Source organism: Phoca vitulina, unplaced genomic scaffold (assembly GCF_004348235.1).
Source record: "Phoca vitulina isolate PV1807 unplaced genomic scaffold, GSC_HSeal_1.0 scaffold25, whole genome shotgun sequence".
In the NCBI taxonomy this organism is placed as follows: domain Eukaryota; kingdom Metazoa; phylum Chordata; class Mammalia; order Carnivora; family Phocidae; genus Phoca; species Phoca vitulina.
The window spans coordinates 40335692-40479870 of NW_022589728.1; the positions used below are offsets into that span (position 1 = coordinate 40335692).

Consider the following 144179-nt stretch of genomic DNA (forward strand, 5'->3'; position numbering starts at 1 on the left):
AAGCCCCGCATTGGGCTCCCTGCTCTGCGGGGAACCTGGTTCTCCCTCTCCCTCTGCCTGCCACTCCCCCTGCTTGTGCACTTGCTCTCTTGCTATCTCAGATAAATAAATAAAATCTTAAAAAAAAAAAAGTAGTGCTTAGTACAGTTTTGAGCACAAAGACCTTAATAATAAGCAAAATTACTGATATAACAGTGAGAATATTAGCTCAACAATATTATTAAAATATTATTTTTTGAATTTTCCAAATTAGAAATCATTGACTGATCTATGATATTAATTGGAGCTAAGCTTTTGGAACACTCACTACGCCAGGTATCCTGCTAAGCACTTAACATCTACTGCTCCATTAATCCTCACAACAACCCTGTAGCTAACCCTTGAGGAACATAAGGCTTAGTTTCATCACTCTAGGAGTCAAGGATCGTGCCTCTCAAAGTATGGTTTTGCCGACTTATCTTTTAACTCAGGCAAGATACCCAGCGGCAAAACATCCCTTGATGGGAATCGAAATTTCCCCCCTCAAGCAATAAGGACTGCCCAGATACCAGCAAGACCCACCCATGATCAACTCAAGACAATGATTGACCTGACCTCTATTGCCCACCTGTACGTACCCACCAACCTTTGTCCCACATTTTCCTTACATAAACCTAGCAGTATTTTCAGCACTTGCAGACAGTCTTTGGGATATTAGTCTGCTGTCTTCTGGTGTCCGCCTCAGTGATAAATCCCTTTCTTGTTTCACCACCTCGTCTCTCTGCCTCTGGATTTTGATAGTGCTGAGTGGCTGAACCCAGTCTGCTTGGGACCCCTGGAGCTGGCTGTTCCTGCATCCTTGGGCCCTGGCTACAGTCCCTGGATCAGCAGCATCAGTAGTTCCTGAGAATTTGTTATAAACATATATTCTTGGCTCTCACTCCAGACTTCCTGAATCAGAAACTCAGGCTGGGGCCCAGAAAGCTATGTCTTCACAAGCCCTCTAGCTGACTCGGATGCACACCAACCCTCAAAAGAGTGATTAAGCTGGGCTTTAAATTTAGGTGTAGACCTCAGAGCCCACTAAAGCCCATCTGCTTCATCACTTAATGATACTCCCTCCTTAATATACCAAGAAAGCCAGTTATAGGTGAGTTCTCAAAAACTGATCATAAAAGAGATAGGAGTCTGGGGCAGTTTTCATCCTATCCCCTTGGCTTGTAGCGCTTGACCAAATAATTTTAAGTATTAAATTTACCACTAGAGGGAGTCCTTATATCCCCTCACATATTGAATCTTCAGAGTAAAAAATCAAATCAAATAAACAAAACCATTTGCTAGAGAGAGGTTTTTTGTTTTTTTTTTAATCCGTTTATCAGCATTAAAACAATTTGCTAAAACTAACATGGAACAGCTACATCTGAAGTTACATTGTTTAGGCATAAACAATGGCAAATAAATACACTATATCATGGTTGTTCACTTAACATCTTTCTTCATTTCTAAAATGGGACAAGGCGGGAGGGGAGGAGAAAGCTAAGATTAAGAAAAGGATAACATGGGATGCCTGGGTAGCTCAGTTGGTTAAGCATCTGCCTTCGGCTCAGGTCATGATCCCAGGGTCCTGGGATGGAGTCCGCCATCGCATCAGGCTCCCTGCTCAGCAGGAAGCCTGCTTCTCCTTCTACCTCCCGCTCCCCCTGCTTGTGCTCTCTCTCTCTCTCTGACAAATAAATAAATTAATTAAATATTATAAAAAAAACACATGGATGCTCGTATTTTAAAGAATAACATAACTTAAATAAAATAATCTAATTTGAACTATATCATCACCTCAGTAACTGATCCAGTTATGTATATAGCTGTCTCCTTCCACCTTATGAAGGTCTCTTGGGTTAAAGAATGGTAAATCCAGCACCTGCTACATAACAAGTTCTCAGGAAACAGTGCTGAATAAATGAGTGAATGAAGTTAATGTAACTCTTTGCAACGATTGGACCTTTCTTAAACCAACCTAAATAACTGGAATTTATTCAATGTTATGCAAACTAAGATTGTGCCATTATCACTATAAAGATAAAATATGTAGTAGTTTAAGAAAAGTCCATGAAACGTCAGGTTATACTGCTTGTAGCCTGGAACAATAATTCCTAGAGATTTTGGAAGGTTACACCTATAATTGATCACTGACACACACTCTCCTTAGTCCATATATGGAATGTCATTCACTAACTACTTAATTTATTTAATGTTTCCATTTGTTTAAGAACTTTGCAAAAAATCATGTGTGTGGTGTGTATGTGAGAGAGAGATCTATCTCTAGAGAGATAGATCCTGGCACAGTGGAAAGAACGCTGTTAAGAGAAAATAAAGGACTGAATTCCAGCTCTTCTATTTCATCATGTGACCATGGCCAAAGCACTTGGCCTTCTTGGGCCCCCAGCTCCTCTCCTATGGAATGACGTATACTAGGAGAAAGTATAGCCTATATAAAAGTGCCTCCGAGTAGTGAAAAGATTTAAGAACAATTATGTTGATACATGTTTTGAAATGTCTGTTAACAAGAAAAGTAAGACCAAAGAAGGACCCAGCGCTCAGGAGAAGGGTTCCTAAAACATATTCATTCCATATGTTAGGTGGAGGCTGAAACAGTACAATTCAATATGTATTTCTTCAAAAATTTTACATGAGGCATTTGCTAAAAGATTTAAAAGTTACATGATAAATAAATAGCTGTTGCTCTAACATATAAATACCTTCACATCAATACTAAGATACGGACTGTGATCCTTAATTTGCGACAACTTGACTGGGCCACAGGATGTCCAGACTTTTGGCCAAACATTATGCTGGGTGTGTTTGTGAGGATGTTTCAGAATGAGATTAACATTTGAATTGATAGACTGAGTAAAACAGATTGTCCTGCCTAATGTAGATAAGCCTTATCCAATCAATTTAAGACCTGACTAGAACAAAAAATTCTGAGGGAGAAGGAATGCTCCCGCCTGACTGCTTAAACAGGTATATTGCTTTTTTTCCAGCCTTTAGACTCAGCCAGAAATATCAGTTCTTCTTGCGTCTTGTGTCTGCCAGCTTTTGGACTGGAATTCATACCATCAGCTCTCTTGGGACTCCAGCTTGCTGACTGCTTATCTTGGGACTTAGCCTCCATTATCACATGAGCCAATTCTTTTATAATAAACCGTATGGATGGATAGATAAATAATAAAAACATATATATACACACACACTATATTTAGTATATATACATATATACTATTAGTTCTGTTTCTCTGAAGAACTCTAATGCAAGGACCAAATCCTTAGCATGGCTAAAATGCCTTACATGAACTGACCTCTCCCTACCACTCCAACTACATCACATATCATGATGCCCACCACCCCCATTCCAGCTTCATTGATTTTCTTCCATTTCCTCAAATACACCATGCTCTCACTGTCATGGGGTTTTCACTCACTCATTTTTTCACTGATAAATTCAACTAATAACTAAGTTCCTACAATGAATCAAGGACTTTGGTGCTGCAGAGAATATGAACAAGATAGCAAAGTGCCTAGTTTCATGCAGAATATTTCCTAGTCATGGGAGACAGAAATAGCCTATAAACAAATAGGTTAACTTCAGGGAGTGACATGTGCTTCAAAGGAAACAAAACAGTGATATGGTAATAATGAGGTGATCAGAGAAAACCTCATTCTGTGCCTACAGAATTCTGTGATAAGAAGGGGCCAGTCATGTGAAGATCTGAGAGAAGAGTGTTCTAGGCAGAGAAAATAACACAAAACCGATTCTAAAATGAGCTTGAGAGATGCCTGGGTGACTGAGTCGGTCAAGCGTCTGCCTTGGGCTCAGGTCGTGATCCCGGGGTCCTGGGATCAAGTCCCACATCGGGCTCCCTGCTCAGCAGGGAGTCTGCCTCTCCCTCTGACCTGCCACTCCCCCTGCTTGTGCTCTCTCTCTCTCTGGCAAATAAATAAATACAATCTTTAAAAAAATAAAAAAATATTAAAAATAAATAAAATGAGCTTGATACATGCTAGGACCAGAAAGATACTGTAGCTATAACATAGTGGGGCAGTGAAAGTAGCTGGATAGGCAAGACTGAGACACAGCCTTCATAGCCAGGGTAAAGATTTACAATTTGATTTTAAGCATAGTGGGAGTCTGTTCTAATCCATTTAAGCTGCTATAGCAAAAAACAAAAACAAAAACAAAAAAAACCCCAAAACCCCCCACAAGAACAAAAACAAAACAAAACTACCATAAACTGGGTGCTTATAAAAAAACAGAAATTTACTTCTCACAGTTCTGAAGGCTGTGTCCAGTGAGAGCCTTCAGAATTTGTGAGCTGAGAATTTGTTATAAATGTATATTCTTGGCTCTCACTCCAGACTTCCTGAATCAGAAACTCAGGCTGGTCCGGTGTCCAGTGAGAGCCTCTTCCTGGTTGACAGCCTTTTTCTACATGTTTTATTTTGCACTGCAGTGTGTAACTGTGGATGTGGAGAGACCAGCAAGGAGGATTTGCAGTAAAGGTGAATGATGATAGTAGCTTGCATTATGGTAATGCAGAAGAAATGAAAAAGGAATGATTCAGGATATGTTTTGGAGGTGGGACAGATGGAAATTGTCAGTGTGCCTGGGGAAAAGAAAGGATGATTCCAAGGTTTTTGGCTTGAATAATCAGTTGGGGGGTAGTTCCATTTTCTGAGACATGGAAGTTAGGGTAGATGGGAATGGGGTTGGGGGTGGGAGGAAGGAAGTCTGCCTATGCTGTCCCTCTCTCTGGACTGGTTTTCCCTCCTTCTTTACCCAGGAACCCTCCCCAATCTTCGGATCTCAGTTCAAATGTCACTTTCTCAATGAAGTACTTTCCCCAACTAGTTCAAACCAAACTTCTATATTAAGTATATGCTATCTTGGCACCATGTACTTTTCCTTAGTAGCTACATTATACTGCAAAAGCGGTCACTAACAGGTTGCCCTTGCTGACAGACTTCCCACCCCTAGATTTGTGCGCGAGGCCGTCCTAGCTCATCCAGCCACCAACTGACCCACAGATGACCAAAAAGATATAAAAGAGCCCATTTGAGCAGACCAAAATACAAGAACCACCCAGCCCACTCACAGAACGCTGAGTTAGCCAAAGGGCTGTCATAAGCCACTAGGTTTTGCCATGGTTTGTTACAGAGCAAAAGTAGATACGGTAGCACATACCTCTGTAATTTTACATGTATTTATTTGATTAGTGTCTATCCCTCTGAGGAGACTATGAGCTCTACAGGAGCAAAGACTGTTCTGATTTTAGTTTACCACTCCATGCTCAGAGCCCAGCATAGTATCTGGAATACAACAGGCATTCAATAGGTAACTTGCTGAATGAATGCAAGGGGGCGAAGAGAGGAATACATTGTAACATAAGAGAATAAGGGCAGTTTCCTAAGAGAGGTAACAAAGGACTGGGGACATCCATTTGTCCAAAACATACTTTTATCAGCATAAGGCACTGGGGAATATAAGACCAAAATTACATTTCCTCTACCTCCAAGAGCCCAGTCTAGACTAAGTGAAGACAGTACAAAATCAAGAAAGTACACTAGCAAGGAAGAGGCCCCTAACGCTGTCAGGAAGACAGAAATGTGAGAGTTGTCAAGAGAGAGTTCTTGAGAGACAGAAAGCTTGGATTTAGTACTAACAGTGTTTACTTGGAAGAGCAGCACAAGGGAAGGCCAAAAGAGCCCAAAGAACATGGGTGCTCAAAGGCAAAAGAAAAGTCTCCTGCTTGTTTTTTTGTCTCCGGGCGTACTGTTCAACAGTTTAAGTGGTCGTCACCGCATCGAACTCTAAGGTCCTTCAAGATGAGGGTCCTTTCTTCTCATCTTTGTATTAGTCCAGTGTCTAACACGATCTTTTCCAGAAAATAGGAACTCAACAAATATTTGCTGAAAAAAATGAAAAGTTCAAGAGGAGACGGTAAGCATCGCTCTTACCAAAGGCAGCTTTCCGAAGAGCCCACAGTTTCAGATTCACCCCAGGCAAGCGGACACGCTGAGCAGATGTCCCAAGGCTAAGTGGCGCAGAAGCAGTAACTGGACCCCACCGGCCTTTAGTTGTACGTTTCCCTCCTAGTTACTGGTTGATTGGCTTTTTCCCTCCTTGGCTCGCAGTCCAGGCTGGAAGGACTGACTGGAGGCGGTGTTTGGTAAGCGCGGCTCTCCACGCGGACGAAAGGCCCGCCAGCGAGCGCCGGCCACACTCGGCGGGAAGGAAAGCGCCAGGCGAACGCGCCGGAGGGGCTCGGGCTGGGCGCCGCGGCCCCCCCGGCTTCCCCTCGCCGCGCTCCCGCCGACTCGGGCCCTGAGCCCGGGGACGCGCCGCGTTGCCGTAGAAACGCCGGAGCCGGCGCGGCGGCGCGCGGGGCGGGCTCTCAGGCTCCAGGAGGCGGTGGCTCGCGCCCCGGCGCACGCTCGGGCGCCTCCGAGCCCAGGTCGTTGGGCCCCGGTCAGGGTCCCCGGCCGTGCGCAAGGCAACATGTTGAGGCGCAGCATGGAAAACCGGTAACAGCCCCGGGGCCTCCGCTGGCCAGGGCCACCCCCATCCCCCGTGCGAGGGCTCGGGTAGGGGAAGTGGAGCCTCTCTCCGTGGGGCCTCCGTGCCGAATTGCGAGCCTGGGCCGGGGTCTGGGCCGAGCCCGCTGCGCTCTGGGGCCTACCTCCCCCTGGTTGCAGCAAGCCCCGGAGGCCAGGGGTGGGATGGGCGATCTCGGGGATCACGCTCCCCGGGCGCCGGGCCCCGCATTGCCGCGGGCTGTGCAGACGGCTGGGAGGCAGTGGGGCGCCCAGGCCTCGCCGAGCAGCCCTAGCATCCGCCGCCCCGCAGCGGCGCGGCTGGCCAGAGCCCGGCCTCTTCGTGCGCCTACACTGTCGGGGGTATTGAGGCCAGGCCCCAAAAGGGGACCTAGAGGACTAGAATCCGCCCCTCGGAGATGGTGGGATCGTTGATGGTTTGTGCCTTCGAAGCTGCAAAATGCCCCGGGAATGTTTGCATATCAAATTAACGTGGAGATGAAGCCATCTCATCTCTAATGAGAATGATTTGCGTTTTGTGTCATCTTTTTCTCTAGGGACGCTCAAACCAGACAACTGCAAGATGCTGTCACAAATGTGGAGAAGCATTTCGGAGAGCTGTGCCAAATCTTTGCTGCTTATGTGCGGAAAACTGCCAGACTGCGAGACAAAGCAGATCTACTGGTGAATGAAATCAACGTGTATGCCTCTACAGAGACCCCAAATTTAAAGCAGGGCCTGAAAAACTTTGCTGATGAGTTTGCCAAACTTCAGGATTATCGACAAGCAGAGGTATGGAGGTCACAGCGTCATTGTTATGAGTGAGCCCTGAAGTAGTGGATGAAGGACCCGTGAAGACTTTCACTTGTAATCCACCTAACTGCAGTGGCGAACGCACACTTGATGATAAACGTACATTTTCATGTAACATTGTGTGAGTCTATTAAAGGGAAGCTTCCTGTGATTTGTGATTTTACCGTTTTCAAACTAAACTTTAGGATGTCCTGAAGTCCTGAATTTCCCCATTTCATTTGCCAGCTTTTGGCCAAGGGGTGGCTATTTACAGGGGTAGTAAACATAGTACCCATGGGGAAGAAAAGGAGCATGACTTGTGTCTGGTGTGCACGTAAGTATATTTTAAAGTATGTCTGGAGATGGAAGATGTTGAGAGTCGTAATGTGAGTGAATAAGTAATGAACGGACAAGAGATTTTGTTGCTTCAATGCTCTGGAAAGTTGACCAATATTTCATTGACAAAAAGAAAAAAAAGCAGCATTGATTTACTGATTGATATCATAGGTACTAGTGAGACTGTGGGGTCGTTTTGTTTTTGTTTTGTTTTGGTTTTTTTGCTTTGGAAGGGAGGGAAGAAGGTGGTGTTTTAATTGTTTTCTTTCTAAAAGCTCATTTTTACTTTTAATACCTCATAAGCACCTTTACTTATATTAGTTTTCAAGATACAGGTTAAATGTTAGAAGTTGCCCAGTTAGAAGCTGTATTGCTTCTCTTGTACTCCTCTCATCAGTGCTTTTGGTACTTTTTAAAAGCCTAATACAGAAATTTCCATCATCAAAAAAAATGACAAAAACAAAGTGAAGGTAATGATCTTTGAACCTATACTTGCTATTCGTACCAAAATTTGAGTAGTAATTACATTTGGGGGTACTTTTTGGGAAAAGTTGAGTTCTTGTCATATGATATTCTATAATAAACAAGCAACTCTCAGTTACACATTAACTGGGGACTTCAAAAATAATATATACTCACTGATAACCCTAAAATCCTATGTTAAGACAATAATTTCAGTGCCCCTTTCTAGAAAAACTTTATGCTATTTATCAAATAGCAAAGTGAATTGATTTACATTTGTTCTCCTTTTTATTTCCCTTGCTTACCAAATGGTGGAGGTGCTAATGAACAATGAACAAAAAAGGTAGGCGACAAAAAGGAGAACAGAAAAAAAAGACTTGAATAATCCTTGCACTGAATAATCAGCGTATGGATTATTCGAAATGGTAGATAGACGAAACTATCCTGAGTATTCATGGTTTTGATTTTAGGATTCCTAATACTTAAATGCTCAATGAGAACTTGATTTTTTTCATTTTCCTAAAATCTTTTAAAGTGAAACATTCATATACATTTTGTTTATAGAAAAATCAATATGAAATGAAATGTACTATATAAACATGTATCATCAAAAAAAGCCTTCTTCCTGCTGCACAAATAATACATGTTCATTTTAAACAATTAATGTCATCTTGTGTTACCTGTCCTGATAAAGAAAATTTTAATGTCCAGGAGTTATTTTTCTTATGCTATATTTGCCTTTAAAAAGCCCATTTCTTCAGTGCCTTCCACTAGTGCTATTAAAGGAAGTAATTACTCAAAATGTGATAAAAATCGTAATGTTTAAGAAAAACAGTTTAATTCTAAATAAAAGATCAACCATGCAGTTTGACAGCTCAGCAACACTGAGACCATTTATCTTTTTCTCCAAGCTTTGGTAATTTACAAATGGCTTCCCAGAAAAGGATTGCAGCTAATACAGTTCTTTTTGCTTTTGAGGATTGTGTCGCTTTAAATTTTTTCAATATGCTGTATCTTTCAGCTTCAGTTTTCTTACCTGGAAAGTTGGACTATTACATTTCGGAGATAATATATGTAAAATATCCAATACTATGCTAAACACACTGAAATTGGTAGCTGTACTAATATGTGAGAGGTCTTGAAACTTACCCAAAAGCTACTATAATGAAGAAAAATAATACAGAGATGATCGTATGACAGAGATAAATTTCTTAGAAACCTGAAATGTTTTCTTGCCATATTGCATACTAGGTGCTTTTCTGCTTTCAGTGTTACTCTACATCTAACAGCTTTTATTGTGTTTGAGTTTAGATTCTGAATTTTATCAATTGCTGGTGATTATTCTTTTACTTATAAACTGTGACATTTTAAACATTTTAAAACATTACTCTGTGTAATAATTATGTTCAGGTTAAATAGCCCAGGTTTTATTTCAGAATTTAAATTTTGATATGTCTATGTTTCTTTTCAGTTATATTTTATAATAATTTTCAATAGGTTGAAAGACTTGAAGCCAAAGTAGTTGAACCTTTGAAAGCTTATGGAACCATTGTAAAAATGAAACGAGTAAGTAAATTCATTTTCCTACTATTATTAACTATTATGGCAAAGAGTATGAGGTTTCCAATAACTGTCCTCTTAATAAAAACTACAATGTAGTTTATACAGTTTTTTACACACTCTGTGAAGCATCATTTCTTAGAACTTTGTGAATAATGAAATATTTTTAATGAGCTTACTAAGTAAACCATAGCAACATGAAGCAATACTTTATTACAGAAACTTTAAAATATTAATATTTATAGTCATGAACTTATTTTACTAAATGAACATAAGATTATATTTTTCATTTTAAAGCAGGCAATAACATGCAGACTAAAAGTGAGTATGACAAAGTTGTATTTTTTTATTGAGGTATAACTGACATACTAGTTTCAAGTGTACAACATAATGATTCAGTAGCTGGATATATTGCGAAATACCCACCACAAGTCTAGTTAACATACATCACCATACATAGTTAGAAATTTTTTTTCGTTTGATGAGGACTTTTAAGATGTACTCTTAACAACTTTCAAATATGCAATACAGTGTTAGTAACTATAGTCACCATACTGTATGTTACAACCCCAAGTTCTGTTTTTTCAACCAACTTTGAGGTATAATTTACAGACAATAAAATTCTCCTGTTTTAAGTGTTCATTGAGTTTTGACAAATGTATATACACATATAACTACCACCACAATCAAAATTTTATATGTATGTATATAAAATTATATATGTGGTCAAAGGTTTGCATTGAAATTATCTTGTCTGTGTCATTATTTGAGAGGGTGTTAAAGAAACACACATGTGCACACTCTCACACAAAGACACACACTAATTTTGCAGTAATAATTCCTGTGCTGGTAATGCCTGGACCAAACAAGGAGTGTTTTCCCATTCTTAAAACAGAGTGTGTGTATTTTATTTCTTAAATCAGAGATTTTCATTAATCAAAAATGCTTATTTTCAGGATGACCTCAAAGCAACATTAACAGCAAGGAATCGAGAAGCTAAACAGTTAACTCAGTTAGAAAGAACACGTCAGCGAAATCCATCGGATCGACATGTTATTGTATCCTTTGACTTTTGATCTTTAAAAAAATGTTTTGTAAGGTATGCTGTACAAAAGTAAATATATATGGAAATTACACATTTCTGCTTTTAAATGTGCAGAAAATTTGAATATAAAGGTTGAAAAGAAACACATGCATTTACAAATTCTCATTATAGAAATCAACTAATTATAAAGAGAATACACCACCTAATTCAATCCCCTCATTGTTTTCCAGAATAGATACTAAAAAAAAAAAACACTTAAAATGTTGATGTTTTTATAAAAAGTAAGTTCAGAATTCTGAGGTTTTTTTTCACATGATGACTGAATATTAATTTTAAAATTAATTTAAAGATCTATCATGAATCCAATATATCAATGCCCTGTCTGCCCCACTTTTGAGAAAAGGAAGGAAGAGTCATTTTTCCCCAGTATAATTCCCTTCACCTTTAAAAACAACAACAATGTGAAACCACAATTCGGACTACCAGCCAAAGACCTTCAGGAGATTCTAGAGTAAAATTGAGGTTCATAGCTGGACACAAAAGGATCTAGATAGGGCTGTCTACTGTAACAAGGCTCTTCTGTTAAGAATGATGTGCCTTGTTCATGACTAAACAAAAGAATAGAAAATAGTGCCTGGCTAATTGCCAGCAATTGGGATAAGTGCAATTGTATAGAAAGTACTAATTTATCCCACTGCCTCTTTTTCCCATTCCTTCTTTTGTCTCCTTCCTACTTCCTAAAGGTTTTTACTGCCCAGCTCAGCCAGAAACCACAGGAGGAGTGGCTCTATGGGGGCATTTGAAGTTGCAGAGCACCTCCATTCCTGAGGGGAATCCCTTGAGCAGTGATTTGGGGCTGTACCAATTGCCTGGTCCTCCTTCCTTTGGACCAAAGGTACATATGCCCAACCTTGAAATAAACAAAAGTGGGCAGCCATAGGGCTTGGAAGTGCCCATTGGAGGCTGGGACAGGAACATCTCATTGAGGCTTAAGATCTACAACTAGATTATGGAGTCTGGGTTTTAAGCAAGTCAGGCAAACCAGAGAATGATGAAAAATTTATGACTGACAACTAGGGACTAAGGGAGAGACCAGGTTGTCACCAGTTTTTAAGAAAGAGGTCAAAATTTTATTGTTTTGTTTGGAGGAAAATACATAAAGGCAGGAAAAATGTCACATCTGGAATCCTGAGTAGTTGGTAGGATTGAATCGGGTATTGATATGGAGACTCAACACAGAAATGAATATTCCTAAGACAAAGATGTTTCTGACTTAGATGGTCTGTTGTGAACACTGCCGTGGAGGAGGTAGTCTTACACTGTAGATGAAACTAGAATTGGGTTCCCATGGGGGGAAATAAATACAACAAAGGAATAGATTATTGCTGTAGGTGAACTGCTGTGCTCACTGGGAAAGTGAGTGGATTTTGACAACCTAAGACTATTATAGAAAATAAAGGACAATCTAAATATAAACATATTCAATATAAATATAAAAATATCCACTCATAGCATTACAGAATATTTACCAGGATGGACCCTTAAAATTCATCTGACAATTCAAAAGAGGCATGTTAAAGTTCAGTATGTAAAATAACATGGAGTAGCACTGATAGAAGAGGATGGGGTAAAGAAGAATCTCAGGGCTCTGGCTCACCATTTCAGAAGCCATTTTTTCATTAAATATACTGATATCTCTACTCAGAGAGTTGTATCATAGTATCTTAATCAAAAGCATTTCCTACTCAACTTGACCCATTATAGGATTTTGAAGAATATTCAGAAAAGAAGAAGAAATAGAAACCCGTATCCTCTTTGCTAAAAATAGCTGTATAATTTTGGGTGAGTTGCTATGCCTAAGTAAAAGGATTTGAGACTTTCAGAAACAAATAGTAGTTGCTGGAGGGTGGTGGAAGAGTAAGATGTACCAACTGTAGTTTCTGCTTCCCCACTCTCCCTTGGTTTAGCCAATTCTGCCTACCCATCTAAATTTTAAAACTGTTTCTTTTATCAGTAAAATGGGGAGGGCAAAGACATAAGTCAAAAGGAAGTAGTCACAAGTGAAGAACTATATGAGTCACATGTAATAGTATTAAGAAGTTAGTCTGCTTGCGTATTCTCATTAGTAGGTTAACGTGCATCAAATAACTGTTAGAAATTTTTCATATGAATCTATAAAGGAGCTCTATTTTACTTTTGAATTTCCTGTGATGAAGGTATATTTTTAAAAATCTCAAGCCCAGCAATATAGAAAATTATTTTTGATTACTGGGTATGATTAAAAGTTAAAAGTTTAGGGGCGCCTGGGTGGCTCAGTCGTTAGGCGGCTGCCTTCGGCTCGGGTCAAGTCCCACATGGGGCTCCCTGCTCAGAGGGGAGCCTGCTTCTCCCTCTCCCACTCCCCCTGCTTGTGTTCCTGCTCTCGCTGTCTCTCTCTCTCTGTCAAATAAATAAATAAAATCTTTAAAAAAAAAAAAAAAGTTAAAAGTTTATATGGTTTTAAAAAACTTTACACCCTATATGGCAAATGTACACACACACATACGTATAAAAATATTCTTTTACACTTAGTATCTTAAAATCGTTCATTTGAGTTAATCTAAATGTAAGAGTACATAATCACTATGAAGTTATAATTAATGTATAATTGCTAGATTATATAATTCTGTGAGCATATGATTTTAATTTACTTTAAAAAATTGTTCTCTTTGAAATGTATTTTTTCCTTTATGAAAAATTTCAGTCACAGGTGGGTAATAAAGTGGTGTGTCAAGAAATGGATCCTTATAGTAAACTCTTTTACTTATTTCAATTTATATCTTTTCTTGAAAGCAAGGGCTAAATGTCAGAATAATATGTGTCACTAAACTTTGATGACAAATGCACATTTTTCCCATGGATTAATTATTAAATGATGATATTTGATACTTTTGAGTAAATATACTACATTAGTATAGGAAACAAAACTATTAGAAAGAATTTAATCAGAAAATTAGGCTATGTTTTTTAAAACCTCTACTGTTTAACAAAATATTTTAAATATTTTTGGGTGACAACTGTTCTAAAGTAAGAGATGCTTTTTTAAGAGAAATACATGAGTAGATTGGAAATGTTCTGCCCTTTACGGTAGCCACTAGCAATATATGGCTATTGAGCTCTTGAAATGCAATTAGAGTAAATGAGGACATAGTTTTTAAATTTTCATTTAATCTTAATGTAAATAGCCACATGTGGCTGCTGGCTACCATATTGTTTATACAATAGTATGAGTGTTGTCATTACAATATATGAAGCAAAGCATTAGACTTGTCATCTAATTTGTTACTGGTATATGTATCTTTTGTACTAAGCACTAACTAAATAGTAACAGTGTAATATTGTTAGCTTCTAAGAATATACAAATATACCCCATGCTGAAATAAATATTTATAGTATATATTCTGCCATATCTGATTAGGATATTATAAGATTAGAAACATTTAATGCATTTGGAGAACTAGAAAATTACTTAAGTCATGGGTCCTTTTTTGGAGAGAAAGCATTAAAGGCGAAAGAATGAGAAGAAAAAGAATAGAATGATAAATGACATAGACAGTGAAATAGGTGAAAGCAGTAGAAAATATAGAAAATTGTTTTACAGTAAATAATCCAAGGGTAATACAGGGAAAAAAAATGGTTTTGTAGGAAGAAAGGGAAGGAGTTTTGTTTTCTTTCGTGTGAGGTCAGGAATCATGTCACTTAATAGATTTAAAGTTCTTTATTCTGCACGTGCTTATTATATAAATCATCTTATTTTATATGGTAAAATATATTATTGAACAATTTACAGTTGTTATGCCAAAAAGCCAGTAGTGCAATGGTAACATTTACAAATAGACTCAGTTGAATGGGTTCTAACTTGAATTTTTTTATATCTTTGGTTGGGGAATTCTTTTGCAGGCAGAAACTGAATTGCAGAGAGCTACAATGGATGCTACCCGAACAACTCGTCATCTGGAGGAAACTATTGACAATTTTGAAAAGCAGAAAATAAAGGATATAAAGGTAATAAAGTAACTTAAAGTTCAAAACATGTTTTCTCATGTTATTGTTTCATTTAAATGTATAAAAAATTTAAATTACTAATTTTTTTAGCCCATAGTCTATATGAAAAAGATACTATAAATAAGAAATATCAAATGTTATTTTCCCATTTCCTCAGATACTCAACTTGTTATCACAAGTACTGTTTAATCAAAGGAAACTAACATTTATTATGTTCTTGTGCATCCAGTGCTATTGCAGGCACCAAATATGTATTATCTTTTAATCTTATAGCAACCTCGTAAGAATGAGGTGGTGTTACCCATATCTTATGAAATTTAAGCAGAGATATAAAGTAATTTACCCAAAGTATCATAGCCAAAAATCTGAACTATAAACAATTATGTATTTTAAAAATCTGTGCTTTCCATTATAATACACTCTCATTTAGTACTCTCTAGTAACTACATCTTATCAAATAAATGAATAGGTGAGAGTAGCCAACCACATAAAGTTGCATCCACCATGATATGGTATCACAAGAATTGCCTTATTTTATTGTAAAAAGCCAGTAGATTTGACACCTTTGGGATCATGGACTTCAGAAGGTCTTCAGTGACTTTTTCATAGGCACCTGGACAGATTTGGAGGATTGCTTGTGACCATAGTAAGTCCTTTAAAACAAGTCATCTAGGATGTGTTTTGGCTCACTGCAAATTTCCCGGGATCAAGCTTTAAAGAAAAATATTTTTGTCATTTTATAACTATTAACAAAGAAAACATCCTGCTTTCAAAAGTTATGTTCTTATCAATAAAATAAGCACCATATGCCACTTAATAATCATCATTCCTTTTTAAAGTCCATGAATTAACATTCATTTGCACCTTCCCCGCCCCCCCATCATAGTTTCAAACAATTTCAGAACTTTGATTTTTCTGATAGCCATGCTCAAAGGTCTCTAGTTTGGTCCTGAAGACCAAAAACCTTTTTTTAAAGCCTCTCAATTCACTTTGCACTCTGCTGTGTAATGCATGAAGAGCATCTCAGAAAGCTGCCCTGAGACAAACTCCATTTACTGAGGTGGGAGAGTGTGGGTGGGATATAATGTTTTACACTTGCTGACATCATCTCTTAAATTGAGGGGGAAAGGAAGGTTATTAAAATAATTAGCTTTAACCTGAACGATGAGAATGGAGACTTGTGAGGTATGCTTGATTCCATTGCCACCTAAGGGCTTCGTTAGTGGTGGCAGTCTGATTCCTCACGTGGATCCACCACTGCTCCTCATGCCCGCAAAATTTTCTTTTACACGTGGCAGTGTCTCTGATCTTTGGGCTCACTTCAGGTTCAGACTACCTCTACAGATGTTTTTAATTCCCTGAGCAACCACCAGTTACAAAATGGGCAGAGAGTGAGTGAGTGCAGAATTCCCAACTGCAATTCCTACAATTCCTGAAGCATTAGGACATAGAGGGACTGCAGAGTGGAGGGTGCACAAAGAAGAAAGGGGCTTTCAAGCTTTTCTCTTTGCCTACAGTATTATGCCCCTGGAAGGAAGTCTCTTGGTGGTCACCAAAAATGTAAGACAAGAAGAAACCTACTTTTTAATAAATTGAGATAGAATTCATACACCATACAATTCACCCATTTAAAATGTACAACTCAGTGGTTTTTAGTGTGTTCCAATATGTGCAGCCATTACCACTCAATTTTAGAACAGTTATCACCTCAAAGTAAGACCTAGTACTTTGCTGCTTCCCACACCCCAACCCTCCCATCCCCACCCCAGCCCTATGTAACCACCACTAATCTGAAGTCTCTATGGATTTGGCTATTCTGGCCATTTCATGTGAATGGAATCATAACATGGTTTTTATAACTGGCTTCTTTCACTTAGCATGCTTTCATTATTAGCTATATATATATATATATATATATATATATATATGTTATATGTATATTAGCTATATACATGCTTTCGTATCATAGCATGTATCCTATCAGTGTAATTCATTCCTTTTTATGGCCAAATATTCCATTATATGGATATAACCACATTTTGTTTATCCATTCATCAGTTGATGGACATTTGGGTTGTTTCTGCCTTTGGGCTATTTTGATTAATGATACATTCATGTACAAGTTTTTGTATGGACATATATTTTAATTTTTCTTACATATATATCTAATTAAATTGCTGGATCATATGGTAACCCTATCTTTAATCATTTGAGAAACTTCCTGCACCATTGTACATTCCCACCAGTAATATGAGGGTTCAGATTTTTCTGCATCCTCACCAGTACTTGCTGTTCATCAGACTTTTTCAGTACAGCCATCCTAGTGGGTGTGAAATGGTATCTCATTGTGGTTTTCAGTTGCATTTCCCTACTAATGCTTATTGGCCATTTGTATATCTTCCTTGAAGACATGTCTATTCAGATCCTTTGCCCATATTTTAATTGGGTTGTCTTTATTATTGAGTGGTAAAAGTTCTTTATCTATTCTGGATACAAGTCCCTTTTCAGATCTATGATTTGAAATTATTTTCTCCCATTCTTAGGGTTCTTTTCAATATCTTGATGGTGTTCCTTGAAGCAGAAAATTTGTAATTTTGATGAAGTCCAATGTATTTTTTGTTGTTGCTTATGTTTTGTCATATTTATCAATCCATTGCCAAATCTGAGATCTTGAAGATTTATCTGCTTTCTTCTAATAGTTGTATAGTTTTCATGGTTCAATTAAGCCTTTGATCCATTTGAGTTAAGTTTTATGTATGGTGTGAACTGAAGTTTAAACTTCATCTTTTTGCATGTGACTGTCCAGTTGCCCAAGCACGATTTTTGAAAAAGCTATTCTTTCCCATTGAATAGTCTTGGAACTCTTGTTGAAATGGTTTTATTTCTGGACTTTGTCTTTCATTGATCTATAGGTCTCTCCTTATGCCAGTACCACACTATCTTCATTAGCATTGCTTTATATGAATTTTAAAATCAGGATGTATGAGGTGTCCTTTGTTCTTTTTTAAGATTGTTTTGCTATTCTGGATCTGTTATAATTCTGTATGAATTTTAGAATCAGCTTGTCAGTTTGTATAAAGAAGTCAGGTGGGATTCTGGTAGGGATTGCATCAAATCTGTAAATCAGTTTGGGGAGTACTGCCGTTTTAAAATTAATTTTTCCAATCCATGAACATGGGATATTTTTCCATTTATTTAAATATTCCTTAATGTATTTTTAACTGTGTTTGTAGTTTTCAAAGTATAAGTTTTGTGCTTCTTTTCTTAAACTTTTTCCTAAGTATTTTGTAATTCTTGATGCTATTGTAAATGGATCTGTTTATTTAGTTTCATTTTTGGATTGTTCATTGCAAATGCACACAGAAATAATTTATTTTTGCACACTGATCTTATATTCTGCAACCTTGCAGAACTCATTTATTAGCACCGATAGTTTTTTAGTAGATCGCTTAGGATTTTCTACTTACAAGATTATGTCATCTGTGACGACCTACACTTTAAATGCAGACCCCCACGATCTAGCAAACTTCCAGAAATGGTTTCCAGAGGTTGATATTGAACTCTGTTACGGTTCTGAATTCCCCTTTTATACATCTTTCCTCCTCAGTATCAGATTGTTTCTTTTCCAAGTCAGGCCTCATTTGAGATCTTTTATGATGAAGAGGGATGCACAAATCCCATACCAGAAGCCTCAAAGACAAGTCAAAAAGAGTTACGTTATTGCCCCCCTTTGTTGATGTTAAGCATGTCTCACATTTCTGTTTATGAGAAAAATTCTTAAAAAAGTAAAAATCGTTGATGCCACTCATAATTTTGAGAGAAACATCAGAACATTCTTATTCTTACCTGTTATCAGGCTACTGCTTCAGATGGGGACAGAGCTTCTGGCTCCTTCCTTAACCTCCCAGGGGGCAGAATGAGTGAGCACTGCTGGTAACTGTACTACTGTGTTCGAGGTGGGTTTAATTTACAAGTCCATCTGAATTTTGGTAGCAGCATTAATCTGCAAGGTAGCACAATTTTTAGATACTTTTCATAGGAACCTTGCAAAAAATTTGTCTTTCTGAGAAAAGTTGTTATGGAACTTATTGTACACAATGTGAATGAAAAATCACAGTCCCTGGGGTGCCTGAGTGGCTTAGTCCATTAAGCAGTTAAAAATCCCGACTCTTGATTTTGGCTTACGTCATGATCCCAGGGTCAGGAGATGGAGCCCCACACTGGGCTCCATGCTGGGCATAGAGCCTGCTAAAAATTCTCTCTCTCCCTCTCTGCCCCTCCCCCTGCTCATTCCTCCTCCTCTCTCTCTTAAAAAAAATCACAGTCCCATTTGTTTCCCATGTAATCGGAAAAGTCATCAGTTATAGGGTGAATGTCAAGGGAATTTCAGATCTATAGAAAAGATCTTGACCAGGGTCACTCCTGGAACAGAGAGGGACAGGAATACAGTATGTGGCAAAGTAGCTAACGTGAGCAAGAAACATCTTCTAAATTTAATTTTTAAATGCTTTATTTTTCTTACAACTAAATATAAAATCACCATAAATTTTTTTCACAAAATTATTGAGAAAAATGTAATAATCCTACTACTCAGAAATAATCAGTTAGCATTCTGGTTTATATCATTCCAGTTTTTTTTCTATGCACATATACACAATAGATATGATAACAAATTTTCTTAGGTATTGACTGTCACATATTATATGCATTTTATGTGGATAAACTCATTTACTCCTCACAACATCCTTATGAGGAGCATGATAGCATTTCCCCTATACATAGAGCTGTATTTAAGTGGACCACACTATATGTAGCATCACTTTTTAAAATTTAATATATATCATGGGCATATTTGCTAAGAAACAGATGCATATCATCCTTTTTGGTATCCTCATAGTATTTTCCTATGGATATATTACTTTATCTAACCAGTCCTTATTGGTGGATATCTAGGTTACTTTTGCAATTATAAATCTCATTGCATCATTAAACATTGGCCTTTTTGTTGATCCAGTTATTCTTTTCAGATAAGTTACCAGAGTGGCATTTCTGATTCAAAGAACATGCACCCTTTAAATTTTGATACCGTCTGTCCACAAAGCTTTAAACTTATGTCCACAAAATTTTAACTAGCATTTCTACAAAACCTTGCATGAGTAACCCAGTGTACTAATGAAGAGTAGCAGTATTTTTAATAATAACTAATCTGAGAGGTGAAGGAATCAGTGTCATCTTAATTTGCAGTTACTACTAAGACGGAATATTTTCATATATTTAATGACACATTTCTTCTTTAGTAAATTACCCACATTTTTCCTTAGCCTATATTTTTATTGAATATTGGTAGTTTTCATATGAATTTGTAAAGTCTTTATATTGAGAAAATTAACCCCTTATATTAAAGAGAAGATATGTTGCAAATGTATTTTCCCATTTTGTTTATGGTGTGTTTTTGCCTTAAAGTTTTATTTTTGTTGCCACATATGTTGGGTCTTCTCCTTTTTGGTTTCTGACTTGGTGTCATGCTTACAAAGGTTGTTTTCATCCTTAAGTTTGTATAAATACTTGCTTACATTTTCTTCTAGTATTTGTGATATCTAAAAAAGTTTTAAATATTTAAGCATTTTATCTGGTAGTTGTGTTTTGCATATGGTATGAGGTAGATATCTAATTTCATTCTTTTCAAGTAGATAAAATTTCTCTTGACATCATTTATTGAATAGCCTCTATTCTGGAGAACCATTATTTCCCCTTTACTTGCCAAAATGTTAGACCTTTTATGACTTTTTGGTTAAAAGTCTTACTTGCTAATTAAATCCAATGGAGGCTTTAATATTAGGAAAAGGAACATTTTCTAACTTAGCAAGTGTACTTCTTGAGTAATAAAAATAGCTAACTTGTTTTGAGCACTTATTCTAAACCAGTTACCATACTGTACTTTTTCTTGGATTATCTCATTTAGTCCTTAACCCCAAAACCTCTGAGGTTGGTACTGTTGTTATCCTCATTGTAAGGATGAGAAAAACTAGGGAAAAGAACATATTATATAAACTGCTTAATATTATATAGCTCTTATATTTGTCATGATTGGAACCCAGATTTATCTTAATCCAGAGCCTATATTCTTAACTACTATTCTCTCCTGCTTTACAGAATACTTCCAACAGGTAAGAATTTCAGATTAGCTCCCCCATCCCCCACCAATAAAAATCAGTATGTGCCCAAATTGCCTTCTGGTCACACAAAATAAAATTGAAAAGGGGAAAAAAAAGAAATCATTAATGCTTCTGTCCCTGATCATACTGACCCATTCCAGATAAGATTATATGAGATCACTGAAAGTTAGCTGTATTTATTTGAGGAAAATTATTTCTAATTATGATTGGTTCCTAGAAAGTTCTACCACCCTTCTGGTCATTCACGGAAAATATTTTATTTCAAAAACATGCTTTTTATATTCTTTCTTATATTAGTTGTCATCTAACTTTTAATGTTCCTTGCTATTATTCTCCTGCCTATTTTCGGATATTTTATGAAATTCTAACTAGAAAGAGTATGATTGGCAGTATTCTTTTCTGACTATACTCAGAGATATAACTCTCCTCTGTGATAATCTTTAGGCTTCATCGACTCTTGGGTCAAAAATTCCAAGTCTGGGGTACTAGATTACCAGTACTACTGATTTCCCACTACTGTTTCTGACAGAAAAATAAACAGTATAAAAAATCAGTAGAGCCATTCTCCTCTTATTTAGGTGTTATAATACAGGTTTTGTCAAGAAATAAAAGTTCAAACCATAGAAGATTAAACCAAAGTATCACAAAACTTGAGAGTGATTTCCCCCCACCTTCCAAGTAGTAAATAATAGCCATTTATAAAGATAATTTGTAAAGTACTTATCACTAATTAAAGCTAAATTTTGAAATTGGAAAATGGTAACAGACTAAAAGTTGATCAGTGTCTTAAAATGAGAATGCAGTAGTTTCTCTAATTAGAGGATATGAATAAAGAAAAATAATGTATTGACAGACATATCTACGTATTTTTCAGGGCTTATGTGCTAAGGGGAATATAAATCCTATAACATGCTAGTATTAAATAACTGTTAGTTCAGAGATGACACAGATTTTGACCATCGGAAATTTAATAACTATATTCACATATTTGAAAAATATTTTAAAATATTCACATATTCCACAAAATTACCACAGTGGAATAGAACTGAATTAAGCCTAAATCTACAGATTTAGGTGTAATAAGGTTGTAAATGTTTGGATTTCACTAGTTACTAAATAGTGTATCTATTAAAGATTTAGAATGTCATTTGTGGAAATATTTAAAAATAGGAGTAACACCTAACTCCCTTGAGTGATTAAGCTTAATCCCTTATTTGAGGCTATTTTATTTCTCAGGTACTTTTATAGCATAAGGTAAACACCTTCTCTTCTCTATCCACGTAAGTAAACAGATGGTCTGTAAATATCCAAGAAAAACTAAAACATAGTTGACTATGTAACACTGTAAAATGTGCTTCTCCAACCTCCCTCTGTACTTACCTGAAACAAGTTTAAGAGTTTATTGTATAATTCTAAGCCTAAGTAAATGAAAAAATTTTGTTCGAGCCTTGAATAAAAATAAAGTCAAACTATGTCTATAGTTTTTTATATAGTTCTTTATTTACTAAATGTAGAAAATCTCTCAATTTAAGATTCAGGAGGAAAGATGTAAGCCTGTGCTTGATTGTTCCCATTACCTAAAATGAGCTGCAGACCAAGAACCAAGTAGGAGTTTTCAGTATTTTGGCTTATCATTGACTCCTAGTTCTGCTGTTTTCCCTCTAGGAGTTTCCACACTCCTAATTGGCACTTGACTCCTTTCTAGCTAGGCAGCTACCTTAGGAAGACTGACAACTAAGTGAGTCTCTATGTCCCAGTCCTAATCACAAGCCAATTCACCTCGAAGGTATTTCCTGGATATCTGGAGATTCTTGGGCATAATGCTGCTTATTAGTTGCCACTGCAGTATGCCAGAATCCTCTGTCACCTACAGGAATTGACAGTAAGGGTCACTGTTGAGTCATAGTTGTGTCTTATCCCAGAGCCCAATCTTTGCAGACCAGAAGGGATACTTTTCTACTACAGATCTGTTTTTACACTGAGTAGTGATCAGAAACCTATTAGTACTCCCTTAAATATTCTTCTAATCCTTAAGAAAGAATGGAGATGGGGGTGGGGGGAATTAAAGGACACTAAGGGATAACTGTAACACTGTCTTCCAAAGTACAGGACCATTCCTAACTGGGTAGTAAACACAGGAGAGCAGGAATGAAGAGAAATGGATATTTGACTCTTGTCTTCTATAACCCATCTCTTCTCTCTTGCCCCTTTAAGGACAATGCTTGAGTATTTTCTACCTTATTCTTATTCTGCCCACTTCTTTCTACTTTAATGCTCTGATTTTTTATTTTGATAAGGGACAAGATAACAAAAGGATAAGGTCCTATTTTATTGAAAACTTGTCTGGTTTGTATCCTTTCCTTACCTACCGACTATCTCACCCCTGCTTAGATCAACATGTACATCTTCATTCATTCTCTTAGTGCATCATCTTCCTTGTCATAAGTTATCAAGTTCATAGGGTTTACGTGCAGTTTATTTGTGAAAGAAATGATTGATTCCAGCAAGAATAGCACAGTACAGTAAGCAAGAACTGTAACCTTTGAAGAATCAGACCCAAATTTCAACATTCTAGCTGTGAGCAACACTAGGCAAGTTATATATTTGTAAACTGGAAGGCTCTATGCAAATCCATGATGCTATTATCAGTGGTAACAATATAATTACCAAGTAATTCTTTTGTGGTTAGAGAATACAAGAACACATAGAAATATGATGGGCTATAATTCCTGTCTAAAAAACATTCTATTGTTTAAACATCAGTTGGAATTACAAAATACCAGGTTTAGAACTGACCTGCTTTATCTAATACTTCTAGACATATGGTGACAGAGTAGTACATAATGGTATATACATTTTAGTCAGATCTTTTTTTATCACAAATGTCAATTACAAGGTATACAAAAACTAACTTAAAAAATAAGAGGGAAGTAAATGGTCAGATAGGAAATATTTTGTATAATTTCCAAGGTTGTGCTGTAAAAGGTCTTTCCAACTATTTTTATTCCCGTTATCTTTTGTACTTCATTTGCCCTGTGGAAAAAGAGATACCTTTGTATTTCATAAAATGCCAAAACTATAGTAAGGAATAAATATACTAAATTCACAAATTCATACGATTGTTTAAATTCAAATCTTTGGTTTTTGTGTTTTTTTTTAGACTGTATTTTCAGAATTTATCACTATTGAAATGTTATTTCATGGCAAAGCTTTAGAGGTCTACACTGCTGCCTACCAAAACATACAAAAGATTGATGAAGAAGAAGATTTGGAGGTAGGACTATGTCTATCCAAGTTCAGTTCTTCTATTAAGATGGACATATTTAAAAGAAAGCATTAGGTTGTGTGGGTAAAAATAACTTAAAGTAAATAACTTAAAGTAAAATAACTTTGAGCACTACAGTGGTTTATCTTACTGTGTGAAGTCCCAAATAGCTGAACTTTTATGATTTTCTAAGTATGTGTTTTTAACTTTTCAAATTAACCATGGTAAAGTTCCAAGAGTTAATTTATTAATAGCTAGTTAATAAGGCCATTATGTGAAACAATGTATCATTTTGACTGGCGATGTAAGTCACTTAAGTATACTAACCGTAACAATGATTTGTGCTAACATTTGAGTGCTTTATGCTATGCAGAATACCCAAAGCTTCACATGAATTTTCTCATTCACTCCTCACACAATCCTATAATAAGGTAGGTGCTGTTGTTATTCTCATTTTACAGCTACAAAAACAGGCTTAGAGGCTTTAAGTAACTTAACTTGACCATAGACACTTAGCTACAAATAGCAGAATCAGGATTCTTAATCAGTATGCTATGAAATAAATGTAGATTTATAATAAGGCTTGCTTTGTACTGAGAGTTCAGTGCAAATCCAATTGGCCAACTAATGTTAGAGCATTTAAATATCTAAGCCTGGCTTCAGCAAGCACATCTGAAGAGTAAATATCCTACCCTCCTATCTTCTAAAAGGGAAGAAAAAAGGCAGAAAAGTATTTTTGCTAAAACAGGTAAAATATTGGAGACATACTTTGTCCACATTTTATCTCTGTAGTAGAAGTGAAAAAGGCCAGGTAGTTTCAAGATATAGCCAGAATTCTGTATTACTAAGTGATAGAATTTGGGAGTGTCTGCCCTTTGACAATTGTGAAGATTCCCCAAGTTGTTTATTTATTAACTGTCCATCATAAAGCACACCTGGGCCTTCTCTTCTCACTACTCCATTGGTTCCAGGAAACTTAAGTCAGTAAAATCAGATTACAGCTTGACTAAAATGAAGAAAGGCACATGTTTTAATATGTGTGTATAGGTTTTCCAATGCCAAAATCTCATCTCCCAGTTTTATGTCAGTTATGCATATATGATATTTGTTTATTGTTTATCAATAGATGGCTTCCTAAGGGTCCAGTCCTTCCAAATACTAAAGCTAAGATCTCTTAATTTTCACTCCTTTCATGTCCTATTTTTTTAAAAAATAGATCAAGCTTATATGTGTCATTTGTAAAATAATAAAATAGCAAATGTTTATAAAGTGATTACTTTGGACAGCTACTGATCTATGCATTTTAATTATATTTTAATTCTCCCATCAACTTTGATAGAAGTACTTATTGTCCTCATTTCTATGGAAGAGAAAACTGAGGCAGAATGAGGTTAAGAAACTTCCCAAAGAGTCCCCTAACTAATAAGTAATATAGCTGGGAGCCAAACCCAGAAGTCTGACTACTGACACTGTGTTTGCATCCTCTCTATCCTGCGAAGAAAAGTGTGCTTCTTGATGAGTAATGTGCACCATTCCCTACAAGAAACAACACGGCATTGAGTGGCAGGTTCAGAATTGATCCCCCACTTTTCCTACAAGACTGGAATCCTCTTTACAAGTATTTTCATTCTCCTTTTTTCTAAAATGCCCTTGAGATGCCATTTGTTAATGGTCACTAAAGTTCCTTCAATTCTTTTGGACCCTAAGATTTTCCTTCTCATTCCAGAGGTCCTAGTTAGGTTTTTTGTCACACCACTTCTCTTACTACTATTCTTAATCAGCTAGCTAGGTAGCTCGTGAGAGGAGAGATTCATAAAAACTAAAGATCTCAGAGCTGTGTGGCAGATAAGTTTTTGACAAAGTATCAACTTCCCCACTTTTCTAGTGTGGCAGTATTGAGCAAGTTCTTCATACTTCAGCTTCCTTATCCCTAAAATGGAGATACAGTATTTACCTCATTAAATGTTCCTTCAACAACTGTTTGTTGAGCACCTGTTATATGCCAGGCAGCATTCGAAGTTCTGAGGATTTAGCATTATAAGTTAGAAATGGTCTGAGTTGTCAAAGCAAAAACTTAAAAATCTACCATGGGATTCAGACACTAACAGGCATACCTCAGATTGATGCAGTCCAGAACTCTGCAAAAGGAATATCACAACAAAGCAAGTCAAATGAATTTTTTAGTTTCCCAGTGCATATACAAGTTATGTTTACACTATACTATAGTCTGTTTAAGTTTTTAATTTTAATTCCTGTATAGTTAATATACAATGTTGTATACTATAGTCTCTTAAGTATGCAATAGCATAAGATCTTTAAAAAAGTGTACATACCTGAATTAAATATTTTATTGCTAAAAAATGCTAACCATCATCTGAGCTTTCAGTGAGTCATAATCACTGATCACAGGTCACCATAACATACATAGTAATAATAATAATGAAAAAGTTTAAACTATTGCAATAATTACCAAAATGTGATACAGAGACACGAAGTGAGCAAATGCTGTTGGGAAAATGGCACCGGTAGACTTGCTTGAAGCAGGGTTGCCACAAACCTTCAGTTTGTAAAAAACAGAGTATCTGTGAAGCACAAACTATTTAAGTTTTATAATATGACCAGTCTCATAAAAAATATAGTGTGCTGTAAGTATATGTGATGGAGGATTCTAAATAGTCTGGAGAAATCAAAGAATGATTTCTCAATGAGAAGTTTGAGGAATGTGTAGGAGAACCCCTGGCAACCCTTTCAGGCAAAGGATACAGATAGATACACAAAGATCCTGAAGCATAACAAACTATAGGCATAAACTGTTACTATTATGCCTATAGAGATTGGCATGGAGAGGAGAGGAGTCTAGGGACAGCTGTGAGACCAGGGGAAGTAAAATGATACCAAACAGGTACCAAGAAGAAAAAGGATCCTTTAAATACAGGGTTTCTTGGAAATAAGTAGAGAAAATATGTAGAGAGAAACAGAGAAAGAACTTGCTATTTTTCTTACGTGGTCCATGCTTTACAAGAACTGCTGAGACTTAATCTGGCAGCAGCTAATTTTTTTGCAGTTAGGCATCTAGTTATATTACAGACCATCTTACCTTATTTGTTCTTCACATAAAAAAGCATTGTCAGGCTCATTTCCCCTTCAAAAGATCATCTCTGTGCAATCACGTCAGAACATCTTGAGACTCACTCCTAGAAGAGATCTTGGACCATATTGGGAAAAGCATTATTGCCAATAAATATTCCTGTAAATCTGTTGTTTTGCATTGAGATTAATTTTAGTATTTAACTGGTTTAGACTTTTATCTCATGGGTGTATACTGTCTTCCATTTCCCACTTTTAACTTCATCTTTGCTAGGACAGTTAAAAAAGGAATGTTGTTCTAACAAAAATATATCCTTTCCAAGTAACAGTTGATTAATGAGTCATCTAGTTTTTATATAATACCAGGGTGCCAGTGTTCCATATCTGGCACCAAAACATAATATTGAGTCCTCAGTAACATGTTAAATAATCTAATTAGCATGCCTGAAGTGCCCTAAAACACAAGTCTCACCTGTGGGTCTAAGTCTCATCAATTTCTTTGGTGTCTTGCACCTCTCTAAAGTTTAAAGAAATGTGTAGAGACATCCCTTAGGTTTTTTTTTCCCCAAAAGACATGGGGATTAAGGTCATGTTAACATCATTCATTTATCATGTTACTGTCTTAAGCTGGGAGGAGTTGAAAAGATAAAACAGGGCTCCTTGCTCTAGAGGAACTTAAAGCTAGTAGGAGAGATATGTAATTACAGAACAATGAAATGAAAGCTGTATTGAGGGTATGAACAATAGGAGCTAGAGAATACACTAGGAGAAACTGACTAGAGAATAGGAGAAAGCGGAAGATGGTATTTGACTTGGCTCTTGAGTGATGAGTTTGCTGGAATTCTGGGGAATTCTGAGGAATCAGTATTGCAAAGGCAGAATAGAGTATGTTCTACATATAGGTACATAGGCTAGAAGTGAAGAATGATAGGTAGGTTTGAGTCATCTTAAGCCTTGCATGTCACCTAAGGAATTTGGATCCTGGGTAGTCAGGAGCCAGAAAGTTTTTTAATAATATATTTTGGTCTTCAGTAAGCTAATTCTAAGTAAACTATAAAGAAAAATGTGTAGAGTCAATAAATTAAAATAGAAGTACCTCAGATGAGAAATTGAGGGGCAATCGCCAGGGTTTTAGTTTGGTCTACTAAATGTATGGTAACATCGTTCATTGTAAAGATGAAATGTAGGGCTACAATGTCCAACACAGTAGCCACTAGGCATATGTGGCTAAAGTTAAAAATTCAGTTCCTCATTCATATGAACCACATTTCAAGGGCTTGGTAACCACACATAGCCCTTTTGGACAGCACAAAATAGCAAGGATTTCTATCATCTCAGAAAGTTCTACTAGACGGTGTTGGTCTAAGAGAACAGAAGGTAGTTGGGCCTGTAAGTATGGCTATCAGGAGAAAGCCCATAGAGAATTCCTTGAAAGGTAGGCATTAAATGCTGTATAGATAAGATCTTTCAGAGAAAGGTGTAAAAAAAAAAAAAAAAAAAACATGGCCTAAGGGAAACCCTTTAAAAATATTTAAGGTATAAGCAGTAGAAAAGGAGATGTGAAGAAGTAGGGCAGCTAGCACATGAAGAGTTTAGAGACGGCATGCATGGAAAAGAAGTTTCATAACAAGGTCAGTAAAGATCAAGACAGAAAGATGACCTTGGTGGTTTCTGGCAGGAGCAATCTCAGTGGAAGGTGAAAGCCTACTTGTATGTTTTTGACAAATAGAGATGAAGTAGAATATAAAAAAAGATTGATCTTGAACTTGTTTGCTGGGGGAAGGAACCTGTGGAGAAAGCAAGCTTTTGTTTTATGGTTTCAAGTTTTGTATATAGGAAATAATGCGCCTTGGAAAGAATCAGAATGACATTTGCTTAAAAAGGGGGTTAGGGGAGAGGGTGAAGAGTTGAGGAAAAAGGGAGTGAAGTTGAAGAAATTCACATCTGATAACCTTACCTATTTGTATGTTAAAGAAATGGGAGAAGACAAAGATATAGACAGGCTTAAGAGAGTGGTATTTGGAACTGTTGCTTTAGGGAAAAAAAACCAACAAAGGTATTCCAGATTCTAGTGAAGTTGGAATGCATAAATTATACTGGCTTCAACTTACTCTTATGTGAATACTAGCAGAATACTGCAATCAAGTTAAATTGGTAAAAGTTGAGATAAGCAGAAGACAAAGAATCAAAGGTATGACTGACTTGCAGCCTCCCTACTGGCAAACATCCTCTTTGAGGGTAGCAACTTACACATTTCCTCAGCAAAAGCTCTCACGTGATGGTTTCAGGACCCATAGTCACCTTACCTGGCTCAAATAAACTTTTTAGCTTTCATTTTTACAACTTAAAATACTGTTTGTATTGGGGCATCTGGGTGCCTCAGTTAAGTGTCTGACTCCTGATTTCGGCTCAGGTCATGAGCTCAGGGTCATGAGATCGGGCCCCAAGTAGGCTCCTCACTGGGCATGAAGCCTGCTTGGGATTCTCGCTCTCCCTCTGCCTCTCCCTTTTATGTGTGCTCTCTCAAATAAATGTTTAAAAATATATATTTTGTATTTAATTTTTTTAAATTAAGAGTAATAGAAATTTTGTCCTGGGAGGTGGAGGTGGGTGGGTGGATGAGCTTTTGCTGAGGAAATGTGTTAAGTTGCTAAAAAAAAATCTTAACTAAGAGGAACTTAATATGGCTTTCTGGATTTCCAGGGTTTGATATCTACTTTATAATGTTGCTTTATCATTCCAACAGGTTTTCCGAAATTCTCTGTATCCACCAGATTATGCATCCCGTTTAGATATCGTAAGAGCAAATTCAAAGTCACCTCTTCAAAGATCACTCTCAGCTAAGTGTGTATCTGGAACGGGACAGGTAAGCTAGAAACCATACATAATTTAAAGGAATTTGAGCAGCTGCCTTTGGTGGTGTTCAGTACTAAAAATGTTTAAGTCCTGACTTAATATAACTTACCCTCCTACCTTCTTACATAAAGTAATGGAAGATTACACTAGGCGCAGCTCTCTTATCTCTTTATCTTGTATACTATAGCACATAATACTCTCTAAAGCAGAACATGTGAGAGCAGAAGTGGAAAGGACAAGAGAATGCGAATCTAGATTTGTTCTGCAGTATAATATGAAGAGCGCAGATTCTGAAGTCAAACTGCTTAGGGTTTAAAAATTCCACTATCATGACTTACTGAAAATTATACCTAAAAAAGATCTTTTGCTGAACATTATCTTAGATACAGAAGCACATATCTTTAGGTAAGAGTCAATTTTCTCATTTCTTCCACACCCAGAAAACCTGAGTTACCTGGTGGCTAAAACTGGGAGGAGTGAACAACCTTGTTCTCTAAGAGGCCATAGAAAAAAATGGCCATATGGTCTATGTCCCAAGTAAGGGCAGCCATAAACAGTATATTAACAAGTCAATTTGGCTGTTACAGTAAAACTTTATTTACATAAACAGGAGGCAAAATGGGGTATAGCTTGCCAACTTCTGATCTAGAGATCTATACCCTTTTTCATACCCAGCATTCAGAATTCAAAATTGAGCAAAATATTTTCAAAATTTAAATTTTAGGTAAATGTGACCCAATACCTTCTATTCTCATTTGGTTCTCCTCTAAGCATTTATTTACTCATTTATTTACTGCTTTCTATGTATGCCTCTCTCCCCCAACCAATTTACATTTTTATCATTCCAGCATAAGGTGCCTTACACATTAAGTTCCATATATCTAGTATCATAGTACATACAAAATTTGTTTCTATTTCGAGCTAATGTTACCAAAATTAGCTAACATCTGTGTAGTACTTTAAAAGTACATCATTCCAGGGTTTCTTGACCTCCACACTATTGACTTTGAGCCAGATAAATTTGGCAAGGGAATGGGGAGTAGTATCCTGTGTATTCTAAACATGTTCAGCAGCCTCACTAGCCTCTATGCACAAGATGCCAGTAACACACACAAACACACCCCCCCAGATGTGACAACAGTGTCTCCAGACATTACCAGATGGCCCTCAAGAAAGGTTTGAAGCAAGACGACCCAAGTGGCAATGGTAAGGACTTAAAGCCAAGTAGTGAATTCAGATTCTCAACTCATTCCATTTAAATCATAGTATTAAATGGGAGTTTGTTATCCCTTGGGAGTTTTTGTTATCCCTTTGAGGATTCTCATTGAAATGCCTATTTTTGTGACCCAAGAACTATTTAACCTAAAATATATTTGCCATAATATCCTGAATCTGTACCTTTTCTTTGAAGTATTTTATGTTATTAAAGTGCTGGTATCCAACTGGAATCTAATGGTTAATTTCATATTTTTGCTCAAAAATAACATGATAAATGAATAAAAAACTGTGACTGTTTTCAGCCTTAGAGTACAATAATTCGTAGGGAAGTTTCATTACTAGAAATTATCTTCCTGAAATACATGTTCTATGTGCCCTTCTCTGTAAGAGCATATTAAAAAGATACCAAGCATGTAAAAATATTTTAAGTTAATATATTTTTTAATGTGTTAACTTTTAACAGGTATCTACCTGTCGACTAAGAAAGGATCAACAGGCAGAAGATGATGATGAAGAGGATGAAGACTTAGATGTTACAGAAGAAGAAAATTAATTTTCTTAAGTAAACTTCACCTTTCAGGTTTCATCTTAAATGACTTGGAATCCAGAATTACTACACTGTAAAACTTTATACTGGCTTCATACACGTTAAACCTCAAAATGAAATCCTACTGGAAATGAAAATTAAAGGAAATTTGTGCTGACCAAAAATGAAGGTTTTAAAAAATATTACACACCAGTCATTTCAACATCCTATCCAACAGTATGTGATTTTTGTATAGGTTCCATTTAAAAAAAAATTATGTATTTCAAAAGTATTTCATATTAATGCACTATACATAGTTGTGGTTGCAGTATAAGTAGATGACAAAAAAAACAAGAGATCTAACAATTTGACTTGCTTCTTTTGCTTTCATTGCCAAAAAAAGGGTCTTTAGTCATTCTGATTAAATACAAATTCTATTCCATAAAGCCTTAAAAAAAAGACAAGGTTTTTTTTTTCCTTTCCTTTTTTTCACTCTTACTACAACCTTAAGTTTCATTGCTTGATAATTTACTTTTCAACAAGACTGTTATTTCTTCTGATTAAAGGTAATGGGACACTAAGGTATCAGTGTCTTGAATTTTAGATTAAAATTTAGCATAAATTTTAGATTCAAAAAAAAAGCTACATTCAGCCTGATTCTGGTTTTAAAATGAAAATGATTATCATACTAAGGAATTATCCACGAAACTACAACTTTTGGAAAGCTGTAATTTGGTGGAATGTTGCCTAAGAAAACATCATGGAAAACCAAAAACCATTAAAAGTATAAAAATTTTACCAAACCACCATCTAATTAATGAAAGAGGATAAAGTTACTTTTATTCCTGAAAATAATCAATTTAATCAGAGCCTTTCAGTACATCCATTTGTTTCTTTGGATGGGGATTGTACTTTTGATATTTCATGGATACCAGTCAGGCATATAAAAATTACGAAATTTATAAAATCATTTGGGATAACCACAAAAAAACAATTATTCATAACAGACAAATAAAGACTTTCTAGAAAGCTTTTTGACTTTGTTATTCATGGTTCTGTTAACAAAACATTGCTTCCTGAGAATAGTCCTAAGTGATAAAATTACTTCAGTACTTTATAAATAAAATATTCAAAATGTTTTAGAACTCTAAATGAATTAAGACACTGAAAGTATTGCATTTTTATTTTTCGGTACTTAACTGTGGTGTTGTAGCTGGGAGGAAAAAAAACCATAGTATTTCTCCTGTTTATAATAGCAACTCACTTCTCTTGTGCATTAGTTGCCCTATCTATAAAGTTAAAACAGTGCCTGATATAAAGCAGTCGGCAAATAGTTCTGATATAAAATGAATGTTCTTCCTACTTAAAAGAAATATTCTAGGGCGCCTGGGTGCCTCAGTCGGTTAAGCGTCTGCCTTAGGCTCAGGTCATGATCCCCGGGTGCTGGGATCGAGTCCCACATCGGGCTCCTTGCACGGCAGGGAGTCTGCTCCCTCTCTCTCTGCCCTTCCTCCCTGCTGGTGCTGTCTCTCAAATAAAATCTTAAAAAAAAAAAAGACAAAAGGATTACTATACATAATACTTTAAGCAATGTAAAATTAAGTTTCTTTTAGACCAGACTTAGGTTGGCAAACTTAAAGGGCTAGAGTAAATATTTTTATAATTTGTGGGCTGAGAAACGAAATCAAGGCTAGTAAAGTAGGTACTTATGCCCTAGGCGGGTGGGGTGGGGTGGGGTGGAGTGGAGGACCACCCTGCCCTAGGTGGGTGGGGTGGGTCATGTGGGGTGGGTGTCTTTATGATAATCACCTGTGACCAACAAAGAATAACCCAGACCTAAAAAGGAAGTAAGCCATTGAAGGTGTTATCAATAGAGATGTGAAAAGGATTTAAGTTCCCTGGTTAGCTTTCTATAAAAGACCAACCCTAAAGACCCTCATCGGCAACCCTGTTGGGACCCCTCTCACTTGAGAGCTTTTTCTGTATCTTCACTTAACAAACTTCTATCGCTTTACTCACGCACATACACATAAAAATGTAACCATCTTTAAAAATGTAAAAACCTCTTTCAGCTTCCTTGTAAAAAAAAAAAAAAAAACAAAACAAAAAAACAGGTAACCTGACCAGTTACTTAGCCTATAGGCCTCCGTTTCTTATCTCCAAAATAGGTTTAAGTTTATTAGGGTTATTGAGAATAAATGATATAGTTAATTCATAATTATAGATCATAAATATATAGTATCTAATGCAGCTCAGTAATAACTAACATTTAATACAAAGATGGAGGTAATGGGGTCACTGCTTAATAGGTGATAGGTGAACCAAGAGCCACTGCTCTAGCCACTGCTTATTCTAAGTGATAAAGTGTACTCCCAATATAATGATTAACTACCTCTTGGTTTATGGGATTATTTTTATTTTCTAGACATGAACTATATTTTTCAGATACCTCTGACAAAAATGTTTGGCTTTAAGATAATTAAAATGCCACTGGGTATTAAACTAGAGAACCAGTATGCTCCTAGTGTACCTGATATATCTGGGAGTAGGAGAGAGGAGGCAAAACTGGCTGATATAGCTGACCCTTGAACAATGCCAGGGTCAGGGATGCTGACCTCTGTGCAGTTGAAATCCACATAAATTTTGATCAAAAGCCTTGCCAATAACAATTAATCAACATGTATTTTGTATATGCATTATATATTGTATTCTTACAATAAAGTCAGCTAGAGAAAACAAAATATTGTTAAAATCAAAGAGAAAATAGTGTTGTACTGTATTTATGGAAAAAATTCTACATGTAAGTGGACACTGGTAGTTCAAACCCAGGTCGTTCAAGATCAACTATATTGATGGGTGTATAAGAACTTACGTGTTTGAAATTGGTGTTGTGCTTGGTTAACTGGCTCTCCAACATGGAAAATGCCCTGTTATGTTGCATTTGTCAACTTCCATGGCATAAGAACTCCTACCATGGCCAATTTATCAACATACCACTGAAAGCAGAGTTGGGAAAAATGTGCAAAAATGGTTGTATTCAGTAGAAGCCAGTTTTCTATAATTAACTTTTTATTTTTAAAATTTTAAAAATAAACTAAATGATTATGGAGTAAAGTCATCTATTCCTATCAATTCATTAATTTTACAATCAAAATACAAAGCTTGTGTTTACTATTGTTGACCTCTTATTTACTACCACCATCATACCCCAGCCCATTCTGAGAAAAAGTTCCACATTATGTGGTATTTCACTTTTAGGCTTCATCTTAGCTCTTACCGCTACCCATCTGAGAAGTGTTTTAAAGTCTTCCATACATTCCTCAAGACGACTGATTGAATGAACCATCTAAATAGTCTTTGAGCATTCAAATATCATTTCTTCCTATTTTGCTCATCTTGTTTAGTTTGGTTATTAATTTATCATTCTCCTGGCTATTTATAAGCTTACTAGTTTAAAGAGCATACTGATGTGCTTTTTCAAACCAAATTACCAGTTTACTCATTCTACTAGCAATTATATTCACTATAATTAAACACACAGAAACTTGAGTTGGTTTCTCTTAAGACTTCTTAAATCACTGAAGATTCATCCAAAATGGTAGTAAATGGCTAAGTACTGACAAAGTATTCTACTTCTGCAATATCCTATTATTAAATGACTGAACGACCATATATAAATTCAAATTTTATTCTTATTTGCTCAATATAGGAAACCTGGATCACAGAATTGAGAAAATTAACCTGGTTTTATGTAAACTTAAAGGCCAACCAAAGTCAAATCATATTTGATAAACAACTTTTAATTAGAAGTCAATTTATAATATTATCCAAGAGAAGCCCTGGATATATAAAAACTTTTAAAGTTAATTTGTCTTTTATGAACAATGAGCATACTAATTTTGTTTTTAATGCTATTTTTAAAGCAGCAATGTGTAAAGAAAATATTTCAAAGTATTTTTAGCATGATCTTACTAAAATGAGAAGTACCACTTAACAAAGTTAGTAGGCAAAAGTGTTAAGAGCATCAACTGGAGTCAGTGGTCGGTCTGGGTTGAAACTGTCTCCATGATTTACAAGCTATGACTTTAGGCAAGTTATTGAACCTCTAAACTTCATTATCTCACTTGTTGAAAGAGACGTAAGTAATATTCCATACTTCTTAAGGAATATTTAAATTGAGATTATGCAGGTAAATCACTTTTACTGCCTAGCACACAGTAAGTGCCCAATAAATGTTAGCCATTAATATTATGGGTATTAAAAAAATCAAATCCAGTGTTTACAAAATGCCCACACTAAATACATCAAAGAAGTCAAAATTCAATCTCATAGAAGTCTGATTATATTTAGTTATTGAGTCTTTGGATACAAAGTCTTGAAATTTAAAAATGAGAACCTAATAAAAACAAGTTAAATGAATCATCACTAAATTCTTCCTAAAAAGAAACTATATCCATATATCACATTCTTCCCAGCAGAAGTCTGAATGTCCTTTGTAGCTATAGTTACTTTTTAGTAACTTTTAAGTATTTTGAGTTAATTTTATCAGTTTGGTGGATGAAATGTGGAGGAAACCATAGAACTAAACATAGCTCTCTATGCTACTAATATAGATGTTTGGTCCGTCCTATCATAAATACTAAGGTAGCTGTTGAAAACTTCACAGAAGAAGCTGTAATTCTTTTTTCTTTTTATACAAATACAAGTAAAGTTAATTAGTTGGTCTATTCAGTTGCAATTTTTTTATTTTTATAAAACTTTGCAGTTACGAACATGGAAACTTCAAGAATCTCCTAAGCTTTTTTACATAAGTAAACTTCAAATTCACAGTCTGTCTATTTTGAACTATTTATAATTAACGGGAGGCTTAACACAGTAATATCTCAGACAAAGAAGAGGGCATTAATTCTGCAGGCAGTTAGCAATAAAAATGCTAAACCTGAACAATAAATCACTGACCATTTCCTTATACAGTATAAGATGTAGACTACAGACTGGAAACAAAAGTGAATATAAAATTTATCTTCCCCAAATACAGCTCTACTATACAAGTCTTGAGGTTTACCCAAGATATCAACAAAAATTAATGCACTCGGAATTTTCTCCCCCACTGTCCAAAAAAAAAAAACGGGGGGGGCATATATAATTTTAAATTAGAAAAACTGAATGGCAATTTGCAAGCAAAAGAAAACCAGATTCACATTCTAATATTTACATTTGTTCTATTCACAAGTCAAATTAAAATGTTTTTCATTAGATCATTAAAAATAAACACTTAAAAACAAATGCATTTTACTGCATCAATACTGTGGGGACGTTACTGAATTTAGAAATGCTCTCTAGAGCAACAGTAACTTAACTTTGCGAGGGCCAACTGGCCTATCATTTAGATCTTTAATAGCAGCCATAGCTTCATTATAGTTTATCATAGCAACAATGGCTTCCCCTGTAGGTAATCCTTGTTCATTATACTGTATTGAAACTGAATCAGGTATGATTCTATAGCCATGGAAAAAGTCTAGAATTTCATTAACATTAGCTTTAAATGGAAGATTCATTATCTTAATAGGTGTTACTCTACCTGAACTACAATTTAATTTTGGGTCAGGCATAAATCTCCCCTCAGGTAAACTTCCCATACTGCGCTTTCCAAAATCAAACTTGCCACCTTCTGGGCGACCAAAATTCACAAAAGGGCGATGACTTCTAAAGTCATCAGGTGGGTTCCTAAACTCCTCAGCAGGAGGTCTAAAACTGTCAGGAAGTCTAGGGTCCTCCTCTGGAGGTTCCCTGAGGTCTTCCTCCGGGAGCCGCCTGAAGTCCTCATCAGAAGGGCATCTAAAATCTTCCTCCTGGGGGCTCCTGAAGTCCTCGTCAGGAGGATGCCTAAAGTCTTCATCAGGAGGGCCCCTGAAATCTTCATCCGGTGGGTGCCTGAAATCTTCCTCTCGGGGGCGCCTGAAATGTTCCTGGGGTGGCCGCCGGAAATGCTCCTGAGGCAGCCGGCGAAAGTGCTCCTGGGGTGGCCGGCGGAAGTGCTCCTGGGGCGGCCGCCTGAAGTGCTCCTGGGGCGGCCGCCTGAAGTGCTCCGGGGGCGGCCGCCTAAGGTGTTCCGGGGGCGGCCGCCTGAAGTGTTCCGGGGGCGGTCGCCTGAAATCCTCCTCAGGAGAACGCCTGAAATCCTCCTCAGGAGAACGCCTGAAATCCTCCTCGGGAGGTCGCCTGAAGTCTTCCTCCGGAAGTCGCCTGAAATCCTCCTCAGGGGGCCGCCTGAAGTCCTCCTCGGGAGGTCGCCTGAAGTCCTCCTCGGGTGGTCGCCTGAAGTCCTCCTCGGGTGGTCGTCTCCATTCCCCTTGGGGAAGCCGCCTGAAGTCGTCCTCAGGAGGCCGCCTCCAATCCTCCTCAGGTGGCCGCCTAAAGTCTCCCTCCAGGGGCCTCCTCCAGTCCTCCTCGGGGGGTCGCCTCCAGTCCTCCTCAGGGGGTCGCCTGAAGTCCTCCTTGGGAGGCCGTCTGAAATCCTCCTCGGGTGGCCGCCTCCAGTCCTCCTCCCGAGGGTACCTGAAGTCCTCCCGAGGGTACCTGAAATCCTCCTCCCAAGGGCGCCTGAAATCCTCCTCAAGAGGCCGCCTGAAGTGTTCCTCCCGAGGGCGCCTGAAGTCTTCTGGGGAGCGCCTGAAGTCCTCTGGGGAATGCCTAAAGTCTTCTGGAAGGCTCCTGTCAAGCTGTCGGAAATCCGCCTGGGTTTGCTTGAAATTGTCCAGTTGCCTCAAGTCCTCTTGCTGATGCCTAAAGTTTTCAGATGGGCCAACTGAGTATATTGGTGGATCACTTGAGTCAAATGAATGGGAATGGTCATCTCTATCACATGACTGTGAATGGTCTTGCATTCTCTCAGTGGGCATCAAGGAAAAATTTACACCAAACTCCTGCATTTGTGCCCCAGATATAAGTCTTAACAATACCTCTGTCCCCAAGAATCTCCGTCGGTTTAAACGTTCAGCTTTCATGGCCTGTTCTTCTGTTTTGAATTTCACCAATGCTTCTCCCAGACCAACTCCTTTGTCATCATAAAGTAAGTAAATGTCATCCTCTGCAAGAGAGAAGTCCGCAAAGAACTTTTGCACTTCAACTTTTGTAACATCAAAAGGAAAATTTCTTATATATATACACAGTTTCTGGCCAGGGTAGCCTTCTTGAGAGTATTTTTGTGAAATATGTCCAAGCCTCTCTTTCTCTATTGACACTGGTCTTTTCTTTTCATAACATTCAATGAACTTCAGCATCTGTTTTCTAGAAACAGGATCAATATGAACTGGACGATATTGTAAAACTGTCTTATGTAAACCCAGAGCGGTGTTATAGTCTTTCAGAGTTTTGAACATCACAAATGCGTATCTTGTTCTTCTTTCATCTTTATATAAAAATCTAATCTGTTCATTAGTCAGATCAGTATCTCTAAAGAAATTTCTTAAATCTCTCTTATTAATACTTAGGGACAGATTTTTTAAGTGAACATAAAATCCAAGAGGAGAACGAGAACGTGTTCTTCTGGGAGATTTTGAATGAGATCGTTTTCGAAAATGTCGATCATTAATTCCTCTTGGTGGAGAATGTTCTTCAGTTCTCATAGGAATGTCAACCTCCTTAATTGCATTACCACCAAACTCAATCCACTGCTGTTCTGAGCCTTGCATTACTTCTATGAATCTTGAACCCATAAAACTTCTATGACATTTAAGACCTCCTGAAGCATCAATACATGAAGCAAATTTTACTATGGCATCACCATTATTTCGGCCATCATGATGTTTCAAGAAAATTACGCCATCCACACACAAACCAGAGAAAAAGACACGTACATCATCTTCATTTACTAAGTAAGGCAAACCTCGCAGAAACAAGTAAGGATTCTCTGCCTTCAATGGCCGTGTCTTTCTTGGCCTTAAATCACCATGTCCTGTACCATTAGTATGAAACCCAGCATCTTGATTAATTGGAGAGCCATATCCAGAATTACTTGCTTCTTCTTTAATAGCCTCAACAAAGTTAGACAAGCTGCCAGCCCCTGACGCCCCAGATCCTGGTCGCTCTCTTCCTATGCGATCAGTTCTTCTCATTTCTATAGTCTTCTGCATTTCTGCCTTACTACTAAGAAAGAGCTCTACAGATGAATCCTTGATAAACCCTCCTGAACGACTTATGGCACGTCTTGCATCTTCATCTGTTGCAAATATAATAAAAGCCTCCCCAATTTCCCCTCCAATTATATGCACTCCTCCATCAGGAATAGTCAATCCCGTGAAGAAGTGACGAATATCCACAGGCCCCGCAATAAAAGGAAGCCCCAGTAAACGGATGACTACAGCCATGCTGAGCTCAAACCACAGCAATAATGACCTGCAGACAGAAAGGTACACATAATAGCAAGTCTTATTTTTGAAGTACCTTATCCCAAACTAAACTTAATAATTACTTGGTTCCTACCTTCTTCAGCATTTATAAATGAAAACAAGTTTGAGTTCACAAAAAATATTGACTGTATCTAATTTCTTAAAGAATAAACCTTCTCCCATCTAAACATACAAATAAACCAACTATTTCGAAGAAATATTTCATATCACCTATCCTATACAATATGAGCATCAAAAATATCAAATCTTCTTTGTAAGTCTGCCAAGCACTGCTTCACAACAAGACCAAACTATTTTCAGACTCACTTAGAAACATATCTTCTACTGAAACATGAGAGAGAGCTTTGTGGGTTAAAGAATTTTACCAACCACAATGAGTTTTACGTATTTGAAAAGCCATCTATGGTCAGTATATAATTTTTGCTTATGATAATAAACTGTCTACCACTAGTGCATCACTGGCCAGAGGTAAAGTACAGAAACCATGTGTACCTACATGTCCTATTCTATTTTACATTTTTTTTTGTCAAGCCTTAAGCTCTGGATATCTTACCTTTTTAAAATTTCTTGGAGACCTGTTAATTCTGTAAAAGCAACTTAACTGTGGAAAGAAAATGAAATATAATTAATCCTCGGACCCTGTAATTGATCTTAAACAACGCCAGATAAGGATATTCACTTCAGAATTACCTATTAAAAGTGAAGCAATATAGGAACCACAACTATGGGCATTACAAAATGGTCTTCTTTGTTCCAAGGGGAAATTAAACATCCTTCAGCAAAAACGAAGTACAAATTCCAAGTAGACATCTGCAAATTATTTTAAAACAAAAAACTTCTGGAAATTAAACAGCTCCTTGATTGGAAGTGGCACGAGGAAAAGGGTGATAGAAATGTTACACATTTTGATTAGTGTTGGTTATATGGGTGTATAAACTTACTGATTAAATGAATACTATCCTTAAGGTCTCTGCATTTCACTGTATATAAATTTTACATCCACTTAGAAAAAGACAGCTGTTCTACAAGTAAAATGACAATTTAAAAACACCAAAAATTCCCCAAAAGCCTATCACTTCCACTCATGAAAAGACCAAACACCTAGCTCAGTAAGTCCAACTCTCTTGCAATTTTCCTCCCTTTTAAAACATAAGACCAAAATCAAATTAATAAGGCAATGATTCAAAATGATACAATAAATGAACAAGACACTAATGTTTTGATCCAAACCAATGGCTACCCTTTGGATACAATTTTAAGTTCTACACATACAGCTCACACTTCCAAACATGGAACCAAGTTTCCTGATTCTAATATAATTAAGGCAAATACTAAAATACCCCTAAAACTGGGGAGCCTGGGTGGTTTAGTCGGTTAAGCATCTGACTCTTGGTTTCGGCTCAGGTCATGATCTCAGGGTCATGAGATCAAGCCCCTCGTTGGGCTCTATGCTCAGCACACAGTCTGCTTGGATTCTCTCTCCCTCTGCCTCTCCCCACTGCTCTCTCTCTCAAATAAATAAAAATCTTTAAAAAAAAAAAAATACCTCTAAAATAAAAAAAATCTCAACTACTACTCCTTATCTTAAACTCCTAAAACAATTACTATTAAAATTCATCTTAAGCCAAATAGAAAATCTTATTATGCTAACAAGTTTATTCCATTTCAAACTGTGCTGCATTGAGAAAACCCAAATGACATGTAGAAAATAGAATAAAAGCACATTTATTTAGAATGTTTAGGGATTATCAGTATTAACTGCTGAAAAATCTTAACTTAGTATTTCCTTAAGGAAATTTATATCTAATATTTTCAGATACCCAAAGTAACAGTATTTAATGTACTCTTACTGAATAAGTTTTTAAGAGTTGTTAAATTAATAGTTACAAATTTGTTTTTAATGTGCCAATAAATGTTGCTTTAATTCAGTATTTACACTTAAGTACCACTCTTCCACAAAGTGTTGTCTAAAGACATATTCTTTGGGGCGCCTGGGTGGCTCAGTCCTTAAGCATCTGCCTTAGGCTCAGGTCATGATCCCAGGGTCCTGGGATCGAGCCCCACATCAGGCTCCCTGCTTGCCAGGAAGCCTGCTTCTCCCTCCCCCACTCCCCCTGCTTGTGTTCCTGCTCTATCTCTCTCTGTCAAATAAATAAAATCTTAAAAAAAAAAAAAAAAGACATATTGAGGTCTGCAAGGTTTATTTTCCTTTGAAAATGGCCCACTGATTAAACTTTTTAAACTACAAGCTAAACTAACAAAGATATCAAGAAATTACTTGGCATATTCTACATCTGAATTATAAATGCCAAATTAATACTGAAAATATTAATGACATTTATTATTAAAATATTTACATGGTACATGTGTGGGGGCAGGGGTATATGGGAAATCTCTGTATCTTCTGCTCCTTACTGCTGTAAACCTAAAAAACTGCTCTAAAAAAATGGTCTATTAAAATCCGCACAGTACCAAAAATAAAAAATAAGTACAAGCCTGGTTCCTTCAACAAACCAATATCCACACCAACATTTAAAAAACTATAAATGGCTTCTGGAATAGTCCCCACTGAAGTTTCAAGATTCCTTCTTATGCAAACTGACTTAGCTCCTTTACTTTTAAAATATTTTAGACAGATACATGCCATTTCGTCTCTTCTAAACTTTTTCAAAAATTTAAAAGGGATTTACCCTGAGAACATAAATATATCTACAAGATACTTAGGGATGTTTCAAGAATATGTCAAATTTAAAAATTTTCTTATTCTCCCTTGCTTACAAACAGCATTTTAAATAGTTCCATGAGTACAAATCTCATGAATTCCAATTCAAACAGACAATATATGGTATTTTTTTCTAATTTGCCACATACAACTAACACTTAACTTTTCTGCCCTTTAGATGGTAGGGAAATGTACCATTTTATCTCTCAACAATGACATACCTGGGAAGCCACCTATAAGAGACCAGTTCTCAAAATGAGCACTTTTTCTGTGGTTCCCATGTTATTTCCTTAAGCAAACTCCCCAGAAATTCTACTCTTAGAACATTACACAAAAATCAAGATACACAAAATACCCTAAAGTACACTGCACTTAAAATTTTTTCTACTTATGAATGCAACACAAGTATTTTTGTGACTGTGTTGATTTAAAGACCCTGATCTGTTAGAACTTCTAACCTATGAAAAGATGGAAGTGAGTCCTTAAAAGCTCCTTTAAGGGCAAGTCACTGAAATTAATTAAGTTCATTTTAAATAATTTTGATTTTATCCAGGATTCATCCCACTTGATCACCATTATCACTAAACAATACGAAATGTGCATCTTCTAATCAAGCCTTATAGGGAAACCAGAAACTAAAATTTAAATAGGTATTATCTCAGATCTGATTTTAACTAGCGAATAACAAGTCATTTTCCAGATACGGTGGGGGAAAGAAAATGACTATTCCTTAAAATCCAAAGTTATGACGAAATTCTAAATGCAGGAGTTTCCCCTGCAGAAAATAATCTAGCCCAGTCCACAATTATTCTTTATGAAGATCTGCCTTTTATCCTTTTATAATGTAGATGGTTAAAATAAAAACCAAAGGCATGACGACACAGAGCCATAGTCCTTAAGGAACTGTAAATGAAGACGAATCCACTCGGCACAGGATTTCCCATAACATCCATCATCCTCAAATGGGGATCATCCGAAGGCATTGCTTCTATAGCCCAAAGCCTTTGTCCATACTCCCAGGGGTCAGAGCTTCCTTCTTTCGCGCCAGGCCAAAGTTGCTACGTGGGATCCGATGCTGTCGCCAGACCTTCAGCCAAAATCAGCCTTCAAATTAACCTGGACCGCCCAACCTCCATGCCTTTCCGTCACGCCGTCCCAAGGGCAAACATTCCACCCTAACTCGCCACAGGGTGAACTGCCCCATACCTAATTCAAACACTTTGGCCACTCTCATGCCTAACGAGCCGGGCCTTCAACGCTTTTCTGCCAACACTGACTACGATGACATAGCAAAGAAAAAAAATACCTATGAAATCCTTCGAGATCTTCACTCTTAAGAAAACTGGGCAGCGCACACACCACACCACATGGAGGCTGACGGGAAAGTCGGTGTTTAGCAAGGAATGAGGGTGCCCTAACGGCAGAAGCTACGCTAGCTCCTGGCGCGGCTGCCGGCCCCGCCTTTCCCTCTTCTTCCGTCCCCATCGCCAACCCCTCCCCACCCCGACGCCCCAAGGGTAACTGCTTCGCACTTGGCAATAAACACACACCACTGCTGCCGAGTCGGACACACAAGGCCGGGGGCGGGGGGCACTCCTCGTCGCAGCAGCCTGCCCAGTACAGGTGGAGCCCTCAGTGAGCCTAGAAGAAGATGGCGCCCACTCTCCCCTCCGCTCCGGACAAACGGACGTACAGTTTCTCTGCCCATGCGCTCTCCAGGCGTAACCCACCACCCCGGCGCCCCGGCCACGTTTGCGCAGGCGTCTTGACGCTCACCCGCTTCCCGTTGTCAGGGGAAGGGAGGCGGTGCCCGCGAGCGCACCGTCCCGCCCTGGGTTCGCTGAGCTTCCGCGCATGTTCAGATTCCAGCCAATCCGGGAGCCTCCACCAGAGAGAGGAGAGATTCCTAGACAAAGTTCGGGGCCAACTCATTGTGGTAATGAGAAGCTTCGATAAATAACTGCTGAGGTACGCTGGACAAACGTTCGTGATTTCCAGGAGTTAAGGAAGGAGATGCAAAAGCAGAGAAAAGTTGACGATTTCTTTCTCTCTTCACCTCTGCAGTTATTGTGTGATGTGAGCATCTTCTGAAAGGCTCTTTATAAAATCTAAAAGGGCACAAAAATGTTAGTTTTACTACCTTAAGATGTTCGGCAGGTACGATGCCAACACCCAGGGGGCTTAATAAATGCATGCCTATTCAAATTTATAGACACTAATAACTTTATGAAGCAAGTTTGTTGTTCCTACTTTCTAGTTTTTTGAAACATGAGAGCAGATAGACCAATCTTGAAAAAATGGTAAGTGAAAAGCACAATTACAGGGATGTTCTGTGATGCCAGCTACGTAATAGGTGGTGAATAACCTTATGTTTGATTTGATTTGATTTTTTTCAAATAAAGCAGACCACCAGTTTTATAACTACATGATATATTTATGGGTGGAGTCAAAGCTCATAAGAAAGCAGAAACTGTATCTTTAAAACACTGTTGGAGATGAAAAAAATGAGTTTTCAATCTCTCTGATATGATTGTGAGAAAGAAGATAGTCTAGCAAGTGAATAAAAGGTGGTTCCTGGAATGAAAGCCACCATTTACTCACTCGGGCAAAAAAAATTTAGCCTCTCCGTGCCTCAGTTTCCTCATCTGTAAAATGGGGGATAATAGTAGCATCTACCCCATGGGGTTGCCATCAGTATTAAATGAGTTAATATATGTAAAACCCCCAAGACTCGGTAAGTACTAGTGGCTTGTTTTAAATGTCAAGGTGATCCATATACAAGCAAAGGATAGCACTTTGGGAAGCTAGGCCCATTGAGTAGATAGCATTTGCCTTATTATCCCCACAGTCCAGGGTTTGGTCCTAGGGGAACCTGACCTCAAAAACTAAAATTTATGGAGGGCTTACTATGTGGCAAGCCCTGTGCATTATCTCATTGTATTCTTACAACTACTTTCAGAAGTAGGTACTATTATTTTTCCTATTTTACAGATAAGGGAAACTGGGGCATAAAGGATTGCATAGCTTGCACAAAGCTACAGAGATAGTGCAAGGTAAAGCCAGGAATTGAACCCTGGTCATTTGCCCCCAGAGGCCACAGGGGGAGGATTCTGTCCTTTGAGGCAGACTCCCTTTAAACCACACAGAACCAACACTCCAGAATGTCAATATTAATTCACAAGAAGAAACACTGGTAAAGTGGACCTGAGACCAACTCTGGCTGACCAGCACTTTTCCTGGCCTCTATATACTCTCTGTATGAAGTCAAATGCTCAGAGAGTTGTTTGCTAAACATGGAAATGGAATATGGAGGTACCTAATATCAAAAAGTGGTTCTCAGTTAAAGGGTACCTGGAAGCATTCTCACCTATGTTAACAAAAATAATAGCTATCATTTATTGAGCACTTACTATAAGGCTAGTCTGAACAAGTGTGCTTAGATCAGACTCCCTCTTTTGGACAAGCTTAGACAGGTATTCCCAGTCTCTTTTACTGTTTTGGGATGACTATCCCCTTCTACTCACACAGATTTTTCTCCACAAACAAGACACTATAGTGAATGCCTGTCTTTTCTAGTCTGCTTTCTGCGTTTCTTAGATAGCAATACCATTACAATCAAAACCAGAAAATTCCAGTTGAGGCAATTAATTGGGTTTAATTACATGGTATTTGGTTATTGAATAGTTTCTTGAACCTTTAGTATGTCAACATGGAAACCTAATCATTTTAGAGAACAGAAAGAAAAGTAAGTTTCTGGAACAACAAAACAGAAGACTGTATCCTAAAATATTTTAACCACACTGAGCCATGAACATTCCATGGCTCTGCCTGGGCATTTAGCCTCAAGCTTTTTACCACATCTACATCACTCCCCACTGAATGATTTTGGTATCACAGTTTTTAGCTGCCCTTCCAAGCTCTTCAACAACCACAAGAAGAGCCTTCTGTCACTTGGTCTTAAGAGTTCCTTGATTTTCTCAACTCCAAGGACCTTTATTCCTCTTGCACACTTTGACTTCCATTCAATTCAGCTGGCATTTATTGAGCCCAGACTGTGTGTCAAGCATCTTGCCAAGGCTCCTAAAAGACTGGGGTGAAGAACTCACAGTCCCCTTTCCTCAAGAAGCTTATACTCTAGCAGGAGAGACAGGGCACATGCCATCACACACAGGAGGACATGTAGAGCATGGAGATTAAGACTGGGCTCTTGAATCAGGCCAGATCCAAGTTTAAATCCCAGCTCTACCACTTCATGACTGAACGAGTTCCTTATCCTTAAACTTTTCCATTTGTAGGGTGAAGATAACAGTACCCACCATTCAGAGCAATACTGAGGACTAAATGATACAGTGCTTATAATTCCAAAGACAGAATGTAAGGAGAAAGCCAAAAAGTAAAATAAAATAAAATAATCTAGAAGACTTTGTGTTGGAAGTCTCCTGCGTGTAATCTTTCAGCCCCCACTCAGCTGCATAAGAATGAGCCTTGAGTCTGGAACACTTCTTACCAAGAGTTAAAGAGCTCACACAGATTGTACCTGGCCTATCACCTTATGTGGGAATATCTTTCCTTGTTTTGGGCTCACTAACTACTCTTGTCTGTGCTTCAAGTATGTACATTATATGTCACTTGGTCAACCCACTGTTATATTTGTCCCCTGAGGAGAGGGGCCAGGTTGCTTCCACTGCAGCATGAGAGGGATGTGGCACATAGGCCAGTTGCCTTGTGTCAGTGGCCAGGAGAGACCCACTGGCCATCGGGGACTGACACCACTACTGAAACTGATCCTGCTCTTTCTCTTCTCTATGTAAGTAAAGTGTTGTCCGTCCAGTGTTTGACAGCATTGTATTTCCCTTAGTGACTCCAAAACCAAGATGCAATGGGTAGAAATGTTTGGAGTCCTCCCCTGAGACTGGTTACTGGTGCATGTAACACAAAAATTTTGTGGACACAAAAAAATTCTGTCTCTTATGACTGGCTAGAGCCTACTCCAGGCTTAACCCACATTGGTCCTCTGCCCCCTTCCCAGGGATCAAATGAGAGGAGACAGCATTGAGATCCCCTTAGAGTTTAGATGATAATAAACTAGAGAATGAAGGAATGAAGCAAGTTTTGATTTAATCTTTTCCATTGCAACAAATGTGTATTAAATGACAATGTGCTCAACACAAAAGAAGACAATGAAATACCCCTGGGGCGCCTGGGTGGCTCAGTTGTGTCTGACTCTTGGTTTTGGTTCAGGTCATGATCTCAGGGTTGTGAGATGGAGCCCCACACCAGTCTGCTTGAGATCCTCCCCCTCTGCCCCCTGCCCCCTCCCAGTCATGTACGTGCTTTCTCTCTTGCTGTCTCTCAAATAAATAAATAAAATCTTAAAAAAAAAAAAAAGACAATGAAATACCTCAAGACACATCACTGTAAAATTAAGAAAAATGAGGACAGAGGAACATCCTCAAGACTTCCAAAAGGTAAAAAACAAACTTAAACACAAAAGAATCAAAATGGTGGATTTTTCAACAGCAATGTTAGAAACCAAAAGAAAAAGAAGCAGTGCCTCCAAAATTCTGAGGGGATATTTCCAAACTAGAACTTCATACCCAAGTAAACTATTAAGTAACTGTGAAGGAAGAATAAAGATATTTGCAGATATGCAGGTCTCAAAAATTTACATCTTATGCATCTTCTTTCAGGAAGCTGATGAAGTATTTACTCTATCCAAAGAAGGAAGTAAACCAAGAAAGAAGAGAATATGCAATACACTTGACTTGAGATCTCTCTTGAACATCACTCCACTTTCCCCTTCCAGTTTAATAGACTGCATAGTCTTTTCATTTTTAGTTTATGTCCTTTAGAGGCCACATAACATAGTGCTTAAGAACATAGATGCCTGAGGGGCACCTGGGTGGCTCCTCAGTCAGTTAAGCATCTGCCTTCGGTTCAGGTCATGATTTCAGGGTCCTAGGATTGAGACCGTGTCGGGCTCCCTGCTCAGCGGGGAGTTATTAGCTTTTCCTTCTCCCTCTGCCCCAATCTTCCGCCATCCGTACATGTGTGCATGAAAGCACATGCTCTCTCTCAAGTAAATGAATAAAACCTTAAAAAAAACATAGATGCCTGAGGCAACTGAAGCAAAAATAAGTTGGGCTACATCAAACTAAAAAGCTTCTGTACAGTAAAGGAAACCATCAACAAAATGAAAAGGCAAACTACTGAAAAAGGAGAAAATACATACAAATCAAGTATCTGTTAAAGGGTTAATATCCAAAATATATAAACTATTACAACTCAATAGCAAAGCAACAATCTGATTAAAAAATGGGCAGAATGTCTGGATAGACATTTTTCCAAAGAAAACATACAAATGGTCAACAGGTACCTGAAAAGGTACTCAACATCACTCATCATCAGGGAAATGCAAATCAAAAACCACAGTGAAGGGGCACCTGGGTGGCTCAGTTGGTTAAGCATCTGCCTTCGGCTGGGGTCATGATCTCAGGGTCCCTGGATCGAGCCCCGCATCAGGCTCCCTGCTCAGTGGGGAGTCTGCTTCTCCCTCTCCCTCTGCCTGCCGCTCCCCCTGCTTGTGCTCTCTCTCTCTGTCAAATAAATGGATAAAATCTTAAAAAAAAAAAAAAACACAGTGAAATATTACCTCACACCTATTAGACTGGTTATTATCAAAAAGAAAACAAGTTTTGGTGAGGATGTGGAAAAAAAGAAACCTCTGTGTGCTGTTGGTGAGAATTTAAGTTGGTACAGCCATCATGGAACCCTCTATGGAGGTTCCTCTAAAAATTAAAAAGAGAACTATTATATGATCCAGCAATTCTACTTCTGGGTATTCATCTGAAGAAGATGAAAACACTAGCTCAAAAAGATATATGCACCCTCACACTTATTGTAACATTAATTTTAGTAACCAAGATATGGAAACATTGGAAACAACTTAAGTGTCCATTGATAGATGAATAAAGAAAATGTGATTATACACACACATATACATAGGAATATTATTCAGTCATAAAAAAGAATACAATTTTGCCATTTGCAACAACATGGATGGACCTTGAGGCATTATGCTAAGTGAAATAAGTCTGACGGAGAAACAAATACCATATGATCTCACTCGTGTGGAATCTATTTTTTAAAAAATGACAAAAAAGCCCCAAACATAGATACAGAGAACAGATTGGTGGTTTTCAGAGGTGGAGGGTAGAGAGTGGGTGAAATGGGTGAAGAGAGTCAAGAAGTATAAACTTCCAGCTATAGAATAAAGTCACAGGGAGGTAATATACAGCATGGTGACTATAGTTAATAATACTGTATCGCGTATTTGAAAGTTGCTAAGAGTAGATCTTAAAAGTTCTCATTACAAGAAAAAAATTTTGTAACTATATGGTGATGGATGTTAACTAGACTTACTGTTATGATCATTTCTCAATATATACAAATACTGAATAATGTTGTACACCTGAAACTAATATGTTATATGTCAATTATACCTAAACAAAAAAATAAAATAATTGATAATGCCTAACACTGAAAAATTAAGGTGTAAAAGGGTCATTGCAGTAATTCATATGGGAAAAGGTAGCATTTTAGGGTGATAGTGATGTAGAGGTTAAGAAAAGTAAAAGAATTCAAGGGATATTTGGGCAATTAATTCAAGAGATATTTAGAAGATAAAAAAATCAAGAAGTCTAGATTGAAATGGGAAGATGAAGGAAAGCATCAAAAGTGACTCTGAGATTTTTGGTCTGTATTACAGGTGGGATGATGTTGTCATTAACTGAGATATAAAACACTGGAAGAAGACAAGGTTGGAGGTGGGGGGGTGATGGAGTTCATGGGTTGTTTTTGGACACCTTGAATTAAAGATGCTTAATTCCACCCAAATGGAGTTTTCAAGCAAGCAGTGGAAATTCTGTTCAGAGCTCAGAAAAGATACTTGGCTTGGATATATATATATATAAATATTTGAGTCATCTGCAAACAGTGGTCAATGATGTCAAGAACATGGTTGACATCATCCACAGGGAAACCAAAGTATGAGAAGAGAAAAAGTCTAGGACTGAGCCCTCAAGGATTCTCCATATAATAGTTAGATAAAGGAAGCTGAGTCAACAAAGGGCAAAGAGCAGGAATAACGAGAAAGTTTATTCTAGGAATAACCTGGAGAAAAACTGGGAGAGTGTTCCATCATGGAAGCCAAGTTCAGTGTAGAACATATTGAATGTGATGCAGCAGTTCTAGTAGGAACTAGACTAACACCAAGAGTCTGAAAATTGGGAAAGAGAGCAGGGCTTATGACACTAAGTGCCCTGACTGTAAGATCTTGACTTCACTAATTCCCCTTTCTAACCACAACTTCCATTTCCGCATTTTGCATTTTTTTCATCACATTCTTTGTAATATTTTAATTCATTAATCCCCCTCATGGGCTTATTTGCTTTTCCCTTTTCTTTATTCATGCCCAGGAAAGCACAGCCAGGGATTCAAAAGCAGCAGTAGAGAATCAGGGTCAAAGGTGTGGGCTCTGGTATCAAATTACCAGTTAGAACCCTGATCTGAGCATGACCTTAGGAAGTCATATATTGCTTTCTAAGTCTTGGTTTTCTCATCTGTAAAGTAGAAGTGATTATAATGGTCCCAATTTTGTTAAATGAGATATTGCAGTGCCTGACACACGAAAACAAGCAATAATATCAATTATTTAAATTATTATATGGTCCCAACTCCAACAAACAGATAATTCCTATAACTTTATTTTTTTGAAGATTTTATTCATTTATTTGAGAGAGAGAGAGAACGAGCAGGGGGCCGGGGGAAGGGCAGAGGGAAAGGGAGAAGCGACTCCCCGCTGTGCAGGGAGCCCGCCATGGGACTTGATCCCAGAACCGTGGGACTTGATCCCAGAACCCTGGGATCATGACCCAAGCCAAAGACAGACACTCAACTAACTGAGCTACTCAGGCACCCCAATTCCTATAACTTTAATTTCTACCTTTAAATTTTTTCTGTATTCAGTGAGAAGCTTTTATCCTTCCCCAGACATTTCCTATCTTCCTATAATGTCACAATCCACCTAGCCACCCAAGTCAGAAACTGAGTGATCCTTATTTTTGTTTCTTCTCTTTTGTTTCCTTGTCCAAGTCATAACATTCTCATGATTCTTCCTCCTAAACAGCTCTTCCATTCATCCTCTCCTGTCTCTCCCTTCTTCTCTTGCCCAAGTTTTGTTAATGTAGGTAAGGCAGGATGTAGTACCTATTTCATTCTAGGTGTTCAATAAGCATTTGCTATCCTCTTTGGACACATCCTCTCATGGTTTTTGGTACGCTTCTTCATAAGCGGACAGTAAACCATGTTCTCTTAGTCTCATCCAATTCTATGGATAATTTTCTCACATTTTAGCTGGGTGATACTGGGTATGTCTTTAAGCCTGATAAGTGTACTGTCTATTCATAAGGTTGTTAAAAAGATTGAAATAATTAATGTAAGAAGTTTAGCATAATACATGACACACAGAAATCATTTGCTTCCATTTTTTTAAAGAAACAGTGGAAATATCTCTGGTTCAGCTCATTTTGTTCTTCCTGTATTAAATCTGAATGTTGATATCTGGTGTAAGGGATGCACACTGCAAATAAGAGGGGAAAGGCAAGAAAACTGCAACAATGACTATCTGACATCATTGAATGAAGACCAGTGACCACCTATCTCCATACTTCTCATGTTTGTTTTTAACCATTGTGAACTGGCTTAAACTACCTGATCTATTTACTTGCAGCAAAAATATCCCTAATGATACAGTCCCAATTTATGCTTAACAGTTTCAGCTAACATTCTTTCTGCTATCCGTGTAAGCAGTTTATACAGATGAACCCACAGTATCTCCAGTTATGGCAAACCTAACTGTATTTTGAATCTTTCACTACAACTAAGCTCTTTATTTCGCTCTTTGGATCAGTTTTGCCAGGTGTAGTGCCCAAAGGTCTTAGACAACCATAGTTCCACTGTCTGTGGTATACAATGGCAGTATCATCTTGTTAACTAAAGGCAATAGGTTTGTCCTCCATGTAGAATGCCAAAATTTTTCTCTATTCCACAAAGAAGCCACTTAATAAACTGAAAAGATAACAGGTTGTGGAGTTGGCCAGATGGAGATAAATTCTAGTTCCACTACTTCCTAAAATGTAACTTTCTTGATCCTCAATTTCTTCTTCTTCTTCTTCTTTTTTTTTTTTTTTGTTAAAGGATACAAAAAGGGATAATATTCCCTCAAAGGGTTATTATGAAGAATTAAGATTAATGCTGCCAAGAACTTAGTATAGCACACAGTGTGGGACACAAGGAAAACCATCATGAATGGGAGCTCTTTTATTGCTTTAATTACACAGTAGGCAATGAGTAAATATTATTGCCCCAATCCCTTCCACAGAGCATGTAACAGTATGCACTTAATTAAAGAAGACTAGAATTAAAAATCACCCATACGAAGGTTTTGCAGTTAATCTCAACTATTCTGACCATACCCTTTCTGAGTCCCCATTAACATTTGTAGAGTCACATGTGTTTTGTGTTTTTTTTTAAATCTTATTCGGTTAAGTCATTTTCACTACCAACCAGACACTCTAACAATGCATAATTACTCAAAAACACTTTTTAGAATTCATCTTTAAGGAAGAGTTTTCAGAACATATTTCTCCTGTGTCCTGTATCATAGATACTAGTGACTGAGTGAATGCTGATCTCTTGGGGAAAGGCCACATGAGAAATACTAGGCCTGATGGTGGTTAATGGTTAAAGTAATCTAACTTAACTTAGATGCATTTTCCACATGCATTAAGAATTGTGGGTGTGTGTATTTTCCTTAATAGTGCCAAATCATTTTTATTACAAAAATCTTTTTCTGAGAAAGCCAAAAGTTGTTTCAAGGTACTACTGATGAATAAGGTGGCTAAAAATTATGCTGGGTGATTGTACTGGGAGAGTGGTATTCTATTTACCGACCTCCTAAACTGATATCATATCCCGGTTAATGGGTCGCTGTCTCAGCGTTTGAAACACATTTTAAATAGCCAGTTGCGCCCGCCAGCCTACAGGGTTAGCTTGCCGCTCTGATCCATCCTTTCCCAGACCAGCCAGCTTCCCGCGACTTTGCTCACCTAGCAACCAGGCAGCCACTGCAGACACTTCCGGAACCCCAGGCGGAGTTGTCCAATCGGCTCTGCAGATTCGCCGCAGCGGCTGATGGGGCGCCAGAGACTGCGCGGCCGCCGGCGTCTGCACCATGGTGACGGGCGGCGGTGGGGCCAGGCTGGCCATGGCGCCTTGGTCTGTCTTATCCTCGGCGGCCGTGAATGTATTCCTCCTGTTGGTCCTCCCTCGAGTCTCACACGCCCAGACCTTCTTTCCATTCCTGCAGCCAGAGTCGTGCGGCCAAAACCAGTACTTCGATATCTCCGCGCTGTCCTGTGTCCCGTGCGGAGCCAACCAGAGGCGGGATGCCCGAGGTGAGACCGTTCAGGGTGGGCCCTAGCCACAGTTCTAACACTCCAGCCTTGTTGCTGCTCAGTCCCCGGCGTCTCTGAAACACCTTTTCGTCTGCGGGAAGAAATGCTTCAGGAACGTTAACCGCCAACGCCTGAGAGATGGGTTCCCTTGGAGAATTGCAGCTTGCACACAAATGAGGTTGGGGAACCCAGAGTAAGCTACCCCGTGAGCCAGCGCCAATAATGAATTTCGCCGCGCCAGTCCCCGCCCCCCCCCCGCCCTTCTCATCAGAGGGGTCTTTCGGGAGGCACCTGGAAGGTCGCCTACCAAAGACAGAAAAGAAATAGAGAAGTAACGAAGTATAGAGGAATAGGTCACAGGACGGGTTGGGGAGGGAATGCAAATGAACGCTTATAAACTTTGTTAGCTCTTTATCTTGCTTTTCAAATCCCAGAAACCTAGAGCTAGAAGGGACCTTAACCAGGATCAGGTCCAGTCTTCTCATTTCACAGATAAGGAAATGGAAGCCTAGTTGATTTGTAATATCTTCTTTGTCACCTAAGTTGTGGATTGGAAGAACTGGTGTCTCTTTGCTCTCAGTTTCTACCTGTGTATTTCCACTGTATGGTGTGTCCTTAATATAGATTTCCTTAGGACTTATCCCTTTTATTATTGACTATTACTAATTGCCCTTGAAGTCTCTTTAGATTAAGCTTATTTCTTCTTTCTTGAAACTTCCATCATTTGGCCCTAGTTCTCCTCACTGAAACTGCTCAGAACAAGACTTTTTCCATATTCTAAAATGTAGGATGTTTTCAATCTTGATTTGGTCACCCATGGTGTTAATTTTCTGCCATCTTCAAATTTGATATATCCTCATTTAAGTCATCACATAAGACTGGTCAGTCTCCCCAGGTGAGGAAATATGAATGAGAAAACATTTAGTGTAGACTCTAAAAGTGTACATGAGAAAGACTCTTAAAGTGTAAGGTGTTAGCTTCTATACTTATGAACCCAAATGTCATATGCATTCCACCACGTAGATTCCTATGGGATCTGTTTCCACTTGATGTCTCCTTAGAGAATGTTGTCCTTACCTATCCAACAAGTTGAATAATGGTTATCTTATAAAGTCTACTGTCTGTCCAGAGGAAAACAGTGATTTATTTGAATCAAGGTAACTTTGCTAATAAGGTTTTGTTTTGGCAAAGTAAATTTGAAATCATTGAATATATGTGTTTGGATGAAATAGAACTGTAAAATTTCTCGTAGCAGTTAATAAATAGTTTGATTATTAAAATTAAAGTTCAGTACTTTAATAGTTCAGTTATGCTTGCAGTTAAAGTGGTAGCAAACACAATACCTACTGTGTACCATACATATTCTAAGACCTTTCCATATAATAACTAATTTAATACTCATACCAGCCCTATGAGGTAAGTACTGTTATTGTCCCCATTTTGCCGAAGTTGAACCCTAGGCACAGAGTTCAGTAACTTGCTCAAGGTCACACAGCTAAATAGCAGAATTAAGATTAGAACCCACATAGTATGTTTCTGGATTTGCTTTTAACAGCTATACTGCTTTTCAAGACCTTAAGAATATTGAAAGTTTCCCTATCTTGGAATTTTATTTTTATTTACCAAGGTCAAAATTGGCTCTTTTCTTTTTAGGAACTTCATGTATGTGTCTACCAGGATTTCGGATGATCTCTAATAATGGAGGACCTGATTTGATTTGTAAAAAGTGCCCAGAAAACATGGTATCAAGTATTTACTTTAAAATAATTTTACTGTAAAAGGTAGTAAATTGAATGTCTTTTATTTTAAATATTTTATTTATTCATTTTAGAGAGAGCGTGAGTCGGGGGATGGGCAGAGGAAGAGGGAGAGAGAATCCTTGAGCAGACTCCCTGCTAAGTGTGGGGCCCCACGCAGGGCTCAATCCCAGGACCCTGAGATCATGACCTGCGCTGAAATCAAGAGCCAGCCGCTTAACCAACTGAGCCACCCAGGCGCCCCTTAAATGTCTTTATTTTTAAACTATGTTTTAATGCTGTTATGTTAATGTCGAATATGTTCCCAAACTTTAAAATTATTAAATTAATTTTGTTTTTACTAGAGTAAATTTTGGGCGATCAGTGAAATTTTATGCAAACTTGGAAAAAACAAATGTATTGCTTTAGTTTTTAAACTGAAATTTAAAAGAACCTGTGAAATTTGTGTCTTTATATTTTCTCATAGAATAACTCAGTGTTTTTTTAAAAAAAATAGATGAATGATACATATAAAGAGCAAGTTGGGATGTGTGTATATTTTGACTGGTACAGATTGAGTTCTGTGTCTTGGACCTGTTGTGTCAACAGTCTTATAACAATTCACGTTCATAATGATACCCAAGGTGTGATTAGTTCATGAAATGCCAGTTGCATCATTAAATAGGTTAAATAATATCTGCTGCTGTTTTGTTAGTCATTATATCATAGTTTTTGGAAAATTAGTAAATTAGTTACTATATATAATGATTCCTAATTAATAGAAATACATTTTCCAATCATTTTCAACAATTAGGAGTCTTTGGGGCACCTGGGTGGCTCAGTCGGTTAAGGTCTGTCTTCGGCTCAGGTCATGATACCGGGGTCCTGGAATCTGCGGGAAGCCTGCTTCTTCCTCTGTCTGCCTCTCCCCCTGCTTGTGCTTGCTCCCTCGCTCTGTGTCAAATAAATACAATCTTTAAAAAAAAATAATTAGGAGTCTTTGTGAGGCAGTTCTTTTATAGTAATGTTTCTTCTCATTATCTGGATAAAAAAATTGAATCTGGCAATTTAATAGTTTAAATTACTATTAAATTAATTACTATTAAGTTAATAGTTTAATTTACCAGTTGTCCTAATTTATGGCTAATTTGATTTAACTTATAAGTTTGATTATCACTTTAATGCTTATTTTATATTTTTGGAAATAGTGGCCATTGTTGAATTAGCAATGATAAAAAGCTGCTAATATAAAATGGCTGTAAAGCAAATTTATTTTTCAGTGAAATTACAAAATAATCATAATTTTTAAATAGTCCTCTATAATGTACTGCCAAACATAGGAGCATTTCTTGGTATATCCAGTCTTTTCAACCAAAATTAACAATGATTTCTTATTGTTTTGTTATTACCCTTTGTTCTCTGTTCATTTTGGTTGCATCCATATTTGTTTTTGCCCCAGGTTTAGGAAAAACCGTATAATAAAATAAGCCCAATTTTGAATGATGTCATATTTTATGAAAACCTTTATTAATACAAACAATGGATAGAAAGAAATATCTTTATAATTTAACTTTAATAACTTTATTTACATATTATTCATATACCATGAAATTCACCCATTTTGAATCATAGCTTGATTTTTAAAAGCTAATGTATTTGGATTATAAAAATTAGAATATGTTAGAACAGGTAAAACCAAACTATTAATTGGCTATCTGTTGATTAAATACTGTTGAATTTTGTTGTGTTTTATCTTTGTAAATGGAAAAACTGAATGTCAGTATTACTTTGAGAGTAAGGACTCATTTGAACTGAAAATCATGAAGAACTGTTGCCCAGAGTTAACAGTTAACAGTAGTCAGTACATAGTGATAATGTGTAACTTAATTTTGGAATGTAAGCACTGTTTGGCTACCCAGGAAATTTTTATGTGTCGCATATGTGCATGATTTATTTGAATATTGACTACAAATTATATACTATTGTGGCTTTTTGGATTTACATCACCAATTAAGAAGGAGAAATTTTATTTTGTTTTGTTTTATTTTAATTTAGAAAGGTGTTACTGAAGATGGCTGGAATTGCATTTCTTGCCCTGGTGGTTTAACTGCAGAAGGAAAATGCCACTGTCCCACTGGCCATATTTTAGGTAAGAAGTAAATTCTTTATGAAAAAGTAGTAATGAATCTTCACTTATGCTGTTTTTGATAAGGACATTAATTGAAATAGCTAGGTGAACAGTATTATTTTTTTGTCCAAAATTTAATGATGTTTAAGACAATAGCAGGCAATGGGAAGAGAATAAAAAGCCCTACCTAATAAAAAAAAAAAAATTTCTCGGGACGCCTGTGTGGCTCAGTCAGTTAAGTGTCTGCTTTTGGCTCAGGTCATGTTCCCTGGGGTCCAGGGATCAAGTCCCACATCGGGCTCCTTGCTCAGTGGGGACCTGCTTCTCCCTCTGCCTACCGCTCCCCTGCTTGTGCTCTCTCTGACAAATAAATAAAATCGTTAAAAAAATTTAAAAAATTTAAAAAATTCTTTATAATGTATGATTAGATTGATACTTCCATAAAATAACATGGAACATAAAGTATATATGTTTCAACTCAAAAGCCAAAATGATGCTTAATAGGGAGAAATGATAAGCATTTCTATTAATGTCAGGACCCAGATAAAGATGTAAATTGTGCACTTTAGGTAAGTGAAAGAAATAGGTGGTAGAGTAATTAAAAAGGAGGTGATTATATGTTTAGAAAACCCAGGGGAATTACTAAAAATTATAAACAATAAAGATTTTGGATATAAAATTATTTTCCAAAAATTAGTAGCCTTCTATCTAAACAACAGTTCTTTAGAATGAATGAAGAAAAGATCTCATCTACAGTAGCAACAAAAAGAAAAAAACGCCGAGGCATAAACTTGAGAAGAAATGTATAAGATAAATCAATTGAAGAAACCTTAGATGCTCCTGCAGGATACAAAAGTAGGCTTTAATAAGTGAAATACATACCATGTTCTTGGAGGGGAAAAATTAAATATTATAAAGATGTCAGCTCTCCCAATACCAGTCTATACATTTAATGGAACCCTAATAAATTCTACTAGGATACTGTTTGTCTATTTTAGAGACTACACAACTAATTCTAAAGTTTATCTGGAAAAAATGTGAAAAACCAAGAAAATTATGAAAAAGGAGAGAGGAAACAACCCTATCAGGTATTATGCACATTTTATAGCCTCTGTAATAACATGTATGGCTGGCATATAGATTACACATACTGATGGATGGAACTTAAAGTAGAGAATCAAAATAGATCCAATCAATTGGAATGTGATATGTGATAAAAGTGGCATTTCATGTCAGTGGAGAAAAGACTGATTAGTAGATGGTGTTGGGGAAATTTGGAAATACTAAGTTGGGTTTCTAACGTATTTCTTAAAGAAAAATAAATTTCAGGTCAATCAAATAAATACTAAATATGATTCTATAAAAGATCATTAAAAAAATAGGAAAAAATTTTTTAGTCTTGGGATGGAATAGGCCTAAGTGTGAGGAGAAACCCAGAACCTACAGAAGGAAACATTGGTAAAATTGATTAAATATAAATTCTAAAATATAACGTAAAAAAATCATAAACAATACTAGGAAAAAAACCTACAAGCTAGAGAAAAATTTATAATACATACAATCAACAGAGGTCTAAGTTCTGCAATATATATAAAACTTGTGTAAATAAATAAGAGCAAGAGGAAAAGCTGAATTTAAAAAATGGCCAAAAATCATGAATAAACTTCACAAAGAAAAGAATGTTAAACATGAGAAACAAGTTCAACCTTACTCAGTGTAAGAATAATATTAATTAAAATTTTATTTTAATTTTTTTATTTTTATTTTTTAAAGATTTTATTTACTTGACAGAGAGAGAGACAGCGAGAGCAGGAACACAAGCAGGGGGAGTGGGAGAGGGAGAAGCAGGCTTCCTGGCAAGCAGGGAGCCTGATGCGGGGCTCGATCCCAGGACCCTGGGATCATGACCTGGCCAAAGGCAGACGGCTTAATGACTGAGCCACCCAGGCGCCCCTAAAATTTTATTTTTAAAATAAATTTTATTTTTTATTTTTTATTTTTTTATTTTTTAAATTTTTTTTTAAGATTTTATTTGAGAGAAAGAGTGAGTGAGTGAGAGAGAGAGAGCTCATGAGCAGGGGGAGAGGGAGAAGCAGGCTCCCCACTGAGCAGGGAGCCTGATATGGGACTCGATCCCAGGACCCTGAGATCATAACCTGAGCCGAAGGCAGCCGCTTAACCGACTAAGCCACCCAGGTGCCCCGAAATAAATTTTATTTTTAAACCTACCAGATTTTATTATCAACCTTTTTTTTTTTTTTTTTAAGATTTTACTTATTTATTTGACACAGAAAGAAAGTATGAGAGAGCACAAGTAGGGGAAGTGGCAGAGGGAGAGGGAGAAGCAGCTTCCCTGCTGATCAGGGAGCCTGACTCAGGGCTCGATCCCAGGACGCTGGGATCATGACCTGAGCTGAAGGCAGAAGCTTAACCGACTGAGCCACCCAGGCGCCCCTATTATCAACCTTTTGAACTTTGATAATGTGTTTGCAAGGATACAAGGAAGTAGTTATTCATATATTACTGGGGAATTATAAATTGATGCAGTCTCTATGGAGAGCAACTTGACAGTATTTATCAAATGCAGATCGTCACCCAGGTAGCCCTTATCTAGGAATTTCCTGTTCTAGTGCAGGGAAATATATGTCTCAAGAAGTATATGCATGGCTTCTTATTGCAACATTAGTCGTAAGACAAAATATCGTACACAATGTCAAAGTCTGTTAAGAGGTATTAGTCAAACAAACTGTTGTACATCCATGCAAGGGTGTAGGATGCAGAAAAATACCGATTATTATATAGAAAAATAATGTAGTTCTCTAAGTATTGCTATAGAAACAAATCCAAGATACATTAAATAAAAAAACTAGCTATAGAAAAGTTTATATTTATTCACCCACAAATATTTATTTGAGTACCTGCTGTTTATTGGTACTATTTTCTGTATTTGGTGAACTACCATTTATGCTTTCTAAAAACTATAAATTCATATGTGCTTATGCACAGCCTATTTCTGGAAGAATTTACAAGGAACTAACAGTGTCACCTCCAGGGTGGAGAACTGGGTATCTGGGGTAAAAGGGTGGGAAAGAGACTTCATTTTCACTTTAAATTCTTCTGTGCCTTTTATTTTTATATTCTATTTATATATTATTTATTCAAAAATTAATTTTTAAAAGAAATAAAAATCCCTGCCATCAATTTATTTAAAATCTAGTTAGAAGGCAGGATATGCATATGGAAGAGTGATTTGCAGAGCAAGGTAGCAAAAATATTTTCATAGGGGCACATATATTAAATCATGAAATGAGCATTCTAGACAATAAATGTAAGGAAGAACTCACTTCAGCCAGGGTTGTTTGGGAAAGTTGGCATGAAGAGGCAGTGTAATAGTGGGACCTTGAAGGATTAATGGGATTTCAAAAGGTAACAAGAAAGAACATTCCAGGCAGAAGGAAGAGTGTGAGCAAGAGTATTGTTATAAACATATTGTTATAAATATAAACATATTGTTACAAATATAAACATCTAGATTGAATATAAAGGGATTATGGGAATAACAGTTTGCTGAGTTTTTTTTTTTTTTTTAAGATTTTATTTATTTACTTGACAGACAGAGAGACAGTGAGAGAGGAAACACAAGCAGGGCGAGTGGGAGAGGGAGAAGTAGGCTCCCCGCCGAGTAGGGAGCCTGATGCGGGGCTCAATCCCAGGACCCTGGGACCATGACCTGAGCTGAAGGCAGACGCTTAACGACTGAGCCACCCAGGCGCCCCCAGTTTGCTGAGTTTAAAGGTGCATTGGTCCAGATTGTGGAAGGCCTTGAATGATAGAGTGTTCCGCAGGCATAGGGGTTTTGTTGAGCTCCTGCTGTGTGCTGGCCATTGTCCAGGGGCATGAAGGGTAAAGGAGTGAAAAGAAGACAGTGAACAGGAATGCAGCCCCTGCCCTCATGAAGTTGACATTTAGAGTGGGGACCAGAAACAGAGCTGTGAGGAGGCTGTGCTGGTGCTGTGGACAGGCAGCGACAAGGACCTAAACCAGAGTTAGAGCACGGTATACTCAAAGGAGTGCATGCCAGAGTGTTAAAAGGATGATAATAAACTTAGGTGAATGAAGGAATATGGGGATGAGGGAAAAGGAAGTCAAAATGCCTTTGGGATTTCTAAGTGGGGATGAAGGCGATGATGTTCATAGATTCAAATGCTGTGGGAAAGTCAGTATGGACTGAGTTCTGAAATGACTTTTGACAGTCAGAGGTCACTGGTGCAGAAGTTGCAGTTTTAATGAGTTGCTGAGAATGGAGGCTAGATGCCAGGGGGGCCAGACAGTGGCTCTGACACCTAGTGACCCCTTAGAGTTGGGTGACCGCTGTGAAAACAGTATTTCACTATTTTAGAGGCTATATTACATACTTAAAATTTTCCATGGTGTGAGCTCCTCAGAGCCATCTTGAACTTTGCTGTCCATTTGTTCTGTGGATTGCAAGAGGGGCTGAGGGGAGTGGAAGAATAGACAGAAAGAGGGTCCTTCTTACTTCTTATACTTCTTTCGACTCTTCCCATTTCTGACATAAGAAGAAAATGCTCAGATATTCAGGTAAATAATTTTTTAAAAATAATTAATGCTGTAAGTACATATCATTAAAAATATCAAATCATGAGGCTATAAAATGAGAAATGAAAGTCCACACTTCCCACCTTTTCCATTTCCCAGAAGTTACCCTAAGGTAATTAATTATTTTTTCTCTATCCTTTCCAAGGTTTTTAATGTATTACAGATATTTTGGAGTGTTTATTTGCAGTGTATTTTGGAGAGGGTACCATAAGAACACATGTAGATTTACTGCTTAAAAAGGCGTAGATTTTTCAACTTCAAAATTTTACTTTTTAAAAAGAAAGTAATGTGTGTATATGGCTAGAAATTTAGATAGTATAGAAAAATATAAAAACTAAGTGCTTTCCCTTCTGTGTTCACTCTCATTCCTAGTCCTCTAATGTAGTCATTATTAAGTTTCTTTTGTGTTTTTCCAAGAATACTTTTAGAACTTATATGTCTCTATACATTCTTGAAAATATTTGTATGTTGTCATATTTATTTATTCATAAATATTTGTTGACAAAATTAAAATAAATGTTAAAATAAAATTTTAAAACTTCACTTAACAGATGGGCAGTTAAGCTAAAAGGCAGTAGCTAGCCCCAATTCAGTACCAGCAGATTGTCGTCATTATGTAAGAACATGGGTTCCATGAAATCAGACTTTCCTATTTTTTAAAAGATGCTAAAAATACACAATTTTTATGTGAAACCTTCCAATTTTAAGTTTTTCAAATAAAAAAAATGTTTATTTAGAACACTACCTGCCAGGTGCTGGGATACAGCAGTGAATCAAACTTAGGTTCTAGTGGCAAGAGGAAGACAATAAGCAAATGAATAGTATATGCCAGGTGGTGGTAAGTGCTATGAAGACAAAAAAGGCAGGGCAAGGAAGAGAGAGCAAGTGTTATTTTACATGGATGATCATGGAAGACCTCTTTGGAAAGGTGACATCTGAGCAAAGATTTGAAGGAAGTGAGGGACAAAGCCATGTAGATGACTAGGGGATTCATGCTAGGCAGAGGGAATAGCAAGTAAGAAGATCCTGAGATGGGAAAGAATTGGGCATGTTCAAGGAGCAGCAAATACACTAATGTGGCTGAAGCAAGCAAGGGTCTGGAAAGAAGCAGATGGGTCTGGAAAGTTGGGGAGATTGTGTGCAGATCATGTAAGGCCTTTTAGGCTGTAATAGTGACCTTAGAAATGACCCCAAATGAAATGGAAGGCCATTGGAAGGTTTTCAGGGGATTGAAATGATCACACTTGGTTTTGAAAAGTCTCACTCTAGCTTCTGCCTGGAGAATAGAACCAGGGCTCCAATTAGGAAGCTGTCGTTAAAAGTCCAGGTGATAGATGATGGCCGTTGGCCTGGGGTAGAGTTGTGAAGGTAGAGAGAATAATTCAGTTTCTGGATATATTTTGAAAAAAGAGCTAACAAGGTTTGCAGATTTATTTTTTAATTTTAATTTTGTTGTTTTTAATGTGCAGTGTGAAAAGAAATGAGGAGGCTCTAAGGACTGGGGCCTTAGTAAATGGTCCAATGGAGTTTCCATTTACTGAGATGGGGATGACTGTAGGAGAAACAAGTCATTCACCCTTACTTTGGTTAAAATCCTTTTTACCACCTTGTAAAAACTTAAAACGTTATAGGTAAAACATTATTGATAACATTATGATTGGGACTAATGGTCCTTTACCCATTTTCCCAATGCTGGTTCTCTGTTAATTCTCTTAGCCCCAAAGTAATTGTTATCATTTTGATGTGTGTGCACATACATGTTTGCATGTCAGTTTCCTTCTAGAACCTTTTTTTTCCTGTTTTTTAAAATATACATTATAACTATTTCTATAGTTTATAGAAATATAACTGGTATTTTTATATAAATATATATATATATAAATATTTCATACCAAAAATATTGTTCTACAGCATACTTTTTTCAGTTACCAGTATGATCTATTAGATTACCTCATTTTTTTTAATCTACTCCATAGTATTTCATGGGTTGAATATACCATCATTTTGCTATTATAAATATTTAGATTTTCTAACAAGTAATGCTTCAGTAAATATCCTTATACACATGTACAAGTGTTTCTGTAGGTTAGGTATCTAAAAATGAAATTGTAGTGTTGAAGGGTATGTGAATTTAAAATTTTAGTAGGTGCTACCAAAAACCCTGTAAGTTGTAGAAACATGTCAGCTGTCTATGAAATTGTTTCTGCATACCCACTGTAACAGGAACATACAGGTAAGAAGTAAAAAAACAAAAACAACAACTTGAAAAAATACTAATTTATTATTATGATTTGGAAAATTAGTTTTGTATTTTTTTATGTGGGAGTGAGGAAGTCTTCACTTTTCTATACTTTGTTTTGGTGGTGTTTGACATGCCTCTTCTGCAAATCAGGTATTTTGAGAATTATTAGAATAATAACTATGAGTGGGCTTTACAAAATATATAGAAGCTTATACGCTGACTTTGAGTTACAATTTTGTTTCTAAATCGTTTAGTGGAAAGAGCTGTTAATGGAACATTGTTGTCTCAAGCAACTTGTAAGCTCTGTGATGAAAATGAAAACTCTTTTACGGTAGCAAATGCTTTAGGAAACAGGTAAGCCATGTGCTGGATGGTGACTTTTTAAATATCATCTTACATTTATATGGAATCTGTACCTTTTTAAAACACTTGCTATGGTATCACTTTTCGTCACAGTAACCCAAAGGATAGAAGTAGACATTAACATAAAGAAGCTGAAGCCCAGAGAATGAGACTGATTAGAGGTCAAAGTTTGTCTCAGTCTCTTATCAGTTGTTTGACCTTGGCAAGCTTAGTAAGTCAGTCTTCTTGTCTTTAGAATGGAGATATACCACCCACTTCATAGGCTTTTTTCACAGCTCAGAAATGGATATGCGAATTCTTAGCATAGTGCTTTAGAGTAAATGCTCAGTAAAAGGTAGCTGTTCTGTTTGTTATTATGTAATTTGTACATAATCTATAATATATATAGCATATAAATATTAACTTCTATTCACAGCATACTTACTATGTGCCAGGAACTCTGCTTTATAATAAAGTTATATAAAAAACATATTAATAAGTAAATGATAATTATAGTAACCCAAGAACCCTGATGTATAGCCCTATTCTCTGTCACTTCCTGTTTCCCCTTCATGTGTGCATATGCACACCACATATGCGCACGTGCACACACACACACACACACACCCCTGCCTCTCTCTAATTCAAAGTATCCCTATTTCAACTTCTTCAGATTTTTTTTTGAGGGCTACATGATGACTTCCCTCTAAGCACAGTTGTCTCTTCAGTTCCCAAGTTTAAAATAGAAAATACTTGAGTAGCTTCTCCTGGCGATACTTAGTATTGGATCACTACTTCTCTTAGGCTGATGTGGGTTGTAGTGTCCAAATATTGACTACTGGGCTGATCCCCAAGCCTTCCCTTCCAGTACTGCCTCGAGCCTAGTTCTGTGCCATGCCCCATCCCCTCCTACCTGCTCTATCTTACAAGTAATGAATACAACAAACCCTTCAGTGTTCCCACTACTCTGGTGGATGCTCTTCCTCTCTGTATATCATACATTAATGAAAAATGTATTTTCCTAAAATAAATAAGGATAATGAATAGACTTTAAAAGTGTTTGTTGTAGGTTTGATGAAGGGATAGATACACATATCTTTTTCAGCATATGTTTCCTTTTTGCTTTGTGACAGACAAAATAAGGAAAGTAGATTTAATATAACTACATATGAAAACAGATTGGGTTTCATTTATATGAGTTTTTTGGGCTCTTAATTGAGTGACTTAACAATCTCTGCTATTCAGTATTATTTATGCTACACCCTCCATGTAGTTTCAAAAGAATGCTCTCCTATTATTGGTTAATTTTATTTATTTATTTATATCTTGCTTTGTAATAGAAGGAGTGGTATAAAACTAATCAAATCAGTGTTAATATTTTTAATTTGTTTACTTTACTACAAGTAATTACTTAGCTGAATGCATCTATTCTAATTCAGCATTTAGGAAGAGAAATGTTTGATGAAATTAGGTCTAGCATAATTCATTGACATTTAAAAATTTTTTTGTTATGTTGACAGATGTAACCGATGTGAACCAACATTCATCAATACCAGCAGGTCCTGTACATGTTCAGCACCAAACATTTTAGTAAGGCTAATCGAATTAATAAAGTGTATATTTTAAAATTAAGTTGCTTATACCTTTCCATAAACTGTTTATTTTTTATTTTTTTTATTTATGAAGACAGGGGGATTATGTTTCAGCAGCACAGGGAATTTTCCTTCACGTGTAATTTCATCTGCCCGTTATGGAGATCTTGTGAGTATGTTTCAGTTTTTTTGTTCCATTCTTGTTGCATTACTTCCTTTGCTCATTAGTCTGGGACTAAAATGAGAAACAGTTCTGTGTAAGTCATTTTAAAACAGAAATTATCAATCTGAGAAACCTTAACAACTCAGCATTATTATTTATAAGTAGAATTACTCTCTTCTCTACCTTGGCTCATCCTTTTTCAGTGATCTCCGAATGTTTAAGCTGAAAAGTTCTTTTATAGATCCTATAAAGAAGCAGCATTATGTGTTAAGAGTCCCAGAGACTCTTGACTTGAACCCTGGATTTGCCCGTCATTAATTATATATCCTTGGACTTATTTACTATTTCTAAACTTCAGTTTTATTGTCTGTACATTGGGCATAGTAATAATACTTACCTCATAGTGCCTGTACATGGTAATCACTGGAGAAACAAGGGTTATTCGTATCTGGCCAGGTTCCTTATTTTGTAGTTGAGAGCATGGAGGCCTAGGGTTAGAGCCTTTGTAACAGATGTTGGTCTGACAATGTCTGCTATGTAAAATGGGAAGAAAGTGGATGAATTGGAACTGAAGAGATCATGAGTCCAAGGGAATAGGAGTTAGATGACTAACTAGAAGTTGGTTAATGAGCATTGAAAATACCCAGTATGCCAGCAGAGCTTGGGGTGGACAGGCTAGGATCTGGTTGCTCATTATCATCCTTAGATCAGTGGGAGTGATTAGGAGGAATTGGAGGACAACCATTATTCTTGACGAATAAAGCAAAAATTCCTCTTCTCCAGTATTGTCTTATTGGTGTGATAGGCAAGTACCAAATATTTGCAAAACAACAAAATAAATACTAAGATAGGGGTATAGATACGGAGCTCTGAGATCACCCCAAAATTAGCTCCTTAGCAATAAGATGGATGTCTTCTGGAGTGTTCTTCCCCAGTCTCAGGTTATAATGACCTCCTGTATATCATTGTCAAACTTGCAGGCCTTTATTTTTATTTTTTCTTCCTTTTTCCTTTTTAAAATAATTCTGCCAAAAGTACCAATAAATTTTTTTTTTTTCCTCTTTGGTGTCAGATCAGTCATATAGAGCTCCCGTCTCTTTCAATCTCTGGTCTGGAACAGGTCCTTAGTCTTTTCCTGCCTTTCATGAACTCAACAGCTTTGAAGGTTATAGGCCGTATAGTCTATAGGATGACCCTTGACTGGGTCCATCCAGTTTTTCCTCATAATCAGGACATGCTTGGCAGGAAACCACAAAAAAGATGTCTTGCTTTTCTCAGTGAGTTGTACCATAACAGAAAGCATGCAACATTCATATGTCCTATCACTGGTGATGTTAACTTTGATCACCTGCTATGAAGTCACCATGTATGCTATAAGGGTGCCATTTTTCCCTTTGTAATTGATTAGTATTTTGTGAGGAGAATTTTAAAGATTATGCTTCATCTTCACCAAACATTAACAATAAGTAACAATAAGCTTTAGTCTCCATTGGTGATGCTTGCCTTTATCAACCACTATTATGAGGTTGCCAAATGTTTACATTGTTCTTTCTACATTTATTAATTAACCTTCTACTGTAAGGAAGAATTTCCCCATCTTCTCATTTATGTATTTATTTGTTTATTAATGTCAGTATAGATTAGTAGGTTCCTATTTTATTCAGTTGGTTATAATCCAATACATGCATTATTTGTTTTGATTTTCAGATTGTCCTAGATTTAGCCATTGAAGCCCCTTCAAGTTGGCTCCTATACCTTTTTGATATGTCTCCATCATTTGTTGAGGATTTCTTTCCTTTCTGGCACAAGGAGATTTCCAGGTTCATCTTGTACTTTTCCTACCTCATTCCTGGAATCAGCCATTTCTCTAAGAATTTGTGGAGGATAATATTTAGAAACCAAGATTACCACACTTAGTATACCCTTTTAGGAGACATAGCTAAAATATATATACACACACACACTTACATACATATACATATCTATAACTATTTCCTTATTTTGTATATATATATATATTGAAGTAAATGAGTTCATACTGATGCTTTCAATTCTAAAGCAGTTCCTCAGTGTTCCTTCTAACCTTTCCTTTTGACAGATTTTCAGTACCTTCTCCTGTAGTGAGATATCTGGGTCTCATCCTCACTTAACTCGTTTGCTCTGTGTAACAGTCTTTGAACCATGCTGCTCTCTTCCATACCACCTCCACATCCTCCCTTCTTCACACCACTGTGCAGTAGATCCGAATGTTTGCAGACTTCTCTGCAGACTTCTGTTAAGAAAAGGTGGGCAGAGAAAGGCAATTCCGTTCTTAATCTGATTCAATTAATGCATTTCATTTAAACACATCAGTCTTGGACACTGATGCTTTCCTAAGGGCAAGTTTAGAAACCTTGATTTTAAGTCATTTTATAACGAGTGTTGAGACAGGTTCTGTGTAGTCGTTTGAGACATGAAAACAAATGTAGTTAAGATTGTGTGACTATCTTGGCCCAGTCCTCTGTCTGGCAGGTATAAGAACTCAGTTTTAGCAATGTACCTGGAGGTCAGTCAGGGCCTAAGGGACCAGTTCAAAATAATTAAACCCGCAAGAGACTAGATGGATTAATAAACCAGAATGCATGTTTATTAGTTTATGTTTATACTGTAATTGGCAGCTAAACTACTTGTATTAACTTGAAAATTTACACTTTTCCTAATTGGAAAACATGACATATCAAATGTTTTCTTGAACAATACAGAATTGGAACATAATTAGTTTTGTATAATTTTATGAGAGGCGTTTATACTTGCCAATCAGTAAAGAATTTCTGTATACATGAGTCAGTGTCTTCCAATTAACTTTCCCCAAAGATAGTAATAGTGATCTAGCATCTTGGTTTTATGTTTTTCTCAACTTTTATTTTGAAAATTTCAAAATTAGGGGCACCTGGGTGGCTCAGTCAGTTAAGCATCTGCCTTCAGCTCAGGTCATGATCCCAGAGTCCTGGGATCGAGCCCCACATCAGGCTCCCTGCTCAGCGGGGAGCCTGCTTCTCCTTTCCCTCTGCCTGCCGCTCCCCCTGCTTGTGCTCTCTGTCTCTGTGTCAAATAAATAAAATCTTAAAAAAAAAAAAGAAAATTTCAAAATTATAGAAAAGTTAAAAATAGAGACCATGACTGTATATATATCTTTCACCTAGGTTAACCAATCATTAATGTTTTGCTGCATTTGCTTTATCTTTCCATGTGCATGTAAAATGCATACACACACACGCGTGCACACACACAGGCGCTTTTTTTTTCTGAGCCACTTGAAAATAAGTTGTAGATGTATGACACTTCACTCCTAAATATTTTATTATGTGGCTCCTAAGAACAAGGGGGTTTTTCCTGGTATCACACCAAAGAAATTTAAAATTAATGTAATAGAATTACCTGATAGACTGTTCATTTCCAAATTTCCCCTCTTGTTCCAGTAATGACCTTTATGCTCCCTCCTCTTTTTGCAGGGGCAGGAAGATGGGGAGGCGAGAGTCCAAGGATCCATTTAAGGATCCCACACTGCAATTAGTCTTTTAGTTTTCTTTAATCTAGACCCTACTATGTTTTGCTTTTGTGGTTTTTGTTGGTGTTTTTGCTGTTTTTGCTTTTATGCCATTGACATGCAGAGTCAAGGTCAGCTCTCTTGTGGAGTGTCCCACAATGTGGACTTTTCTGATTGTTTTCTCATGATTAAACTCAGAGAAACATCTTTTTTGCAAGAATATGATACAGTGTTGTGTGCAGCCATTGCATCATAACAAAGAGCGCATGTTAGGTGGTCCAGTTCCTGATGATGCTAAATTTGATTGCCTGGTCACCATGATATCTGCCATTTCTCTTCATTGTAAAGGTATTGTGATTAATAAGTTAGTCTGAGATTTTACTTTGAGACTACTTACCCATGTGGTGGCCATTGATGAACCAACCTTTCCTGAATCAAGTTTTCAGTTGGTCATTTCAAAATAATTTCACAGTTCTCTTACTCCCTCTACATTTATTAGCTAGCAATCTTCTGTAAAAATTTCCTTTCTCTCTGTGCTTTTTTTTAGTTTTTTGCGAACTCATGAAATTTGTTTATTCAGTGTGTTATAATTGTTTACTATTATTTTTCTTTTCAAAGTTCAAATTGTTTCAAATTTTGAAATAAGCTCCTGTGTTATTTTGACATGTCTCCATCAATCCTTTTGCACTTACTTGGTTTCTCTATACCATGTTACAGGCTCAACCAGTATAATTTTTAATAGCTACCTAACACTCTCATTAATGCACTGAAATTTATGTAATTGTAGTGCCTTTGAATATTTAGGTGTTCTGTTAATAATATTGCTGTCAACCATTTTATGCAAATAGATATGTTTTTCCTTTTGGAGAGATTATTTCCCTAAGATAAATTTCCTAAGTGTTTCTAAATTCCTGGTTTAAAATGTGAAGATATTATTTTATGAAAGGATCATGCAGCTTTAACACTGCCATTAGAATTGTCTGTGGGTTTATTTTACATGAATTTCCAAGCACTGTTGTCATTGCTTTCCATTTTTTTACTTAAAAAACTTTAGTTTTTTTTTTTAATGTGATCTTCAATCTTATACACAGATGTGGGTTTTTTTCTTAAAAAGTGAGAATTCTTCCTTCTTAAAAAGATGAAAATAGTAACTTACAATTTTATTTTAGATTTTTTTTTTTGATAGCTCTGGTGCCATGTTCCCTATAATTGGTTTTATCTCCTCTGTACATGTCCAGTAAATTACCCTGAAAGGTGTTTCTCAGTGTGTCATTTTTTAGCAACATGTGCAGGTAAGCTCTAAAGCAGTGGTTCTTAGCAGAGATTTGTATCTGCAACTTTCAGAGCACATGCATGTCTTGGTTCCTCCTGGAGATTGATTTGGAATGCAGCCAGGCATTTTCTGTTCTTAGGAAATCTCACAGGTGATTCTGATGTTCATCATTGTTTGAGAATCACCACTTTGGAGATTTTAAATGTTAGTTACTCTCTATATCCCCAATTTCCTGTTGCTTAGAAAGCATTCATAAATATTTCTCTTTTTTTTTTTTTTAAGATTTTATTTATTTATTTATTTGAGATTGAGAGTGAGAGAGAGAAAGAGCACAAGAGGGGGGAGCAGGAGAGGGAGAAGCAGACTCCCTGCTGAGCAGGAAGCCCGATGCGGGACTCGATCCCGGGACTCCAGGATCATGACCTGAGCCGAAGGCAGTCGCTTAACCAACTGAGCCACCCAGGCGCCCCATAAATATTTCTCTTTTATGACTTGCCAATTTAATACAGTATAATAATCCTAAATCAGCAAATATTAACAATGAAATACTAAATCAGTATCCAGGTTTTCTTTTATTTTTTGCCATTTTGTTCTTTGTTTTTTGTATTACTAAAATGGGCATAATAGTTTTTTTGGATTATAGACACACTTTGTTTCCTTATATCTTTTGCCTAAGTGACATGATTTTGCAGTGCAGTCCTGATTTGTAATAACTGAGTTTGGTTAGAATTAATTCTTATATTCCCATTTAAACTATTTTCTGATAACATTGAGAAAGTAATAGTAGCCATTTCCCATTGGAAAATATGCATATTAATGTTTTCCTAGCAATGTAGGTAAGGAATCTTCATTTGAACTTGAAACTAAAATTTATCTTTTTTGTGAATAGGGCATGTCTTTCACTTCAGAATGGTTTGTAAAGTATTTGCAGTCATCAGCAGCTGCTTGTGGGGTAAGTTTGAATTTTTTAAAAGTAAATTTATTTCATTTTGAAGAATTGTGCCACCATTTTTTCCCCAGATAATAAAAGTCTTCTAAGTAGATATGTCTCCTTGGTCATATTCTATAAGAAGAATAAGCCATTTCTCGTGGAAAGAAAATACACAAAATTGAATGTCTTCAAGCTTGTTCGGCTGGAATTGAGTGTTAAGGGAAAGTGATCCATACTGTCATTTAGTAAATTTTATTAATGACCTACTGTGTGCCAGGCCCTGTGTGCCAGGCCCTGTTCTCAAATCAGGTTATATATTTCAGAAAAACACAGGAAAAAAATCCTTCATGGAATTATATTCTAAGTAAATGCAGGTGGTTCTAAGTGCTATGAAGACAAATAAACCAGGATAAAGAGCACAGAGAGTGGAAGGGGTACTATTTCATATAGGGTGGTCAGGATAGGTATCTCTGTTGGTGATATTTGAACAAAGCCCTGAAGGAGGTGAGAGTGAACCATGTAAATATCCAGGGAAAGAGTGTTCTAAGCAGAGACCACAGGAAGTGCAGAGGTTCCAAAACAGGAGTTCTCTGGTATGTTCATGCTTAAGAAACAGGAAAGAGGCTAGAGCAGCCAGAGCAGAGTAAGTAAGGGAAAGTGGAGAGAGAGATTTGGGGATGAAGGGGTGGCTATGGCGAGGACCTGGAGTTTACTGCAAGGGGGATAGAAGGATTTTGTGCAAAGGAAAATATGACTGAACTTCAGGTTTTGAAAGGATCACTTGCATGGAGAGGAGATTTGGCAGAAGCAGGGAGACCAGTCAGCAGAGTATTACAGCAATCCGAGTGAGAGATGGTGGACCCATAGCCGAGTGTAGCATGGAAATGAGAGAGGTTCAGTGTCTGAATATACAGTGAAGATTGAGCCAACAGGATTTACTGAGGAGTTGGGTATGGGAAGGGAAAGAAAGAAGATCACTGCAATGTTTGATTTGAGTAACTATAAAAATGGAGTTGCCTCTTCCTGATTGGGAAAACTGAGAAGTTTGAGAGGCAAACTCAACAAATTAGTTTTCTTTCAAATATAGTTATTAAAGTTATTAAAGTCCATGTTACATTTCTTTGCCATGGTTCTCTCGTAGGTTTATGCCAATTTAACATCTTGCCAAGCTCTTGGAAATATGTGTGTGATGAACATGAATTCTTATGACTCTACCACTTTTGATGCATGCCAACTGTTTCAGTTTATCTTTGAAAATACTGCTGGACTGCGCACTGTTCATTCTGTTTCATTTTGGTAAAGATATCCTGATTGATGAACTGTCATTTTAACCAAATTCAGTGCAGTTACTTTCACAAATATTAATATTGGTACCCCATTCCTAAAACAACTGTAATTGTTTACAGGAGACAGAATCTTCCATGGCTGTTCTATGGAGACCAGCTAGGATTAGCACCTCAAGTACTCAGTACCACGCCTCTTCCTACAAATTTCAGTTTTAAAGGGGAAAACCAGGTATAAATCATTAGATTATTAAAAAACAACTGTATTTCAATTTATAATTTTAAAAGTTAATAAGAATGTTATTAGTCATAATTCTTGATTCTTTAGGTTGTTTCTAAAAATTTGATTACTAAACTAAACTTAAATATCAGCTGCTTATAGGAATCAAACAATAAAGCATTTAGCAGTCTCACCTGAGTCCATGGATACCTCTGGATTATGTGGTTATGGTGGCAGGTAGCACTTGTGGAACTGGGAAGGTAGTTTATGTCACCAAATGCCAGTCCTTCTGTATCTCTGCATTTTTAAGAAGTGCTTCCAAAGACTGTTTGGGACCCTATGCCATTTCCTTAGCACTTCACAGATCCAAATTTTTACCTTCAGCTTTTTGACCTTCTGGAATGATGAAATAGATTATTCTCCCCCCTACTAACTCCCCAACTCCCCAACTCTTCTACACATCACATAGACACACACACACACACACACACACGCACACACATGCACACACTCTTAACATGTTTGAAAGGAGGTTATCTGTCACTAGCATTGCCTCTCAATTCTGGAATAATAGTTTTAATGCAAAAAAACAGTTTATTTATTTTAGGTGTGTTTAATCATAAAGATACTTAGATTAATTTTGCTTCAAAGTAAAGATAGTTGGATATTTGATCTTTGGGAAAAGAGTGGATCAGTCAACAATGAATGTTTCTTTATAGAATACTACATTGCTTCTAAAGTATGTGACATTATTTTATTCTTTTTTTTATTTAATCAGAATAGAAAACTGAAGTTTGTTGCTGCTTCCTATGATGTAAGAGGAAATTTTCTCAAGTGGCAAACTTTAGAAGGAGGTATTTTACAGGTGAGCATACTTCTAGCTAAAGAATTACAAATGTGCCTTGTTTTTGCCTCAGGCAAAAATGAGGAAAAGACTAGATATTTACTGGATTAGAGCATCACTTGCATGCTACAGTTGATTTTTTTCTTGTGCTTTAAATGGAAATTTCTTAAAACTACTTTAAGTAGTATTATATAAAGCAACATTATTCTGAAATATTTATCAGTTGTATTCTTTTGCTATAGCTTTGTCCAGACACAGAGACAAGACTGAATGCTGCTTATTCTTTTGGAACAACCTATCAACAAAATGTAAGTTTCAACTATACTAGTCTATATTTTTTAGCTTCATTTTTCACATCAACAATAATTGGAATGATCTTTGAATTTTCAAAACTTTTTTTTTTTTTTAAAGATTTTATTTAGTTATTTGACAGAGAGAGAGAGATAGTGAGAGCAGGAACACAAGAAGGGGAGTGGGAGAGGGAGAAGCAGGCTTCCCACCAAGCAGGGAGCCCGATGCGGGGCTCGATCCCAGGACTCTGGGATCATGACCTGAGCTGAGGGCAGACGCTTAATGACTAAGCCACCTAGGCGCCCCAAAACGTTTTAATAGTAATGAATAATTTCACTGGTATAATTTTTTATTATTGGGGTGCAGAAAATCTTACCTTGTTATCTATAGAGTTTAAACATAATGTAAGATTTTCATAATTCTTATTTATTTACTTCTAGCATATAGGTTTTAAAAATAATATTTATTTCTGAGCATTTTATTTTTTAAGATTTTATTTATTTATCTGAGAGAGAGCATGTGAGAGAGAGAGAGAGCGATCACAAGCAGGGGGGAGGGGTAGAGGGTGAAACAGACTCTCTGCTGAGCAAGGAGCCCGACTTGGGACTTGATCCCAGGACCCTGGGATCATGACCTGAGCTGAAGGTAGACGCTTAACTGACTGAGCCACCCAGGCACCCTATTCCTGAGTATTTTAGAATAAAGTGAAAATATTATATTTAGTGACTAATAAAAATGTTACTCCCTCTTCCCTCTATCCCCCCCAGTTAACAAGTAAAAATGCTTCTTTTTCTCTCCTTCCATACTTTTTCTCCCTTCTTCCCTCCCTGACCTTCCTTCCTTTGGAAACCCATTTTTGAATTACAGAATGTACAAAGTAATATTATGAGCCATTAAACTTTTGAAAGACATTCACTTGTCTACAAAAATACTTCTTGATAAAATGCATATACATACATCATAGAATAAAACTGTGATTTCAGTTTTGTTAGAACTACAATGAAAAATGTCATCATGGAAACCAGATTGGAAGACAATAAACATTTTTAACAGTGGTTATCTCTGGATAATGGGATTACAAGTGATTTATTTATTTATTTTTTATATTTTCCAAATCTTCTATCGTGAATATGAATTTACTTTTATTATCATAAATGACTTATATGTTATTTAAAAAAGAAAAAAGAAATGTTATGTGTTTACCATGAGCCAGGAGAACCAACCCTGGTTAAATGCCTGCTGCTGGATGCTCAGCATTTTATCCTTTTTACCTCATTTGATCTGCGAAATAACCGTTAGGTAGATATCATTATCTGTGCTTCATAGATGAGGAAATGGTGCTTAGTGAGATTAGGTAATGGACTTAAGGTCTTGCATCAGGTAAATTGTGGAACCAGTGTTCTATTAGGCTTAAAATTCCTGGTTTTTCCATTGAACCTGGCTGCCTCTGAAGTAGTTCACAGCCTAATAGAGAAAACAGCTATATAGACAAAGAATTGCAAAGAATGTGGAATGTGGTGTGTACAAGGTGCCATACTGATACAAAGGAGGAGTCATCAGCGATTCCTGGAGAAGTACTAAAAGGCTTCTCGGAATGAGTGACATTTGGGCTTATAGAACGAATATGAGTTTACCAGGGAAACACAGTGGGGAAGAGAATTTCAGGCAGGAACGTTTGCAATGTCAGAGAGACAGAATAGCATAGTGTATTTAGGAACTGCAAGTATGAATGGACCATAGACTGGTAGAGAGCAGTGGGAGATAAGCCTAACTCTGTTAAGGGAAGCCGAATCATAGACATTGTTGTACATCAGAAGAATTAAGACCTCATCCCATAGGACAGTAGTTTTTAAACTTTTTCACTGATGTACACTCAATGTTAAGAATGAAGGCATACCCTCTCCAGCTGTGTTGTAGGACAAAAACCAGGCAGTTCTTTACTCTCAGTTTTTTTCGGCCCTTAAAAAGAATCATGTTTATAGTATTCATGTTTTGGAAGGTACATGGAAATGCATATAAACAAGATAGTTTAAAGATATTTTATTTTACAAAATTAAAAAACACTTTAAAAGATACTAAATATGCTTTCTAACTTTCAGTGCTTTTATTTTTTATTTTATTTTCCAGTGTGAGATTCCTCTCTCTAAGATTTTAACTGACTTTCCCTCTCCTATATTTTATGATGTGTACCTTGAACACACTGATGAAAATCAACACCAGTATATTTGGGCCGTGCCTGTGTTAAACCTAAATCTTCAATACAATAAAATATTTGTGAACCAAGGTAAGACATCTGTACGCTCTTTCTCTGAGCTAAAAGCCAATGAATAAGTCAACCAACATGATAATTTAGTAAGCCATGGGTTATAAAAAGGCATGGATCTTCTCTTATGATATGGTTTTATGTAGTCTGCCAAAAAGTAAAACAATAAGATTGCTGGTATATTTAGACATTTTTGCCAAACGTGTCAGGCTTATTGTTAAGAAATTAATATTATCACTTAAGTGTAAGCTGAGAAAAATTAGTAGAACTGTAAATTGGGGCTGTGCTTCTTCAAGCTTTCTCAAGCTGCTTTTCGAATAAATTCATTTATTTTGTTCTTGTATCATAAAATCTTTCTTATTAGGTAATTTGCAGGGAAAATACCTTCCAAACAATCAAAGACATTCAAGTGAGGTAGGGAAAGCTATTACCAGGAATTTCTAACAGCGATAGCTGTGCAGCCATCTTATCTGAAACAGAATGTACTAATTTTGTGTTTTAAACTTATTCAGTAAAATTCTTGAGAGCCATCTTGAACAATTTGAAAGTATTTTTTTAATGCCATCTTTTTTTCTTCCTTTTTACGATAAAAGACAGTAGCTCAAGCAAGTGGCTTCTGACTCGGCGCATTTTCTTAGTGGATGCACTAAGTGGACGAGAAAATGACTTAGGAAGTCAGCCAAGATTGATTCGAATTGCTACCCAGATAACACTGAGGTAAACAAATATCTGTTGTACTAAATTAAGCTTGGAGTGTACGGGAAAATGTTATAATGAAAGTGTTTTCTAGTAATTATCTGAGGAAAACAATAAGGACAGCTGAATTGGAACAGTACATAAGGTTTTTTAGATATCTGTGTAGATTGGTATACACCAGTAGAAGTGAGGAGCTGCAAGGGAAGAATTATATCAGAAGGACCTGAGGAGTTTTGTCAGAATTCACACTCTGGCCCTGCTGAATTAGAATGGGCTGAGAGGTGGAGGGAAATTGAATAGCAGTAGGCTGAAATGGGAATGTTAGAAAGAGCCCGCCCAGTGTTTGCAGTGGGTAGGCGTCCTGTGTGTTTTCACCTCCTTACTGGTCTAAGTTGGCCCAGATTAAGTACCAACACCTCCGTCTTCTTAGGAAATCTTAAGGATGACCCTACCTTAGGGTAGTGCCATGCAGCTCTTATTTCTGTTTTCAGTGTGGAATTGTTCCCTCTAGATCATCACCGACTTTCCCACTCCAATATTTTTTGATGTGTACCTTGAACACTGGCGAAAATCAACACCATCATCTTACATGAGTCTGGCACTTTGAAGCACTTCAATATACCTTTTTTTCATTGTTATTTCATTCTGATTTTCATATTAGTCTTATGAAGTATAAGCAGTACAGAAGCTTTATTATATATCTTGCTGAAGTCCAGATGTACTGTTTTTAGCATTCCCTCAATTTACTAATGTATCACTAGTAAAAATGAAATTGGACCTAGTCAGGTCTGACTCGATCGTGGTGAAACCATGCTAGCCACTAGTGTTTGGCACTTTCCTTTTTGATTTACAAATTATACCCATGCCTTGAATTCAGCAAAAGACACTCTACTATGTGCCATAAACAGTACTAGATATGACACACATTATTTTGTTAAGAATTCATCTTTCTCTTTTGAAAATCAGGATGCTATCTGCCTTTTTCTAGGCTTTGTTTAACACTTCACCCTTGACTATTCCTCAGAAATGGTTCACAGTACTTCAGTGATTTCATTTGTAAACTTCATAAGACCTAGATCAGGAAGAGTTTCTAATTTGTCTCAGATGGTATATTTTAATATTAAAGTTTTGACTACTTAAGATAGCTTGTGTTGGTACCATTAGTTTATGTTTGACCTTCCCAAGTCCTTATTCACTGGTTGGTTTTGAGATCACCAAGACTATCCATATTAAAAAAAGAAAAACAAAGCAGTAAGTTAACTGTATGCTTAAGGACTTAGATATATTTATAACTATAAATGTATTTTCTCATAAACAGCATCCACCTTGTACCCAACACAAAAAATGGAAACATTTACCCTCCTTTAATTACCATTGCGTACAGTGACATTGATATCACAGATCCCAGCAGCCAGTCTGTGAAGGTGGGTCCCATGCTGGTCAGTACCTCTGTATGTGTTAATGTGATACTGATGCAGTTTACATATGGTCAAAGGCTATTTGTCCTTTTTCAAGTTTTAAATAAACACTGCACTTAATATAGTCAAGTCTTAATTACTTTTTACTAATAATGATAAAGGTGAGTTCCTGTGGATCCTTCAGGTAAAAAAACAAGAATTAAGTTTTTTTCTAGACACCATCAGCAGCAGTCAGGCATCCCTGTTCGGGATCCTGGGGTATGCTGAGGTATGTAGTGTCTGCTCCTGTCCTCTTTGGCCAACTTGCTTACACTAAGATTTTGTTTTCTTGGCTAATTAAACCAGAAACTCAAACTTTCAGCAGGCACGAGTGGTCTCTTCTCACCAGGCTTGCTCACTTGATGGAAATACACTTCAACAAGTAGAAAGAGATTCCAATTATCAGTAGTTTATAACTAGTAATGCTAAAGTGAAGTAGAGAATACAGTTTGGACCTGTAGCCACGTAGGCATCCTACTACTTCTCCAACTCAAAGTTAAGTGCAGAACTAAAGACCTCCTTGCCTGGGAGGTCCTGTATGGAGGAGAGACCTCGTACACCCTGAAGATGGACTACACCAAAGGGAATGAGCCTGGAAAAGGCTGAGTTCCTTCTCCCAACCTCACTAGTCAGATAAAGCCTCTCTGCTTTGAGGAGGGGTTCATGACAGAGGGATAGAGATCAAAACCAGAGGTAATCCTTCTGTACTTTTTCCTCAGAGAGATTAAATGGGATATTCCCTTCCCTCTCTGGAAACGTGAGAGATGTTTAAGCATTCCCTACCTCCAAACCTCACTAACAGCTTTTAATTTCACTATTTTACTTTTCTAAATTTTAATGTTCTAGTTCCTATAGCCAGTACTTTTGGCTTCTCTATTGTGCTTGTACTTGTACTCAGCTGCTACTGGATTCAGGCTTCCATGAAGCAAAAGGTAGGCACATAGGATATCTTTTCTCTAAAAGATTTTACATCCTCATTTGTATGACATAATTGGATGTTAAAATTAGTTTCCATTGCCTGAGCTTTTATGCACCGTAATAGGAGGAGAGGAAAATCCGGAAACAGGCTTAGTAAGAACAAAAGACTGGCTGGTTTAAAATTTCCTGGGTAACCAAGAGTATATTTATTTTAAGATAAAACACTTCTGGGTCTTTTCTTTAACTATTTTTGTTGTTGTTTAAAATATTCCAAGGGTGGTCTTGATAAATTAGAAAATAATAGAAAAGGAATTGAGAGAATCATGAAACTATACTGGTGAAGTCCACCTCAGATTCATTCTAAGTGTAGAATGTACAGTTCTTTCATCATTTCTTAATTTTTTATGACAGTTGTAACAATTCTACATCAGTTAAGCATTCACCTACATCTCTGCTCTCTCACCAACAGCGAATAACTTTCCCTCATATTTTCTGAGCAGATCAAGACCATCCCTCAGATTTCCCCTCAGATGAATTCCCTCAGATTTCCTCTTTAATACTTCAGAATCTCTGTTTCATTATCCTTCCTGTCTCTTGTTCTGATTTTTAAGAACAAAGGGCCCTTCCTCTTTTCTTAAATTAATCTTCTACCTGTGCTTGTTTGCAGTACTTTCTCCAGTATCCTGTTTCATCCCTAATCCCTTTTTCAACCAGCTCCTCTGCTGGTCCCTTTCCTTTGCTTAAAACAGCCATCAAGTTGTCCTGTCTTAAAAACAAAGTAAAACAACCAACCAATAACATCTTTCCTCAATTCTGCCAGCTTTTTAACTTGCTATTGTGTATCTTTCCTTGATTTCCCAACCGTTTACTCTTTCATCATTTGCAGTCTGGCTCTAGTCATTTTTCTTCTTTGAAAACCTTTTTCTTGAAGGTCAGCAATGAATTCCATATACATTAGCTTTATTTCTTTATAACTTGACATTCATACAACATTTGACATCATATTTCAAGACTTCTTCTTGAACTTCTGTTCTATGAGCTTGGTAAGACTTTGGTATCTAGCCTCTCCTACCTCTCACAGTCCTGTTTCTCTATCCTTTACTCGTTCTTCTTTCTCTTCTTGTCTCCTAATATAGTGGTATCCCTAAGATTCTTGTTCAGCCCTTTGAATAATCTGCCTTCTTAAGGTGTGATTGTTGAGCCAGTTGCTAAATTCTTGATACGCAAGATTAGTCACATTCCTCAGTTATAAAAACCTATCAGAAAATGAAATAGCATTAGCTTGACTGCTGTTAATGAACCTAAACGAGTTCCTAATGAACCCCTCTTTCTTCTATGTATGTTCAAAAGGGATATTCAAAGCATCATGAGTAATTCCTCAAAGTATTTCCATTTATGTATAACTAAGGGTCAACTCTAGTAATATTAATAAATTAAAAATATGGCATTTATATACAAATACATCTTTATAGTAAAGGTAGCTTTGTGTTATATAATTTTAGTATGGCTAATTTACTTTCTTTTAAATACCAGGTTTCTTTCTCAGTCAAATATGAAATGGATCAAGGAGAAGCACAAGTCCAGACAGATGTAAGTTTATTTAACTTGTTAAAATATTTACAGTATGTTTCTTAATTAAAAAATGTTTAGATATACAAGGGAATCGTCAAAATAGTTCTGCCATGTATCCTTCACCCAGCCTCCCCTTATGTTAACATCTTACATAACCATAGTGCAATGTTCACAATAAGGAAAATAATACTGATGTAATCCTGTTAACTGATCTACATACTCTGAATTTCACAAGTTTTTTCACTATCCTTTTTCTGTTTTAGGACCCAGCCCAGGGTCGCATATTGCTTTTAATGGTCACGTCTCCTTAGCCTCCTTTAATCTGTGATGGTTCCTCAGTCTTTCTCTTTCTTTCAGAACCCCATCCTACACTTTTGAAGAGTACTGGTCAATTATTTTGGCCTTCGATTGGGTTTATCTGATGTTTTCCCATAATTAAATCCAGTTCATGTAGTTTTGACACAGATACCAGCGATATGATGTTGTGCCCTTTTCTGTGCATCATATCAGAAGGTACATGGTGTCAGGATGTCTTAATACTAATGATACTAACTTGGATCATGTGTCTAAGGTGGTGTCTGTGGAGTTTTCCACTGTATTTTTCCATTTGTAATTAAGTATCTTGTGGGGAGATACTTTGAGAGGATGCAAATATCCTGCTTCTCATTATCCTTTTGGTCTCTAATTTTAGCATCCAGTGATGATTCTTATCTATAAAAAGTATTATTGTAACATCTGCCTCATAATGATTTTTCTATTTCCATCATTTCTTTTATATGTTAAATGGAATTTTATAAGGAGTTGTCCCTTTGACCACATAGATTTATTTATTCAGTTATTTCTTTAAATCAGTATGGACTCCTGGATATATTTATTTTATTCTCGTGATTATAATTCATTACTATCTGTCTTCTTGCTCAAGTTGTCCTAGATTTAGCCATTGGGAGTTCCTTCAACTTGGTCCCTATGTCCTCACAACACACCCTCCACCATTTTTTGAGCACATCTTTATACTCTATTGGCATTCCCCCATTGATGGGGGAAATTACATATATTCCAAAATGTTCTTTTTTTTAGATTGCTTTGGGTGTTTTGGGTGGGCTGGCTGTTTTATCATCTCTTCTGAAGACAGCAAGTTGGAAGAGGCGCATTGGAAGTCCCATGATTGATTTACAGGTATGATCTCAGGAGTTTTTAAAGTACATTTTCATCTTTTCACTACTTTGTATCCTTTTAAGATATAGCTGGAGAACAAGTAAAAAATTGCCGTAAGTTTCTCTGGGGTATATAACTAGGAGAGGTATATGCACACCTCATTCCCCTCCCACGTTGCTATATGCCAGTCTGCACTCCCACCAGCAGCGCTGTTCTGGTTTCCACACATCCTCACCAACGCCTGATGTTTTTCCAGCCTTCCCATTTTTTTCCAGTCTGGCAGTATAAGTAGTACATCACTGTTGGTTTCATTTTCATTGCTCTGCTTTTCATATACTTTATTAATCATTTGGGTTTCCCCTTCTGTTAACTGCCTGTTTATATCCCTTGCAAATTTTTCTATTAGGTTTCCAGTTTCTCTGGTTTATTTAAAGGAGTTTTTTTGTGTTTTCTAAATATGAATCCCTTTTTGGTTTTTGATGCTAAAATATCTCCTCCAAATATGACCCATCTGTTATTTTTATCTATGTGTTACTTTGTTTAACAGAAACTCTAAATTTTGATATTGTCACATCTGATTAGTTTTTCATATGCTTCTAGAATATTTTTTAGGAAAACGTTCCCAATCTCAAGATCACAAAGATATCCTCCCAGATTTTATTCTATTAACTATAGTTTTACTTCTCATATAATCTTTTGTAAATTTATCTTTGTTTTTATTTTTATCTAACATTTATTGAATATATGCTAGACATTTTTTTAAGTTTTATTTATATAATTTATTTAATCCTCACAATAGCTCTGTGAAATCAGATACAATTATTATCATTCCCATTTTTTGCAGAATGAAATTGTGGCAGAAGTAAAATAAACTTCCTACTCATTTAATTTTTTAAATATATTTTTTAAAAGATGTATTTATTTATTTGAGAGAGCATGCAGTGGGAGGGGCAGAGGCAGAGAATCTCCAAGCAGACTCCCTCTGAGCGTGGAGTCTAATGTGGGGCTCAATCTCACGACACATGAGATCATGACTTGAGCCAAAACCAAGAGTTGGACGCTTAACTGACTGAGCCACCTAGGTGCCCCTCTACTCATTTAATTTTTACAATTCAGTAATAGGTGGTATTTATTTCCATTTTGCTGATGAAGAATATGAGAAAGGCAACATAGTAGTTTGTACTGGAATATCTTCCTGACACCAAAGCCAGTGTGCCAAGGAATCAGAGGAGTGGGGCTTGGTTTACTGTTCAAAATAGAAAGAAAGGCTTTCCAGAGAAGGGAACTTTAGGCTGGGTTGGGTTATCTGTGCATTCCACAAAATAGTCACTGAGGACCTACTTTCTGATTGCCAAGAATACTACCAGATGCTGGCAGATGTGATAGTGAGCAAAGACAGATCTGGTCTCTATTCTCAGAGCTCATGAGATTTTGCCATAGAGAAGAAGAAAAGAATATTTGATGAAACAATAAACAATGCCCATTTCATTCCACAAAATAATTGAAATGCAAGTTAATCAGAGAGTAAGTGGTTGGAACTGGCAGGTGAGGCTAAAAAGGCCATTTTGGTCTAGGTTGTGAAGGACCTTGTGGGTCTGGAATTTATACTCTAGTGAAGAGTCACTGTACATTTTTAGGAAAGGGAGTGACACAATCCAATTTACATTTTAGAAAACTAACTCTGGTGGTAGTATGAAGGACTGATTGGGGTGGAGGGCTCCAAACTAGGAAAGAATTAGGAAGCAATATAACTTTCTTAGATGGTGAAAGGTGAGAAGTGTTGGGTAAGACAGGTGCTTTTGGGAATAGACAGGTACAGATCCAAAGGAATCCAGGAGATGGCCACAGTTAGACTTTATAACTGAGTGATCCATGGATACATGAAACAAGGCTTCAAGCTTGAGAAACTGGGAGAATATGTTACTGAAAGTGATAGTATAAATAGATTGAGTCTATAACAACTATAATTCTCTTTTTAAATTGCAGACAGTTATGAAATTCTTGGTGTACTACGCTGGTGATCTGGCCAATGTTTTCTTTATCATCACTGTGGGAACAGGTCTTTATTGGCTTATTTTCTTCAAAGTAAGTGAGTTCCCGAATTTAACCTAAATGTTAATACCTGAATAACTGGTAAGCTGTCTTTATAAAGGAACTGTTTTTATTTGGGGGTATTTCTGATCAAGAGTATTGAGGCAAGTGCTAAACCACCATTTCTTGAATGTGCTGTTTATTGAGTATCACCACTTTCCTTTTCTATGCATCTTTGGTTTATAAATTGTGCTTATTAAAAACCTTGTGTGTTCATATTTAACAGTGTAATTTTTATCATAGGCACAGAAATCTATCTCTGTTTTGCTACCAGTGCCAGCTCAGGAAGAACGTCTTGTTACTTATGTGGGATGTGCTTTTGCTCTGAAGGTAAGTTTCAAAGGACAGATTCCTGAACTTAAAAGACCTGCTATTAAACTCGTAAGTCGTTAAAATTAAAATGCTTTCAAAATCTTTGGTGTAAAATTTAGTTTTATTTTATTTTTATTTTTTAAAGACTTTATTTATTGATTTGTCAAAGAGAGAGAAAGAGAGCGGCACAAGCAGGGGGAGTGACAGGCAGAGGGAGAAGCAGCTCCCTGGTGAGCAAGGAGCCTGATGTGGGACTTGATCCCAGGACCCTAGATCATGACCTGAGCTGAAGGCAGACACTTAACCTACTGAGCCACCCAGATGTCCCAAATTTAGTTTGATTTTAAAAGGAAGCTTGAATTATTTTATTTTACCAAGGAAATATAATAGGTAGTTCATTCTGAAAATCTAGCTTAAATAATTTTCCTAAGAAGCCATAATAAGTATTTTTGGATTAATACAAGTTACAGCTAATTTGATAAAGTGATAATTCATCATATGACTTTCTTTTTTAAAGTCTGAAGATGCATTCACAATGGGATAAAATGTCTTTAGGCATGAATTTTATCTCTTTAATGGGCAATAAAGGGTACCACCCTGGATAACATGCTGAATTTGTCTTAGAATTTGTTTTCTCTGTCTCCATATTCCTTTCCTCCTCTTCTCATGGCATCCCCTTTCCCTATTTCATTTTTCTGTCAATGTATGTGAAGCTCCTTAACATGCCCCTGGTAGATCTCATCCCATGGTCCTGTGATTATTCAGTGTCTGCTTTTCCCACTGATCTGTGAGCTCCTTAAAGAGAGGAATTATCCTATCCTTACACTTTTATCCTTTGATGAATAATGCATCTACTAGGAAGAACACCCTAGGTTAAACATACTACTTTTGTTAAATGAAAAAGATGTGTTTCAACAACACATTTTAAACATTAAGTATCTCAATACCAGGAATAGAAAAAAAAGATAGTGAAGGCTTCTTAAAGCTTTAATTAAGACAACCAGTTATAGTTGAAAAATACCTTTACTTATAAAGAAATCAGATGGTCTTTTAGAAACCTTGGGAAAGAGAGTCAATTAGGCATGGCCCCTGTACGAGGAAGAGGTAGGGTGTTTACTTTTTTCATATCCCTATTTTAAAGAAAGACAGAGAAGGGAAGGCAAATTAATGTGTATGAAAATTTTGTGAATTTGGTGATTCCGTGTTATTTGATGAGCTTCTAGTGATCCCCTAATGATATTATAACTTTGTCATTTGTGAAAATTGTATATTCTTGTGATTACAGTATATTTGTTTCTTAAAAAAAATCATTATTGTATTCATAATCAGGCTTAATGTGTATACTTTTCAAGTGTTCTGTCATTTTCAGGCTCTGCAATTTTTGCATAAGCTTATATCCCAGATTACCATAGATATATTCTTTATTGATTGGGAGCGACCTAAAGGAAAGGTTCTTAAAGCTGTTGAAGGTAACTGAAATAACCATTGTACCAAAATTCTTTTGCTGCTTTTTCCAGAACAATGATGAAACCCTTTTACTTACTTTATCTCTCTGACCAGGTGAGGGTGGTGTTCGGAGTGCCACAGTTCCTGTGAGCATATGGAGAACATATTTTGTAGCAAATGAATGGAATGAAATTCAGACTGTGAGAAAAATTAATCCACTCTTTCAAATACTTACTGTCCTCTTTTTTTTGGAGGTAAAAACTTTTTTAATTGTGTGCAACTTCTTTGTACCTCATAAATATTAATTTTGTATAATTCCAGCTACATTTTCATGGAAGAATTTTCTAAAGTTTTCTGAAGAGTTTTCTGAAGTTAGCAAGCCATTACAAAGAGTTGCTTTTAAAAATTGTGTTAAGGGACGCCTGGGTGGCTCAGTCGTTAAGCGTCTGCCTTCGGCTCAGGTCATGATCCCAGAGTCCTGGGATCGAGCCCCGCATCGGGCTCCCTGCTCCGCGGGAAGCCTGCTTCTCCCTCTCCCACTCCCCCTGCTTGTGTTCCCTCTCTCGCTGTGTCTCTCTCTGTCAAATAAATAAATAAAGTCTTAAAAAAAAAAAAAATTGTGTTAAAATACACCTAATATGAAATTTACCATCTTAATCATTTTTAAGTATGCAGTTCAATCTTGTTGGGTACATTCACATTGTTGTCCACCAACCCCTAGAATTCTTTTCATTTTGCACAACTGAAACAACAACTTCCCATCCCCACTCTCAGCCCCTGGCAATTACCGTTCTACTCTATCTCTTTCAGTTTGACTACTCTAGCTAAGGAATGGCTTTTAAACTACTGGTTTGTATCAAAATCCCCTGAGAAACTTTTGTAAACTACTATGCCTGGCCTCACCACTAGAGATTATGTTTGATTCAGTAGCTCTGAGGTGAGCCTAGTTATCTATATTTTGAAAAAACTTCCTCCCTCTCTAATTTACATTCTTATTAGAATTAGAATTCTGCATTAGAACCACTGTTATATGTGAAATTTTTCAACAAATTATCACTGAGTGCTTACCATGGACTATATTCAGTGCTAAGAGCTGGAGCCATAGCTGAACTATGCACAGAGCGTGGGTACATGCTTTTATGATCCCTTTACAGTTAGCTCACAGATCTGGCTGGTATTATTAAAGGGAGTGTTCTGTACTGAATATGAGACTGAACTATGAAAACCGTTTATGTGGGTAATAACTTTTCTTAGGAATTAGCTGCTTATATAAAATTAGATGTGAATTATTAACTCATGTTTGTCTGCCTTCCATTTTCCTTTTTTTCTTCCTTTCTCCCTCCTTTCCCTTTCTTTCCTTTTTTAAAGCCAAAAGAAGAATATGTGTATATCCAAGGCATATGAATGATTTTTTAAAAATTCACTTACAGTATTGTTTGTTAAGAATGTTTTATAGAGCTTTAAAAGGCGTTATGTGAAAAAGGATTTTTTTAGTTAAGCACATTTGGGAAACATTGGATTCAATAAAGTCACGTCAATTTCTTCACTGTAAAAATTCCCAGAGCCTTTATTCTAAGAGAGTGGAAGGCATGACCACACTTATTTAACCATGGCTTCCTTTTATCAAAGAAGGTATCTTCCTTAAAAGACATTTTGAAAGATACTGTTTAAGAGTATAAAAAAGTATTTTGCATAGTGCCTGGCATATGTTAAAAGTACATGAAATGCTGGTTGTTCATTGGTAGTTTACTGAAGAAAGTTTTATTCTTTTGACAAATTTTTGACTTTTGTCAGTATATATAATAATAAGGTTATATTTGGCCTTTAGTCATATTGAAGAGAATTCCAAATGAACTATTTTGTTTTGTAATTAAAAATACTGGATAATTATTTACCTAGATTTTCTACTGTTTGTATAAACTTTTAATAAATATTTTAGTTTTTAAGGTAAGAAATAGGGAGGAGTGTCTCATTTTCAGAGTAGAACTGTTTTCTTTATGTATGTCTGTTTAAATTTGCCTTTTTACTCCAGGTTGTGGGATTCAAGAACTTAGCATTAATGGACTCATCCTCTAGTCTTTCCAGAAGCCCAGCTAGCTACATAGCTCCTTATAGCCGCATTTTAAGATATGCGGTGTCTACTGCTCTTTGGCTGGTCATTGGAATTATACAGGTAACAACAGATTATACTTTTCAGCAACATTGCCTTTCTCTATTTATAACTCTGTTTACATACTAATTATCTTCAAATATTGACCACATCCTGGTTTCTACAGCGGAAAGAAGGTAATGGCAAGAACAACAATAATAGCTAATTCTTACCTAGTGTTATAACCCAGGCACTGTGTTAATTAATTGCATTGCACATATTAATTTAATCTTTATAGTAGCCCTTGGAGATAGGTTCAGTTAGGATCCTCATTTTATAGATGTGGACACTAGGGCACAGAAATGCTAAATAGTTTGCTAAAGTCATGCAATTAGAGATTGGCAGAACTGGAATTTGAGCCCAGGCAATCTGATGTCAGATTCTTTTTTTTTTTTTTTTAAGATTTTATTTATTTATTTGACACAGAGAGAGAGCACAAGCAGGCGGAGCGGCAGGTAGAGGGAGAAGCAGACTCCCCACTGAGCAAGGAGCCTGATGCGGGACTCGATCCCAGGACCCTGGGATCATGACCTGAGCTGAATGCAGACACTTAACCGACTGAGCCACCCAGGCGCCCTGATGTCAGATTCTTATCAATGTGAGAATGTTCACATTCTTATCAATAGTGGGCTCAGGGGCGCCTGGGTGGCTCAGTTGGTTAAGCGACTGCCTTCGGCTCAGGTCATGATCCTGGAGTCCCGGGATCGAGTCCCGCATCGGGCTACCTGCTCAGCAGGGAGTCTGCTTCTCCCTCTCCTGCTCCCCCCTCTTGTGCTCTTTCTCTCTCTCACTCTCTCTCTCAAATAAATAAATAAAATCTTAAAAAAAAAAAAAAAAAAAATAGTGGGCTCAGAAGGGTCTTTCAGAGCCTGCAGCTTTCTAGTCAGAGGATGGACTCCATGGCTTAGTTTATATAAACTATAGGGATGGCTAAGCTACCCTTAATATTTTCTTTCTTTTTTTTTTTTTTTAAATACAACTTATTGTCTACATTTATTTATATATCATTAAATCTCACTCAGATTGCAGGTACTCCTTGTGAAACTTTTGTTGAAATATTTTATGAGAAAACTGAAACTAAAATCTTCTTAGCTTCAGGTCCTGTGACTCTAGCAGAGGATCATATCCTTTTTTTTTAAGATTTATTTATTTATTTATTTTAGAGAGAGAGAGTGTGTGTGTTTGCATGCATAGGGCAAGCAGGGGGAGGGGCAGAGGGAGAGGGAGAGAGAGAATCCCAAGCAGGCTCCACACCCAGCATGGAGCCTGACACAGGGCTCTACATGGGGCTCGATCTCACAACCCTGAGATCATGACCTGAGCCAAAAATCAAAGTCAAGAGTAAGACCCTTAACTGACCGAGCCACTCAGACACCCCACAGAGGATCTTTTCTATGCTCATTTCCCTTATTTTCTTAGATGTTAAAAAAAAAAAAAGAAAAGAAAGAATGAAAGGAAGAAAAGAAGCATCACCTAAAGCACTTAACTCTAATATTTGTACTTCTTTCTCTTGCTTCCAGACACTCCCATGAATGGAAAAAGCCTTTCTGTTTGATTAAAAATTCCTTTAAGTCAACAAATGAACATGGGATCTCTAGAAAGATCGGGTTAAACTACCTCTACCCTGGCAAACAAATATCTGCCGAATTAAACATGGCCTATTTTTAAACATGGTTTGGGATTTAAATCCAAAAATTCCTACAGAATTGGTTCCAGGTGGCATTCTGTAACCTGAGAATATACTTTTAAAATTTACGTTTATTTTAAATTGGTGAGACTTGTTTAAACTTGAAACTACAGGGATAGATCCAGTGAGGGATAGCTTAATAATCAGAAAAGAAAGCCAAACAAATTAGAATTTGAAATGAGATAGGATCAAAAGAGTATGGGGTTTGATGTTTATCATCAATATAATAGTGAGAAAATAATTCATTTTAAAGATAGACCAGTATACATTTTTCTGAGTATATTGGATTCATCTGGATGTAGAGAATTTAAAGGAATGCATCTGAAGTTTTTCATATTTGGTTGAGTACAACAAAAAAACCCAAAATAGCAGTGGCTGAAGTTAAAATGACCATTACCGCCCATGAGAAAGGGGAGTGGAGATGTGCAGTGCAGGGGGCTGCATGTTGCCGCCAGGACTCAGAAGCTCTGCCACTCAGGACGCCCATCTCTCAGGTCACCTTGTGGTCCAATGGCTGGTGGAGTTGAAGGAGGGAGTCGGGGAGAACAGTTCACCCTCTCTTATCTTTAAGAGCCTTTTCAGAAGTGCTGTTCAGCATTTCCTTGGCCAGAACTCAGGCACGTGGCCACACCTCGCTGCACTGGTGTCTTTCAGCCGGGCAGCAGTGTGCCCACTCCAAGGAGGGGTCTGTCACTAAGGAGAAAGGGGAAAGGATCGTTGGGGCAGAAACTAGTCATCTCGGGCACCACCATCTTACCTCATTCTTTGTTTCTCACCCTGCTGTCATTCTGGTCGTTATGTTGTGCGTGCATGCGTGCGCGCTCTCTCTCTCACATAACTACCTACCTACCTACCTAACTAAACTCTTAAAAGAAGTCGTCTTGATTCTCATAATGTTAGTCTTTATTGTTTACTCCTTTTATTTCCCTAAACCCAGCTTCTTCAACTTTTAAGTGGTATCCTTTAGTTTTTAAACTTTGTAAGTTGTTGTTTTTCAGGCCCTTTAAAGGGATTTAAAACAAGACGTATACAGAATGTTAGGGAAGTGTGTTCAGTAATCAGTTGCTGTAGATTCATTTATTTATTCATTCACATATCTGAGTCCATTTTGTGTTCTAGGCACTGTGCTGGGCTCAAGGATATGCTTAACAAGAACAAGCTACAGATTGTGGCAAGTGCTGTGAAGGGCATCAATAGGGAGATGAGACAGGGAGTAAATGGAGGAGAGGTGGGGGGGAGTTATGAATGGGGGACACCTTTCAACTGGTTGGTTAGGAAATGTTATCTTTCTTTGAAATATATCTAAGTAGGTCTAAGATGTACACTTTCCTCTTTTGATTTATAAAATAATTTCCTTTTCCAGTATTATAAAAGCTAAGAAAGCACTTAAAACCATTCCATTTGAATATTTAATGTATTACCTGCAGTTGAAATACAATATTTGATATATGCTTTTTATGTGCTACTCTTGTCAGGAAAGATTAATTTGAAAAGCAGCAAGTTTTCTAATGGCTTTGGAATTTAGGAGATGGGCAGGATTACAGAACCAGACGTATGTCTGGACATCAATACATTGGTTTATGCTAAATTTTTTAAAGCCCCTCTCTTTCTTCCCCCACGTTTGTCCTATTGTGTTTTAATTATACAGAAAAGTTTTTTAAAATTCAAAATAGGCTCCTTCAGTAAATCTTAACACAATTCCAAAACCTTATTTTTTTGACAGAGGAATCAGAAGTGATAAGTAGGATTTTATCCCACAGGAATCATTTAGAGGGCACTGTGTTCTTGGGTGGACTTTCTTTTTTCTTAAGATACTACATTGTGGCTATAAAAGAAAATTAAAATTTAAAAGCTAATAAGCATGAACTTGGCTTAATGTTTCAGATCATGTTCTTTGCTGTCTTTTATGAGAGATTTATAGAAGATAAAATTCGACAGTTTGTGGATTTATGCTGTATGAGCAATGTAAGTACTTTCTGACTTTATCTTGTAACTGTTATTTTTCCCTTTTTAAAGGTCATGAGTACATTAAGAGAGGCTTTAAAAGTGATTTGGCATGATTGAATTTTTTAGTCCAATTTTCCACTGATTGTTAACTCCAGAGATAGTTATAATGAGCTACAAGTTAATGTTTACTGCCTTAGTTTCTTCTTCTCCATTTGCAATTTCTAAATTATGAATTCCTTATCCACCAAATAATTCACTCAGCAGAGTCCCTGAAAAATTTTCATATATCAATCCTATTTCTTCCTTTCTTAGAAAATATCTTCAATCTCTTTTCTGTCTTTTTAAAAATAACACTATCCTTTTGTCCTATTTATATATTTTCCAAGAATTCAACCCTCTTTATGTTGAGAGAAAGGAAGCAATTTTAAGAAAAACTTAATTTTCATTGTTTTCTATATGAGTTGCTAATTGCTTCTTTTTTCTCTTTTTATAGATATCAGTGTTTCTCTTATCCCACAAATGCTTTGGATATTACATTCATGGTAGATCAGTGCATGGGCATGCAGATACAAATATGGAAGAAATGAATATGAACCTTAAAAGAGAAGCGGTATGAATGTATTTAACATCTTTTAGTTCTTAATTGAGAGATGGGTTCTCTTTTCTTAATTTAAGATTTGTAAGAATATTTTTAAAAATTCCTCATTGATTACTTTTGAAAGTTGCTAGAGTACCAACTTATTACCCTGAACGTTGACAAAGGGAAAGAATCAAATTTCATCCTACAGTTCCTATATGAACTGTATTTCAGAGTAACCAAATAATTCATGAGGGGAAGTTCTTTCTTACAAAAGAAAATAAAAGGAATTCTAACTTAGTAAATCACCATTTTGTAGTGACTAATGGATTAGTGCATATAGGTACAATCATCAGTGGATGCTAAAACAATTAAGTGAAGGTTGACAGGGAGCTTTATAATGAGTTACCAGGTTGACATAATCTGAACACACTGGCTCAGTCTTACTACAAGTAAAAATTAGGAAAACCAACATTAATCACTTCCAGTTATGATGCAGTAGGAAGTACATAACATCACTTGTGAAATAGTCTTGCCTGAGAAAATGGAACCTAAATATAATCAAACCTCTAGATCTAACCACCAATTTATAGGAAGTAGAGGAGATAGAGGGATCAATGACATACTGCCATAGGAAGCAGTTAGCCATATCCAGAATGCAGGATGTCTCACAGGACAGATGACCCAGTGTCTCCAGCCAATCAAAGGCATGTAAAGAAGAGGAGGGGTGGGTGGTGGTGGTGGTGGTGTAGGAAGAACTGTTAGATAGTAAGAGAGATTTAGAAACAAAACAATCAAGTACAATGTGTAGACTTTGGATCCTGATTCAAGCCAAAAATTTAAAAACAAAAATCCTTGGGAATAATCTGGGAGATTTAATTTAAGAACTAAATATTAAATTATATTAAGGGATGATTAATTTTGTTAGGTGTGAAAATGGCATGGTGGGCTTTTCTGTTTTTTAAGACCTTATTAGTTAGAGATACATACAGAAGTATTTACAGATTTGGGATTGGGTGATGGATGGTTTACTGTTCTCTGTACTATGTACATTAGAAAACTTCCATAATAAAATTTAAAAAGAAAAATAAATACTTGAGAGGAAAAATCAAGAGGATTTATTGACTTAAAGGACTACACCTGTGACTTGTAAGAATTTAATATATGATAATGGCATCTCAGAGAAAAACGATTTATTTAATACATGAACTGGTTGGTTAACTATTAGAAATTATACCCAGTTTGAAAAGTTAAATGGGAATATTTGAGACTGGGAGATGACTTTTTAAGCATAAAGAATAGAAAGCATCATAAAGGGAATATTAATTGATTTTACTTTATTAATGGAGAACATTTACGTAGCCAACAATCATATAAATAAAAGACCACGAATTTGACTAAAATTCCCATAACAAATATGACAAAGATACTGATATAACAGTATTGAAAGCCATACAAATCATTAAGCAGACACCTAAAACCTCAATGGAAAAAAGATAAAGTAATTATTAAGTACATAAATAAGAAACAGAGGAGACTAATGAAGCTCTAAAAAATGTATAGCTCATAATAAATAACATGTAAAAAATAATATTTTTGCACTCTTCAAATTAGCCAAGTTTTTTTTAAAAAAGCTAATACTTAATAGTACCAAGGACATGGTGAAATGGGCACCCATAAAACTACTGGTCTCAGGATAAATTTTTACAAATCTTCTGGAAAGCATTTGGAAATATATATACCAAGAGCTTTTTAAGAGTTCACTAATTCTGTGAATTGAACTCAAGGAAATAATTAGCAATGTGAATAGCTAATTAGATTCGGGATCTTCATAACAGGGGTTATTTATAAGGGCAAAAAGAGAATATTAAAGCAGTTGGTTTTCATACACAGTGAAATTCTTAGGTAGACATAAAAATCATGTTTTATAGAATAGTTAATGACATAGAGAATTGCTAGGATATAATGTTGGGGAAAAAGAAATCAGTGTGATCCCAGTTTTATGCCGTCTGTATCTATATGCCTGGACAAAGGATTGGAAAGAAAATACCTTAAAATCATAGGTGATTTTTTTTTTCTTTTCTTTCTTTTTTGTACCTCTCCATATTTTATAAATTCTCTGCAATAGCATGTGCTTTTTTAATCAGGAAAAAAGAAAGCTTTTATTATTTTTTTAATAGAGAAATTCACTACATGTAGACTTCCTTTCAGTCTGTAGAAAACCAAGTGTTATATTATGTTTGCAGGTTAAATTTAGACAAAGAGATTATTAAGCTCTGGAGTAGGCAAATAAAGCAAGAGAAGGGAGGCGGGAGGACTTGAGCTGACCTTGAAGCATGGATGGGAAGTAGCTAGGGGGTGGGGTAAGGCAAAATTTTACGTGTTTATGGTTGTCAGGATTCAGGTTGTATCAGGGAGACCTGAAATGGAGATCTGGTCCATGACATTAACTGTTTGGTCATGTATCACATTACCTTTTTTATATTTAACTAAGGAAATGTTCTAAAAGTTTTTAGAAAACAAAAAAGACTATAATTATAAAAGTAGTTAATCTAAGACTAGACTTTCTGGCATGCATTAAAGAGTAATAAAATTAATCATAAAGAAAGCTACGAATATCAATATACAATGAGTTTAGTATGGATTTTTTTAAAGTCGGGTAAAGGAGATAACATAGAGACCTGAACAGCATATGAGTACGTAGAAATTAGTAAAACCCAGAGGGGAGTGGGAACCTTGGATAATGTCAAAATCTCTGTCTCAAATATAGTTTCACTAAAATTTCAGTTGGCTTCCGAATCTTGTGATACCAACTAAAAGAAAAATGTTATATTTTCTTTTTGAAATAGGCAAAATTTCCATGATGTTTATTTAAATTTTCTTAACTTTTCAGGAAAATTTGTGTAGCCAGAGAGGTTTGGTACCCAACACAGATGGTCAGACTTTTCAGATTGCAATTTCTAGCCAGATGAGACAACACTATGACAGAATTCATGACACACTAACAAGGGTTTGTATAAAGTACAATGCAGGTATATTTTGCCAATATTTCATGTTATTTAAAAACCAAGAACGTAAGACATGTTGCATTTATTGTTATCTCTTTTTTACATTAGAAAAATGGCCCTGCCAGACTATTGAGTTCATCAGCAAGTACTTTTGAGCAGAGTATAAAAGCATATCATACTATGAATAAATTTCTTGGCTCTTTCATCGATCATGTATGTATGTCGGCATTTATGTTTCAACTAGAAGCAAAATACAATTTTTAAAAAGTTAACCAGTAATGTCAATTATTTCTTTAGTTAACTAAGTAGTGGACTTAGAGCCCTTCTTTTTTTTGCCTATCAAAATTAATACTGTGGCTTAAGGATAGAGTCAATTTATATAAAAATAAAGTGACATTTTATGTATCTATTAGCATATACATTTTATGTATCTATTAGCATAATGATAATTCCCCTAAAGTATGTGTACTGGAATTTTGTTAGCTAATTACTAAAATATTACTATATTTATTATAGAAATATGCTGTGCTATGGTTGTATTCCTGAAAAGCTTGTTATAAATTAATTTTAAGTATATCTAGCCCTAGACATTTAAAACTTAAAACATTTCTTGGGACGCCTGGGTGGCTCAGTCGGCTCAGTTCATGGTACCGGGTTCCTGGGATCGAGTTCTGCATTGGGCTCCTTGCCAGAGAGTCTACTTCTCCCTCTGCCTGCCAGTCCCCCTGCTTGTGCGTGCTTTCTCTCTCTCGCTCTCTCTCATAAAAAAAAATTTTAACAATTCTAAAGAAAATTTTGTTATAAAGCCCCTTGCAAGTAAAATCAGTCTTTTTTAAAGAACAGATTTTCTTCATGTGTTATTCATTTTTCATTTTCTCTCTTTCTGATTTTACATTAATTGGGAAACATTTATTTTACTGCTATTTTTGAAATGACTCTTATCTTTTTATATTAGGTTCATAAGGAAATGGACTACTTTATAAAAGATAAATTGCTTCTTGAAAGAATTCTTGGAATGGAATTCATGGAACCAATGGAAAAAAGCATCTTTTACAATGGTATCCTTCAAATGCCTTTGCTGCACTTGATTACTGTTTTCAAAGTTTGAAAAAAAAGTACTTATGGTTATTTTCTTTTAATTACATAATTTTATGTAAAAACAAAGGAAACATAATGAACTTAGTTAACTTCATGATATTATAGTTTTCTGTGTTTCATTTTATTATGTCATATAGCAGGAAACAAAAATATAAAAGGTAATTATTCTGCAAGAAAGTAAAAAAACTGAATTTCAAAATCAGTGGTAGACATGGAAAAGATAGTAAAACACATAAAATTCAGATATTTTTAATTTGAATGTAATTGACAGATGATGTTACATTAGTTTCAGGTATACAACATAGTGATTCAATAACTCTATTTGTTATGCTCTGCTCACCCCAAGTATAGCTATGATCATCAAATGCTTTTACAATACCACTGACTACATTCCCTATGCTGTACCTTTTATTCCCATGACTTACTCATTCCATAACTGGAAGCCTGTATCTCACACTCCCCTTTACCCATTTGTCCTCCCCCGCCACCCCTCCCCTCTGCCAACCATCAGTTTTCTGTATTTATAGGTTTGATTCTGCTTTTTGTTTGTCTATTTATTCATTTGTTTTTTTATTACACATGTAAGTGAAATCATACGGTATTTGTCTTTTTCTGTCTGACTTATTTCACTTAGCATAATGCCCTCAAGATCCATCCATGTTATTGCAGATGGCAAGATCTCACCCTTTTTATGGCTGAGTAATATTCCATCGTGTGTGTGTGTGTGTGTGTGTGTGTGTGTGTGTGTGTGTGTGTGTGAGAGAGAGAGAGAGAGAGAGAGAATATATATATATTGCTCTTCTTTATCCATTCATTTATGAATGGATACTTGGGCTGCTTTGATATCTTGGCTACTGTAAATAATGCTGCAATAAATGCAGGGGAGCATGTATCTTTTTGAATTAGTGTTTCTGTTTTCTTTGGGTAAATGCCCAATGGTGGAATTATTGCATCATATGGTATTTCTATTTTTAATTTTTTGAGGAACCTCCATACTATTTTCCACAGTGGCTGTACCAATTTATATTCCCACCAACAATGCACAAGGGTTCCCTTTTCTCCACATCCTCATAAACACTTGTTATTTCTTGTCTTTTTTATTTTAGGCATTCAGACAGGTGTAAGGTTTTCGTTGTGGTTTTGATTTGCAGTTCCCTGATGATTAGTGATGTTGAGCATCTTTTCATGTGTCTGTTGGCCATCATTATATGTCTTTTTGTGGAAAATGTCTCTCAGGTTCTCTGCCCATTTTTAAATGGGATTGTTTGTTTTTTGGTGTTGAGTTGTGTAAGTTCTTTATGCATTTTGGATATTAACCCCTTTTCAGGTATGTCATTTGCAAATTTCTTCTCCCACTCAGTAGGTTGCCTTTTTGTTTTGTTGATGGTTTCCTTTACTGTGTAAAGCTTTTTATTTTGATATAGTCCCAGTAGTTTATTTTTGTTTATTTATTTTTGTTTTTGTTTCCCTTAACAGACATATCTAGAAAAAATGTTGCTATGGCCGATGTCAAAGAAATTACTGTGTTTGTCTAGGAGTTTTGTGATTTCAGGTCTCACATTTAGGTCTTTGATACATTTTGAGTTTATTTTTGTGTTTGGTGTAAGAAAGTGGTCCAGTTCCATTCTTTGCATGTAGCTGTCCAGTTTTCCCAGCACCATTTATTGAAGAGATTGTCTTTTCCTCATTGTATATTTTTGCCTTCTTTGTCATAGATTCATTGACCATGTAAGTGTACGTTTATTTCTAGATTCTCTATTCTGTTCTGTTGATCTATGTGTCTGTTTTTGTGGCAGTACCATACTGTTTTGGTTATAGCAGTTTTGTAGTATATCTTAAAATCTGGAACTGTGATCCCTCCAGCTTTGTTTTTTCTTTCTCAAGATTGCTTTGGCTATTTGTGGTGCCATACAAATTTTAGTATTATTTGTTCCAGTTCTGTGAAAAATGCTGTTAGTGTTTTGATAGGGATTACATCAAATCTGTAGATTACTTTGGGTAGTATGAACATTTTAATAATATTAATTCTTCCAATCCATGAGCATGAAATATGTTGCCATTTGTGTATGACATCTTCACTTTCTTTCGTCAGTGTTTTATAGTTTTCAGAGTACAGGTCTTTCACTTCCTTGGTTATTTATTCCTAGGTATTTTATTATTTGGGGTATAATTGTAAATGGAATTGTTTTCTTAATTTCTCTTTCTGCTACTTCGTTATTAGTGTATAGAAATGCTACTAATATCTGGGTATTAAGTTTGTATCCTACAACTTTACTGGATGTGTTTATTACGTCTGGTAGTTTTTTGGTGGCATCTTTAGGGTTTTCTACGTATGGTATCATGTCATCTGCAAATAGTGACCATTTAACTTCTTTCTTATCAATTTAGATGCCTTTTATTTCTTTCTCTTGTCTGATTGCTGTGGCTAGGACGTCCAGTACTATGTTAAATAAAAGGGGCGAGAGTGAACATAAAATTCAGATTTTATGCGAATGTGCAGTCATGTGCACTAATAAAACACTTAAGGAAGAATAACATTTGTGATTAATCTTTAACATTTAATTTTTCATTTTATCCAAATTCTTAAAAATCGCAGATATCTATGACAGGAATAGTGCCTAAACCTGGTTTCTTATCATTAAAAAGGTAGTATATATGTTACTTTTAATGTGGCTGATAATCTCTTATATGGATCGGTAAGAATGGAAGTGGTGTAACCTATGTCCTGGCCTACATATCACCTATTCTTGCGTTATTGGGTGTCATGTGTTGTGCAAGTCCTGGGATACACAGCACAGACCAGTGGGCATCTTGAATACATGAGTGGGGTGATGCTGGGGTGGAAGTCTGTGTAGGCACAGGTTAGGTACAGAATAGTGAGTGAAAAATTTAACCATAGAGTCAAGCGAGAAGAGGCAACATGGCGAATTTTGAACTGCATCTTTAAAAAAAGTTGCTATTGACACCAAAAACCGTAAGATACCTCGGAATAAACCTAACCAAAGAGGTAAAGGATCTATATATACTCTAGGAACTACAAAACACTCATGAAAGAAATTGAAGAAGACACAAAACGATGGAAAAATATTCCGTGCTCATGGATCGGAAGAATAAACATTGTTAAAATGTCTATGCTACCCAGAGCAATCTATACCTTCAGTGCCATCCCAATCAAAATTCCAATGACATTTTTCAAAGTGCTGGAACAAACAATCCTAAAATTTGTATGGAATCAGAAAAGACCCTGAATCGCCAAGGAGATGTTGAAAAAGAAAAACAAAGCTGGGGGTATCACGTTGCCCGATTTCAAGCTATATTACAAAGCTGTGATCACCAAGACAGCATGGTACTGGCACAAAAACAGACATACAGACCAATGGAACAGAATAGAGAACCCAGATATGGACCCTCAACGCTATGGTCAAATAATCTTTGACAAAGCAGGAAAAAACATGCAATGGAAAAAAGATAGTCTCTTCAATAAATGGTGCTGGGAAAATTGGACAGCCACATGCAGAAGAACGAAACTCGACCATTCTCTAATACCATTCACAAAGATAAACTCAAAGTGGATGAAAGACCTCAATGTGAGACAGGAATCCATCAAAATCCTAGAGGAGAACATAGGCAGTAACCTCTTTGACATCGGCCACAGCAACTTCTTTCAAGATACATCTCCAAAAGCTAGTGAAACAAAAGCAAAAATGAACTTTTGGGACTTCATCAAGATAAAAAGCTTCTGCACAGCAAAGGAAACAGTCAACAAAACAAAGAGGCAACCCACAGAATGGGAGAAGATATTTGCAAATGACACTACAGATAAAGGGCTGGTATCCAAAATCTATAAAGAACTTCTCAAACTCAACACCCAAAAAACAAATAAGTCAAAAAGTGGGCAGAAGAGATGAAAAGACACTTCTCTGAAGAAGACATACAAATAGCTAACAGACACATGAAAAAATGTTCATCATCATTAGCCATCAGGGAAATCCAAATCAAAACCACACTGAGATACCACCTTACACCAGTTAGAATGGCAAAAATGGACAGGGAAAGAAACACAGATGTTGGAGAGGTTGTGGAGAAAGGGGAACCCTCTTACACTGTTGGTGGGAATGCAGGTTGGTACAGCCACTTTGGAAAACAGTGTGGAGGTTCCTCAAAAATTTAAAAATAGAGCTACCCTATGACCCAGCAATTGCACTACTGGGTATTTACCCCAAAGACACAGATGTAGTGAAAAGAAGGGCATATGCACCCCAATGTTCATAGCAGCAATGTCCGCAATAGCCAAACTGGGGAAAGAGCCAAGATGCCCTTCAACAGATGAATGGATAAAGAAGATGTGGTCCATATATACAATGGAATATTACTCAGCCATCAGAAAAGATGAATACCCAACTTTTACATCAACATGAATGGGACTGGAGGAGATTATGCTAAGTGAAATAAGTCAAGCAGAGAAAGTCAATTATCATATGGTTTCACTTATTTGTGGAACATAAGGAATAACATGGAGGACATTAGGAGAAGGAAGGGAAAAATGGGCAGGGGGAATTGGAGGGAGAGATGAACCATGAGAGACTATGGACCTGAGAAACAAACAGGGTTTTAGAGGGGAGGGGGGAGGGGGGATTGGTTAGCCCGGTGATGCGTATTAAGGAGGGCACGTACTGCATGGAGCACTGGGTGTTATATGAAAACAATGGATCGTGGATCACTACATCAAAAACTAATGATGTATTTTATGGTGACTAACATAACATAATAAAATTAAAAAAAAAAAGTTGCTATTGTCAAGCAGGAGGGTCAAGAGAAGAGAGGCAAAGACATTTGTACAGAACAATATTTTTTCTAGATATGTCTCTTAAGGCAAGGGAAACAAAAACAAAATATGAAACTAAACCTTAGAGGACTATTTAAGAAACAAATTACAGCTCACTATGCACTATTCAGTCCTTGCTGGCTTTGTGTTTCGTTTTGTTTTTTTTAACTTAGAGAATCTAAGATTCTTTGGCCTTTAGTTATATAAACAAATAAGGGATATTCATTACCTTGTCTTTGAAAGGTGTTGACTTTATACTTATACTACTAGCAATTACCAACCCTTGGTACAAATGTTAAAATTACTTTTTATGAGCAGAATTCCTTGACTAACTTTTGAGATTAGCAAATTTTAATCCCCTTTATTTTTTTGAAAGCCATGAAGTATTATAAGTAGTAGTTTCTGTTATGCTATTTTTAAATATCCAAATTTTATCACTGAAATTTATCAGAAGTTCTATTTTAAAGTTTCTAATATATATCTTATAAATTGCTTTTTTTTAAAAAAAAAACAGACGAAGGGTATTCTTTCAGCAGTGTTCTATATTATGGAAATGAAGCCACTCTTCTTATTTTTGATCTGCTGTTCTTCTGTGTTGTGGATTTGGCTTGCCAAAATTTTGTTCTAGCAGCCTTCCTTACATACCTACAACAGGAGGTAAGTTTAAAATTTTTTACTGGATTTCTTATAAAACAAATACTTTGGAAGTAGATATTTTATAGCAGAGAATAACAATGTCTGCTTTCACTAGGAATTTGTTAAGATTTAGAATATGATTATCCCCACAAAAAAAGAAGAAACATTTCAACCAGTTACACTCTCCTTCGGGTCAGTGATATACTGGGGTATTGTGGAGGGCATAAGTTGCTTGAGCAAACGTGAAAGGAATCCAGTAGGAAGATATTTAAATTGCTGATCTCCTAGGTGCCAGAAGTAGCAGTCATTAGAACCTGAAACCAATTTTACCATATATGTTAACTAACTAAAACTTAAATAAAAAGTTGAAATAAAAGTAGCAGTAGAGTTCCCTTCACCCTCTGCACCAGATGTTAATATAACAGAAAGATCTAGCTCAGGACTCAGCCACAGAGAAGCCCCTTTATTGGAACTGTCACACATTTTCTACCTGTGTGGATAAAAAAACAACTGCTGATGGGTATGGAGCCTGAAGTGGAGATTTTAAAAAATGACAAATTTGGGATGCCTGGGTGGCTCAGTTGGTTAAGCAGCTGCCTTCGGCTCAGGTCATGATCCCAGGGTCCTGGGATCGAGTCCCGCATTGGGCTCCCCGCTCAGCAGGGAGCATACTGCTCCCTCTCCCACTCCCCCTGCTTGTGCGCTCTCTCTCTCTCTCTGACAATAAATAAATAAAATCTTTTTTAAAAAATGACAAATTTGTTCTGGAAATGTTGTGATTAATATCACTCAAATATTCCCCCATTATGTCAAGGAAGTATATGAGTTAGTAGTATATAATTTATCAGTCTTTGACAGAGATCTAAAATTACAAACAAATTCTATCCCTAACAGTTCTTTTGATGTTTCCATAGCTTTTAGAGCCAGAAGTAAGTTGCCTTGCAAAATATTTGATAGTGTATTCCTATGTACATGAGAGGATTTATATTGTTAATTCATCAAAATATAGTCTAAATAGGAATATGCACTTCTTTGATATTATGAAAGATGATAAATACTCTTGAAATAATTTTGTGTATCACCGTGGAATACAGATGCCTGACAAATGAAAGCAAATAGTTGAGAGAATTAGCTAGTTTAATTAAGATCTTTTAATTGATGTGCATATTGAATTTTCTTTCTACATTTTTCATTCTGAATTGTTTTAATTTTTTCCAGATTTTTAGATTTATACGTAATACAGTAGGACAGAAGAATTTGGCATCCAAAACATTGGTGGATCAAAGATTTTTGATTTAATTTTTTGAATAGATAACCTAAAGACAATATAGTTGTGGCAAAAACAGTCATAATTATCGGGTTAGTTTGCCATAGTTTTTAAAACTTTTAATACAAATTTTTCTATTTTTATTTGTTTTCTAATCTAAAGAAAGATTTATTTTTATAACTTGTGGATACATAACTTCTTTGTGAATATATAATGTGATATAATGAAAAATGTTGTTTTCCCATTTGTGGTGGTATTTAATTCACCAACTCATAAATTAGATACACTGACAATGGGGCAAAAGAAATCTAAGTGTTGCTGTCAGCAGAACTTTTTAATGAAAAAACAGTCCCCATCATTGGTCTCTGTAGATAATTTATTTTATAAACTGGGATTTGCCTACATTTTCTCACATTGACAAAATTATTTAATTCCAAGTTCAAGCCTAGTTTTCAGTTTAGTATTTTCTAGTTTTTACATATGTTATGGTAAATAAATGTTGGAAAATGTTTTCAAGTACTTAGAAATTTGAAATTGTATACTGCTGACTTGACTTGCCTCATTTTAATTGCTCACCCTGGTTGGCAATGGACTAATTTACTATTAGATTAATAGGCATTTCATGAAATGGTCTATATTCATTCCTTTGTATACCTGTATTGTTAGGTCAGTATGTCCTTCCCATCAAGCTTGTATATATCTTAAATATCACTTACATTAAAAAAAAAAAAGCCATAATGTATGACATTTTCCCCAATACAGTTTTTCATACATTTTAAGTTACTTAACATTTTAAGAGCACTCCCAAAGTTCTGCTCTTTAGTTATGTTTAAAGATCATAAATAATGAACTGTAAATTTATCATGTTATATTGACAAGGTGACTTACTGAAAACAAACTTAGGCCTCGTAAGTAAGTAGGCTTGTATTTTTTTTTTAAATAAGGAGAAAAATATTAAGATCCAAAATGTAAATTCTGAGCCATGTAGTTAATAATTTTCCATGATATGATTTTCATTATATACCATGTACTTGAAAGGCATCTTAAAATATTTTGAGTATAATGATCATTAACCCCAAACCATCATTTCTTACTGCCTTTTCTGTTAACGCTGTGTACATACTTAAAGGTAATGCTATGTAAATATTGTTTATATTTCTGAATTGAAAATATGGAATAAAACATTTGATATCTATCTCTGTTTCCTGTTTGGTTAAGTGTATTTCATGAAATAACATTTAGGAATGAACAACACCATTGCGGCAGGGGTCCTCAGCCTTTGCCAAAGTTGAATCTTTTACATTTCTTTGAATCTTAAGGATGACTGAGGAGAAAGAAGTAGGGCTAAGAAGTCAAGTATTTGAAACTACAGTTTCTGAAGGGTCAAACTACAGGAATGCCTTTATAAAAGCTGCAAAGAGAAAAAATGTAATAGTATGGATTTTTAAAACCACTTGCTCAGAAGCATATGAAAAAAATTCAATTCTCATTCCACACATGAGAAGTTAATATTAGTGTGAATGTTTGAAAATGGCAATTTCAAAAAATAGGATCAGTTGGCTCACCTAATAAATTCACACAGAGAAAAGGCATTTAAAAAAATCATTCTACACTAGTTTTATACAATATTACTTTTTATTTTGGTTAGATACATAAAAATGTGTTCAGGTTTTCATACACTGTTGATTCCTTTGTTCACATTGCTACAACTGTGATCAGGTGCCTAATTTTCTGTTAGATCCATAATATTTCGTCTGTTTCTGTAGCACCAATTTACTGTACTTTGCATCTTATACCCCCAATTTTACTGATTACCTAGAATATGTGATACGTCTCCTCATCATTTCATAATGAAGCAAATTCTAGGTTCACCTACAGGTTCTTTATAAGCTGCTGTGTGTTTAGTGTCCCCCATAGAAATGCACAGGCAACCCCCTCCCAAAAAAAGAAAGAAAGAAACGCATAGACCCCTAACGTAATTCTGCAGATCAGTCTCTGTTATAAGATGTTTATATTTGCTTATTTCTCTGGCACTGCTGTCCTAACACCCCCTTTGGAGAAGGCTGTGCTGGTTATCCAGATTGAGAAGCATTCAGAATGACCACTAACTCAGTGCTTGCTGGCATGAAATATGAAATATGTATCCTTTTCGTTGTCTGCAAATATTGACAAAAGCTGAGGGGAAATAAATGTAAGTCAAGGAGCTGTGTGGCTTAATGGAAAATGCTCCAGATTTAATAACAGGAGCCCTGGATTCAAATTAGAATTTTGCCCCTGTCACTTACTAGCTTTGGGACCTTAAAACAAGTCATTTGACATCTTTGAGCTTTAGTCTGATTCTCTACAATGGAAATAATACCCTTTGTTTACTGCTTGTTGTAAGGGTTAATTCATGAAGATAAACTTACAGCAGTGAGTAAACTATGGACACTAGAATTTTTATAATTTTTAGTTTAAAACACCTGCCTCCAAATATATTTTTTATCTTGATAATAAATTAATTCCATAATATTAAAATCCAGATTACTGATCTCAGTAACTGACCAAAAAAAATTCTGAGCCTTACTTCTACTTCAGCCACCCAGCCTCACCAGGAAGAGGCCCTCCCTGGTAGATGTCACAGCCGTCAGTGAAAGGAGGCAAGGGGCTGTCATCACACCATGTTGTAGACACGGTTCGTGGGACAGATTAGAAAAAAGGGAGAGAGTGGAACACTGTCTTTGGAAGGGAGGGTTTCATTTACTCATGCATGTAGTCATTCAAGCAATATTTCTACCTCTTCCCACTCCACAGCCTCTCAGAAGGGTCTTAGAATTGGTAGAGGAAGCAGACGTATTAACCAATAATTCCAGCGATCTGAAAGTGCTACAGCCACCAAGGTGTGATGGGAAAGCTCTTAACTGTGCATCTGTGGTCATTAGGACTTCCACCTGAGAAAAGTGGTATTTGATCTAAACATGACAAGGCCAGGGTGCCTGGGTGGCTCAGTCATTAAGCATCTGCCTTCAGCTCAGTTCATGATCCCAGGGTCCTGGGATCGAGCCCCGCATCGGGCTCCTTGCTCCGTGAGAAGCCTGCTTCTCCCTCTCCCACTCCCCCTGCTTGTGTTCCATCTCTTGCTGTCTCTCTGTCAAATAAATAAAGAAAATCTTAAAAAAAATAAACAAGACGAGGGCAATCAAAGCAAGAAACGGTCTGTACTCTGAGACGAAGCACAACAGTTGGGCACTACAGGTAGTTTGAATATGGAATACATGTATTCTTTATATTTTTAAAATTTCTGTAATACTTTAACATCTTAAAATTATTTTTTTTTCTGGCTAGAGAGACAAACATTTTTGCTGGGATTGGAATTTCAGCAAAAGGTGTAGCCAGGAGCATGCTTCTGACATGCAGACTAACCCATCCAGATCCATACCTCTGTCTGGCCAGTACACCCCAGGAAGCAATGTCCCTCTGCCTTAATCATCCCAGCACCAGGTACCAGGCAACTAAGGACCACCGCTTAGAGCCCATTGTAGTTAGAGGCCCCTGTAATTATTCAAGCTAGCCAATCCTGTTTACCCTGGCCTGTCTTGCCTTTCCTGCAGAATGCAGAAACTGGTAAAGGCTGTGACCTAAGCTCTCCCCTTGCTCCTGTTCTGCCTCCTGACCAACACCAGTGCTTCCCCGTGCGGCTCCATGTGATGTGGGGATGCGCAGCTGCGGCATGCCTCTTGTTTCTAGGGCCTGTGAGTATAATAAACTTCGTTTTCCTGCGCCTCTCCTGTGTCTCTTTGGGTGGCCCCACCTGACTGCATCACATAAAAGAACACAGAACAGTACATTTGGGGGTTTTGGTGGGAGAGGAGGTTGGAAAGGAAAATAAGAGCTGCATCATTAAAGATTTTTACATCAAGCCACAGTGTATAAAGAGTTTAACCAAGTGAAGTCTACCAGCTGACTAGCACCCCAAAGAGGGAGTGAATGGACAGAGGGGGCAAGAAGGGATCTTCCACAGTCAGACCACCCTGGAATAATTGGTGGTTCATGGGCTAGGAGACTGGTGCTTCAGCTCTCTGTTGCCTGGCTGCATATCATGGTTCATTAAAAAAAAAAATGCATTGCCTGTAAGACAGGCAGCAAAGGGTAGTGGTTGACAATACAGAATCTAGAGCCAGACTCACCATATTCAACTCCTGGCTCTTGCTAGTTGAGTGATACGGAGCAAGTTACCTCTGTGACGAAACTGCCCCCTCTGTAACCTGCCGCTTAGAGGTCTGGGGAAGACTGACTGAGTTAATGAGCATACAGCGCTTTGAGGAATGCCTGGCACATAACTAGTACTAAGCAAGTGTTACTGTAGCAGAAGTAGCAGTAGTAAGTCTTATTAATATTTAATTCTGATAGAAAGACCCAGATTAGTCTCTCTGGGGCTGGCCGTAAGACAATGTCACATTGCTGGGAGTGCTAGAAGTAACAGTGGACAAACTGCCCAACACAAAGCAGTCTGTGGGCTTAAAAAAATAACTTTGCATCTATTATTATTATTATTACAGAAAAGGCCGTGGCTGTGGATCTGCCCAGGATAAACAAATGACCACTGGAATGAAGTCTAGAAACAGATCCACAGATCTGCAGTCACTTGATCTGTGATACGTAGTACAGTGAGGATAGTGTGGTTTTTCAATGGTCAACTGAATATCACAACAGAAAAAAATAGAATCCTTATCCCTATGTCGCACACACCCAAAAATAAATTTCAGGTCGATGGTAGATATAAAGGTGAAAGGTAAAACGCTAAAGCCTCTAGAAGATAACACAGGAAAATGTGTTTATGACTTTGGTGTAGGCCAAGATTTCTTAAGACCCAAAAAAACACTAACCTTAAAGGAAAACATCGGTAAGTTGCACTTTACAATCTACATTAATTTTACACTTATGTCTATTTCCATTAAATGGAAATGTAAACTTGAGATTTACATGAACTCCGTTCATCAAAAGATACCGTTGTAGGAATGAAAAGGCAAACCTCAGTAGGAAAAAAAAAAATTTAGAAACGTGTTATCTAACAAAGCCCTTCCATCCAGAATAAAGAACTCATCAAATCAATAATAAAAAGTCAGACAAACCCAATAGTAAAATGGGCAAAAGACTGCAGTATGCATCTCTCAAGAGAGGATTTCCAAAGGATCATTAAGCACATATAGCAAGTGTTCAGCTGGGTGTCTGGTTATCCCAGTTGGATAGACTTACCACTAACAGCACCAACGTTGCAGATTTGATCCCAGAACAGGCCAAAAGGGGCATGCGTTCTTGTATTTAATAAAAATTAATATTTTTAGGGACGCCTGGGTGGCTCAGTTGGTTAAGCGACTGCCTTCGGCTCGGGTCATGATCCTGGAGTCCCGGGATCGAGTCCCGCATCAGGCTCCCTGCTCGGCAGGGAGTCTGCTTCTCCCTCTGACCCTCCTCCCTCTCATGCTCTCTGTCTCTCATTCTCTCTCTCTCAAATAAATAAATAAAATCTTTAAAAAAAAAAAAATTAATATTTTTAAAAAGTGCTCCACCTTAGTCATCATGAGAATGCAAAATAAAATCAGTGAGATACCCCTCACCATGGAACCACCAAAATGGCTAACATTAAAAAACCTAAAATACCAATTGCTGCTAAGGATATGGAGCAAATGAACTTTCAGAGCTATGTTTATTATATAAAGTGGAGGCGATCAGTCTTAATCTGTAACTTTCCACTGGATTTCTTTGTATCTTAAACCGTGAAAACATCTCTGTGCGTGAAGCCAGAGCGACAGCAGATGGCAGTGGAGCGCACCCTAAACCTTCCCGGGTTTTCTTCCCGGAGCGCGGACCCACAGCACTGCAGAGCCCAGAGACTACCAGGCTGCCTCTCCCCTCACTGCTCTCCCCACTTCTATTGTCCCAGCTCATATAATATCCTGTGCTACTCTAAATGTAGTTCTCAGGTTTTCAGCTCAGGTTTAGGAACTGAATGCTAAAAACGGAAATACACTTTCATCTGTCTCCTAGAGAGAGGGTCACAAAACAGGTCATGCCTAAGGGAAAAAAAAAAAAAAAAAAGCTAATTACTGAATGATTATGGGATCCTCCACTCCTCATTTTAATGAAATACACATATTAAAATCCTTTAAAAAAATCAAACCATTATCCAGAGTATGTAATGCCCCCTTTGTAAATCTTCCCAAATGGGGATTCTATGGGACATTTTCTTTACATACCTGCCTTTCTCTTTCATTTATAAGGATTCCTGTAACTACACTGGGCCCACCAGATAATCCCCATCTCAAAATCCTTAATCATATCTTCCAAATTCCCTTTACCATGTAAGGTAATGTATTTATAAGTTCTGGGAATTAGGATGTGGACATCTTTAGGGCGTCATTATCCTGTCACAAGCACTAAAAAGAAAATCTACAGGGTACAGGAACATAAAACCTAAAATACCTAAGATAGTTTGAGTAGTCTGGAAAGGCCTGTGGAAAGGACATTTCAGCCAAGACATAAAAGATGAGCAGAAGTCAGCCAGGATGATGGGGTGGGAATGAGGGTAAAGATTTCCACAGAGAAGGGACAACACGTGCAAAGGTCCTGTGGTGGGGCACAACCTCATTTACAGAGGTATTGGGACAGCCATTTCACAGAACTGACCGACAGCAAAGAAAGGATTTCTGAGAGTAAAAAGTACAATTTCAAAACAAGAAAAAAACTAAGTGCTTGCTTGTATCTAATTCCTGTTTTTCGCCTTCCCCTTGGCAGAAACCAGAGCAAGATTTTGTTTTTAGTTTTAGCCAGCTAAATTTGGGTCCACGCAATGAACGTTTCTCATTTTCTGGAGTCTCTCTCAAAGTCATCGTTACATACAGTTTCAAAGGATTGTTCCCTAGAAGGTGGAGGAGACACCAAGCTCAGAAGACAAAGACAAAGCCAATGCCCTCATCCTATTTGGGCAGGGTCTTCTTGCTGGGGGCTGGCCATTATTCTGATCATGTTTTCACATTGCTAGTTTTCTTTTGCAGCCACTCTTGTTCTGAGTTGCTGCGGGGCAGGACTGACGCAGCAGGAAAAAACAGCTGTTAGCCGACCAGGGCATTAAAAAAATTAGTTTACGAACCAATCATAGAGCTCTTTTCCCCCTTATGTCAGTCACTATTGAACTATTTTCCTCAAGCCTGCTCTGACCAGAAATATTTGTAGCCTAATGTTTGCATGGGACTTTGATCCCCAATATTTTACTAAATATTTGGGTGTCATTCCATAGTATTCTTTTTAGCTGCCTCTATCATAAGCCCAGCAATGCCGGCTGCCAGAGAGACTCATTAAATGGACATTTTCAGTGATACCTTTGTAAGTTACTAGACCACTTTCTCTCTACCCCTCAGAAGGTAAAGGATTATGAGATTTTATGCTCCAGAATATTTATCTTAGACATTAACCAAACCAGAACCCCAAACCCATTTCTCCAAGTCTGTCTGCTCTCAATTATTATAAATCCGGGAAGAGCCCTCATTTAATGGCTTGTTTGGTGTTTTGCCTAATTAGATAAAGAGGCAGAGTGGAATTGTAGCTCAGAGCAAAAGCTTTGAATTCTGAGGGATCTGGATCTGAATTCTCCATTTCTTTTGTGTGTTGATTGTAAGCAGATGCTTCAATCTCTATGAGCCTGTTCTTCATCTCTAAAACTGGGTAATATCCGTCTTAAGAGGGTCACTGTAAGGCTTGAAGGAGATAATCCTGGTCAGTTACCTTGGTTAGGTAAGTGCACAATGAGTGTAGTACATCATTGTGATTGAATTATTACTTTGACAACCACAAAACAAATTAACGTGACATGTTTACTTATTTGATTGCTTTTGTAGTATACCCAAGGCACGTGTAGACAGGAAAATCCAGAGGAGGAGAACTGACCCAACATGATGTTCCAGGAAAAGAGTAATAGTTTCAACCAGCCAACAGGCTCAATGTGGAACAACAACAGTATGAGGTTGTTAATGCAATTTATGGCCCCGTTAGTTGAGTATCCAAAATAAAGGAGGAAATGGCCCTATTATGTGCTGCTCACATCTTATCCATGGTATTGTGTCTAGTTCTCAATGTACCTTGTTTTAAGAAGCCTAATAAATTGGATTTTTTTGGAAGGTGGTGATCAGGATGGTAAAGGATCTAGAGATGCCCCAGGAAGAATAATAGAAGGAACTGAGGAAAAGATAAACCAGGACCATGATGGCTTCCTACAAATATTTGTCCCATGGAGGATGGAGTTAACATCCATATAGCTCTGATGTACAAACTAGGATCAATAAATGGAAGCTAAGAAACAGTGCATTTCAGCTTAAGAGAGGGAAGAATTTTATGGTATTTTAGAGCTACCTACGAAATAGTGGTTCCTTATTCAGGTCTTCCTACAGATGCCTTATGGCAATAAGTCTGGGGCACAGGGGTTTGGTACCTGCCTTGGGGGAAAGGACGGACCATGTGGATTCCATGGTCCTTTCACTGTCTGCCACTTGGGTGTGCACACCAAACCTTCCCAGACAAAATCACGCCATCAAAGAAGGGTGTCTTTCTGGCCTCCAGATGGTGAGCCTCAAGAACTGAAATACTGAGGGGCGCCTGGGTGGCTCAGTCGTTAAGCGTCTGCCTTCGGCTCAGGTCATGATCCCAGGGTCCTGGGATCGAGCCCCGCATCGGGCTCCCTGCTCAGCGGGAAGCCTGCTTCTCCCTCTCCCACTCCCCCTGCTTTTGTTCCCTCGCTCGCTCTGTCTCTCTCTTCAAAAAAAAAAAAAAAAAATTTAAAAAAAAAAAAAAAAAGAACTGAAATACTGAGACTACTTAAAGCAAATTGCCTTGCACACAGCATCAACTCAAGTGTCAGAGACAAACTGGATCATACCAGGCTCCCGGTTATACAGTCCTACCATTTTGGCAAATATAATTTATTCCATGATGTATGTGTCTAAGTCCATGAAGTGACAAACCTTGTCATCAGGTTTGACCTGAGGGGTCCTATAAAGAAAAAGTAGTTTAGGAAAGAATCTGAAACAGTGGCAGAACAAGTGAAACCTCTGTGACTCTTCTTCCCCACCAAAGAAACGAGTTCCAAGTTTAGATACATATTTATTAGGCAGATTTCAGAAAGGACTGGAAAGGATACTGGACTGGAAGCCAAAAGGGCTGGGCTTTAGTCCTTTCTCTGTTGGTAATGAGACCTTGGTTAAACTAGGTATTGTTCCTGGGCTTCTGCCCCATTATTTGCTGCCCCAGTGATCTCTTGGGCCTCTTCTATCTCAGATTCCAAGATCCACAGTTGATAACTTTCTACATGTGAAATGCTGGATGAAGACAATTCATGTTCATATTGAGTCTACTTGTCCTTGGACAAATCATTTCATCTAAAGTTGAGATTTATGTGTTTTAAAATGATAAATAATAACCTTGAGAGGACAGGTGGGCAGGATTTATAAGAAGTAGGCAGTTTAAACTCAAACAATCTAAGTGAAAAAAATGTTAATGACCCTGACATTTGAACACGACCTGTAATATAGAGTATGCCACCACAAAGCTCTGAATTACTACCCTAAAATAAGTCAACTTGCAGAAGAACATTGCTAGCTGCTTATAGACTATCCATTCTCCCCTTCTTTTCTACAGGACACTGGTTTCATTTGGGATGGATGGAATGTGTTCAACTTCTATTGTATAGGTGGCCATGTTTCATGGTGGTCAGTGAGAGACAAGCAGAAGTCCACTAGATGGGGCTTCTGAAAAGACTACTGATTTCCTTATAAAAGCTTAGGTGGTACATGCTTTTGGTCCTTCCCCTCTTCCTGCCTGAAATGTGGTCATGACACCTGGAGGTGCAAAGCCATCTTGAGTTCGGGTATGAGGATGCAGAGCAGGACAGTATGGAAGACTCGATCCTTCCCTCCTTCCTTCCTTCTTTCCTTCCTCCCTTCCTTCCTTCCTTCCTTCCTCCCTCCCTCCCTCCTCCCTCCCTCCCTCCTCCCTCCCTCCTTCCTCCCTCCCTCCCATTTTTTTTTTTAAGATTTTTAAGTAATCTTTACACCCACTGTGGGGCTCAAACTTACAACCCCACCAAGATCACGAGTCTCAGGCTCTCCTGACTGAGCTAGCCAGGTGCTCCAAAAGACTGGGTCCTTGATGACTATCTTGAGCAGCTATATCAGCCCAGGCTGCTTCTACTTCTTATTACTGGAAACTATAAACCCCTACTTGTAGACAGGTATCTATTACATGCAGCCTAATGCAATTCTGATGAATAAAATACTCCTAAACAACTACTTCCCAGTAAGCCCACATTATTTACACCAGAGTATGAATTTTGCTTGATAACCTTCCAGAATGTTCTACCTCCTAAGAGGTAGTACCTATGTAACCATCTACAAATCAATCACACAGTAGAGGATCCTTCTCTTGTATCTTCCTCTCTGCTTCTTTCTTGTAAATATGCTATTCAGTATCAGAATTATCAACACCCTCAACAACAGCAAGAATAACAGGTGGTGAGCATCAGCCATGTTCCTTAAGCAACTTCTGATTAATTGACTGACTTCCAGCAGCATTGCTTAATTCAGACACATTTTACAAGAGTAAAGAAAGCATTCACTCAAAGTTTCTTGGATAACCCTTAAGAGTTATACTTCTCCCATAAAACTACATTTAAGTGCTAAGAAGGCAAAGAAAATATTACTAATTGTCTAATTGTTATAACTAACATATTTCATGTTAAATTTATTACTCTAGGGGTGCCTGGGTGGCTCAGTCGTTAAGCGTCTGCCTTCTGCCTTCGGCTCAGGTCGTGATCCCAGGGTCCTGGGATCGAGCCCCCAATCGGGCTCCCTGCTCCGCGGGAAGCCTGCTTCTCCCTCTCCCACTCCCCCTGCTTGTGCTCCCTCTCTCACTGTCTCTCTCTCTGTCAAATAAATAAAGAAAATATTTTTAAAAAATTATTACTCTAGCTTTTACAACTATTTACTTTATAGCATATAGGATAGAGTCTCTTGTAAAATTATGAGTATATTACATTTATGCCTGTCTTATGGAACTCAAGAATAATTTTACAGTTTTAAGTGATCATATGAGTGCATACCTATTTTGCTTTGATAACATGTGGTCGGTTGTATTTATGGTTTATGCAATGCGGAGTCCTTGGTCCGGACTATTCTGTTATAATAATTTTCCTAGGGGGCAAACCGGTTTTATTTTGTAGCAGTCCCCTTAATGATGCAGTTTCCAGGAATGCCTGCGCTCCATTTAAGAACAGACGATCGGCATATTTTTCTTTTTCCTGCAAGGATTTGGCTCCTATGTCCCTCCTGGAGAAAACAGGCTGCCTTCTTGGAACCCTCTTCCTCAAGCCCGCCCTCCAAATCGTGAGATCCCCTATATCTGTTCCCTCGGTCTGTACCCTTGTTCCCTTGCGAGCACTCAGGCTTGCTGCACTGCTGCAGCTTCTGCTCCCTGGGCTATTCGTCACTGTCCCTCCGAGCGTGCGTGCTGGCCGCGTCCCTCCAGGGCAGCCCCGGGCTGCTTCTCTCCAGGACTACACAGGTGCTCGCTCGCCTCAGGTTTCCACAAGAAAGGCAATCACACCAAACGTTTTGTGATTTTTTTTTTTTTAACTTTCTGGAGATTCAGGGGGCCCCCGTCGTGGTACAGCTCCCAACATATCCTCTCTCACTTTGTCTCTTTCTCCCTTTCTTCTCCTCCCTCCCCCCTCCAGATTCACCCAGGAGCTCCCTGTGAGGTGACAAGCCAAACTCCAGCCTCTGCACAGCCAGCTTCTACCCCAGGCAGGAAGGGTGTTTCCCACTGAAGGCAAGCTCCCCCTGGGAGGAGTGCTTGTAGCAGCTGCTAATCGAATGTGTTTCCGCCATCTTGTTACGCTTAACAATCATCACACCCCAAAAGCATTTGCTTGCATATTTTCATGAATAACTAGAACACGTTCTGGCTCGCAGAATCATTTCATGACCTCGTACTTTAAACTTTGTTTTTACAAGTGATACAGCAGTAGGAGTACAAACAGAGGGTTTGGACCTTTCTTCAACTTGTGGTGGTCACGGAAGCTAACAGTAAATCAGGATAAAAACAGATCCGCGAAACCAAAGCCCCATCTGGTATATTTACTTCTGTTACGGTCACATGTTAAGTGTTCCTAGTTTTACATACTCCAAATGAGGGAGCATCACATCAGATACACAGCATCTGCTACGGAAACTCAATCATTTAAATGAAAAAACCCCAATGACAAGAGAAGACGGCCTGAGTGGGTGGATCAGGCACTTCTTTGGTCCCTTAAGGGCAAGGATCTCAGGAAGGACCCAGGAGAGACGGAGGCCCTGAGGCTGAAGGAACGGCCAGGTTAAGGAACCTTTGTGAGTACAAGATGTGAATGGAGCTCAGCTGACTGAGCAAGAGGTTATAGAAACCAAACACTGAAAATGTTGCCAACAATTGGAGAAGTGATTTCTACTACAATGGAGGTTGCTACTCTCTTTTAAAGAAAAAAAACTGAGCCACCTGAGGCTAAATTTTACTAATATTACAAAAATGTGTTCTCTGTTAAGAATTACACATTCTGGGGGCACCTGGGTGGCTCAGTTGGTTAAGGGACTGCCTTTGGCTCAGGTCAAGATCTCAGGGTCCTGGGATCGAGTCCCGCATCGGGCTCCCTGCTCCGCGGGAAGCCTGCTTCTCCCTCTCCCACTCCCCCTGCTTGTGTTCCCTCTCTCGCTGTCTCTCTCTCTCTGTCAAAAAAAAAAAAAAAAAAAAGAATTACACATTCTGGGACGCCTGGGTGGCTCAGTCGGTTAAGCATCTGCCTTAGGCTCAGGTCATGATCCCAGGGTGCTGGGATCCAGCCCCGCTCAGCGGAGAGCCTGCTTCTCCCTCTCCCACTCCCTCTGCTTGTGCTCTTTCTCTCTGTCAAATAAATAAAAATAAAATCTTAAAAAAAAAAAAAAGAATTACACATTCAAGGGGCTCCTGGATGGCTCAGTTGGCTAAGTGTCCGACTCGTGATTTCAGCTCTGGTCATAATCTCGGGGTCCTGGGATGGAGCCCCTCGTGGGGATTTGCTCTCAGCGGGGAGTCTGCTTGGGATTCTCTCCCTTTCCCTCTCCCTCCCTCTCTGCTCCTTCCCGCTGCATGCCTGTGAGTGCTCTCGCTCCTGCGGGAGCTGAAATAAATAAATAAAATCTTGAAAAAAAAAAGAATCCCACATTCAAATGAAAGCCATTCACCAATGTTCCAACCTTCTGAGAATAGCCTGTCCTATAATATTCAGATGAAATGATTAGCTCCCAGCCCCCAACCCATGTATTATGAGAAGTCCTGTCTCCTTCCAGTATTTCTGAAGATTACTGGTAGGGGGTATATGAGTGTGTGGGTGTCTGTGTGTGTGCACGCGTGTGCACGAGCATGCATGTGCATGTGCTCACGTGTCACAGCAGAGGACAAGGGTGTGTGGGAGGTCGGGTGGCTTATGTTCTTTAAGTCACCTCTCACTCTGATTCCGCCGAATTCCATTTCTCACCTCCTGCAGCTACAGTTCTTGCTCTTACCTTTTCGGCCCTATAAGGACCCCTTCAATCCCCCAAAGAACTAGTAGCGCTAGACAATTATATGCTGTAAGCTTCCGCTGAAGGTCTGGAATAACAGAGGACGGGCTACAGCGTGGCACAGAGAGAAAACCACTTCAAGTTGAACAGCAGGCCTTGCTGTCATGGGAGCTCTTCGGCCGACTGTCCCCTGCGAGGAATTTCCGTCGTTGTCTTTCCTGTCAGTCCTGGCTCCTGTACCCTTCTGGGACCTGCCTTCCCCTCTGCTCTGACCCTTCTCTCCTCTATCCTCCTCTTGAGAAGTCCTCAGTATTTCCAAATAGTTCTCCTGCCAGGCGTGATTCTCAAACCTTTTACACAGATGAAGAGTCTTGCGGAGAACAATTTGACTGGAAGTCAGGACTAAAGGCATTATTTCAAAGTCTCCTTTGTTTAGAAGCACGCTGCTTGGCCTTAGCTTGTATGTTACCTGGAGTGGGTTGGGGGTCTGATGGAGGGTAGAGGAAAGGGCTAAAGCCACTCCTACTGATACAACTACCCCTCATTTTATCACAGCAAACCCACAATCTCTCTTTTTTACCTACAGAGCAATTCAGTTCTCTGTCAAAGTAGCTCTTTCTGCAATATGCCTTGCAGAAATCACCTTTTAAAACCAAAAGCCCCATGCAGGTATTTCTCATACAAAAGACCAGCCTTATCTCTTCCACCTTCCAGAATGCATAAGCAGCCTCAGACATTTCTTTTTTAAAATAGCAATTGTTCCTTTTCAGTAAAGCATGTAGAATAAAGATTATTAGTATTCAGAGTGTTCAGTCTTCATTATGTTTTTAGGATGTTGTCAAGTTTTACCATGGGGAAAAGGAAATCCTCAAATCCTAGACTTTACTGGGCCTGAGCAATAGTAGCTTACCTCCCTCGTTTGTGAATCACAAAACTGAGGCCCTAAGAAGTTCTGTGGTAGGCCCAAGGTCACTGGTAAGCCCCTCAATAGAGAGCTGGGATTAGAGCCTCCTCCACTGCTTCTATGATCATAGTTTAATAGCGACAGGATGTAATTTGTTCACCCTGCTTGCTGAATGCAATGAGTGTGGCTCAGAATTCTTATAAACATGACTTATGGGTTTAAAGTATATGCAAATGACATGATTAGCCATGCAAAATATGCACATATCTATTAGCTATACAGGGGAAACTTATCTGCCAATAGGGAAATTTATGTTTGTATTATCAAAAGATAAAAAGAGCTTTCTTTACTGCACTGCAAATTACAATTTAAATTGCAATAGAAAAATAACAGTAAAATCTCAAGGGCCCTTGAGTCCCATCCAGGCCTCAGAGTTGAATCTGCGTTTTTCCCACCGAATAGCTGCTTATATCTCTTTCACATTATTAGGATGCTTGGTGACCTCTGACCCTTAGGACACTGTTCTCTGTCTCTAACGCACACTTCTTACATATTTAAACCTTTTTGTGGATCATAAAAATAAAATATATTCGTTGTAGAAATTTTGGACGATACAGAATAGTATGAAGAAAATAAAATAAATGCTACCTGTAATTCCATTGCTGGAAATAACCACAGAATCTATCTTGCCATTTGCTTGTTAGCCCAGACACTTTCCTTTGCACCTTAGATAATATATACCATACTTACACTTTTTTTTCCCATATTGGGATGTGCATTGCATAGCTCGCTTTTAAAAAACCTACACAAAATAAGCATATTCCCATGTGATTAAATATTTTTCAGAAATGGATTTTAAGCCTGAATTCTAAGCCATCTTGGGAAGTTACTCATTTTTTCCTGAGTATCTACCATGTGTACATGAGGTATAATGTTAATAAAATTGTTTTTCTCTTGTTAATCTGGCTTTTACCATGGGGGTCTCAGCTAAGAACTTAGGGGAGAGGGAACATTATTTTCCCTCCCCTACAATAATCTTCTATAAACATTTTTTCAATCCATCTCCTATTGTTAGACCTTTTGGTTATTATCTATCGTAAACCCTCAACTATGTCCTAACCATTTAGAAGAGCAAACAAGCAGTTTAGGAGCAGAGGGAAAGGTCTATCTGGTGCACATACACGTGGATACCAGAAGGTGACGCAAGAGAGCGCTTTCCGCTTTCATTCTACGTAGTCAACTTGTGTTTCGGACCCCACGCCGCCCCCACCCCTAGAGCTTCCTACGGCCTCCGTTCTTCTCCCTTCTAGTTTTTACCTTTCATCCGCTCCACTGCTCCGTCCAGGTACTTGTTCCTCGTACCTCTGGCTCGGATTCTGAGATGCTCAATCCCCTCTGGTTTGTCTTGTAATGAAGCTGGTCAGGGGATAAAGGAAGATCGCCCTGCCTGGTTTGATCCCGGAATGATTCAGCTGCAAGACTTGAGCCCCAGAAGGAAGTGATTAGACGTTTCTTCCCTGTTGTGTGCCCAGTCCACAATTTTTACAGAGTAGTAGCCTTAAAGCACTGTGCGACTTGTTTGGGAAATGACACTTCCTAAAATCCACGAACATTTAATGAGTTTCTTTTCCAATCTAAATGCTGAGAACCACCATTTAGCTAAAGCTTTGCATCTATCCTTGATTATTTCTTTAGGAGAACTTTGCAGAAGAATAATTTCTGGTTCAAATGAATTTTTTAAATATGCGTTTTTAAGTCTGGTGATAAATATTGCCAAATTGCCCTTTTGGTATAAAGGTTATACAAAATTACATTTCCACCAGTGCTGTCCAGTTATGCCCCCAGCATTGGGATAATCAATTCTCTTTGGTAGGCAATTTGTGGTTTCTCATTGTTGCATTAATATGCATTTCCCTGAGGTATATGTTCCAAAATTTTAATAATTTCAAAGTGTATTTTTCTTTTAGTAAATCAATAGATTTTTTTAGTTTTTTTGTCTATTAAAGGTTTTATTTATTTATTTCACACACACAGAGAGAAAGAGAGAGGCAGGCAGAGGGAAAGGGACAAGCAGACTCCCTGCTGAGCAGAGAGCCCGATGCAGGGCTCGATCCCAGGGTCCTGAGATCATGACCTGAGCCAAAGGCAGACGCTTAACCGGCTGAGCCACCCAGGTGCCCCTGGAGACACCAGGGTTTTTAATTGTATTTCAGAACTCTACACTACGTATGGCTGGAAGTGAAAAGAAACAGTGATCATCTAGGCAATCTTGTTGTTTTACAGACAAAAACAAAATTAGGGCTCTGTGGTTAAAGAAAAATGTATCCAGTGAAAGCCATGATAGTTGAGTCAAACACAAAATGAGCTTATTTTTCAGCAGCGGAACTTGAAAAACAGCGGTATATTTCAATGTAAGCAATATTTTGTGGTATGCACTTTGTATAAGGTTGTTCAACAAGGTACCACCAAAAAAAAAAAACCAAACAAACAAACTACACAAAGACTTCTTTTAAGAAATTTATGAACAATCGTAAGGGTATGCAGCAAAAAGCAAACAGTTAACCTTGAAAATGCATAGAATGAAGCTAAATAAATAGATTGTTGATGACATAGTCAAATTTGTAGAATGCTGTCAAAAAGTAATGGCAAAAAATAAGAAAAAACATTTTATAGGTGAAATACTTTTATATTTTAGTAGGAAAAAACACTACAGATGATGTAGTTATGTGTACTTTTCATTGATTTGAAATTGGTTGTATAAGAGGAGTTTCAGAAGATTGAGTGCACTATCAGATGGCTCTGTGTGGTCTTAAGAACTTATATAGCAGGAGCTCCCAAGACTCACAGCCATTTGTTTGGGGAACAATAGTCTATTCAATCAACAAGCAATTATAAAGAGTTTATTCTGAACCAGATGCTACAGAGGATCTACTGAGATCAAAGACAAGACGTCTCTGTCTTGGAAGAGTTCAGTCTGATGGATGAGAGAGACAACACAAAACAGTGTGGTAAGATCTGTGATCATCCTATCTGAACTGTGTTTGGTCAGTCCCTGGGAGTTGTCAGCTTCAGAAAATCTAGAAACAGGAGACAGACTGAGGTCGGATGCCAGAGAGAGACAGACGAGTTGCCAAAGCCTTGCCCTTAATTGGCACACAGCACCGGCATGGAGCTCAGGTCAGATGCCTTCAGCAGGGCTGTCAAATTAGGGCAAGGGCAAGCCTGGAGGACAAATGACATCAGAAGTGGCAGGGGTTAAGGGAGAGGTAGAGCAAGGGAGCGAGAGATCTAGGGCAGGAGACCTGGGAGAGCTTGGGGAAGAGCATTCTGTAGTGGGGACTTTCTCCAAGATCTACTAACCCCTCCCAGGAGACATTCCACTGCTGGTCTTAAGGGCTGTACAACCCAACCGAGTATCTAACTATAGAGGTGTGTACGAAGTGGTGGGGAAATCGCCAACTGGGATCTTCAAGATTTCATAGAGGAGGTAACAGAAAGTGTAGGTGGGCTGCTTGAAGGGTGGAAGATGGGAAAACAAATGCTGCAGGATGAGGCTGGTAAATCCGTGCCCATAGCCCACATTCACCAGGCACTTTCTATTAGACAAGCAGTGTGTGAAGTACATCACATGCGCCATCTTGTTTAAGCCCCACAACAACCTTGTGGGGTAAACTCTATAATTAGCCTCAGTGTGCACATTAGGAAACTGAGGTTTAGAGAGATTATATAACTTATCCACGAGGTTAGACTAGAATGTGGGTTCTAACTCCAGAGCTGGACTGTTAACTACTACTATTAACCACTAAAGCTCCCTGGGGCATAATTATAGTGAGCCTTCTCAATGTGCTAAAAGGTCTGATCTTTCTCTTGTAGCCAGTGGTGAGAAATTGAAGGTGTTAAAACCAAGGACTGACATGTGTTTGGTAGTGTGGTTTAATGTCATCAGCATAAACTTTAGAGTCCTCAGGTTTGAACAACAGCTTTTTGACTTTTTGAGGATCCTTGATCAAGATAATTTCTCAGGCTTCAAATTCTTGTTCTAAGTTAAGAATAACAATGTCTTCTTGCTGGAATGCTAGGATACTTAAATATGAAAATGTACATGAAAGCAACTTGTTAACTGCCAAGCTAAAAATAAATATTAACGTTTATGATTTCCACTGTATTTCAGAAAAAGCAAGGCAGCCAGGGATAGAGTGGTAGGAGAGCCACTGGGGGTGATTGTAATGGTCCGGATTGAAGGAGGGTGACAAGGGTATAGGCTAAAGCAGTGGCAATGAGGATGGAGAGGAAGGACATATTTAATGGATAATTAGGACAGCTTACAAACTGGACTAAATGACTGATTGGATTTGGGGATGGAAGGGAAAGGGGGTCAGGATGATTCAGAGTTTTCTCTGAATCACCAGGTGGATGGTGATGTCATCAGTGCAGGAAGAAGGGTAGGCAGGATAATGCATTCTATTCCAGGAATGTTGTGAAGAGGTGGCTATGAGGCATTCACCGAGTGGAGGTGGTGAAATACGAGTGGGACTATGAGTGGGGGGGGGCCCAGAAAAGACGTGTGCTGTAGACTCAGATTTGGACCTCACTGGGTATTTGTGTTACTAAAACTATTAGAGTAGGTGTGATGTCCAGGCAGAACATATAAAGCTATGGCTTGTAACCCTATAAAGCAAGGGAAACTTCCCAACTCACACCCCAAAATAAATGCTTCTGCAGAAGTCCCCTTTGCAAAAACGGATCAAAAGAAAGCTTTTCTTGTCAAATCTGGAGCGAGTTGCCTGGAGCCCACTTCTTGAGACAGCCTCTGAATGGGCTTCACCGAGCCCAGCTTGAGAACCACCAACTTGGAGCAGGAAGAGGAGGAAGAGGATAAATCGCCATATTGAATCTGAAAGAAAGCAGCTGACACAAAATCAGACTGGAATTTTCATTTTGGATATTTTAAAAAGCCGTTTTGAAACTCTAATTCTTTTGGAAGCCTCACCCAGTCGTATGCAGGGCTAATATTTTTTCCTGGCCTGCTCTCACAGATGCCTGACACTGTACAATGTCCATGTTCGCCTACTGGAAGCCATGGTGACATGCGAGTCAAGCCTGAGGGCTTAAGCCAATGTCTGTTTTCAAGTCCAAGCACCTTGGTTTTCCTCCTCAGAAGGTGGTGGTTGTGTACACATCTGCTGGGTCTCCAGCACTGAGATTATCACACTTGTCACAGTTACCATGAGACTCTTATGTGATCTCTAAACTCGGTAAGTGTGACCCTTTACTCAAATAGTTGTTGAATAAAAATTATCCTAGCATGTAAGCTTTTTAAAAAGTTGAATTGATTGAACGTTTCCTGCTAATTAAATGAATTGGGTCTGCTTATTATTTTAACACTGTGAAGGCCTTTGCCCCAAATCCAATAAAAGCAGTTTGGTTTGGTGGTTAAATCAGAAAGACCTAATCACACGATACCCAAAGACAATAAGAGGAAGGAAATGAGGCAAGCAGAAGGAGACCAAGAAAGAAAGAAGAAAGGACAATGAGTGATGTGTTAGTGGCTACTAAACAACAACAACACGAAATGAAAACACTCTAAAGTCTCAGTGATTTACTACGATGGAAGTTTATTTCTTACTTATTCAAAGTTCACTGTTGTGGGTGTTTATGATTGGTGAGTGGCCTCAGCATCCTCGCCCGGATCCTTTGCCATTCAGGGTTAGGAGTGGATTGGAAAGTTTGGGCCAGGCCTGAAGGTGAGGGCATCGTTGCTGTACCCATGGTCCATTGGCCAGAGCTGGTCTGGAGGCCGCGCTCAGCCGCGTGAGGGGCTGAGAAATATGGCGGAGTTGTGTGCTCGGGAGAAGGCGGAAGCGACCAGCCAGTCTCTGCCGCAGGTGAAATGGGAAGTGCCTATGCTTCCTATCAAAGGAAATTTTCCTATGAAAATTAGGAAAAATTAATCCCTTGCATACAAAATTCCAGTCTGTTTCTTCTTCTTTTATGAAAGTCTTACTCCAGAAGACGAACAGAAGTGAATATTGAATCCCCTCAACCCTGCCAGAAATATAAGTTAATTCCTAAGCCGAAGTTAATTACCACATTTTCAAAGGCATCAGAGAAAATGTTTATCACTTTTACAGGTAAGGCTCAATTCTGAAAATACTATTTTCAAAACACTATTTCAAATAATGAAATAAATTGTATTTGTATTTGATGCAGCTCAGCATTATTATATAAACCCTTCCTTTACAAACTTCTCATAAAAACTTCTTCACATTCTTACCCGAAAAAAGAATTTTAAAAAAGCTAGACATATACCCACTGAGTCATAGAATAATTGGAATTCTGACAGGAAGATAACTGTAAAGCAGTTCTTTAAAAAGGAACACCATTCTGCTTTATTTAAACTCCAAAGTAGGTAAGCGTTTTATGGGCCGAGATTTTCTCATACAGGGTGTTATGCAATATGCAGCTCAGCTTTGAATACTTTTCTCCTTTGTTCTTCTTGCACACCACGCACATGCCATTTGGTGACATCCTGAGGTCTGGGAGGCTATTGGATTAGACTTTCTGAAAAGAAAAGGTTATTCTACATCATGTATAGAAAAAAACCTTTGATGATTCATAAAATTAAAGCCTTTTAGTTCCTGGCAGGGGAGATCTCCTAGTCAATGTGTTGAAAGGAAAGTGGATGTATTATAACTTGCCCCCTGACAGAACCAAAGATCCCAGCTGGCTTTTTTGCAGGAAGGACGCGAGCATTAGGCCAACATTGATGAGGCGACTTTAAACAGCACAAAGTAGACAAAGACACTGTCAGCCTCCACGAAAGAAACAGAGGGAGTGCCAGTGAGTTCGCATGGTACGGGAAGTATAAGGATTGTTCCAGTAAAATGTTTTCTCGTTACGGAATAGCGCTTGAGTAAACACACATGAGGCTCGTGTGCCCCCTAATTTGCCCTATACCGCTGGTCCATGCCATGGAGGGATGTCTGAGAACTTCTGCCTCAGAAAATACAAATTTGTATTAGGAAAGGTGGTCTAATCAAATCTGACTTGGCTGAGAGTCCCAGCAGGGTCTTTTCCTATCTTCTGTCTTCATTCCACCCAGTGTTTGAGCTTTTTCTGCCTGGAGAAAGCACTTAGTAAATATGGACTTGTTTATCATCAGCAGCAGAACTTGATAACTTAATCATTTGTAAAGAGCTTTGAACTCAATAAAGGAAGCTCTTGGTGAGCTTTTCCTTTAGGTATACCAGAAGAAAGTTCTGTGTTTTTCTTTGCTTCCCCATGATACACAGTTTCCTTTTCTGCCAGGATTCTACCCTTAAAGTATTTCGACCTTGAGCCATGCTGATTAGCTACGCCGTCGCAAACAAAGCAGTGAGTCCAGTGGTGCACGCAGCGTGGCATGTTCAAGCTCGTGGCACGGACCGCTGTGACATCCGAGGCAGTCAGAGATGCTGTGTAAACACAGAGTTTATGAATCGATAAAATAATTAATTAATTTCTCCAGAATGTGTTATTTGACTCAGATGGTGAAACAGTCCCTCCACTTCAATTCTTTCAATCCTCTTGCGAAGGAGAAAGTCTCAGCTTAATGATAGTTACATGTTTATTCCTCTTTATTACTTTCTGTTCTTTTTAAGGAGAGAACAAGTTTCAGGCTGAGAATCTTCAGTGGGCGATTTTTTTTTAAAAAAGATTTAATTTATTTATTTGACACACACACAGAGAGATACAAGCAGGGGGAGCAGCAGAGGGAGAGGGAGAAGCAGACTCTCTGCTGAGCAGGAAGCCTGATGCAGGACTCGATCCCAGGACCCTGGGATCATGACCTGAGCCAAAGGCAGACACTTAACTGACTGAGCCACCTGGACACCCCTACAGTGGGCAATTTTACCTAGCTAAAACTTAGTCATGTTTTAATATCATTATTTTTAGTTTTAGTTCTTGTCTATGGATAGCAAGTGAACTATTTTCCAGTTATCAACTAATAAAAATTTTCTTTTATAATCAATAATTAAAATGCTAAAAAGGGGTCACTTTAAAGGAAAATATTGAATGACAGGGTAAATGGTTTGTGAATGAGTCAAGACTGAAAAACACAGGTAGAATGGGAAGAACACTGGTCTGAGAGCCAGAACACCCGAGTTTCTATCCTTTGCCACTAACTAGCTGCATGACATGCGGCGAGTCAGTGAACCTCTCTAGGTCTCAACTTTCTCATCTGTAAAAGGTTGCAATGTATCAGTGCTTCTCAGTTTGGCTACACAATAGAACCACCTGAGGAGATTGTAGGACTCCCTGTGCTTGGGCCACACCCCAGACCAGTTGTGTTAGAACCTCTGGGAGTGGGACCCAAACCTCAGTATTATGCAAAGCTCCCAGATGTTTCCAGTGTGCTTCTAAATGACTTATAAGGTCTTTGTCATGCTAAGTTTCTGATTCTAAGATAAAATGGTGGGTTATGTAAAAGATCGTATTAATATAGTCTAGAAATATATCAATATTTCATATAATCAGCTGAATGAACCAGCTTATCACCATCATTCATGGATTGAGATATTCAAATAAACACTGCATGCATCTTCCAGTTTGACACGGGAACTACACTGGGGATATACTGGTGAACAAGGCAGATGTGGTCTCTTCCTCATAGAACTGACAATTTAGTGGAGGAGAAGCTAAATAAACACACTGCAGTATTTCTATGTTAAAGAATGTTGGAGAAAAATGGGAGCACACAGGAGGGACATCATCAGGGAATCTTAATTATTTAAATTCTATAAATAAAAATCAAAACATTCCTCTGTATGGTTGGTGTTCTATGTTACCTGGGCTGCCAGCTCACGGTAATGTGACATGTGCCGAATAGAAAAGCCAGGGGTGTGAGAATTTCCGGTTTGAGGTTTACTGCCCGTTCCACACATTGAAACTCTCTAGTTGGCATGGGGCATCTGAATAGTCCAGCAACAAAAGCAAGAATAAAATCTCTTTCCACTCTTGTTCCTCCCCAGAAGGCACTTTGTATTGTTTGTGTAAAATTTAAAGACTTTCTTCTATAATCCGCTTGAACTCAAAAGAGCAATAAGGTGGAACCCATGTCAAGGATTCAACTAATGATGCATGCTGTTTCATTCAAACAGTAAATGTGCCTACATTCTGATGTTCTTGTCCCTTGGATAAATGATCAACACTGGTTTACACAGAAAAAAATCAGACATAATTTGAAATAAAAAGAAACCCTCCACCCCAAGAATAACTCTTTGCATTAAGTAATTTTTGCCAAAATAAGATTAAAAAAAAAAAAGCTAAGAAGGATAAAACCTTGTGACCATTGCTAAATCACATTAATTCCATTTTAGTTTCTAAAAATAATGGGCCACAGTGAAAGTATTGGGGGACCCACATTAATACTTTTAAGAAACATATGCCAGAGGTTCTAAATAATAACCTAGCAACTTAGAGGTGTAAAGGGAATTTCCAATAGACTATGTGTTGACTGGCAGGATGCTATCCGAAGGGTCAGTGCTGTTGCATTACCTTTCATGTTGCATTAAGTGACACGAGGTACATGTGGACCATTGATCAGAGTTCTGCTGTGGTGGACATGCCCAACTTTCCATGACACCATCTTCCTTCTTTCCGCCATAAGTGTTGATCACTTGGCACTTGCCCAGAGCTGTGGGATCCATAAGCTCGGAAAGCAAAGGACTGCCACACAGGGTCTCGTGGTTCCAGGGTGTTTGTGGCGACCTCCACAGGCAAACAAGTACAGTTTTTCTGTTACTAGCTCCAGGCAACAAGAGTTCTCTGTATGAAGTGTACTGTTGCCAATTCATTCAACCCAAATCTACTCTTGCTTTGCTCTTCCTCTCAGGCACTCTGGGTTTTTCCCATTTTCTCTGGTGTCAGTTCCCACTCAGTCCATGTAAGGAAACCCAGTAGTTCTGTCTTACTTTAGTGTCTATCATCACCTCAAACCCAACATACCCAGCATTGACGTAAGCAGCTTCCCTCTGGCATTTCCACTCCCAACCTGCTCCCCTTTCTTATTTTTAGTCCATGACACCAGTGTTCCCTTCCTCCTCCTCCTCACTCTAACTAGACAGCTTGGTGTTGGTACTTCACCCCCGAGCTTCTGCAAGCTCTGCCATCTCTTCCTTCAAAGGGCCTCTTGGTGACTCTTCCCTCTTCCTTCCAGTTCCTCCCACCCTGCTCTACCCCCGGTGTCACATGCCAGGAACCAGAGGGACCTCTTAGAGTCCCTTGGCCTCCAGCATGCCTTCCTCAATCCAGACTGCATGCTGTTGCAGGACAAGTCTTCCTAGACTAGCACCTAAAATAGCACCACAGCCACAGCTGTGTCTGGGGACTCCCAGTCCTTGCCTGCTGTCTAACACACTGATAAGGAGAGCTGTGCTGATGGGGGCAGCAAGGACCGCTACGTGTACTGAGCGTTTACTGTGTGCCGGGACGGGGACAAACACTGTGCATATAGGATCACTAATTCTTAACGACGGCTGAACCGAGGACCATTATCATCCCCATTGTACAAGAATGGAAACTGAGGATCAGTGTGTTTAAATGACTTAAATGGCCCAAGATTTTACACGTGAGGACAAGGCAGAGATTCAAGTCCCAGTTTAACTCCATGCTGTATGTGTTATGCCATGCTGCTTTTGAAAAGCTCGCTTGGATTTCCAGTTCTGTTCTAATGTGCACGGACCCTTCGGATCTAACCTTACCTCCTTCTGCTCTGCAACAGACCCCCTCTACTCAATTAGGAAAGTCTCATCTCTGTCCTTCACATATTCCACACCGACTCCCTCCTCCCCACCTTTGCCTAATACAGTCCTCACCCCGGGAATGCCCTCCCTTCTAACTTCTGTCTGTCTACATGTTACTCATTCTTCAAGGTCCTGGTCATGTTCAATCTTCAACATAGACTACTCTGAAGTCACTATAGCCCAAACTGTCATTTCCCTTTCCTGAGATTTAACATAGGATCAGCGCTCTATAATTTACTCATTCACAGTTTCGTCTCTCCAGTTATATGTGAAACTAGAGGATACAAAGGTCATGGAAGTGCCTAACAGACCAACAGACCGGTGTTTCCATTTTTTGGCTGTGGGACTTCAGATACGCTGTCTTCCCTGAAGCGGGCTTCCTCATCTGAAAAGAAGATAAGAACCCTCATTTGGCAGGGTTGTTACACAGATTAAACAACACCAAAAAACGTAAAGCCCTATCTGAGGCCCAGCACTCTGTGGTCTCTAAATGCTTGTGAGTTTTCTCTTCTCTTTGAGGGCTGGGCTATGACTCATGTTGAAAGAACTCTTGCAAGAGATTAGCCACAGCTCATGTGTCTTCAGTTGTGTAACGGAAGGTTGAGTTGTACATTTTAAGTGAGACTTTGAGATACAAGAGAAAACATTCCAAATATCCAAAACCAATTCCAGGACACTAAAATCCCCTCATTCCAAAGGGACAGAGTAAAGAGTAAGAGAGGATGTGTGAAATGGATTTATGATAAGAATTTCTCTGAAGTGAAAGCAGAGATTCCAACAGATATTTGTACCCCCATGTTCATAGCAGCATTATTCACAATAGTCAAAAGTGGAAGCAACCCAAGTGTCTATTGACCAATGAACAGACAAATAAAATGTGACTTATACATACAATGGAATATCATTCAACTTTATAAAGGAAGTTAAAATTCTAACACATGCTACCACGTGGGTGAAACTTTAAGACATTTTGCTAAGGGAAATAAGCCAGTCATAAAAGGGCAAATGTTGTATGATTCCATTTATATGAGGTTCCTAGAGTAGTCAAAATCACAGAGACCGAAAGTAAAACGGTGGTTGCCAGGGGCAGAGGGGTAGAAAGAATGGGCAGTTAGTGTTTAATGAGTATGTGGTTTCAGTATGGGAAAATTGAAAGGTTCTGAAGGTATATGGTGGTGATGGTTGCATAACCATGTGAATGTACTTAATTCCACAGAGCTGTACATTTAAAATGGCATATTTTATGTTATGCCTATTTTACCACAATATACAAAATACAGGGGAAAAAAAGAAGGGATGGAAAAGTTATGGAACCGGTCCAAATTTTCCCCAGCTGGCAAAAGGACTGCCCAGAACTGAGCAGGTTTCCAAGGCAGTGAGGACCACAGATGAAGTCACATTTGCCTTTACACCACCAGAGTCCTACTGGTTCAAAGTGCAGGTGACACAAGTAACAGAAAAATCCCACTCAAACTGACTTAAACTAGGAAGTGGATTTATCGCATAAGTAACTTCTCTAGGTAATTAGTTCTCAAACTTTAATAAACATCAGAATCACTTGCAGGGCTTGTTAAAACATGGACTGCTGGACCCCACCCCAGAGTTTCTGATTCAGCAGGTCTAGGGTGATAACTGAGACATTGCATTTCTAACCCATTCCTGGGCGGTGTTTCAAGAATGTGGGTGAGACCGCTTCACCAATGTATGTCGGCTCGTGTGTCATCTCTGTCATCGGGGATGTGGCTCTGGATCTCTGCCAGTCTCTCTCTCTAACCCGAATCATCCTCCAACTTCTCTTCAGGCTGATTTTCCCCACAAGAGCTAAAATGCCTACCCCACTTCTAGGTCTTGCATCTGTATACCACGTGGTCCAGAGCAGGAGAAATGCCTTGTGTCCCAGCGCTCCAGACAAAAAAGCCAAATCGGATCAATTAGCACTTGTTAAAATGAAAAATCGAAAACCCAAACACAAATGTCTCTGATAGGTGGTTTCCTACATAGAGAGATCCTCATCCTTGATAATGACAAATAGAAAAATGACCCTCACCTGAGTGTCTACTTGCCCTATGTCTCTTGTGCTCACAGTCATTTGCTCCCTTGACCATTAATGACAAAGCCTCCCTCCCGAAGCTGTCATGGGAGCATCTCTGCCGTAAGTGTTGAGCTCTTGTGTTTAGCAGCTGAGATGGATTTGACCAAAGTATGAAACCAAATCAGTTCTCTGTGGCCACAGCTATTGCAGAGAGCCAGACTGAGTTAACAAGGACAAGCTGATAAGCAGCCCCAGCACAGTTGCCCATGCTGGACATGCCCAAGGCACCACTAGGCCTACAGGGCCTCTCGGGCCACTCGGCAGCTCAGGTGGCCACAGCTCAGAAGGTGAGGGTAGATCTTTAGTTTCCGCCCTCTTTGTTCTCTTCTACAAGCTTTGTCTCTTCAGGCTCTACATAGACAGACCATCTGGAAAGACCAAGTTCCTTGGATCTTTCTTCCAGCTAATTTTCTTTTCTCATTAAATTACAGATGTTTTTAATACCTGGAAGAAATGTTTGACATCAGGCTAACCACAATTCACCACATTTATATGTAAAAACACCAAGTTGGGGGCTTTATTGTGGCAGAAGACAAAGGCTGTCATTAATGACTCTGATGACAAAGAAGTTCTCTGATTCATGGCCCTGGTCTGACCCAGAATCCTAGTAGCAAATGTCAGATGGATCCCAAAGAGAGGGCTGGGCCCTGACGTGGGAAATGTTTATCACCAGATACCAAAGCACTTGACACCTTCAAAGTCCTGCTCAAGACATTCTCCCCCAAGAAGCCTTGGCCAGTCACTTCAGCCTAAGGGAACTTCTTGTCTCTGGAGCCCTAGAGCATTCGGATGAAACCAGCTGATAATGTTATAATATCTAGTATTTCAGCATTCTCTGCTTCATGACTGTGCTTTCTCTTTTGTCTCCCGAATTGAATTCTGGGCTCTTTGACAACACAAACCGTATTAATATTTATTTATGATCTTCATAGTGTACAACAGCACTCTTGACACAGGATACCTGCTCAATAACTACATGTGGACTGGTGATCATTGGGACAGAAAAGCCCCAGGCGGTGCCATGTCCTGTTTGTGATGAACCAGCTCTATCTTCTTTACACAAGGACAGCATTTTACTAAGACATGATGCATCCAGTACTGAAAATTATCGGCATTCAGTGATAAGGAAAATCTGTGTCCTGAGATGGCCCACCGAGCCAGCGAGAGAGTCCCAGTCCTTGCCCTGGGGCTCTTCCAGGTTCTTCTCCCTGCTCTGCTTCCTGAGCGCACCAATCTGGGTTCTTTTCCCTGCACCGCTTTGCGCACGCGCCAAAAGTGCCAAGTACGTGGAAGTAGAAGTGTATAAATTGCCCCCTTGTGCTCGGGGCTCAGACCTTTGGAGACCACTCTCCTCTGAGCCCGCTGGTGTTAAATAAACCTTCTATCCTCCAAGATCTCCAGGAGCCGCTTGGTTCTTCCCTCGAGTGACCCAGTCCAGGTTCCATAACATTTGGTTCTCTGACCGGGAAATCCAACTGCACTGGCCCATTGTTGCCACCGGTTTGGGCCAATGGCGGGGTGGAGATGGAACGAGGGATCGTAATGGAGAAGGCGCGCCCTGACTAATTTTCGGCAGTCTCCCGCCCCAGTCACCTCAGACTGGCCCTGCTCTGCTGTTCCCGCCGAACTCGAGGAGACTTGGCAGGTGAGGACCTGGTCCCCACGTCAGATTTCGGTAAGGCCTGGGGCTCCAGGACCCAGATAGGCCCACCCCCATTGGGGTGGAAGGGGAGTCTGATCACCTCTCAGAGACCTCTTAGAGGTCTCACAGGTAGGGATTCCCAGGGAGGTAATGTAATAACTTCTGGAGTGTGAATGTGCGAGTGAATGTGCAGTCCGACCTGGCTTGCTCAGGTGGACTGATGCTGTGACTCCACGGGCAGGCACCCTTAAGGTCCCCAGAAGCCTACGGAGTCTCAGTGGGCCCGTCTGCGGTTTCATGGTGAACGGCATACAGTCTATGGTGGCATTGGAATAGTTTCCGATCGTAAGTCACAACGCTGAGACCGCTACAGCCTCACCTAAGCTCTTTCGGGACATGGGACAGGCTTCTGATTGGTCTCCTCATCTCAGGAGGCACCCCCCCGCTTTGTCTGTCTCTGTGCCACCACACACAGGGACATCACCATGGGGTCAGGGCAGAGTAAACCTACCGTTCTAGAGACCGTGATCAAAAAATTCAAGAAGGTCTGGCCAAATTGCCTAAGCCCAGTCGTGTGTGAAATGCTTCAGAACACTTGATGGAAACAAAGCGGAGCAACCAAAATTGAGATCGTGAGACAGGCCTGGGGGTCTGGAATTTGCGGAGGTTGGAGGACCTGGGAGTCAAGTCGGCCTTCTCTAACAAGGCAAGATCTCCAGCTGTTTAGGTTCTTTAGCTTCACAGAGCACCTTTCCCTGTCATCTCTGGGTGGTGCGAGGTTAGGGCAAGCATCCCCCAGGGATGGGACAGGTCTCAGGTAGGGAGAGGCAGGGGACACTGGTTCTTCTGGAGAGGACTGGGGCAAGGAAGTCGGGAGAGGAACCCTACTAAAATGAAAACAGGGAAGAGGTCAGATCAAAAGCCAAGCTACTACACTGTTCAAAGGCAGATTCCGGTTGTCTGTCTGGGGTAGGGCTGACATTGGCAAGTTAAACAAGATACCCCAGGCCATACAGATCCTGCTGGTCCACTGGCCGCACCCTGAACAGCAAGGCTTGGACATTGTTTCCAAACCGCCTTTATAAGAATCACCTGGGAGGACCTTGTTAAAAAGGCAGCTATTTGGGGGATGGGGTAGCCAGGTGATGGGTATTATGGAGGGAACATGTTGTGACGAGCACTGGGTGTAATACTACCCGGCCTATGCAAACCCACTGAATCAAAATGGGTGGGATGGGGGGAATATCCTAGAAGCTGTGTGTTTAAAAAGCAACCCTGGGATGGGGGGAATATCCCAGAAGCTGTGTGTTTAAAAAGCAACCCCTGGGGGCACCTAAGTGGCTCAGAAAAAAACTGTCAGACTCGGGATACCAAGCCTCATGGAAGAAGGCACCCCTGCCACAGCCCCAGACAAAAAGGGGCCTACAAGAATTCCTGGGGGCTGCAGGGTTCTGCCGCATCTGGATCCCTGGGTTCCCGGCAATAGCAAGACCCCTTTATGATCTCTTAGGGGGACCAGATCGAGAACCCCCTGCCTGGACGGAAAAGGAAAAAATAGCGCTCGGGGTACTCACCCAGACTGTTGGACCCTGGCAACAGCCAGTTGCTTACCTGTCAAAGAAACTGGACCCTGTGGCAGCGGGATGGCCACCGTGCCTCAGGGCGCTGGCAGCCACAGTCCTACTCATCAAGGAGGCGGACAAACTTACCCTGGGGCAAGAACTTAGTGTCAAGGTCCCTCATGCAGTTGTGTCCCCCATGAACGCACAGGGACACCCACTTCCTTCCCAACTCTTGGCGAGCACAATACCAAGGGCTCCTCTGCGAAAACCCACAGGTCACCCTTGAAACAGTAAGGACATTAAATCCACAACATTTCTCCCCACGGAAGAGGGGGAACCAGACCATGACTGCTCCGAGGTGACTGATGAAGTCTACTCGAGCCATCCAGATCTGCAGGATCAAGCCATAAAGAATCCAGAGCTCACGCTGTTCGCGATGGCAGCAGTTACCTACAAGAGGGTGCCCGGAAAGCGGGTTATGCAGTAACCACAACCACTGAAGTCCTAGAAGCTAAGTCATTACCAGCTGGATGGTCAGCTCAATGGGCTGAGTTATATGCCTTAGTCCGAGCCCTCACCCTCGGTGAAGGCAAGTGAGTCAACGCCTTTGCTACTGTACATATACATGGAGCCATCTACAAGGAAAGGGGCCTCCTAACCACAGCAGGAAAAGCTATCAAGAACAAGGAGGAGATACTGAGACTCCTTGAAGCCGTCTGGCTTCCAAAGGAAGTAGCAATCCTGCACTGTAAGGGACACCAGAAAGGAGACGATCCCATAGCTCGGGGAAATCTTCTGGCAGATGAGGCAGACAAGACCGCAGCCAGTGAGGACATGGACAGAGCCCCTTCCCTCACCATGGCCCTAACACCCCCAGAAGAAGTCCCTCCACCCAGTTACACTAAAAAGGAAAAGGAATGGGACATGGCTGAGGGGGCCACCTTGACTGAAAAGGGATGGTGGATGATGCCAGACAGGTGCATCTTTATTCCAACAGCAACTGGAGGGCATCTAGTCAAGGAACACCACCAACTCACTCATCTGGGAAAAACTGCATTAGAGGCCCTTCTTAAGAAGCACTACAACATCAGTCAGCTGCCAGCACTATGCCGAGCAACGAGTGAACGATGCATAACATGTGCTAAAAATAATGCTCGGTCTGCACCAGGGTCCCCACCAGGTGTCCCGAGGATGGGAGCAACCCCCTTCAAAGATCTAGAGGTAGACTTCACAGATGTGCAGCCGAGCAGGGGGTTCAGATATCTCCTAGTGATAGTATGCACATACTCTGGGTGGGTCGAAGCCTTCCTGACCAGGACGGAGCAAAGCCGGGAAGTAGCTAAAGGCCTCTTGCGGAAGATTGTGCCCCAGTTTGGCCTGCCATTAACAATCCATAGCGACAATGGACCCGCATTTGTGGTGGACATTGTACAGGTCTTGACCAAATCTCTCAACATCACCTGGAGACTCCACACCACTTACCGGCCCCAAAGTTCAGGGAAAGGGGTTTTAGGGAGACTGTGGAGTCAGGATGAACCCTGGCAAGTTGAGAACCCTACGTGAATTGGAATGGCCCACCTTTGATGTCGGGTGGTCTTCAGAAGGGACATTGGATGTCCCAAGGATTCATTGAGTATGGCGAGTCATAACAGGAGAACCAGGACACCCTGACCAGTTTACATACAATTGCTCAGACCCTTCCCCTCTGGGTGTGATTTGCTTGCAATAGGCAGGGACAGGCCAGGGTCTTAATTGCCTCATCCAAGTAACCTAAAGAAAATCAGCAAAAGCCCCAGTCTCCACATATCCTAGCTGGAGATCCCAAGGACGAACAGAACCTACCCCCCACCGTACATACCCCCAAGACCGTCTACACCTGGCCCTTCAGCTCCAGACACTCCGCCGCCATAGGTCTCACCAGTGCCCCCAGGCCCAAAGTATCCACTTTCTCCAGGACCAGCAGCCAGGGCTGTGCCCCAGGCCGGGTGCAAGTGCCCTCCAAATGACGGTATGAGAGACGTGGGAACCCGAGAGGCACGATGAAGTCGGGACAGTCCAGCCTGGCCGTTCCATGATGTATTATCAGCCCTTCTTCACCACCGACCTCCTCAACTGGAAACATAACACCCCATCCTACTCTGAGAAACCACAGGCCATGGTAGACCTCATAGAATCCCTCTTCCAGACTCATCGGCCAACCTGGGAAGACTGCCAAAAATTACTTCACACCCTGTTTAACACAGAGGAAAGGAGGAGAATAATGAAAGGTGCATGGCAGTACCTGGAAGGGCATGCACCAGCAGGAGTCATCAACCTTGCTGTCTGGGCTAATACAGCCGCACCCGAAGAGTGCCCAGCATGGGACTTCACCACAACCGGACAGGCCCACATCCACCGGTACCAGGAGGCCCTCCTCTGGGGAATCCGGGCAGGAGCTAAGAAACCCATGAACATGACTAAGGTATCTTCGGTCACTCAACAACCAGGGGAGTCCCCCGGGGACTACTACGAAAAACTATGTGAAGCCTACAGGATATACACTCCATTTGACCCTGAGGTACAGGAAAGCCAACAGATAGTAAACACCCCCTTCATGGTTCAGGCCACCCCAGACATCAGAAAAAACCTTCAGAAATTAGAGGGTTTTGCCGGGATGAACATCACCCAACTAGCAGAGATTGCCAATAAGGTCTACATGAACAGGGAGGTCGCAGCCGAATGGAAAGCCAACAAAAAGATGAAAAAGAAAGTCAGTCTCCTCACCGCCACCCTGAAAGAAAAGGACAACACAAAGATGGGGAGACCCCAACCACCGAAAGGGGGGAAGCCCAGAACCCCCTTGGCAAGGAATCAATGTGCCTACTGTAAAGAGAAAGGGCATTGGAAAAACGAATGCCCAGCTGCTACAAGGAAGAACCCCAAGAGGAGGACCTCATAGGCCTTGAGGGAATGGACTCAGACTGAGGGGGATGGGGCTCTTTCCTCCTTGGCCCCCATGAGCCCACAGAATGAAGGTGGGGCCAACCAGTGACTTTTATGGTTGATACTGGGGCCGAGCACTCTGTTGTCACCTCCCCAGTGGCTCCTTTCAGCAAAAGGACTGCGACCATCCTTGGGGCCACCAGGATACAACAGCCCTCATGCCAGCCTTGCCAGTGTGAAATCGGGCGCCACAAGGTCTGACATGAATTCCTTTATCTGCCTGATTGTTCCATCCCTCTCCTGGGCTGAGACATACTCTCCAAGCTTAGGGCTCAGATAATCTTTGAGCCCACTGGACACACTAGCCTCCGATTGAACCCAAGGCAAGAGGAGACGGGGTCTCTGAACAGTAGAGCGAATGAATTGCTCCCTCAAGGGAACCTTAGCAAAGTTTTGTCAGGAGACTAACTTCCATGGCCGGATCCACTATCCCTAGCTCTCCTGCATGCTCGCTGCACGCCCAGGACATCAGGTTTCTCCGCATTCGAATTAATATATGGACAGCCTCCCCTGTGCTTGGGAAGCCTTGCAGGAAACTTGCATCAGGTTGGAGATAAAGGGATAAAGGAGCAGCTTCAGGCCCTGGGGGCCACCCTAAATAAATTACAAAAGTACACCTTTGAGAGGGCCCCAATCTCCTTAAGATCTCAGGTACACTCCTTCCAGACAGGGGACTCAGTTTGGGTCAAAGATTGGAAGAAAGAAGAAAGTTCATCATTCGGACGAGGAGCTGCACCAGTGGAGAGTCCAGCCAGACTTCACGAACCCACTCCGACTTCACCTTTGACAAGACCCCACCAACTAATGGACACCTGCTCACCATGATCCCTGGCTCTCATTGCCACAATTTCCCTCATCTTGGGAGTTGGACTCTACACTGTTGCCCCTCCTGACTGAACTTTCCCCCAGAGGCTTCTACCTAAGGTCATAGATCCCACTTTTACTGGCCCTCGGCTGTCTACTCCTGAGCACATTTCACCATGGTTTTCCTGGCCCCAGTCAGTCCTGGTCTTCTGCTACCTGGTGTGCTGTTAAGTTTATGAATAAGTCCGTGTTCACCCCAAGCCTTGCAGTCAACCCTCAGAGTCAAACAGAATGATGCCCTCCAAACTAGGTGTTTAAAGGGGCATCAAAGGGGGGAATGATAAGGAAAATCTGTGTCCTAAGATGGCCGACCAAGCCAGCTAGAGGGTCCCAGTCCTTGCCCCGGGGCTCTTCCAGGTTCTTCTCCCTGTTCCGTTTCCTGTGCACACCAATCTGGGTTCTTTTCCCTGCCCCGCTTCGCGCACACGCCAAAAGTGCCAGGTATGGGGAAGGAGATGTGTATAAATTGCCCCCTTTGTTTGTGCTGGGGGCTCAGACCTTTGGAGACCACTCTCCTCTGAGCCCACTGGCATTAAATAAACCTCCAATCCTCCAAGATTTCTGGGTGCCGCTTGGTTCTTCCGTCGGGCAATCCAGTCCAGGTTCCGTAACATCAGTATCAGAAAAGATCTGAGGCCTCTGAATAGCTTCCACTGCTTTCTTTGCTATTTGATTTATTTTATTCCCCAAATAGACAATACTTTTTCCTTTATTAAAATAATAACATTTTACCATTTAAACTAACAAGCATTTATTGAATGCATCAGAGAATGTACAAAACATGGTTTCAGGTAATTTGGGGATCAAAGAGAAATACAAAATAGCCTCTGCCCTCGGAGAATTTAATCTACTGGAAGAGATAAAACATACATAAATCAACATAATAAAAAGCAGAATGAGATAAAATCTGTGGAAGTAGTTGAACCAAAGTACACTGAAAACAGAAGAATCATAGGAATATAGAATCCAGGGTTGAAAGGTCTTTTAAAACCGTCTAGTCTAATTCTGCAAAGGCTCCTTGAATCCCCTCTACAGTGTAATCAAATAACCGTCCATCTAGCCTATGTTTGTAGCGCTCCGGTGATAGGAACTCATTATCTCCCAGACTCCTAGTGTTAAGCCTAGTTAACTGGACTTTTTTTCTCTCCTATCATAGATACATGTGAGCTCCCATGTCTGATCCCTGGGGTGATTCCTGGTGTGCAGTCCTGTTTAGCACTGGGCACACCTACCAGTAATGTTGTATTTTTCCATTCAGGTGTATTTCCAAACGTGTACACTTCTATCTATGTACTATTAAAACAAGCATAAAAGCAGAAATAAAAATGATGAGATAAAGATGAAATATGGGATACTTCTGAAGTGATCTCACATTTTATCTTATTACTGCTATCTACCCTCTTTGGTCTCATTATAATTATACTAGTATTGATAATCTTCCGAGCCTTAGTTTTTAAATGCCCTGACAACCATGTGGCTTCCTACTATCGCAGGCTAATATCACAAGGCAAAATATTCCCTACTGCTTGATTTATGATGTATAATGGTGTAAATTCATATTTCAGATCTTTTTTTTTTTACGATTTCACCTGTGTTTGACCAACTTCTGGTCAGATTTGTTTATATTTTTACCTTATAATGTGGCTGACAAAAATCTTGTTCTCAGTGTTGGAGAAGTGCCTGCTCTGTGAGTTCTTTGAAGTTCTCTCATTCTTATAGCTCTTGGTTACAGGAATCATTTTAAGCCACTTACCTATTTTGTTGGGATTCCTTTTATTTTTTTATTTAAATTCAGTTAATTAACAGATAATGTATTATTAGTTTCAGAGGTGGAGGTCAATGATTCATCAGTCTTATGTAATACCCAGTGCTCATGACATCACGTGCCTTCCTTACTGCCCATCACCCAGTTACCCCATCCCCCCACCCCCCTCCCCTCCAGCAACCGTCAGTTTGTTTCCTATGATTAAGAGTCTCTTATGGTTTGTCTCCCTCTCTGATTTGGTCTGTCGTTTCCTGACTTGTTAACTTTAACCATTCTGATTGGTGTGAGGTGGTATCTTATTTGTATTTCCCTAATGCCGAGTGATGCAGAGCATTTTTTCATGTGTCTGTCAGCCATTTGTATGTCTTCTTTGGAGAAATGTCTGTTCACATCTTCTGCCCATTTCTTGATTGGATTATTTGTTCTTTGGGTGTTGAGTTTGATAAGTTCTTTATAGATTTTGGATACAAGCCCTTTATCTGATAAGACATTTGCAAATATCTTCTCCCATTCTGTCAGTTGTCTTTTGATTTTGTCGACTGATTCCTTTGCCGTGCAAAAGCTTTTTATCTTGATGAAGTCCTAATAGTTCATTTTTGCCCTTGCTTCCCTTGCCTTTGGCGATGTGTCTAGGAAGAAGTTGCTGTGGCCGAGGTTGAAGAGGTTGCTGCCTGTGTTCTCCTCTAGGATTTTGATGGATTCCTGTCTCACATTTAGGTCTTTCATCCATTTTGAGTTTATTTTTGTGTGTGGTGTAAGGAAATGGTCCAGTTTCATTCTTCTGCATGTGGCTGTCCAATTTTCCCAACACCATCTGTTGAAGAGACTATCTTTTTTCCATTGGACATTCTTTCCTACTTTGTCGAAGATTAGTTGACCATAGAGTTGAGGGTCCATTTCTGGGCTCTCTATTCTGTTCCATTGATCTATGTGTCTGTTTTGTGCCAGTACCATACTGTCTTGATGATGACAGCTTTGTAATAGAGCTTAAGTCTGGAACTGTGATGCCCCCAGCTTTGGTTTTCTTTTTCAACATTCCTTTGGCTATTCAGGGTCTTTTCCGATTCCATAAAAATTTTAGGATTATTTGTTCCAACTCTGAAAAAACTTGGTGGCATTTTCATAGGGATTGCATTGAATGTGTAGATTGCTCTAGGTAGCATAGACATTTTAACAATATTTGTTCTTCCAATCCATAAGCATGGAACGTTTTTCCATTTCTTTGTGTCTTCCTCAATTTCTTTCATGAGTGTTCTATAGTTTTCTGAGTACAGATCCTTTGCCTCCTTGGTTAGGTTTATTCCTAGGTATCTTATGGTTTTGGGTGCAATTGTAAATGGGATCAAATTCTTAATTTCTCTTTCTTCTGTCTCATTGTTACTGTATAGAAATGCAACTGATTTCTATGCATTGATTTTATACCCTGCCACTTTGCTGAATTCCTGTATGAGTTCTAACAATTTTGGGGTAGAATCTTTTGGGTTTTCCACATAGAGTATCATGTCATCTGCAAAGAGTGAGAGTTTGACTTCTTTGCCAATTTGGATGCCTTTTATTTCTTTTTGTTGTCTGATTGCTGAGGCTAGGACTTGTAGTATTATGTTGAATAGCAGTGGTGATAGTGGACATCCCTGCCGTGTTCCTGACCTTAGGGGAAAAGCTCTCAGTTTTTCCCATTGAGAATGATATTTGCTGTGGGCTTTTCTTAATGGCTTTTATGATATTGAGGTATGTTCCCTCCATCCCTACACTGTGAAGAGTTTTAATCAAGAAAAGATGCTGCTGTATTTTGTCGAATGCTTTTTCTGCATCTATTGAGAGGATCATATGGTTCTTGTCCTTTCCTTTTATTAATGTAGTATATCACATTGATTAATTTGCAGATGTTGAACCAACCTTATAGCCCAGGAATAAAGCCCACTTGGTCATGGTGGTGAATAATCCTTTTAATGTACTCTTGGATCCTATTGGCTAGTATCTTGGTGAGAATTTTTGCATCCATGTTCATCAGGTATATTGGTCTGTAATTCTCCATTTTGGTGGGGTCTTTGTCTGGTTTTGGGATCAAAGTAATGCTGGCCTCATAAAGAGTTTGGAAGTTTTCCTTCCATTTCTATTTTTTTAAAAGATTTTTATTTATTTATTTGACAGAGAGAGACACAGCAAGAGAGGGAACACAAGCAGGGGGAGTGGGAGAGGGAGAAGCAGGCTTCCCACTGAGCAGGGAGCCCGATGCAGGGGGCTCGATCCCAGGACCCTGGAATCATGACCTGAGCTGGAGGCAGACCCTTAACGACTGAGCCACCCAGGTGCCCCCCATTTCTATTTTTTGTAACAGCTTCAGAAGAATGGGTATTAATTCTTTAAATGTTTGGTAGAATTCCCCTGGGAAGCCATCAGGCCCTGGGCTCTTGTTTGTTGAGAGATTTATGATTACTGCTTTATTTTCCTTGCTGGTGATGTGTCTGTTCAGGTTTTCTATTTCTTCCTGGTTCACGTGCTCGCTTCGGCAGCACATATACTAAAATTGGAACATTATTTCCTCCTGGTTCAGTTTTGGTAGTTTATACATCTCTAGGAATGCATCCATTTCTTCCAGATTGCCTAATTTGTTGGCATATAGTTGCTCATAAAATGTTCTTATAATTGTTTGTGTTTCTTCAGTGTTGGTTGTGATCTCTCCTCTTTCATTCATGATTTTTATTTGGATACTTTCTCTTTTCTTTTTGATAAATCTGGCCAGGGGTTTATGAATCTTATTAATTCTCTCAAAGGACCAGCTTCTAGCTTCGTTGATTTGTTCTACTGTTCTTTTGGTTTCTATTTCATTGATTTATGCTCTAATCTTTATTAATTCTCTTCTGCTGGGTTTAGGCTTTATTTGCTGTTCTTTCCCCAGCTCCTTTAGGTGTAGAGTTAGGTTGTGTATTTGAGACCATTTTTGTTTCTTGAGAAAGGCTTGTATTGCTATATACTTCCCTCTTAAGATCACCTTTGCTACATCCCAAAGGCTTTGAACAGTTGTGTTTTCATTTTCATTTGTTTCCATGAATTTTTTTAATTCTTCTTTAATTTCCTGGTTTACCCATTCATTCTTTTAGGATGCTCTTT

At 38.4% G+C, this 144179-nt stretch overlaps 3 protein-coding genes across 12 annotated transcripts; 2 read left to right on the forward strand and 1 right to left on the reverse strand.

The window, feature by feature from the left end:
• The first annotated feature begins 6407 nt into the window (after nucleotides 1–6407).
• CIBAR1 (CBY1 interacting BAR domain containing 1) lies at nucleotides 6408–32393 on the forward strand. The gene is made up of 9 exons (XM_032421833.1): nucleotides 6408–6558; nucleotides 7125–7359; nucleotides 9655–9723; nucleotides 10674–10775; nucleotides 13506–13511; nucleotides 14702–14806; nucleotides 24143–24256; nucleotides 30081–30200; nucleotides 31872–32393. Exons 1-9 carry the CDS (start codon nucleotides 6533–6535, stop codon nucleotides 31959–31961), a joined length of 867 nt encoding a protein of 288 aa, XP_032277724.1. The 5' UTR covers nucleotides 6408–6532; the 3' UTR covers nucleotides 31962–32393.
• RBM12B (RNA binding motif protein 12B) lies at nucleotides 14827–44791 on the reverse strand. Of its 10 annotated transcripts, none has more exons than XR_004301476.1 (6): nucleotides 44618–44791; nucleotides 40899–40946; nucleotides 27345–27452; nucleotides 26362–26385; nucleotides 18653–18809; nucleotides 14827–15517 (listed from the first exon to the last, which is right to left on the reverse strand). XR_004301476.1 is itself a non-coding variant. In XM_032421830.1 (4 exons), exon 4 carries the CDS (start codon nucleotides 40301–40303, stop codon nucleotides 37274–37276), a length of 3030 nt encoding a protein of 1009 aa, XP_032277721.1. In that variant the 5' UTR covers nucleotides 40304–40331; nucleotides 40899–40946; nucleotides 41036–41155; nucleotides 44618–44791; the 3' UTR covers nucleotides 33976–37273. The 10 variants fall into 10 exon arrangements, 4 of the variants coding, with proteins under 4 accessions (XP_032277721.1, XP_032277723.1, XP_032277719.1 ...); XR_004301475.1 differs by having other exon boundaries at nucleotides 14829–15517; nucleotides 18274–18809; XR_004301473.1 differs by lacking the exon at nucleotides 14827–15517 and having other exon boundaries at nucleotides 18125–18809.
• Nucleotides 44792–54308: 9517 nt separating this feature from the next.
• TMEM67 (transmembrane protein 67) lies at nucleotides 54309–106069 on the forward strand. The gene is made up of 28 exons (XM_032421716.1): nucleotides 54309–54583; nucleotides 56237–56325; nucleotides 58375–58468; nucleotides 65561–65660; nucleotides 67169–67238; nucleotides 67335–67409; nucleotides 73092–73154; nucleotides 74275–74429; nucleotides 74540–74648; nucleotides 75415–75501; nucleotides 75723–75788; nucleotides 77899–78055; nucleotides 78628–78751; nucleotides 80049–80154; nucleotides 82639–82695; nucleotides 83755–83853; nucleotides 85819–85917; nucleotides 86167–86253; nucleotides 87605–87704; nucleotides 87796–87935; nucleotides 89714–89854; nucleotides 93402–93482; nucleotides 93958–94074; nucleotides 96935–97051; nucleotides 97158–97262; nucleotides 98005–98107; nucleotides 103487–103629; nucleotides 104827–106069. The coding sequence occupies exons 1-28, from the start codon at nucleotides 54361–54363 to the stop codon at nucleotides 104905–104907; spliced, it is 2988 nt and encodes a 995-aa protein (XP_032277607.1). The 5' UTR covers nucleotides 54309–54360; the 3' UTR covers nucleotides 104908–106069.
• The last annotated feature ends 38110 nt before the right edge of the window (nucleotides 106070–144179 follow it).

Bases quoted from the DNA above. Each gene is read 5' to 3' on its own strand.
- CIBAR1 (XM_032421833.1), top strand. From the start codon at position 6,533: ATGTTGAGGCGCAGCATGGAAAACCG. The intron at 7,360-9,654 runs GTATGGAGGTCA...AATTTTCAATAG, and splicing joins AGGATTATCGACAAGCAGAG to GTTGAAAGACTTGAAGCCAA. The intron at 30,201-31,871 runs GTAAGCTAGAAA...AACTTTTAACAG, and splicing joins GTGTATCTGGAACGGGACAG to GTATCTACCTGTCGACTAAG.
- RBM12B (XM_032421828.1), bottom strand. From the start codon at position 40,303: ATGGCTGTAGTCATCCGTTTACTGGGGCTTCCTTTTATTGCGGGGCCT.
- TMEM67 (XM_032421716.1), top strand. From the start codon at position 54,361: ATGGTGACGGGCGGCGGTGGGGCCAGGCTGGCCATGGCGCCTTGGTCT. The intron at 56,326-58,374 runs GTATCAAGTATT...ATTTTAATTTAG, and splicing joins AAAAGTGCCCAGAAAACATG to AAAGGTGTTACTGAAGATGG. The intron at 93,483-93,957 runs GTAAGTACTTTC...CTCTTTTTATAG, and splicing joins ATTTATGCTGTATGAGCAAT to ATATCAGTGTTTCTCTTATC.